Below are 144,179 nucleotides of genomic sequence, written 5' to 3'. Positions count from 1 at the left end.
TTGAAGCCTGCCTTGAACTCCTGAGAAGAAGAGCTAGATAGACCAGAACAGCCTTTTTTTTTTTTTTTTTTTTTTTGCGGTACGCGGGCCTCTCACTGTTGTGGCCTCTCCCGCTGCGGAGCACAGGCTCTGGACGCGCAGGCTCAGCGGCCATGGCTCACGGGCCTAGCTGCTCCGCGGCATGTGGGATCTTCCCGGACCAGGGCACGAACCCGTGTCCCCTACATCGGCAGGCGGACTCTCAACCACTGCGCCACCAGGGAAGCCCCAGCCCTTTTTTAAAGTGACATTTGCTTTTACTCCTCATTGCCTTGAGACCATCATCAGTTGCTTTTTCAGGTTGAAATGTCATGGCAACAGCCCTACCTATCTTAGGGTACTGGACACCATAGACAAATATCAGGGTAACTCAATGTCCTCATGCAAGAGGAATTGATGTCCTTCAACATTTGTTCCTCTTCCTTCAATCTCCCTCACTACCAGGGCTTGTTAATTGTCAAATAGGGTGTAATATTTATGAAGCTGCTCCTTCCTAAGTTTTCAATGCTGAGATCCTAGACCAGAGGAGACTCAGGAAAAGGAGTGCTGTCTAGTGTCTTTGCAGGTCCCAGGGCTTGAGTGTACGGTTGTAGGTGTTCACAGACTGTGTGTCTAAGTGTTCATCCTGCATGAGTAACTTAAAGGCCACTAGATCAGATATATTGATGTCTCCAGCCCTGTCATTAATGATTCTGCAATATTCTCACTGACCTTCACTCATATAATACAAATAATCTGCCCTACAAACTTTCAGGAAAACAATAAAATGAATTAATATGTGTAAATATTGTTAAAATAGTTTTTTAAGTGAAATAGTTTTTTATTTTAATAATTAAAGTTTTGAAAGAGGTTTGGATTATAATTGTTGTTTTTTTGTTTTTCCCACTAAACACCAGAGCTCATGAATGGTAGAAGTTACATCAGAATAACCAGAGCCTGAGTCTCAAAAATGGAACAAGGTAGGCAGCTGCTTCTCAAACTCTATAGTGGGGTTGCTGCTATTTTTCCTATCTTCCCTTTTCCCATTAAATATAATACCATGGATATTGTGGTATATGGATACCAAAGTGCAGTAAGGTATGATATTTTGGGGTAGAAAGAAATTATCTTCTCTGTGGGTGGGATGAATGTTTACAACTATGGGAACCCAAATTCTAGAACGTGCCCCTCTATGCTTACAATCTAATATCTATCTTACTTTTATTTTGCTTCGTTGCCTTTGCTCTGTGTTTCATAAATAAGATTAAATAATTTATTTCTATTATATGTGTATGTAGTGTTGGGTCCAGAGGTTAGACTTTCAAAGTCACTATTTATACTCAGAATGAAGTTTCAGGCATCTGTCCCAAGTGTGAATGTGTGTGAAGAATGCAGGTGATCAGGCCAAACCCAAACAGCATAATAGAAAAGGTCTACTCATTTGGGGCAGAGATTTGTAATAGAACTCATGAAAGTGCTATAGTAATATTAAGACAAATGTCATATCCAGAAACAATTAGGCCCTATTTGGCTTGCTAACAGCTTTGCTGACACAGTTAATAACAGCATTTGTGAATATTAAGAAGAGTATCTGTCAATTTTATTCATGTCACCGATATTTAAGAAACCTGTGATTTATGAGGTCTGTGCTAATAAGTTCTAAAGTGTTGCAATCAATTTTATCAACTGAAAAACTAAATGGTAATTTGTATTCATAAATTTAAATATTTAAAATGAAGATTAAATCTGTAAAAATAATTTCGCCTATTTGAAATGATTAAAATATTTCAATTTCATTGTTATAATTATGAGAATATGTTATTGTTAATTTAGTGTGAACCTAATATTATTAAATTTATTTTTAAATGTCATAAATTATAATATCATATCTTGAATAATGTATTTTTTTTCTTGATATTTACTACCCAGAATACTCACGCCATCTGATAGGTTAAACTACTTTAAAGAAAGCTTTGTCAAATGCTGTTGTCAAGAATGTGACAGGATTGGGAATAGTAGGAATAAATTAACTTAGCAAGAGGAAGATATAAAAATGATATAGGAGTCAATAAGTTTTTCCATCTCTAGAAACACAGAGGTAGAAAGGAGCATTTAGAGAAGGAATCCTCTGAATAGGGAATAAAACATAATATCCACGCATCCAAGCAAACCCCAAGGAAAGCTAGCCAGACGTTTACTTTTTCCTATTTTCAGATCTAAATCATACAACATGTGTATATTCACGTAGTTTCCACCACTAGAAATGACAGGATACAAATAGCACTTAAACTAGATGAGTATTAGGTGGGTGGGGGTGAGGCAGCTCAAGAGTGGATGTATCTTGAATATAATTTTGCAAGAAATGAGAAATATCAACCATAAAAAGAGTTAAGATGTTGGCTCGACTCTTTCTGTAATGGTGATTTCATTTAAAAGTAAGATCTTCATTGAGCAAAAATTGAGGGCTGCGATTTTGTGCCTTTCTCTGTGATGCCCTTTGCCAAGAAACTGCTAATTATTTATTGCAATTAATATTCTGACAGGAAGCATCAGGTCTCTGGAACAGAGAACAGATAACTTATTACTCACAGAGCATCTTGGTGTCAGTTCCCAGAGGCCAATCTTCTTGGATGTGAGAGCCTCTTGTTACCCTGTATTGCAGTGCGGGTGCAACACAGGAGAGCAATGCTGAAATTATGAGATCGAAGATGGTATTGAGTTGGGTGGCACAGCTGCTCCTTCTGTTTGAGGTGGGAGGGGAAATGGAGGGACGGAGAGGGAGAGAAGGAGCTCTAGCTTCACAATCCTGGAATGCAAGCAAATGGCTCTGGGGAAGATAAGTCTGGGGAAGATAAGTGATAGTGATATCACTTAACCTTTGCCCTTGGCTCATAAAGTCTAGACTACGTGCAGAAATGTGAAAATGTTCATGGATAATCTTAGCCCAGCAGATCCCTAGACCAAATCTAAGATGTGAAATTTCTTAGTTTCATCATTTCGGTTAAAACCACCTAAATCACCACTGTTTAAGACCAACTTTCTTTACAAGATGCCCTTTGCTGATGCATGCACTCACCACCCATGCTAAGATTGTTCTCAAAAGTGACATAATAGTTTAGCTTATTAGATCTATTCTCCCAGTGGCAGAAGATTGCCACTGTGCTTATATTTAAATAGCTTTCTACTATCTGTGTCTACAACAATCTACCTAGAAGTCTGCTTTTCATCTCAATTGTCATCCTATTAAGGCTTCAACAGTATAGTGTTAGAACCCTTTACTTAAAAATGAGAATCCCCTACTTTTTATCTAGAGGAATAAAGGATAAATAAAATATAACAAATTAATAGATAAATGATTTATCACACTTATTTAATAAATAATAATTGTTTATTAAAATAAATACAATTCAACATTTCAGTTATTCAATTATTTTATCTTTATTTTTGAAAATATAATATTAAATGCTAATATAAAAATTACTTACATATATTCCTTTTCTTAATTTAGTACCCGTGTAGCCACATGGTAATGTTTCATCAAACTAAAAATGATTTATATTCCTTTTCTTTGGTTTTATCTTTAGCATACTATCATCTGAAATTAATACTCCTCTTAGCACTTTATTATATTATTTAAATGAAATAGAATTAACAGTAACTGCCTTTTTTATGAAGTTGGTTTGGATGAATACCCAGATATCCTTTTCTCTTTATTGCATAGGTCATCCCCCTAAGCACACAGACATACTCTAATGTCCCCAAAGCTTAAAAAAAAATTTAAAAACAACAACTTTCCACCATTACTTCTTTTTCTCTATCATTTTTGTTCATAAACGTATTGAAGATTTTTTCACATGTTATATTCATTTCTTCACTTCTCATTCACTTTTCACTTCACTCCATGCCTGCCAATTTATGGAATATATTTTGTGTCAAGGTCACTAAACATATTCTTGTGCTAAATCTTGTAGAAAGCCATAAGCATAATTTTAAAAGATATTTATTATGCATATCAGAAAATCCAACTGAATGGCTAAACAATATTTCTTATAGGCATCTTTATGGAAGGTGGAGGAAAAGACTCAAAATATTTGTATAAATTGCAAATTGAATTAAGGTTACTTCAATGTAGACTATTAATCCTAATAATTAATACTTTCAATAGTGTTTCTAGAGGTTGAGATATGTGAGTTGGAACTCAGTGAATTGTTAAAGAAGGATTCAAGATTTGTATTTTCCCTAAAGCAAAGCAGAGACCATCCATTTAATCAATAGGCACCACTGTACTTTTCTGTTTCACTCAAATATTCTTAACCATACTGACCTACTTTCTTAGGAAATTGACATTCATGTAACTAAGCCTTTGAGAGGAAACAGAAAAAGCAGATTCTACCCATGTGAGAACTTCACGTGCTAATGGGTTGTTGAACTTAAGCTAGGTTGGGCGTAAGGGACATTCATCTTACTCAAAAAATGCATTTAGTGATTCTTTCTGGTTCACTTGGTCAGATCCTTTACTTTTATCTAAAGTTCAAGTAATTACATTTATCATTACTATGTACAGTGCTAGATTATATAGTAGTTCTATAACAGAATACATAAACTATTCACATTAGTTATAGATTCCTTCTATACAGATGGCTTTCTCAAGTCGTTTTTACTCAGATATGTAAATAGAGTATGTTGCCATATTGACCTTAAACTATACATAACTTAAAAAGTGGTATGTATTATTTTCAATTATTTCTGAAAAGATATTATTTTGAAAACAGAAAATTTAATCCCCTTTCAAATATCTAAAGTAGAAACTCTTTGTTATTTTGCTCTGATATGGATGGATATACTCTGAGATAGACAGGAAACTTGAAGATTAATTTTCACTACAGAATCTCTTCTTGTTTTACTCTTAAGACTAACACATGTCTTAGAAGTATGGAAGAATATTTTTCTCTTTTCCTTTTTTTTTTTTTTTTTTTTTTGCCGTACGCCGGCCTCTCACTGTTGTGGCCTGTCCCGTTGCGGAGCAATAGGCTCCGGATGTGCAGGCTCAGTAGCCATGGCTCATGGGCCCAGCCGCTCTGCAGCATGTGGGATCTTCCCAGATCGGGGCATGAACCCATGTCCCCTGCATCGGCAGGCGGACTCTCAACCACTGCGGCACCAGGGAAGCCCTCTTTTCCTTTTTAGAGTAGAAGTCAGTGAATCCAGATCTCCTCATCCCATAGGAGTTTAGGTGTGTTTATTTATTCATGCAAAGATTAATTGAACATCTACTATGTTTTAGTAATCATCCAGGGAAAGAGGTTCTAATAGTGAGCAAAATAGCAAAGTATCCTTGACTACATGAAGCTTACATACTCCTAGTGGAAGATAGATTAGGAAAAATAGAGAAATTGTTCATTGAAAAAAGTATTTATAATACCAAAGGAGTGCAAAAGTCTTGATTCTTAAATATATCTGATTAATTGATTAATCATGTAAAATATACTAGTATCATATACCAAATATAGTAATTTCAAAGCATGAATTTAGTAATTTTTGAAATGAAAATGCTCATAATATAATACTAAAAAATACAACTTTATATAGAGATTATACAAACACACACACAGAATTGATCCTCATTATTAGCAGATTCCTTATATGCTTATTTGCCTATTTGCTAAATTGTATTTGTAACTAAAATCAATACTTGAAGTGCTTTTTTGGTCATTCCCTGACGTGTGTATGCAGAATGGTGAATAAATTTAACTTTTGACCTCAGTCAAAAGTTCCCAGTTAGGTTGGTCAAGGTGAATCAGTGACTTCTTGCTTTGGTTCTTATACTGTAAAAAAGCCCCTTTTGCTGTATATTAGGTGTCACATTTTTGTGCTTTTGATTGGTGATTTTGATGTTTAAAATAGCCCCCAAGCATAGTGCTGAAATGCTGTCTAGTGTTTCAAAGTGGGAGAAAACTATGATATCCCTTTTGGAGAAAATTTGTGTGTTAGATAAGCTTTGTTCCAGCATGAATTATAGTGCTACAGGTTGTGAGTTCAATTTAAGGAATCAACAAACTATATAAAATAAAGTGTTTTAAAACAGAAACATGCGAAGGGAACCTTCAAGATGGAAGAGGAGTAAGATGTGGCTTACTCCCCACAAATATATCAAAAATACATCTACATGTGGAACAACTCCTACAGAACACCTACTGAACGATGGCAGAAGACCTCAGACTTCCCAAAAGAAAAGAAAATCCCCATGTACTTGGGTAGGGCAAAGAAAAAAGAAAAAAACAGAGTCAAAAGAATAGAGACAGGACCTGTACCTCTAGGAGGGAGCTGTGAAGGAGGAAAAGTTTCCACACACTAGGAAGCCCCTTAACTGGCAGAGGGGTGGGCAGGGGGAAAGCTTAGGAGCCATGGAAGAGAGCATAATAACAGGGATGCAGAGGGCAAAGCAGAGAGATTCCCACACAGAGGATCAGTACCGACCAGCACTCACCAGCCTGAGAGGCTTGTCTGCTCACCCGCTGGGGTGGGTGGGTGCTGGGAGCTGAGGCTCGGGCTTCGGAGGTCAGACACCAGGGAGAGGACTGGAGTTGGCTGCGTGAACACAGGCTGAAGGGGGCCAGTGTGCCACAGCTAGCCAGGAGGGAGTCCAGGAAAAAGTCTGGACCTGCCTAAGAGGCAAGAGACAATTGTTTAGGGGTGCGCGAGGAGAGGGGATTCAGAGCACCACCTAAACGATATCCAGAGATGGGCGTGAGCCGCGGCTATCAGTGCCAACACCAGAGACGGGCATGAGATGTTAAGGCTGCTGCTGCCGCCACCAAGAAGCCTGTGTGCAAGCACAGATCACTATCCACACCTCCCCTCCCGGGAGCCTGTGCAGCCCGCCACTGCCAGGGTCCCGTGATCCAGGGACAACTTCCCTGGGAAAACACACAGTGCACCATAGGCTGTTGCAAAGTCATGTTGGCCTCTGCTGCCGCAGGCTTGCCCCACATTCCAGTTACAACTACTGTACCCCTCCCTCCCCCCCAGCATGAGTGAGGCAGAGCCCCCTAACCAGCCGGTGCTTTACCCCCTTCCTGGCTGGGCAGGAACAGAATCCTGAGGGCAACCTACACACACAGACGGGGCCAAAACCAAAGCTGAACCCCAGGAGCTGTGCAAACAAAGAAGAGAAAGGGAAATTTCTCCCTTCAGCCTCAGGAGCAGTGGATTAAATCCCCACAATCAACTTGAGGTACCATGCATCTGTGGAATGCCTGAATAGACAATGAATCAACCCAAAATTGAGGTGGTGGGCTTTCGGAGCAACTGTAGAATTGGGGTTTGCTGTCTGTGACTGACTTGTTTCTGATTTTTATGTTTATATTAGTATAGCTTTTAGCACATGTTATCATTGGTGAATTTGTTTATTGGTTTCGTTGCTCTATTCTTTTTTTTATTTTAATAATTTTATTTCATTTATTTTTATTTCTTTTTTTCTCCCTTTTCTTCTGAGCCATGTGGCTGACAGTCTTGGTGCTCTGGCCTGGTGTCAGGCATGAGCCTCTGAGGTGGGAGAACTGAGTTCAAGACATTGGAACACCAGAGACCTCCCAGCCCCAAATAATATTAATCAGCGAGAACTCTCCCAGAGATCTCTGTCTCAATGCTAAGACCCAGCTCCTCCACCCAATGGCAAGCAAGCTCCCGTGATGGATGCCCCATGCCAAACAACTAGCAAGACAAGAACACAACCCCACCTATTACCAGAGAGGCTGCCTAAGATCATAGTAAGTTCACAGACACCCCAAAACACACAACTGGACGCAGCCCTGCCCACCAAAAAGACAAGATCCAGGCCCACCCACCAGAACACAGGCACCAGTCCCCTCCACCAGGAAGCCTACACAACCCACTGAAATATCCTTACCCACTGGGGTCAGACAACCAAAACAATGGGAACTACGGACTTGCAGCCTGTGAAAAGGGGACCACAAACACAGTAAGTTAAGCAAAATGAGAAGACAGAGAAGTATGCAGCAGATGAAGAAGCAAGGTAAAAGCCCACCAGCCCAAAAAATGAAGAGGAAATAGGCAGTCTACCTGAAAAAAAATTCAGAGTAATGATAGTAAAGATGATCCAAAATCGTGGAAATAGAATGGAGGAAATACAAGAAACGTTTAACAAGGACTTAGAAGAACTAAAGAGCAATAAACAATGATGAACCAAACAATCAATGAAATGAAAAATTCTCTAGGAGGAATCAAGAGCAGAAGAACTGAGGCAGAAGAACGGATAAGTGATCTGGAAGATAAAATAGTGGAAGTAACTACCACAGAACAGAATAAAGAAAAAAGAATGAAAATATTGAGGCCAGTCTCAGAGAGCTCTGGGACTACATAAACTGTACCAACATTCAAATTATAGGGGTCCCAGAAGAAGAAGAGAAAAAGAAAGGATCTGAGAAAATCTTTGAAGCGATTACAGTTGAAAATTTCACTAACATGGGAAAGGAAATAGTCAATCACATCCAGGAAGCACAGAGAGTCCCATAAAGGGTAAATCTAAGGAGAAACACACCATGACACATATTAATCAAACTATCAAAAATTAAGTACAAAGAAAAATAGTAAAAGCAACATGGGATAAGCAACAAGTAACATACAAAGGATTCTCCATAAGGTTAACAGCTGATCTTTCAGCAGAAACTCTGCAAGCCAGAAGGGAGTGGCAGGACATATTTAAAGTGATGAAAGGGAAAAAAAATACAGGCAAGATTAATCTACCCAGCAGGATCTCATTCAGATTCGACGGAGTGATTGAAAACTTTACAGACAAGCAAAAGCTAAGCGAATTCAGCACCACAAAACCAGCTACACAGAAAGTGCCAAAGGAACTTCTTTAGTCAGGAAACACAAGAGAAGGAAAAGATCTAAAAAAACAAACCCCAAACAATTAAGAAAATGGTAATAGGAGCATAGATATTGATAATTACCTTAAATGTAAACGGTTTAAATGTTCCAACCAAAAGACGTAGAGAGGCTGAATGAAAAGACATAGACCCATATATATGCTGTCTACAAGAGACCCACTTCAGACCTAGGGGCACATACAGACTGAAAGTGAGGGGATGGAAAACGATATTCCATGAAAATTGAAATCAAAAGAAAGCTGGAGTAGCAATTCTCATAACAGACAAAATAGACTTTAATGTAAAGACTATTACAAGAGACAAAGGACACTACATAATGATCAAGGGATCAATCCAAGAAGAAAATATAAAAATTGTAAATATTTATGCACCCAACATAGGAGCACCTCAATACATAAGGCAAGTGCTAATAGCCGTAAAAGGGGAAATTGACAGTAACACAATCATAGTAGGGAACTTTAACACCCCACTTTCACCAATGGACAGGTTATCCAAAATGAAAATAAATAAGGAAACACAAGCTTTAAATGATGCATTAAACAAGATGGACTTAATTGATGTTTATAGGTCATTCTATACAAAAACAACAGAATACACTTTCTTCTCAAGTGCTCATGGAACATTCTCCAGGATAGATCATACATTGGGTCACAAGACAAACCTTGGTAAATGTAAGAAAATTAAAACCGTGTCAAGTATCTATTCTGACCATAATGCTATAAGACTAGATATCAGTTACAGGAAAAAAAACAGTAAAAAATACAAACACATGGAGGCTAAACAATACGTTACTAAATAACCAAGAGATCACTGAAGAAAATAAAGAGGAAACGAAAATATATCTAGAAACAAATAACAATGAAAACACGATGACCCAAAACCTATGGGATGCAGCAAAAGCAGTTCTAAGAGGGAACTTCATAGCAATATGATCCCACCTCCAGAAACAAGAAACATCTCATATAAAGAACCTAATCTTACACCTAAAGCAATTAGAGAAAGAAGAACAAAAAAGACCCCCAAAGTTAGCAGATGGAAAGAAATCATAAAAATCAGATCAGAAATCAATGAAAAAGAAATGAAGGAAATAATAACAAAAATCAATAAAACTAAAATCTGTTTCTTTGAGAAGATAAAGAAAATTGATAGACCACTAGCCAAACACATTAAGAAAAAAGGAAGAAGACTCAAATCAACAGAATTAGAAATGAAATAGGAGCAGTAGCAACTAACTCTGCAGAAATACAAAGGATCCTGAGAGATTACTACAAGCAACTCTATGCCAATAAAATGGACGACCGGGAAGACATGGACATATTCGTAGAAAAACACAACCTTCCAAGACTGAACCAGGAAGAAAGAGAAAATATAAACAAACGAATCACAGGCCCTGAAAGTGAAACTATGATTAAAAATCTTCCAAAAAACAAAAGCCCTGGACCAGAAGCCTTCACAGGTGAATTCTATCCAACATTTAGAGAAGAGCTAACACCTATTCTTCTCAAACTCTTCCAAAATATAGCAGAGGGAGGAACACTCCCAAACTCATTCTACAAGGCCACCATCACCCTGATACCAAAACCAGACAAAGATGTCACCAGAAAAGAAAACTACAGACCAGTATCACTGATGGACATAGATGCAAAAATCCTCAACAAAATACTAGGAAACAGAATCCAACAGCAGGATCATTAAAAGGATCATACACCATGATCAAGTGGGGTTCCTCCCAGGAATGTAAGGATTCTTCCATATACACAAATCAGTCAATGTGATACACCATATTAACAAACTGAAAGATAAAAACCATATGATCATCTCAATAGATGCAGAAAAAGCTTTCAACAAAATTCAACAATGATTTATGATAAAAATTCTCCAGAAAGTAGGCATAGAGGAAACTTACCTCAACATAATGAAGGCCATATATGACAAACCCACAGCCAACATCATTCTAAATTGTGAAAAACTGAAGCCATTTCCTCTAAAATCAGGAACAAGACAAGGATGCCCACTGTCACCATTATTATTCAACATAGTTTTGGAAGTTTTAGCCACAACATTCAGGGAAGAAAAAGAAATAAAAGAAATCCAAACCATTAAAGAAGAAATAAAGCTGTCACTGCAGATGATATGATCCTGTAAATAGAGAATCCTAAAGATGCTACCAGAAAAGTACTAGAGCTAATCAATGAATTTCATAAAGTAGCAGGATACAAAATTAATGCACAGAAATTTCTTGCATTCCTATACACTAATGATAAAAATTCTGAAAGAAAAATAAACACTCCCATTTACCATTGCAACAAAAGAGTAAAATACCTAGGAATAAACCTACCTAAGGAGATAAAAGACCTGTATGCAGAAAACTATAAGACACTGATGAAAGAAATTAAAGATGATACAAACAGATGGAGAGATATACCATGTTCTTGGATTGGAAGAATCAACATTGTGAAAATGACTATACTACCCAAGCTATCTACAGATTCAATGCAATACCTACCAAACTACCACTGACATTTTTCACAGAACTAGAACAAAATATTTCGCAATTTGTATGGAAACACAAAAGATCCTGAAACACCAAAGCAATCTTGAGAAAGAAAAACAGAGCTGGAGGAATTAGGCTCCCTGACTGCAGACTATACTACAAAGCTACACTAATCCAGACAGTATAGTCCTGGCACAAAAGCAGAAAGATAGATCAATGGAACAGGATAGAAAGCCCAGAGGTAAACCCAGTAACATATGATCACCTTATCTTTGATAAAGGAGGTAAGAATATGCAATGGAGGAAAGACAGCCTCTTCAATAAGTGGTGCTGGAAAACTGGACAGGTACATGTAAAACAATGAAATTAGAACACTTCCTAACACAATACACAAAAATAAACTCAAAATGATTAAAGACCTAAATATAAGGCCAGACACTATAAAACTCTATACTATAAAATGTTAGCAAAACATTCTTTTACTTTGCCTTCTATTATTTTCTTCCTCTCTCTCCATCTTTAAAAAGATCTGGCTTCAGTGGCTTGACATTAGTACTTAGGAATGTCTGTCAAATAATTAAAAGCAATAATGAATGTGTCATTGGTTTTATAGTCTTTCAATTAGTAAGAATAAACCTATCTCTAGCTATAAGGTATTAACTACACAGTACATGGAAATTATGTAGTAATTTACAAAATAATAGAAATCAGCACAATATCAGATGCCAGCAGTAGGATAGAGTACATTAGATTTTCAATAACAATTTAATTTATTGGGAATACAGTGCTTGAAAAATGCAAGAAAAATAACTCACAATGTAAAATTAAAATTATTTTTGAAGTGGTTACTCTATCATGGAAGTTACAGCTTTTATACATCAAAAATAAATAAAATAGCCACCACCAGGATTAAAAATAACTTTACAATAGGTCTATTAATTTTTTCGGCAAGGGAATACTTATCAGTGAAGAAATCCACTGTGTAGACTGCTAAGGGGAAAACTATAGGAATTTTAATTGCAAAAAGGAAGGTAGTATTTATGGTGGTAATGCTGATTAAAAATGAAAAACTAGCACTCTTAATAGTATGAGATGAATGTGTAGGTATATACCCAGTTGGATGAAAATATGTTCCATTGTTCATTGGTCGGGACAGGGTCTTCAATGCATTAGATCCTGTTAGCATCTGGTATCCCAGAATCACCAAAAGTTCATTGTCCTTTATTGGCTTCAGCTTTTTAAGCCAATTGTGATGAAACTACACAGTCATTTCTGACATCTACTAGGCAAATGAGGTATAAGTGGAACATTTTTCTTTATACACACATGATTTTATTTCTGTCCACCTTTCCACAAGTCTTTCTACCAGTATTAGTAGCATAAGCACAGTGTATGTACTACAGAAAAAATTAGACTGATCAGGTCTAGAAATTAGAAACTGAGAAACTAAAATATTTTAAAAGAAGTGTTTGTGCAGATAGCCTGCACAAATTAGAAATAATTACAAAATATAAATTCCATTACTAGAAGATTTTTGTCTATTTTACTCTGACTACATAAACTCAAACATCTCTGTCAATTGATTATACATCCAAGTGAGACGACAGTAAATGGTGCTCTGTGGTTCTTCCAGGACTTCCAATTAGGATGGTCTTTAAATTGGCATGCTAATGAAAGGAGGGACTAGGTTGCATTTATTAATAAGCTCTCTGTTCTTGTTTAGAGTGTATGTTTATTTAGCATGGCTTGTGGGAATGGCAATTGTGTGTTTTCTGTTGGAATGGAGATGGATGGTAGGCATTACTGTAATCTCCAAAAGCCATGGTCTGAAAACCAGTGGTTATATTTTAACCATTTAGAATTAACAAAGAATGTAGGTTCTCTGTGGACATTTTGTTTTCTCTAAATTCTGTATTGGATTACTGTTCAAGCATTTCTTTCTACTATGCAGAAAAAAATGGAAAGAGAAGAAAGTTGAATACCTGAGTTGTGTGTTTTATACTGAGGGAGGTTTGTAATGAGAACTTTTATACTGATTTATTGACAGGCAGTGTATGGCAAATGTTTGAGGAAATAATCTTGTTAATGTCTTTAAGCTCCTTGCAAACAAAGTATCTGAAACAAAAGGTTCCTTGGTCCAGACCAAGATCTAATCAGGGTGATGAAGAAGACTCTGGCCACAACAGACATGTGATCATTTTATATTTATTTCACAATAATGTATTTTTATATACTTGTTAATTATTTGGGCTGCAGTCACTCAGGTCCAGGACAGCAGTAATTAATGTGGTGCTTCATATGCTAACTAAGTAGAGTTATTCTTATTCTTTCAAATCCCGTGCCCTTTTGGATAAATTTTAAGATCTCATTTACATATGGAATAATAAGCAGCCCTAGGGGAAACTGAGAAAAGTTTATTACATAACTATCACCACAAATAAAAAAATAATTATGTTTTACTTTTTGTAATTTATTTAAAAATAACCATAGTTGTTTTGGCGGTTGTTTTAAAATTGTAAAATTTTGATGAAACATTGAATATGCTTTTTCAAACTAATATGCTGTACCCTGAACATCCCAATGCTCTACATCTCTCAGGCAGGTGCTAATCTCTAGGTTAGAATATCTCTATTACATATAATTTAACAATTCATTGAAGTAAAATACTTCCAATTCATTTTCACTTTATTTTGTATGCTCATAATAGCCATATTAGATGAAGGGAAACCAAATTTTTTGTGAGTAGTTTCTGTCTGCTCATCGTTTTCTGGGGCCTCTAGGCTGTGATATAAGGAAATATATTTTACTGACTCACTTACTGAGTCATTTGTTAACATGTATGTATTGAGAGTGTACTGTGTACAAGGCACTGTTTTAGGATGTGGGGATACAGTCAGTTCTATTTTGTTTATTTTGAAAATATGTACATATTTGAATGCAATTCTTCTAATAGGGGAAAATCTGAGCATAACATCAACTTTGCATTTATTTATGCATGATTTCCTTAAGGAGAAACACTTGGTGAATAGAGGAAACTATCCCCTGCTGAACCAAATCTCATAGGAACACAAAACATGCACACACATGCATGCAAGCACGCTCACATACACACTTCACACACTTCAAACCTAACAGTTCATCACGTGTATTATGAGTGACATCCATCTACATATGATGCGATAACTTGCCGTTCCATTCAGATAAACTTCCTTCCACTACTTTACAATAATGTACCACTTGCAACCCTTCTAAAGGCCACTTCCATAAGCCAACTTCAGTTTTTTTCAAGGTAAAGTGCCATACTTAATGAAAGTTTATATATACTTTGACCATATAACATGTGTAAATCTGTGTTATCACTCTTTAAATGTGTCACTAAGTTTTTGAGTTTGTGTCCTTAACCCCATTTTCCCCACAAATCCTGTGGTTTTTATTGTGCAACTTTGCATTTTGTGGTGATTTTTAGGAACACATACATTATGTTAGAGCAGAACTCACTGTACATCAGTGAGCTAAAAGAAGGAAAAATTATGCTCTTGTAAAATTTATATTCCAACAGGAGGGAGAAAGAACATAAATATAACAGTGAATTATATAGTATGTCAGAAGCTGAGAAGTGCTTTGAAAGAAAATAACAAGGAAAAGCAATAGGAGGTGCTAGAGATGGGCTGTATGGCAATTTTTAAAATAAGATGATAAGCAGAGGATTCACTGAGAAGGTGATTTTTATACAAATATTTGAAGAAGATAACATCCTATGAAAGTATAATTTTTAATAGTTAAAACATGACTCTCATACAAATGTAAAATGTGCACCTACCAAAGATCTTTTTCCAGTCATTAATTAATGAGGGATCAGTAAGATGATCTTATCAAAGAGCATTTTGCAAAGCTTGGGATTTATAGGTGATTTAGTAAGGGATATTAGAGTAAACTCGCTAGGTTCGATACAAAACTGGTTAATGTCTTCTGAACTGTAAGCCATAACCTGTGGGACTTTTGTTTCTACTGGGGAGAAATTACGTCTCTCTTTACCAGTGAAAGGTCTATAGGCCAATATGCAATTCCACCAAATCTTCACTAAATCTTTTTTCAGTCCCCAGTAGGAAACGTTGACGCAAACAAAGAGCATTTCTTTAAGTAATCCTTGGGTAGGCTTGTCAAATAATGCTCCCAAATGACAATGAAGGGACCTAACACCCACCTTTTAAAAGTTTTTGTCTTACTGCTAAATTCAAGATAATTTTTAAGATAATTTTTCATGAGAGGGTAAGCCAGGATATTTTGGAAAAGAGCTTTTTTTTAAAAATAAATTTATTTATTTTATTTATTTATTTTTGTCTGCGTTGGGTCTTCATTGCTGCGCGTGGGCTTTCTCTAGTTGCAGCGAGCGGGGGCTACTCTTTGTTGCGGTGCGCCGGCTTCTCATTGCAGTGGCTTCTCTTGTTGCGGAGCACAGGCTCTAGGCGTGCGGGCTTCAGTAGTTGTGGCACGTGGGCTCAGTAGTTGTGGCTCGCGGGCTCCAGAGCGCAGGCTCTGTAGTTGTGGCGCATGGGCTTAGTTGCTCCACGGCATGTGGGATCTTCCCGGACCAGGGCTCAAACCCGTGTCCCCTGCTTGGCAAGTGGATTCTTAACCACTGTGCCACTAGGGAAGCCCCTGAAAAAGAGCTTTTGGGTCAGAGAAATCCACCAGAGCATAAAAAGCTCTCCAGCAGAAGTTTTCCTACACAGTTCTATAGTCCACAAGTAAACCACTGTGGTTTGAAGGGGGTAAGTGAGGGCATATAAGGATTTATAGGGCCTTGTGGGCCATGGAAAGGATTGTGGTTTTTATATTGAATAAAAGAGGAGCCAAGAAAGAATCTGATGAAAACAATGGCCTCATCTGATATTTCACAAGGTTCCATGGGCCTGTTGTGTTGAGAATGCATGCAGTGGGTGTGGGTGGGCACAGAGGACCAGTTGGGTGGCTATTGCAATCATCCCTGCTTGGATAAGTGTGGTGTCCATGGAGGTGAGAGAAGTCAACAGAATCTAGATATGATTTTGGTAGAAGAGAAGCAGGGTTTCCTGAAAAAGCACATTTAGGGTGTGAGAGAAGAACATTTGGACTAGAAGCAAATAGAAGATATGAAGTTATCATTAACTGAGAAGGCTGTGGTTGGAGTGAGTTTAGCAGGCAAGATGAAGTTTAGATTTAGACCTGTTAAGTTTGTGTTACATCTTGTCTTAACTTCTTGGCCAAAAGTTTGGGTGTTTAAGTTAAAGTGAAGAAATGGAAGCACCTCTGCTGAAAAAAAGTTCATTTCTTCTTTAATATGAGATCTTCATAGACGCAGAATCTCCAGGTTTACTTTAGGCATCTTTCTTAAGTGGAGATAGAATAATTGCTCATAAAGGGTATTCTAATTACTTACTGTAATAAAATAGTAAAAACAGGTATGAAGAAAAAGCATACCAAAAATTAGAAGAGGCATTCAATATTTTCTTAGAATGAATACAAGTATTTAATGTTGGTAAGTTGTAAGTTATGAGTACACTAGTCCAGATGTAAGTGAATATTTTGGTTTGAAATCTGGCTTCCCATAGGCAAAAGTCACTCAGGCTGACTGAATATTTGACTCAAATCTCTGTGGTTCAATTTAACTAATTGATGAGGGATTAAAGAAGTTTAAATAATTAATTATCCTATGGTTTCACATGAAATGGCATGGAATTACTATTGTCTGTAACTTTTTATAGGCTCTATTTCAATTGTTTAAAAATTAAAGATATTCAATTGCAGATACACTATACCACTGTAAATAACATCATATGAAAATGCCGTTTAAAATTGTGAAAAATAAACATCAATTATTATTATTGCTATTTCCAAATTCAAAACCTGAAATCTGCATTTGTTTGATTCTCTTATCTACCAAGATATAATACCTCAACTTTGAATCAAATTGTTAATTTTCTCACTGTTTTAAAATTAAACTAAGAGGAAGAAGAAAATAATCATCTGTTTAATCATATTATATGTGCTTTTTACTTTTCTGTTAAAAAGACATATTTGTATGTTCAGGCACCAAATGAAACATAATTAGAAATATGTTTTTTATAGATACTTTAATATTAAAGATTAAGTTCATACACATAATTATTTGTAAACATTTTCTTTATATATCTAATGATCTAGATTCCAGCAGCATAAGTTGTGTTCTCATAATAGAAAACAAACTGTTTTAGATTTTAAAAAGTATTTAGTTTTTCCCTGTATTTTTCTTTTAATAATTTGATTTTAGGTATTATGTAAGATAAGGGATGAGAATTCTATAAATATATCATATGTCAAGCTATTTTAAGAGCCTTCTGGGATTCAGGGCGAAAGAACTGTCTTTATGTCAATCACAGAATAACTGAAGAGATAAGGATTTTTCTGTTTTGGATTTTTTTTTTAAAGCATATGTTCAAATTCTAGCTATAAATGTAAGATTTATTCAATCCTTTTTTGGTCCAAATGTCCCAGAGTTTACTGTGATATATATAGTATTGGCTTTATAATATTCCTTAAACATTACAGTTGTATTTCTCCTCTGGAATTTTTTGTTGCCATTCTTTCTATTTTCTCATTTTCTTTAGTTGTTTATTTATTTTTTAGGAATGTAGTATCAATGAGTCTGTACAATATATGATGCACAATTTGCCAACTAACTATACTGATTAACAAAATAAAATGAAACTCTGGAGGCTGGTGAACTATTAATGCTTACAGAAAACTTTATCATTAGCTTAGGATATAGGCCAAGTTCTTCTGAAATATTATGTATATTCTATACTTGCCATATTGAAACTAAATTGGAAACAATACACAACCTCCTTTTTTTAAAGTGTGGCTTCCCTTAATATAAGGAGAAGTTTAATCTTGAGAGGCTGATTGCAAAACTAAGCTACATTTTAAGAAGTCAAAGTAGCTAAATTATTACAGGCTCTGGAAAATTGCTTCTTTATTATCTCAAGCTTTAAAAAATCAATTTTGTTTGATTATTATCATAGATGTTTGTGATTTGGTATATTATATTGTGCCAAACATAAGCTCTATGTCTTATTTCAATTTTATGTTATTAAAGGAAGGAAATGAGATTGAATTTTTTTAACAGCATGTTTTATTTAAAAGGCAATAGAGGGGCTTCCCTGGTGGTGCAGTGGTTGAGAGTCCGCCTGCCGATGCAGGGGACATGGGTTTGTGCCCCGGTCCAGGAGGATCCCACATGCTGCAGAGCGGCTAGGCCTGTGAGCCATGGCCACTGAGCCTGCGCGTCCGGAGCCTGTGCTCCGCAACGGGAGAGGCCACAACAGTGAGAGGCCCACGTACCGCAAAAAAAATAATAATAAAAAAAAATAAGGCAATAGGGACTGAATTGCCTGGAGTATCCACTTTACTATTTTAATCTGCCTAATCGGGGCATATTTTTATTTAAAAAAATGATATTGTGTCAAAGGATCCTGGGATTTCTGCAGGGCATGTAAATAAAAGTGTAAAGGTGCAAAATATTTATAGAGCAAAGAGGTAAAAGGTAAACGTCTATTAAATGGCTACATAAAGGACCCATATTTATTAATGTTATGATGATAAATCTGTGTATCAAGTTTGGTATTGTAAAAATACTTGAATTAGTCATCAGAAGACTTAGGTAGCTGACCCTGATCTGCCCCATTGTGAGGCTCAGTTAACAGCAAAGGTTTATGTGGTATAGAGAAATGAACCTAGATTTTGGAGCCATTTGGAGCAGAATTTGAAATCTGTTCTACCACCGGCTGCCTAACGTTGGCCAAGTTGCATAAACTTTATGAACTTCAGTGTGGAGATAATGATATGTACATTAAAGATTTCATAATTGTTAGGAATCTTTAATTGACAAGTGATAAAATACTCAATGTATAAACTACATTAATTTAAAAAAAGGCAGGAAGAAAGGAGGAAAGAAAGGGAAGAAAAAAAAAAGGAAGGAAGGAAGAATAGAAGGCCAATTTACTGGTTTATGGAACTGGTAATGCATGTGTGTGCTTGCTTTCCAAGCATGATTTGATCCAGTAGATTCAAATAATATTAAACTTAGGCTCTATGTATCTACACTTCTTGACTTTGTTCAACTTTATCTCCTTCTAAATAAGTCCATAATGTGTTTTTCTCCACTTTAAAGGCACTTAGGTTTTGACTAAATCAGAGTATGATCTTGGGAGTGCTCAATAGGCTAATGGCACTATTTTTGTGGGTCTTATTGAAGTAGAGGAGACACTATGGACTTAAAATTATAGTTTATTCCTGGTTTTAAAATGATGCTTTTCTGTGAAAATTGATGCCACTAATGTTATGGTTCTTTTATATTTTGCTTTATTAATCTACATGTATTCCAGTTCTGACTAAGTTTTTACCATTAAAAAAGTCAATCAAGAGAAATATATATTATTCTATGTAAGACTCATGTAAGGATACTATAGAAACTGAAAATGGTACTAAGTAAGCATTTATTTAAAGGGAAAGGGTTTTGATAACTTCAGGAGTAAATTAAGCTTCTAAAATTCTTTAAGTTATAATGAATATTTAGGCATATCTATTTTAAACTAAATTTAGTGCATTCATGAAAATGCTTAGTAATGTCTTTTCCGGTGTGAGACCTACAGTGCTGGTCAGCAAATGGTAGTTATTAGTCAGCAAAGCAATACCAGAACTCCTGTGATGGTCATTTCAGTTTCTTACCTCTTTTCATTGCAAATTTAATTGCCCACATAAAGCTAAATGCTTTGAAATAATCTGAAAACCTTATCAAATAGTTTTATTAAAGAATCAAATATAAACTAGCAACTTTATGGAAGGTTGGAAATAGTTTTGCGTGGAAATCAACTTCAGTAATTTTTTTTTTTTTTTTGCGGTGTGTGGGACTCTCACTGTTGTGGCCTCTCCCGTTGCGGAGCACAGGCTCCGGACGCGCAGGCTCAGCGGCCATGGCTAACGGGCCCAGCCGCTCCGCGGCATGTGGGATCTTCCCGGACCAGGGCACGAACCCGTGTCCCCTGGATCAGCAGGCGGACTCCCAACCACTGCGCCACCAGGGAAGCCCAACTTTAGTAATCTTTTAAAAGACGAAAATCATATTTTAGATTATCAATATAGAGATAAAAGCAATAGGGCCAAGTTTTATTTATTGCAGGGACTTATAAGATCCATTGTATTTATGTGAAAATGTATGTATATGTGAACAAGCAATTAATTTTGAAGCAGTGATGCAATGCACAAACTATGAGCTCGTGAGTGGATGTTTATTTGCCTACTAGAAAACAATATAATATGTGAAAAATCAATAGAAGATGAACATTTATCAAGTGGATCTCTTTATATGGTGGAATGAGTGGGGATGATTGATTTTTCTTTTACATTTCCTCCTTGTACTACATATTTCTTCAACATTCACAAGGCGTTAAAAATAGAATGCATTCTAAATAAGGTGTATTTGATGTCTATGTTTTCAGATATTGATTTCCAATATTTAGTACTTTCCTATGATAATATTCTTCCCAGAAAAAATGCAGAAAGAAGCAAAATTCATGTAATGTATATAAAACATTTATGTTCTTCATACCACTTAGAAAGATAAATATAGGATTATCCAACCCAGTGCATATCCTTGAGATAGTTTACAGTTAAAACAGATTCCTTCCCTTTAGGTAGCCAGTGTGTGATTGTGTGTGTATTTTCTTCACCAAGAGGAACATTTTACAGGACCATTATTGGAATGTTATAATCAATTTAAATAAACAAATAACATTTTAAAAATATACTGGAAGTATTTGGAAACAAGCTCAGAAGAAGTAAGAAAATGCCTTATAAAAAAGTAGAATTTTGCCAGGAGCAAACAGAAATGGTGTTAAATTATAAAATCTACGCAACAGAAAACTCACAAGTCAGACATTTCTAAGTATAAATAGTGTCTATAATTATGGACGAAAGGATCGGTGCAAGCAAATTGTTGCATAGACAGCTGCAGTTAGTGATTAAAAGCTTGTGTCTTGTATACGTCTAGGCATTGATACAATACACGAACATAAATGACTGACTGAGTATTCAGACTGTTTCCTTCAGTATTCCAGTCACATATTTGTGTTGCCTGAGGCCACTTTTAAAGAAATGTGTGAAATTCAAACTTTATTCACAAGAACTCTAAACAGTGAATTCCTGTATTTACTAGATAAGCCTGTGAGCCTTTTAGGGTCTGGAGCACTTTGCAAGAGATTTTCTGAGCAATCAGAAGTCCCTGTCAATGTGGATTTCCTTTGCACTAGAATAAGGACAGAGAAAACTTGGAGTGTTAATCATTTAATAAAAAGTGACGTTGATTTTTGTGGGTAGAGGCAGTAACCTATTTATTTTGTGTGCTAAATTTCTAGCATATTATCTGTTTTGTAGAAGGTGGTCACATAAGGGGGCATGGAAATGATGACACTGAATTGTGAAAATAATATTGTAACTCCTATTGTAAAAGGAAGCAGGAAGTAATACATTTATCATGGTTGTAGATCAAGTGTTTCTGGTGGTTATTGCATTTGAGTTTTGACAACTAGCACTATTAGGGCAAAGGACTGAAACTGGATGAATAGTTAGAGTCATCTTCTTCTTAAGTAAATTGATTACCCTATTTTGGTGTGTCTTTGACTGTCATTTTATGTTGCATGGACAGGCTCTGAATTTATGTTTGTTCAAAATAAAATAATGCAGAAATTAATGATGCATGAATGAATTCTTGTCATTGTTGCCAGCGTTCTCTCTCTCTCTCTCATTCTTACTCTTGCTCACTAGTCTAAGGGTTTACATTAAAAACAAAATTTCAATTCTTAGAATACAAATTTCAGAAGCCTACTTAAAGGTAATTTCCAAGATCCTGAAGGGAAAATTAAGGTTTTGGTGTGTCAGCGTTTTTTGCATACCTGGGAGTGCATCATTTTCTCTCTTTAGTGGGAGTCACTGCCTCCATCTTGCCACCTACTCTAGGCTCTAGACTACAGGTGAACCTGTACCACTGATGCAGATGATTAGTCATTAGATGGAGCAGTGCAGATGAAGCTGATCTTGTACCCCAGGTATAAGAATTTGGCTGCTGCCTCCTTCACTTTTAGTTCTGGTAAGTGACTTCTTCCATGTTTTCCAGAGTCTGCAACCAAGTTTCACAGCCTCAGTAGCCCCTATCTTCTCTTCAGTGTTCCACCTCCTCCACACCTGATGGCTTCAGATAAATTCTGTTCCTCACTAGATTTCACAAGTTTCTGTGATGTCTTCTGAAGTCCTGGGCTGGGTTGCTGGTCCTAAATCATGTGTCTTATCTTCTTTTCAAAACCATGCAACTCACAGTTCATCACCTAAAACCCAGTATTACTGACCCATGACTCTTCCCAATGCACACAATTTCCCAGCAGGTTGAGTTCAGTCTTATTACTGCAGTGCTTCTCAAACATCAGCACACATCAGATCCACCAGGAGGGCTTGTTAAAACACAGATTGCTGGGCCCTACCTCCAGAATTTCTGATTTGGTATGTCTGGCCAAGGCCTGAGAATTTTTCATTTCAACAAGTTACCAGGTGATGCTGATGCTGCTTGTCCAGTTTGAGAATCACTGCTCTATTCTGATTCGTTGGCTGGTGGGCAAGTGGCTCTGTCAGATCAGTTGTGCTTTCCCATCTCTTCCTAGATCTCTGATGGGTAAAAATATCTCCATGTTACTCTAATAACAATATCCAGCAGCTACTGAGCTCTTATTCTGTGCCAAGTGGCACAGGGATTTCATATGATTTATTTTAATCCATTAAACAAATCTAAAAGATAATTCTTACTTTACATATGAAGAATGTGAGTCACAGAGATGTCCAGAAACTTCACCATGGTTACATAAACTGTAAGTGGGAGAACTGAGATTCAAAATCAGGCTGTCCAATTAAAACCCTCATGTTCTAGAAAAGTTCATGTTATCTTTATGTATCTATAAATGCCATTAGAAATTTTCTTTAAACCAAAGATTCTGACAGAAATCAGTTTTTTATCCTAAGAAGTGGTGGTTGTTATAATTATATATTTGTTATGCTGCAAAATCAAGTTTCCAAGGAGAGTAATTAATTCATATGACTGATAAACAAGATATAAAGACTTTAAAATCAACATCACAAAGACAGAATAGTTAGAAAATTGGCTCTGTGTCGCAAGCACTTAAGAAATAACTTTATCAATACGTATCATGCCAATAAGGGACTATATATCTATATAGACAACAGTGTATAGTATAAAGTATGCTCATATTAGGGATTAGTTGATAAATGAGTATCTCCTGATACCTTCAGTTAAATATACTTACATATTAAAACAGTTACAACCTAGAATAGGGTTAGATTTGTCAGGAAGACTATTTCTTTTATGTTAGTCAAAGTTGAATGAAAAATTGCATTGTTCCAGTCTGTTTGCCCACCAGTCTGTTGATTACTTTTCATTAGCCTAATATGGTATAGGAAGTTATACATTCTTACAGTTTTAGAATTTGTTTTTGCTGTAATTCAAAAGCAATATATTGCTTCCAAGATGCTCAAGACAAGTATCAGCAACATTTGTCGAACCCTATTTGAGGTCATAAAGACACCCTCCTTTCTACTCCAGTGAAGGCAAGTCAGGACTGAGGAGCACAGAGTAAACCAGAGAGACACCCTTAAAAGTTCTATGGTTAATTTCAACATGTGCTTTGAACACCTTGGAAAGTAAGAAAACTTTAGCTACGACCCATTTTGTGTTTAACATCCTTGACAATTATACAATTACTAAGTACACAAAATAGCATAACTGTTGTTCCCATTAAGCACTTTCTTTTCCAGCTTGATTCTGTTTTATTGCTACAGATATACAGTTCGAAAAGGATCAATAGGCATGTAAATTGTGATGGTATTAATGTTAGCTAAAGGTTTCTTAAAAGTCTTTGGCTGAATAACATTTAGCTATAATATATTAGAAAACTCTTCTGGATAAATATCAAATTTAATTGAATACTACACATTGGATGAGCTGACAGTTCTAAATAACTCAGGAGTTGGGTAATTGAGGCCTTGTTTTTGTTAAAGTTAAGCATACTTCACAACTGTTTTTAATTGAGATCTCAAAGATAGTCTGGACTCATTGGGATAGTAATATATAAAGGAAATGGACTTGGAGGAATCAGTTGTTTAGTCAGAGAAACTAAATGAACTATTAAAGCTCAAGTTAGACAGAATTTCAGTTTTTTACATGCAGCTGTCCAGTTTTCCCAGCACCACTTATTGAAGAGACTGCCTTGTCTCCATTGTATATTCTTGCCTCCTTTATCAAAGATAAGGTGACCATATGTGCGTGGGTTTATCGCTGGGCTTTCTATCCTGTTCCATTGATCTATGTTTCTGCTTCTGTGTCGGAAACATACTGTCTTGTTTACTGTTTACTATACTTGTTTACAGTATAGTCTGAAGTCAGGGAGCCTGATTCCTCCAGCTCCAATTTTCTTTCACAAGATTGCTTTGGCTACTTGGGGTCTTTTGTGTTTCCATACAAATTGTGAAATATTTTCTTCTAGTTCTGTGAAAAATGCCAGTGGTAGTTTGATAGGGATTGCATTGAATCTGTAGATTGCGTTAGGTAGTAGAGTCATTTTAACAATGTTGATTCTTCCAATCAAGAACATGGTATATCTCTCCATCTGTTTGTATCATCTCTAATTTCTTTCAGCAGTGTCTTATAGTTTTCTGCATACAGGTCTTTTGTCTCCTTAGGTAGGTTTATTCCTAGGTATTTTATTCTTTTTGTTGCAATGGTAAATGGGAGTGTTTCCTTTATTTTTCTTTCAGATTTTTTATCATTAGTGTATAGGAATGCAAGAGATTTCTGTGCATTAGTTTTGTATCCTGCTACTTTACCAAATTCATTGATTAGCTCTAATAGTTTTCTGGTAGCATCTTTAGGATTCTCTATGTATAGGATCATGTCATCTGCCAACAGTGACAGGTTTACTTCTTCTTTTCCATTTTGGATTCCCTTTATTTCTTTTTCTTTTTTTTTCTTCCTTGATTTTTGTGGCTATAACTTCCAAACCTATGTTGAATAATAGCGATGACAGTGGGCATCCTTGTCTTGTTCCTGATTGTAGAGAAAATGTTTTCAGTTTTTCACCATTGAGAACGATGTTGGTTGTGCGTTTGTCATGTATGGCCTTTATTATGTTGAGGTAAATTCCCTCTATGCCTACTTTCTGGAGACTTTTTATCATAACTGGGTGTTGAATTTTGTTGAAAGCTTTTTCTGCATCTATGGAGCTGATCATATAGTTTTTATCCTTCAACTTGTTAATATGGTGTATCACATTGATTGATTTGCATATATTGAAGATCCTTGCATTCCTGGGATACACCCCGCTTGGTCATGGTGTATCATCCTTTTAATGTGCTCTTGGATTGTGTTGGCTAGTATTTTGTCGAGGCTTTTTGCATCTATGTTCATCAGTGATATTGGTCTGTAGTTTTCTTTTTTTGAGACATCTTTGTCTGGTTTTGGTATCAGGGTGATGGTGGCCTTATAGAATAAGTTTGGAAGTGTTCCTCCCTCTGCTATAGGTTGGAAGATTTTGAGAAGGATAGGAGTTAGCTCTTCTCTAAATGTTGGATAGAATTCGTCTGTGAAGCCAACTGGTCCTGGGCTTTTTTTTGTTGGAAGATTTTTAATCACAGTCTCAATTTCAGGGCTTGTGTTTGGTCTGTTTATATTTTCTATTTCTTCCTGGTTCAGTCACGGAAGGTTGTGCTTTTCTATGAATTTGTCCATTTCTTCCAGGTTGTCCATTTTTTTAGCATACAGTTACTTGTAGTATCCCTCATGATTCTTTGTATTTCTGCAGTGTCATTTATTTCTCCTTTTTCATTTCTAATCCTGTTGATTTGAGTTTTCTTCATTTTATTTTGATCAGTCTGGCTAGGGGTTTATAATTTTGTTTAGCTTTTCAAAGACCCAGCTTTTGTTTTATTGAACTTTGCTATTGTTTCTTTCATTTCTTTTTCATTGATATCTGATCTCATCTTTATGATTTCTTTCCTTCTGCTAACTTTGGGGTTTTTCTGTTTTGGTTGCTCTAATTGCCTTAGGTGTAAGGTTAGGTTGTTTACTTGATAATTTTCTTATTTACTGAGGTAGGATTGTATTGTTATAAACTACCCTCTTAGAACTGCTTTTGCTGCATCCCATATGTTTTTGGTCATCGTGTTTTCATTGTCATTTGTTTCTATGTAATTTTTTATTTCTTAAGTGATCTCTTGGTCATTTAGTAGTGTATTGTTTAGCCTCCATGTGTTTGTATTCTTTACAGTGTTTTTCCTGTAATTGATATCTAGTCTCATAGTGTTGTGGTAAGAAAAGATACTTGATATGATTTCAATTTTCTTAAATTTATCAAGGCTTGATTTGTGACTCAAGGTATGATTTATCCTGGAGAATGTTCCATAAGCACTTGAGAAGAAAGTGTATTCTGTTGTTTTGGATAGAATGTCCTATAAATACAAATTAAGTCTATCTTGTTTAATCTATCATTTAAAGCTTGTGTTTCCTTATTTATTTTAATTTTGGATGACCTGTCCATTGGTGAAAGTGGGGTGTTTAAGTCCCCTACTATGATTGTGTTACTGTTGATTTCCCCTTTTATGGCTGTTAGCATTTGCCTTATGTATTGAGGTGCTCCAATGTTGGGTGCATAAATATTTACAATTGTTATATCTTCTTCTTGGATTGATCCCTTGATCATTATGTAGGGTCCTTCTTTGTCTCTTGTAATAGTCTTTATTTTAAAGTCTATTTTGTCTGATATGAGAATTGCTACTCCAGCTTTCTTTTGATTTCCATTTTCATGGAATATCTTTTTCCATCCCCTCCGTTTCAGTCTGTATGTGTCCCTAGGTCTGAAGTGGGTCTCTTGTAGACAGCATATATACGGGTTTTGTTTTTGTATCCATTCAGCCAGTCTGTGTCTTTTGGTTGGAGAATTTAATCCATTCATATTTAAGGTAATTATTGATATGTATGTTCCTATTGCCATTTTCTTATTGTTTTGCGGGTTTTTTTGTAGGTTTTCCTTCTCTTGTGTTTCCTGCCTAGAGAAGTTCCTTTAGTATTTGTTTTAAAGCTGGTTTGGTGGTGCTGAATTCTCTTAGTTTTTGCTTGTCTGTAAAGGTTTTAATTTCTCCGTTGAATTTGAATGAGATCCTTGCTGGGTAGAGTAATCTTGTTTGTAGTTTTTTCCCTTTCATCACTTTAAATATGTCCTGTCACTCCTTTCTGGTTTGCAGAGTTTCTGCTGAAAGATCAGCTGTTAACCTTATGGAGATTCCTTTGTATGTTAATTGTTGCTTTTCCCCTGCTGCTTTTAATATTTTTCTTTGTACTTAATTTTTGATAGTTTGATTAATATGTGTCTTGGCATGTTTCTCCTTGGTTTTATCCTGTAAGGTACTCTCTGTGCTTCCTGGATGTAGTTGACTGATTCCTTTCCATTTTAGGGAAGTTTTCAACTATAATCTCTTCAAATATTTTCTCAGACCCTTTTTTTTTTCTCTTCTTCCTCTGGGACCCCTATAATTTGAATGTTGGTGTGTTTAAAGTTGTCCCAGAGGTCTCTGAGACTGTCCTCTATTCTTTTTTCTTTATTCTGTTCTGCAGTAGTTTTTTCCACTATTTTATCTTCCAGGTCACTTATCTGGTCTTCTGCCTCAGTTATTCTGCTATTGATTCCTTCTAGAGAATCTTAAATTTCATTGATTATGTTGTTCATCATTGTTTATTACTCTTTAGTTCTTCTAGATCCTTGTTAAATGTTTCTTGTATTTTCTGCATTCTATATCCAAGATTTTGGATTATCTTTACTATCATTAATCTGAATTCCTTATCAGGTAGACTGTGTATTTCCTCTTCATTTGTTTCTTCTGGTGGGTTTTTACCTGGATTCTTCATCTGCTTCATATTTCTCTGTGTTCTCATTTTGCTTAACTTACTGGGTTTGGGGGTCTTCTTTCTGCAGGCTCCCAGTTCGTGGTTCCTGTTGTTTTTGGTGTCTGCCCCCAGTGGGTAAGGTTGGTTCAGTGGTTTGTGTAGGCTTCATGGTGGTGGGGACTGGTGCCTGTGTTCTGATGGGTGGGCCTGGATCTTGTCTTTCTTGTGGGCAGGGCTGTGTCCGGTGGTGTGTTTTGGGGTGTCTGTGAACTTACTATGATTTTAGGCAGCCTCTGTGCTAATGGCTGTTGTTGTGTTCCTGTCTTGCTAGTTGGTTGGCATGGGGCGTCCAGCACTGGAGTTTGCTGCCCATTGGGTGGAACTGGGTCTTAGGGTTGAGACAGAGATCTCTGGGAGAGCTGATTGATATTATGTATGGCTGGGAGGTCTCTGTTGGTTCAATATACTGAACTTGGCTCTCTCACCTCAGAGGCTCAGGCCTGACACCAGGCCAGAGCACCAAGTCCTTGTCAGCTGCATGGCTCAGAAGAAAAGGGAGAAAAAAGAAAGAAAATAATAAAAATATATATATATATATATATATTTTTTTTTTGGCGGTACTTGAGCCTCTGACTGTTGTGGCCTCTCCCGCTGCAGAGCACAGATTAGGGGGCCTCACTCATGCCATGGGGGAGGGAGTGGTACGGTAGTTATAATTGGAATGCAGGGTGAGCCTGCTGCAGCAGAATCCTACATGACTTTGCAACAGCCTGAGGCATACCATCTGTTCTCCTGGGTAATTTTTTTTTTAACGTCTTTATTGGAGTATAATTGCTTTACAATGGTGTGTTAGTTTCTGCTTTATAACAAAGTGAATCAGTTATACATATACGTATGTTCCCATATCTCTTCCCTCTTGCATCTCCCTCCATCCCACCCTCCCTATCCTACCCCTCTAGGTGGTCACAAAGCACCAAGCTGATCTCCCTGTGCTATGCGGCTGCTTCCCACTAGCTATATATTTTACGTTTGGTAGTGTATATATGTGATGCCACTCTCTCACTTTGTCACAGCTTACCCTTCCCCCTCCCCATATCCTCAAGTCCATTCTCTAGTAGGTTTCTGTCTTTATTCCCGACTTACACCTAGGTTCTTCATGACCTTTTTTTTTTTTTCCTTAGATTCCATATATATGTGTTAGCATACAGAATTTGTTTTTCTCTTTCTGACTTACTTCACTCTGTATGACCGACTCTAGGTCCATCCACCTCACTACAAATAACTCAATTTGGTTTCTTTTTATGGCTGAGTAATATTGCATTGTATATATGTGCCACATCTTCTTTATCTATTCATCCGATGATGGACACTTAGGTTACTTCCATCTCCTGACTATTGTAAATAGAACTGCAATGAACATTTTGGTACATGACTCTTTCTGAATTATCGTTTTCTCAGGGTATATGCCCAGTAGTGGGATTGCTGGGTCGTATGGTAGTTCTAGTTTTAGTTTTTTAAGGAACCTCCATACTGTTCTCCATAGTGGCTGTATCAATTCACATTCCCACCAACAGTGCAAGAGGGTTCCCTTTTCTCCACACCGTCTCCAGCACTTATTGTTTCTAGATTTTTTGATGATGGTCATTCTGACTGGTGTGAGATGATATCTCATTGTAGTTTTGCTTTGCATTTCTCTAATGATTAATGATGTTGAGCATTCTTTCATGTGTTTGTTGGCAATCTGTATATCTTCTGTGGAGAAATGTCTATTTAGGTCTTCTGCCCATTTTTGCATTGGGTTTTTTTTATTTTTGTTATTGAGCTGCATGAGCTGCTTGTAAATTTTTGGAGATTAATTCTTTGTCAGTTACTTCATTTGCAAATATTTTCTCCCATTCTGAGGGTTATCTTTTTGTCTTATTTATGGTTTCCTTTCCTGTGCAAAAGCTTTGAAGTTTCATTAGGTCCCATTTGTTTATTTTTGGTTTTTTTTCCATTTCTCTAGGAAGTGGGTCAAAAAGGATCTTGCTGTGATTTATGTCACAGAGTGTTCTGCCTATATTTTCCTCTAAGAGTTTGATAGTTTCTGGCCTCACATTTAGGTCTTTAATCCATTTTGAGCTTATTTTTGTTTATGGTGTTAGGGAGTGTTCTAATCTCATCCTTTTACATGTACCTGTCCAGTTTTCCCAGCACCACTTATTGAAGAGTCTGTCTTTTCTCCACTGTATATTCTTGCCTTCTTTATCAAAGATAAGGTGACCATATGTGTGTGGGTTTACCTCTAGGCTTTCTATCCTGTTCCATTGATCTATCTTTCTGTTTTTTGCCGGTACCATACTGTCTTGATTACTGTAGCTTTGTAGTATAGTCTGAAGTCAGGGAGCCTGATTCCTCCAGCTCCATTTTTCGTTCTCAAGATGTTCTTGGATTGGAAGAATTAACATTGTGAAAATGACTCTACTACCCAAAGCAATCTACAGATTCAATGCAATCCCTATCAAACTACCACTGGCAGTTTTCACAGAACTAGAACAAAAAAATACACAATTTTTATGGAAACTCCTGGGTAATTTGTCCCTGGATCATGGGACACTGGCCATGGCATGCTGCACAGTCTTCTGGGAGTGGAGGTATGGATAGTGACCTGTGCTTGCACACAGGATTCTTGGTGGCTGCAGCAGCAGTGTTAGCATTTCACACCCATCTCTGGTGTCTGAGCTGATAGCTGCATCTCGTGCCCATCTCTGGAGCTCGTTAGGCAGTGCTTTGTCTTCTGTGGGCAGACATGGAATGAGTCCCCTCTCCTCTTACACCCTGAAACAATGGTCTCTTGCCTCTTAGGCAGGTCCAGAATTTTTCCCGGACTCACTCCTGGCTAGCTGAGGTGCACCAGCCCCCTTCAGGCTGTGTTCACGCAGCCAGCCCCCGTCCTCTCCCTGGGATCGGACCTCTGAAGCCCAAGCTTCAGCTCTCAACCCCCGCCTGCCCTGGCAGGTGAGCAGACAAGCCTCTTAGGCTGGTGCTTGCTGATTGGCACTGCTTCTCTGTGCGGGAATCTCTCCACTTTGCCCTCTGCACCCCTTTTGCTGTGCTCTCCTCTGTGACTCTGAAGCATCCCCCCTGCTCACTCTCCATCTCCTCCAGTAAAGGGGCTTCCTACTGTGTGGAGACTTTTCCTCCACAACTCCCTCCCAGAGGTGCAGATCCCATCTCTATTCTTTTGTCTCTGTTGTTTCTTTTTTCTTTTGCCCTACCCAGGTATGTGGGTATTTTCTTGCCTTTTTGGAAGTCTGAGGCCTTCTGCCAGTGTTCAGTAGGTGTTCTGTAGGCCTTGTTCCACATGTAGATGTATTTTTGATGTATTTGTGGGGAGGAAGGTGATCTCCACGTCTTACTCCTCCACCATCTTGAAGGTCCCCCAGTTGAGTCAATCTTGTTAGGAGTCGATCTGGCTTTGGGTTTTTTGATTCTATGCTTAATTTCCCTGTACCACATATTTGAAATTCCTCTAGAATCAGCATGTTAGCTAGTTTGCTGGAGAGTTTTTTCCCAATGTCTCAAGGCATTTTCCTGAAAGTCGCCATAGGAAGAAAAATTTTTCCCTTTCTTTCCCTATGAGCAATTTATTCTCACCTGTGCCCTGAGGGAGATAGAGTTTTCTGTCCTTTGTCCAGAGGCTTAAGCCTTTTGTGCAGTATAAGTGATAGGGGAGAAAGATCCATGTGAGGATTTTGTGCCTTTTCCATAGTGGCTGCTCTTTCCCTGCTCCAAGCCTGCACTACCAGGAAGTTTTCTCTGGTCTTTCCTGTCCCCAATCTTACTGACAAATAGTTAGGTCTTTGGAGAAGAACTTATAAAGGGCTGTGGATTCCCTTTTATTTGCAGTTTCTAAGTGTATTATGGTCTCAAGCTAGCGCACATGGCCATTAGCAATTTGTTAAGAATCTTAGCTAAATTATTTTTATCAGTTTGTATGGCATCATCAAGTGTCCTCCCCAGGTAAGTAAGTTTTCAAGTTCCTTTCTTCTTGTCTTTCCTTTGGTTTCAAATTAATGATTGCCCTGTGACCTCAGCTCTTTGATTACTTATGTTTTATTGTAGAAAGAAAAAAAGGAAATTTTGAGAAAGGGCAGAGGTGATGGAATAGTCTGAGAGGGGGATTATACTAAGGGTTCAGTAATTAAGATGGAGCTAAGATCGTAAAAAGCAAGACTAAAATGTCCTGCCTCTGTGACTTTTCAGTCAAGTAGAAGCAAGTATATGACTATTGTAAATCATTGTAAAAAGATTGAGATTTAGAAAAAAAATTAAAACTCCTTAACCCATTCCTATAGACCAATTAATACCACTCAATATCAGGAACTTTAAGGAAAAAAGGAAAACTAAGAGGGAGGTTTTGTTAGGTGACAGAAGCAATATGATGAAATTATGAAACAGATGTATATGGTGAATGTGAGCATGACATCAAAATGGGAAGATGAAGATGAAGTTTGACATTTCACCCTCCACTTTTTACTCACATGTAATCCCAGGGAAGGATGTCTTCAAGGTTCCACCCAGGATGGTGGTGGTTAATGATGAATATGATAATTGCTGCTACTAGATCTTGATTTGGTTGTACTGTGTCCCCACAGAAGCTCTCTGGCAGCATCTCCTCCCAATATTAGTCCAGTTATCATCTTACAGCATCCTCCTTCATTCCATACTATGTTTCTATGGACCTGAAGGTTTTTCTCCATGATTATTCCATCAGAAACAGCAACTTACAGAGCAGTGCTCTGTATTAACTTCCAAGTGGTATTTTGCTTGATTGTTGAAGGGAAGGTGAGATAAGATTTAATTAATCCAGTAAATTTAAATCTCATTAAAACACAATAAATGGGGTCCAAAAATTCAATCACATAAAATTAAAGCCACAGTATCGAGAATTTTAATGACAAACTATTTTTTAGTCATTTTTTGTCATAAAAGATAAAAAATTCAATAAAGCAAATGTTATACTGCATACAAGTAAATGAACTCTGAACTGAAAAAGTTCTAAAGAATCAGGAGTCATTCACCTCCTAACAGAATCTCTCTCTACCACGAGGGAGAAACTTTAACTTATTTATCTTCTCTTGAGTTGTTGAACTGGAGTAAGGGAGCCAAGTGTCAATCATTATATGCCATTTTGTGTTCTCCTAGCATTTTAGTGTAAGCATCAAATTAATTGTATATCCCAAACCTTGGGCATCAGTATAAAATTATCTCCAATTTATTTTCTTAGACCAATACTCTAAAATGGAACAAACTCTAGGTTTCACTTTCTTTTTTTCTGAGGAAATGTAATGACAATATGCAATAGGAAACCCCTCAGACATTGCTGAAGAAGTGTACTGATAAAGCATAAGCTGTAAATATCAGTAAAAGAAAGTAAAGAATTTCTTGTGCTGTTAATATTGGATCTGTAATTGGAGCGCATTGATACTTTCTCTTAAATAAAAGTACTTAAAGACCCTCATCAGTTATTGTTTACAGTGTTAGAACTAGTTTTAGTTGTCCTGCAGGATTTAAAAATACACTAACTGTGTTTTTATAAAGGTTATCTAAATACATGTCTGAAACCCTGTTCAGTGATAAGACAGAATATTTTAAAATCAAGATTATCTTGAAAAGCACAAGATGTACGTTTAATAGATGCTTCTGCAACCTAGAGGAAGTGCCAAGTATACTTTGGTAGTTGATACTTGTATTCTATATGGGAAGAGTGAAAACAAATCAGATAAACAAATCCAGGTAAACTCGATTTAGCAATGAAAGGAATTCTTTCCCTCTTTCACTCATACACATACACACAGCCTTACATATTTACATAAAGACCACATAGATAGCTCCAAAATCAAATCAGAAAGCTAGAAATGTGAGAATATATACTATTTTGATAGCTTCAAATTCATGAATTGATGGTGATTATTATTTGCTTTATTACTAATATGAAGTTACTATGTTGTCTGATGGCTTTCCGAGGATTCAAACCAGAAGACTAAATTGACTTCAATTTCTATTTTTCAAAATACTTGGTTTTCAAAGAAGTTTTGAACAAACAAAAGACTTACCTTGTACTTATGTAAGAAAACCACTGTCATAAAGATGTCACTTTCTCTAAAATTTTGTAAAACTAAAGACATATTAATAAAATATTAATTTTATATAACTAGATAATTTTATCTGAAAGAATTTATGGAAAATCAACAATCAAGAATAGCAAGGAGAACTTGGAAAAAGAAGAGACATGAATGGAGATTATAATCACTAAGTATTAAATAATTATGAAACAGTAATTAATCAATATCCTCCTAGCACATGAATAGGCATATAGGTCAAGCAAATAGAATAAAAGATCTTGAAATAGGACCAAATACAAATGCAACTTATTAAGTGTTACAGACAACATCTCAAACATGTAGGCAAAAATAGACTATTTATAAAATAATGATGAGGCAATGTATCAACATCTAAAAACAAATAAATTTAGATATACAAACCTTATAACTTATACTAAGATAAATTTTAAATAGGTGAAAATGTACATTTGGTACATTGTTTAATAAAAGTTAGGTAATAGGTGAATTTCTATATAAAGTTTGAATAGGGAAGACTTTTCTAACTATGACTCAAAACCTTAAAGCCTTTGAAGAGAGATTAATCAACTCAATTATATAAGCATCAACACTCTGTACATGCAAAAATTAATGCAAATAAAAAGAAAACATCATGAGAAAAATAAAAAGAAAATGCTATATTTATAATGAAGAACTAATCTCCTTAGTGTACAAAGAACTTCTAGAGGGTGGTGCATTAGTTAGCTTGGGCTGCCCCTTACTGACATCCTATTCCTGGCTCACCCAAATTTATGTACTTCTCATATGCGAAATACATCCATTCCTTGCCAACAGCCCCAAAAGCCTTAACTCATCATAGCACCAATTCTAAAGTCTAAAGTTCAAAGTCTCATCTAAATATCATCTAAATCAGATATGGGTGAGGTTCAAGGTACAATTCATCCTGAGACAAAAATTTCTCTCCCGCTGTAAACCTGTGAAAGCAGACAGGTCACATGCTGCTGAAATACAATGGTGAGACAGGTATACACGAGATATTCTCATTCCAAAAGGAAGAAGTAGGAAAGAAGGAAGGTTTGATGGATCCCAAGCAAGTCCAAAACAGCAAGGCAAATTGCATTAGATCTTAAGGCTCAAGAATAATCCTCACTGGTTTTATGCTCTGCCTTCTGGACCCAATGGGTCAGTGTTCCTGCCTCTGCAGCTTTGGTAGGAGGGGGTCCTTCCCCCAAGGCTCCAGGCAGCCACCTCAACAAAGGTGGTGATGAATTGAGAGATTGGCATTGACATATATACACTAATATGTATAAAATGGATAACTAATAAGAACCTGCTGTATAAAAAAAAATAAAATTCAAGAAAAGAAAAATGAAACAGAGGTGATACCCACTTACCCTTTGAAACTGAGGCAGCCCTGATGATCTCTGAGTTGCCTTTGGGTTCATTCTACTCTTGTCTTTAAAAATAGTGCATGTCTGCAGTTTAACAGCTTTATCATCAGATCCTGTAGGATCTAAGAAGTCTAACAGCCTTCCCTCATTTTGTCCCATCTCTATCTCCTTCACATCAAACTGGCAGTGTTTCTGCCAGTTTGTTTGTTTGTTTTTGTAATATTAACAAGCTGAGGATTTTCAAAATCTTTAAGTTCTGGTTCCATCTTGCTTAACAATTCCTTCTTCAATTTCTATCTCTTTTCTCAAAATTTATCATAAACAGTCAGGAGGAACCAAGCCTCTTTCTCACCACTCTCTTTAGAAAGCTCCTCAGGTAAATATCCAGTTTCACCATTCACAAGTTCTACCTCCCACAAAACACTGAAACATAAACACAATTAAGCCAAGTTCTTTGCCACTTTATAACAAGGATTGCCTTTTCTCTAGTTTCCAATGACATGTTCCTTATTTCTGTCTGAGACCAAACCAGAATGGCCTTTAACATCCATATTTCTACCAACATTCTAGTCATGATTACATATATATTCTCTAAGAAAATGGCAGCTTTCTCTCCAGCTCTCCTCTTTTCCTGAACCCTCACCAGAGTTTCCTTTAACAGTCATATTTCTAGCATGCACCACAAAACTCTTCTAGCCTCTCCCAACACCCAGTTCCAAAAATGTTTCCAAAATTTTAGGTATTTATTATAGCAGTACCCCACTTCTCAGTACCACAATTTGCATTATTAAGCTCTAGCTGCCATAACAAAATATCATAGACCTATGGCTTAAACAACAGAGATTCATTTTTTCACAGTTCTGGAAGCTGGGGTGTCCAGGACCAAGACCCAGCAGGGTTCAATTGAACCCAGCAGGGTTCAATTGAACCCAGCAGGGTTCAATTTCCGGTAAAACTTATCTTCCTGGCTTGCAGATGACCACTTTCCCTGTGTACTCATATGGCTTTTCTTGGTGCACACATGTGTAGAGAGAGAAAGCTCTCTCCTGTCTCTCTTATAAGGACACTAATTCCATCATGAGGGCCCCACTCTCCTGACTTCATCTAACTCTAATTACCTCCCAAAGGCCTATCTCAAAATACTAAAACACTGGGGTTTAAGGTTTTAACATATGAATTTTGGAGGGACACAAACATTTAGTCCATAACAAGTGGTAAGGCAAAGACCAATAACACACTAGAAAAAATGGACAAAGTTTATGCACACATAGTTCTCAGAAAAGAAAATATAAATGGCTCTAACAGATATGAGAAAATGAGCCATTACATTTGTAATCAGGGAAGTATACCTATTCTCTATTTTCCACCTTGATGGCTGGCCAAACCTAAAAGTTTAATACTACCCTCTGTTCATGAGGTTGATAGGAAACAGGAACTTTCATATAACTGGGGGAACTGTAAATTGTTACAATCCCTCCACAGAGAAATTTGGTATAGTCTAGCAAAAAGAAGATACATATGCCCATAGACCCAGATATTTATCCTACAAAATTGCATGCCTGATGAAATATATAACACAATTGTATGTAATAGCAAAAGACTAGAAGCATCCTTAATACCCAGCAATCAGGAACTGCTTAAACAATTGAGGGAGCATCCTTTAATGGAATGCTTTACAGCTGTCAAAACAACGAGGCAGCTCTCTATGTACTGATATAAAAAAACTTCTGAGATATATGGCTAGTAAAAAAAATTGCAGTACAGTGTATATAATAAACTAAATTCTGTATAAATTAGGGGTAATATGGATTTCTATTTTTACTTGTATACCTGTGCTTAAAGACAAAGGAACCACAGATAAGAATATGGTGGTTCTTACGCCTCCAATAAATGGTTGGTGTTAGAAATGGGTGAATAAGGTACAGAGATGAGAGGAAAACATTTGACTGTGTACTGTTTATGTATTTTATTTTTGTTCTTGACTATTTGAGTGAATAAGCTATTCAAAATTAAATTAAAAATCACTTTAAAAAGGTTTTTGATTTTGTAGAAAGGCAGAACCTAGAAAAGAGTCTAGTTATGAAATACTGAAAATGTTATAAACCCTACAATTAACAAATCTAAATGAAATCGATGAGATTTGTAAGGTCACTGAACTAAAATTTTTAACATAATGTGTTATATAAAATATAATTTCGTGTGTAAAATTAAAATTTACAATTACTATGAAATGGATTGCTGTGTGAGGCAAGAAGGCCTGGAAGGATCAAAACATGCAGTTTTCTTTGAATGATCCCCTTAAGAAGAAAATATCATATAAATGAGGGAAATAAAAATAAGAGAGTTGTTAAGGACTAAAAGTAAAACGTTTAGCTTGTGTCACCATGAGAAAAAGAGGCAAAGGACTACAAAGAGCTAAATGAAGATAAAAGCTCAAGAAAGAAGGATCAAGGGCCCCAGACAACCACGGAGCAGAGGCTGCCATCATGACTTGAAACTAGTTCTTAGGCCACTGAGATTTGGTATCCCTCTCTCAACAGTTTTCCTGTTAGGATGAAAACAGTGACTTAGCACGTGTATGCCTTCTCTTTTAAATGTAATAATTAAATTCACTATCAAATAGGAAGCTTGATAACTTTTAAGCCAGTCCCAATGAAATAGATGGACAGGACTATTTTTATAATACATTCTATCTCTTCTTTAGGGAATGAAAATTTTTCATTACTTCCTTTATATTTCCGTCAGAACTTACCATATGTCAAAACACATATCTGGTATACAAATTTTATTTGTTTATTAAAATCAGTTGATACTATTGAGTTATACGGGATCATACACCAAGTAAATATTAACGCTATGTTTTCCTAATGAAGACACAATTTTTAAAAATAATACACTTATATCGGCAGAATTTTTTTAGATATAATTTTGGCACATATAACATATAGTATGAAGTCTCATACTAAACTTCTCAGATTGATTTTAGCTCTCAGAGGCCCCTCTATGGTGTGATCTTGTGCAGAGCACACCCTGATCAATCTTGTACGTACACAACCATAAATGATATGGACAACTTGGAAGTACAGAGAGGTGACACAACTAGGGAGAAGCAGAAGAGGGGATGAGAAATTGGAATAGAAAAGTATGTATTCATAAAGTCGTTTCATTAGTTAAAGCTTGGTGATAACAAAGGCAGTATTAGCATCCTTTATGACATATAGCAAAAGTTAAGATGGTCCATGGTACTTGATTTATATTCAGCTAGACTTTTCGAGAACACTCTTTGGGGACTCTGAGGAGTAAGTTAGAGGCTGGTGATGCATTGGCTCTTTCATGACCTTAGAGTTTTCATTTCTCGAAGTGTGTAGTATTAGAAACTCAATGTACCTAACTTGCTCCCAGGGAATCATTGATGATCAGAGAGACTTGGCTTCCCACACAGCGGTGATGAGGCAGCAGAACTGAGAATGTCAAACTGTGGTGATGTGTACTACGGGGAACAATAAGGATCAAATTTGTGATTCCCCCTGCATTTGCTCAGGAATCTCCTTGTGTGCTTGGAGCTGCTGTTAGCATCTTTGAAGCCATGCATTTTGTGGCAATATCGTTTTCTTCCCTTACTGACTCACTGTATTTAGAGTTTGTTGGTATGTGTTACCCAGTGTAGTGAGACACTATAACCTGAACTACTTTTTCTCTTTCCTCCTATGGAAATAAATCAGATAGCTTAATTTATTCATATGCAGTTTGAGTCAAATTCTCTTTGTATTTTTTTGGTGGCATAATAGCTATCAGAAACACTCCCTTGGCAGCCATGAACACTATAATAAGCAAGGTCTCAAAGAATGATTTCATATTATGCTCTAAATGTGCACAAAAATAATTTTGGAAAGCTATATTATTTACTTAATAGTCCATTCTTAGGCAGTTTGAAAGTACAGAATGAATAGCTAATGCCATCAACCATTGAAACATTTTGATAGAGCTAGGGTGATCATAAACTTGATATATTAGGATATGCAGTCGCATTTTCAATATAATACATCTAAAATATTAATAAAGATGTAGATACAAAATGGCATCAAAGCATTAAGATGGGCAGCATTGAATTCTGTATGATTATATGCCTGCTTTCTTTTGATAATATATCTTAATCAACTTTATGACCTAGAGAAAGTATTAGAAAAAGATGGATATATTCAAAACCCAGAGACATTAGCCATGTATGTTTTTGAATCAGAAAAGAAAAATGTGTTCTGTTTTATTTTGCTAAGCATTGTACTTCGTGGCCAAGAAATTACACAGGCTGTACTGGAAGGTAGACAAATGCTTAATGATAATTGAATTGAGCTGTTGCATTGTTAATGCATTTATATTTAGATATAATTCATGGTTTCCAGGAAAATTGTTTAATGAAATAAGAACACTACTGAATATTTACAATCTGCTATAGGAAAAAAAATCTAGAACAATTTAAACTATACATTTAAACTTTTATAAAAGCAGAGAAACTAACCTTGAATAGTTGCTTAAACTTTTCTGGTTTCTTTTTATTGTTAATTATTACTGATTCTGAATTCATCAATGATGCATTCATTATCTAAAGTTACTAACAATATAGAAGAAGGCATTAATAATAAATAAAAATCACCCATTCTCTTAATTATGAAAATTTGCTTCAGATATCTCATTTAAAGTAGCTTCTAGCTGACAGCTCCCAGTGTGGCTTCTCCTAATTTCCCACTAAAGAACTCATGAAGAAAATATCCAAGATAAAAACTTATAGCACAACACTTGGAGTGATAGACAATGTCTTTTAACAATCTGGGAGTAATTTTCATGATGAGTAGTTGACAGTTAATTTTTTAAAAAATCATAGTCTACTGACTGTCTGTCTCATGAATCAGAGAAGCCCTGCCAGTCTGGAAGATCAATAAACTGATAGGCAGGGGAATGCATAAAAGGACACAGATTAATTGGAAGTGCAGTGGTACTTTATGTAACAATACATAGGGATGGTATATTGGTTCATCCTTCACTGTATATCTACTGATGCTGAGTTAATAGATAAAAGGAAGGCACTTCCTTTCTATTTTACTTTAAGGATTTCCTAACTTTTCTAACTCTCTGCATCCTTATAGAGAATGCAGTTCATGGAAGAAGGGTGGTATAATGGGTTGAATGGAGGCCCCTCAAAGTCTAGGTCGTACTCTCCAGAACCTGTAAATGTTACCTTTTTTAGAAAAAAAAAAAAAAAAGGTCTTTGAAAATGTAATTAAATGAAGGATCTTAAGATAAGATCATCCTGGATTATCCAGGTGTGCCTTAAATCCAATAACAAGAGTCTTTATACAAGAAAGAAAAGGTAAGGTCACATAGAGAAGACAGTGCAAAGACAGAGACAGAGAGTGGAGTAGTGGGACTGCAAGCCAAGGAAGCCAAAGTATGCCAACAGTCACCAGAAGCTGGAAGAGGAGAGGAAGGGATCACCCCTAAAGCACCCAGAGGGAATGAAGCCCTGCTGACACCTTGATTTTGGAATTCTGGATGTCAGAACTGTGAGAGAATAAATTTCTGTTGTCTTAAGCCTCCAAGTTTGTGGTAGTTCATTCCAAGAGCCCCTAATAGAGGTGGGGATAAGGAGGTGAGGACAAAGAGTGCACATGTATAGAGCCCTGATGCGATACATTGTTTCATGGAAGGTAGACAAGTGCACACCAGAGAGAATCTTGGTAAATGTACAAACTGGGGTTAATTATAATGATGATGATGATGGTGATGATGATAATGATGATGATATCTTCTATGTTCCCATTTTTACTATACAATATTTTATTACTGAGAGTCATAAAACCTCAATTTCTGAATGCATTTATTCTTCATCAAACATTTAGTTTCTTAATATATTACTTTCTATATTTTGTTCTGTGGAGTACACTGCAATGAGAAATAAGAACTAAGTTAATTATGGTTCTTCAAAGCATCTTGTTTTTGAACAAATATCACCCACTTTTACCTCCATTGAGAGCATATCTTCCAGACATTAGTCCAGTAAAGCAGGCCCCAAGTCAATTAATTGTAATCCTGCCTGGTATGCCATTAGTGTATCTCATGTATCAAGTACATTTTCTTTTTTTTTTTGCGGTACGCGGACCTCTCACTGTTGTGGCCTCTCCCGTTGCGGGGCACAGGCTCCGGACGTGCAGGCTCAGCGGCCATGGCTCACGGGCCCAGCCGCTCCGTGGCATGTGGGATCTTCCTGGACTGGGGCACGAACCCGTGTCCCCTGCATCGGCAGGTGGACTCTCAACCACTGCGCCACCAGGGAAGCCCTCAAGTACATTTTCTTAAATACAAATAATATAAAACTTTATACACCTGCTTTCTGAAAGAAGCTGTCAACACCACTTTTCCACCTATAATCCGAGTCTACTTAAAAATTATGAATTCCTGATGTATTTAATCAGATCTTTCTTATTGAAGTCTCTGATACCTGTAAGCACCAAGTAATTCTGTTCATCAAAAGAAGGATTCCATATTAGTCTTATTATCAACTGTTTATCTCCAGTTTTCAGAGGACATCTTTTAATTCAGAGATTACCTTGATCTGAATTTGTGTTAAAGTAGTTGTTCTAGTTTGCTTTCTTAGATCTTTTATTTTCAGTTAAATACAGGACCCAGTTTTCTTCCAATTTAGTTTTTTGGTTTTATCTAATTTTTTTTAATTTTAATCTTTTTCACTTGGGTCTAGTTTGTGCTCTGATTTTATGCCTCTCAGACTTTAATGTACATACAAATAACAAGGATATACTGCCAGTTTGGATCCAGATTCCAGGGTGTAGCCTGAGATTCTTCATTTTTAACAAGACCCTAGGTGATGCAGATGCTGCTGGTTCACAACTACATTTGTTTAGGAAGAAAATTCATCTACTTTTTAACGTGATTCTGCTCTTTGTTTCCTAATACTTACCCAATTTACTTTCTTATGTTTCTAATTCTAAAAATGGTTTTCTGGGCACCGTACTGTGTTCACTGGCAATATCTGGTAAATATTCTGTCTTAACATAAAGTCACTCAAGGCATAAGTGCTTTTAAATTTTTTATTAAAAAGTGATAAGCATTATATATGTATATGGTTTATCCTGACAACAAACATGAAGTTATAAGATTTCTGGATCAGAGATCAGTTATTTACTTTCAGAATATCTTGGCATTAGTATCCCATGTCCCATATCCAGGGTAAAAATGTTGAGGGCAGATGTCATTCTACAGGTGCAGAAAGGTCTGAATTATAGGAGAAGAGCCCCAAAATTATGAATCCCAAAGCTTATATTGAGCAGCGTATGCAGCTGCCCCTCCTCCTTTCAGGAGAAACAGATTTTATCCTTCTAATGAAAATAGCAACTACAACAAGATATTAATTTATCTATGTCCATTACCCTATGAAAGGTAAATAAATGGCTCTAGAGGTGATTAACCTGCAAATCTCTCCTGAGAAATTCAACATCTCCAACTTCTAAGGCATGGCTATCATTCAATCATCCTCTAACACAGGTTGCCAGTAATTTTGATCAGAAAGCCTTGGCCTTGCAGATATGTGAAAATATCCAGGAAACATTGATTATCAAAAACCATATTTTTCTTTTTCATTTCCTTTTTAGGACATCAGGTACTTTAGGTTTCAGAATCATATTCATTAAATAAAATTATTATCATTGTTACTAACCTATAACCTCCCATTTTTCTCTTTTCTTCCTTCTATTTATTTTTTTTCTATTTTCCGTTTCCTATCCACTGAATGTTCATAGCAAACAATTCTACAGAGTTTATTTTATATCTTTGTTTGTGTTCTTGTTATGTTTTAAATGCATGTATTTTTGAATTAAGGTGTAATTTAAATAGAGTGGAATGGAAAAATCTTAAGTGTGCTCTTCAGTAGGTTTTGACAAACGCATATACCCTTGTAAATATTCCCCTATCAAAATATAGAATATTCCCATCAATGCAAAAAATTCATTTGTGTTCTTTCTCAGTCAATCCTTTTAAGCCAGTCAGTCCCTCCCAGAGGCAAAGAGACAATGCTGTTCTGATTTCTAACAACATTGATTAGTTTTGCATATCCTAATATTTCATATAAAGAGCTATGTACTTTTTGTCCACATAGAGCTCTTGAGATTCATTCATCTCATCATTTTTATCAACAGTGTTCTCCTTTCTAAAGCAGAATAGTATTTTATTACATAAATACACAATCATTTGTTTATTCAGTTTCCTCTTAAGGATATTTGGGTTGTCTCAGTTTTGGGTTATTATGGAAAAAGAATATTAAAAGTATTCTCGTTGAAGTATTTTCTTGCTTAAATACATAGGAATAACATTTTTAGGTTATAGGTAAAATATATTGTAACTTTTTAAGAGTTTATTGGAATTCCATTTGTTCTCTGTCCTCAGAAACATTTGGTATTGGTAGTCTTTGTTTTTTTCTTTATTTTAGCCATTCTAAGGTGTCTAAATGGCCTCATAAAATTTATTCGCTAATTTGAGGACAATTTACATCTTTACTATTGTAAAATATCCTATCAAAGAGTATAGAATATTATTCTTTTAATTAAATAAATTACTTTGTCTTTTAATGTATTTAAAATTCATTTTTTTAATTCCAGAGTATACTTATATGATCTTAGTTCATGTCTAAACACTTTGCTAACTTTTGTTAGTATGTGAATTATATCTTATGTTTTATTACATTATTAGATAGTTATCACTGATATAGTTGTAATTGACAACCTTGAACAAGCTCAAACAATTTAACTTTTTCATTTTTCTCCACATTGGTAATTATATTTAAATAATTATAGCTTTATTTCTTCAATTACAATGATTACATCTTTCATCTTTTCGTTTCTTTAATCTATGTACCAGGTATGCCAGGACTATGTAAAATAGTAGGATAAGAGTAGGCATCCTTTCTTACTTGATTTCAAAAGGCGATCATCTAAAGTTTCAACAATAATTATGATATTTGCCTTAGGATTTTGGTACAATCATTACTAAGTTAAGGAAGTTGCTTTTATTATACTTCTGGGAGGTTTTATTTTTTTGCAGTACGCGAGCCTCTCACTGTTGTGGCCTCTCCCGTTGTGGAGCACAGGCTCCGGACGCGCAGGCTCAGTGGCCATGGCTCACGGGCCTAGCCGCTCTGCGGCATGTGGGATCTTCCCGGACTGGGGCACGAACCCGTGTCCCCTGCATCGACAGGTGGACTCTCAACCACTGCGGCACCACGGAAGCCCTATACTTCTGGGAGGTTTTTTTTAAATTTATATAATCAAAAGTTTTTAATCTTTATAAACCTTTTCCGTTGGCTGTTGAGATACTAATGGTTTCTTCCCTTCTGATAATTAATAAATTGAACTGCATTCTTAAGTTTTCTGACATTATCCATACTTCCAAGTTCGAGATCTAAGTTAAATATATCAATTGATGAATAATTTCAAGTTTTATTTACTAATAATTGATTTATTATTTTTGGATCTGTACTCACTTGTGTCATTGGGATTGTCTGAGTTTTGGTACCATGGTGATGCAGGCTGCATCTAAGGAGTTTGGGGTTTTCTTTCTTTCTTTTTATTTCTTTAATTATTATTGGGAAGACCTGATAGTCTATTTGTTGGAATACACTAATAAACCCATCTAGTCAAGAGACTTTCATTGTGGGAAATTTTAAATTTTAAATTTCTGGATGTTTAGTCACTTCTTGAGAGCTAGTCATGTCTTCTCCCTGTGTTTAATTAACTGGCTTTTCTCTGCTATCTCTTTCAAATGTAATATACTCTGTCTAAGCTTTTAGTAGAACTCGATCTATTTTAACATACATTCTTTATTGTCCCTTCATCAATGTGAAGAATTCTAATCAACGCTTGTTCATATTGTCCAGTACTTTGTTTTGAGCCTGTTTTTCCAACAAATTTGATTTGATGATTATTGCTTTTATTAACTCCTCACATGTTGTTCCTTCTATATTCTATTTCATCTCTTTAGATGTAAATAGATGTCTTTTAGAACTCTCCACCTTATCCTTCATGTCTTCTATCCTCTCCTTTTATTTTTCTATTTGTCTCCCTGTACTGGATTATGAATAAACTTATCGAGGTCTATATTACAGTTTATTAAATTTTGTTCAACCTTGGTTGTTCTAAATATTTAAAAGACCTGATATTTATTTGTATCCTGTTTAATTCTCCTTTTTAAGTTTTGTTCATTGCTTTAAATATATCAACACAGCTATTTAATATGCTATGTCTAAAAATTATAATGTGTGATATTTTAGAAAGTCAGTTCCTGCTTTTTATTATTTCTGTTGCTGTTGCTAAACCGAGATACATAGTTTCCTCAAATAATTTTTTAGGTCGCCTATTGTCTGCTTATTTTCCTTGAAATGTTTTCTTTGGGAATATTTTATGGCCAGGTGGGATCCACATCTTCTGCCAGACATGCAGGGACACTAGCAACACAGAACCAGTTTAAATCAAATTCTCCATTCAGGATGTTTTAGACCTCACAAATGGCACAAATGTAGGCATAGGATCCCATGAGAGCATACTCTGAGCTGTGATTTCTCATGGGAGACTCCAAATCTCAGAGGACTGAAATCATTTATCATATGTTCTCTGACCACAGTGAAATTTAGTAAGAAAACAATAGCAAGAATAAAAACACCTTTATGTTTAGAAATTTAGAAATTAAGATAAACATTTCTGCAAATATGCATCAGAAAGGAAATCTATTTTGAAAGTAGAAAATATATTGGACTGAAGCACAATTAGCGTATCTGTATTCAGGACACAGATAAGACCATGTTCAAAGAAAATATACCAATATAAAGTCATATATTAGAAAAAGAGAAAGGCTGTAGAATCAGTGAGTTATTTCAAGAAGTTATCATAGAAGAAATCTAAACCCAGAGAATGCAGATGTAAGTAAATGTAAAAGCAGAAATTAATTTTGTATATCACAAGCAGCAGAGAGAATTAACCTAGACAATACCTTGCAAGATAGATTCTTTGCAATACTGATCAGTTAGGAAAAAAAGAGGAAGCACAAAAACATTGTCATGAATACAAAATGCTCATCCTTACAGATAATATTACAAAGATCATGATAACATGTTGTAAATAATTTATGCTAAAAAGTTTTTAAATTGAAAGATCCTAGAAAAATAAACTGACATAAGATAAAATAGAAAATTTAAGTAATTCTGTAGTTGAATCCATAACAAAGCTTCCTGTATTACTAAAGGTGGCTAGGATCAAATTACTTAAAATCTCAGAGATTTAAAAGAACAAATATTCATTTCCTGCTCATGGTACCTATCTGTTATGGATTGTTGGGGTTGATGTTCTTCTCTACATCATCCTCCCCTAAGAATCAAGATTTATAGGGGCTTCCCTGGTGGCGCAGTGGTTGAGAGTCCGCCTGACGATGCAGGGGACACGGGTTCGTGCCCCGGTCCGGGAAGATCCCACATGCCGCGGAGCGGCTGGGCCCGTGAGCCATGGCCGCTGAGCCTGCGCGTCCGGAGCCTGTGCTCAGGCAACGCGAGAGGACACAACAGTGAGAGGACCGCGTACCGCAAAAAAAAAAAAAAGATTTATGGAGGTTCTAACTCCATGCTTCCATGATTGGTGCACCAGGGGAAAGAGAGTTCTATAGTATCTGAAGTGTAAACTTAGTGCTTCTCTCTGAAAACAACATCTATAATGTTCACTCATTTCACTGGCCAGCAAGACAAGCTGTCTTGATCCTTGGGTTCAGAATTGCACAATTTCACCATATGCCTACGATTTCATTAAATGTAAATTCCCCAGTTAAAAAATTTAAGAGTACAGTAGATATAAAATTTATTCAAAAGTGTAGAAAATGTAGATAAAACAAACCTATCTGGAATAATTATGCTAATGTTATAGTTGAAGGCAAAAATAGTTAATATGGACAAATAAAGGACATTTGTTCTAATGTTAATGAACTAAGGTCAATTTACTGCGATAATATCACAGTTTTAAGTATGCATGCATACAATACCATACATTCAAAATAAAGTAAAAAAAAAATTACTGAACTGAAAAGCGAAATAAAAAGATCCACAGTCATAGAGAGAAACATTAATATACTTCACCCCATAAATGACAAGCAGAAAAAATTAAATGAAATAGACAGATTTTATGAAAAACACAACTTAATAAAGGAGTCTACTAGAAATTATAGAACATTGTATTAAACAATGATAAAATATAAGATTTTTTTAGATAAATGATGTAAAACTTTAAAAAATAGCTCCATATGATGAGTCATACAATAAACCTCATCTCAATTCCATTACTTAAATCATCCAAAGAATTTTCTAGACTAGAGTGGAATAAGAAGAAATCAATAACAAAATGCCAAATAGAAAACCCCTAACTGGCAAGAAATTAAGTAATATACTTCTAAATAGCTTAAGAGTAAAGGAAGACATCACAAGGGAAACTAAAAACCATTTTGAGTTAGTTAACATTAAGTTATGATACATCAATCCTTGAAGGATGCACCTCAGCAGTATTTAGAGGAAGATCTGTCCCCAAAGTGTATACATTAGTGAAGAAGAATATCTGAAAAACAGTAATCTAAGCGTCTACTTCAAGAACCTACAAAGTGAAGTTAAGTCAGATAGAGAAAAACAAATATCGTATACTAATGCATATATATGGAATCTAAAAAAAATGGTACAGATGATCTTATTTTCAAAGCAGAAATAGAGACACAGATGTAGAGAACAAACAGATGGATACCAAGGCGGAAAGCATAGGTGGGTTGAACTGGGAGATGGAGATTGACATATATACACTATTGATACTGTGTATAAAATAGGTAATTAATGAGAACCTACTGTATAGCACAGGGAACTCTACTCAGTGCTCTGCAGTGACCTAAATGGAAAGGAAATCCGAAAAAGAGGGGAGATATGTATACGTATAGCTGATTCACTTTTGCTGTATAGTAGAAACTAACATGACATTGTAAAGCAAATGTACTCCAATAAAAAAAAAGAAATAAAATTAAAATAGTAGAAGAAAGGAAGTAAGAAAACAAGACCAGATATCTGCGAAATAGATGGCCTCAGTTGGGGATACTGAGTGGCTCTGCTCTTTTTTGTGTGCCTCTCATTCTCTATCAGCTGACCCTGTGGAAGGCTTTCATATTAAAGGTTGAGAGCAAAAACAAAAGTAAACCCAATCAGGCAAATGCTTTTCAAGTCTCTGCTTAAATAATTTTTGCTACCATCTCATATCCAAGCCAAAGTTAGAGTGGAAGTGTGCTGAAAAATTACCAGATAAGAATGTGGGTATAGAGAGAAGTGAAATATTAGTGCCTTCTGGCAACGTTAGCCTGTGGAGTTAGGTATCGACATCTTCCAGTAGAAATGACTGGAAGGGGACAGACTGCTTCTGGGATGTTGGTAATAATCTGTTCCATGATTTGACTTTTGTTTTCTCAGGTGTATTTTTTTCTAAAAAGTCATTGAGCTGTATATAGTTATTTGTAGGTATAGGTCACTTAAAAATTTCACTTTAAAAAATCCACAGTATAAAAAAATTTTTAATTAAAAATTATAGACGAAAAATATAGTTACAAACATGATATATTACTATATGACCACAAGATTTATTAGATTTAAAAATAATTTTAGAATACAAGCCAAGTGTTGGTAAGGATGTGGATAGGAAATTTTATATGCTCCTGATGGCTGTTTTCCCTACTTAGAGATAATTTGTACAACCACTTAAGAAAGCAGATTTCTACTATCTACAAGTACTGGTCCATATGACCTTGCAAATTCACATGTAGATATAGACAAAAGAACTTATTTCATATGTGCACTAAGTAATTTGTACAATACTAGGCATACAGTGGCATTCTATATTAATATAATAAATGAAATACCTCTATGTACAATAACACAGATAAATTTAAGAAGCATAGTATTGAACCAAAAAATCCAGGTCCAAAAGAGCATAGATTATATTGATTCCATTTATATGAAGTTCAAAAGTCACCAAAACTAAACCAAAGTCTTAACACATGCCTGCTGAGATGGTAAACCTCTGAAGAAATGCATTGTCATCATTGCCATAGAAGTCAGCATACTGTTAAATTTGGGCGGGAGGGTGGGGTGCAATGACTGAGAAGGGGCACGAGAGGGGCTTTGATGGTGCTCATAATATTTCATGTATTTTCCTGGCTGGAGGTTACATGGGTTTTGTTTTGTGATAAATTATTGAGATTTACATTTTTGCTTTATTTTCTTTTCTCTATATGTGTATTCTCTATGTGTAACTATATCATTATTAAAATGGATACAAAATTCATGTTATTTGAATATGATTGGTGTTTTTTGGAGGTATTAGGGATGCATTTGGCAGGAGCTACTTTGAGGACATCAAAGATACTGGTAATATTTTATTTGCCAGTCTGTGCACTGCATCAGGGGTGTTTATTTATTACTCTTCTTTTAAACTAAAAATATCCCTTAGATATACCAGGTTGGTATATTTGATATACTTCATAATGAAATACATTTTAAAAGAACATTTAGTCATGTATTTGCAGGTTAAAACATGCTTTTCTTCAAAATGCTGTCATAATTCTGTAATTCTACTAAAGTATTCAAGTAATGTAATCCAATCGTTCAATTTATATGCAAGCTGAATAATTATAATGACATATATGCAAATGCAATTAAGGGTGCTCATATATGCAAATAAGTATAACTTCCAACTTGATAAATATTTCAGTAATTCCGTAGCGAGGGTAGCATTTTTCAGGAAATGACTGGCTACTACATGTAATGAAATTTATTATAATTGTAAATATTTCTTTTATGTATATTTTGGCATGGTAAAGATATGCAAGTTTTACTGGAGCTCTTCATACATCCTGCAATAATTGGCACTGTAAAACCTGAAGAGGTGGTGCGAAAGATTGGTCGTTCAATTAAATTATTTCCATTAGATTACAAACCTTACCTGTACAACTCACCTCTCAGCATTTGAAAATATTCAGGTCCCTGTCTCTCCATACCCCCCAAATTTCTATTTATTTATTTTTATCACATCCAAGACTTTTTTTCTTCATTAAAAACTTTTTATTATTATTACACAAAAGTAAACATTTCAGCAACATTTTTTTAATATAAATTTATTTATTTAATTTATTTTTGGCTGCGTTGGGTCTTCGTTGCAGTGTGTGGGCTTCTCATTGCGGTGGCTTCTCTTGCTGTGCAGCATGGGCTCTAGGCACGCGGGCTTCAGTAGTTGTGGCAGGCAGTCTCAGTAGTTGTGGCACGCGGGCTTCAGTAGTTGTAGCTCACGGGCTTAGTTGCTCCGCGGCATGTGGGATCTTCCTGGACCAGGGCTTAAACCCGTGTCCCCTGCATTGGCAGGTGGATTCTTAACCACTGCGCCACCAGGGAAGCGCCTCAGCAACATTCTTAACATTCAGTTTGGTATGGAAATGGTTTCCAGAGAAAATCAATCTATTGAATAGAAAAGGTACAAAGCTGAGGCTGGAGCCAGGGTCTATGTCATATCCTTCTCCATAGCTGGAAAAGTAGCACAAACTCCAGGCATCACAATGAAAATTCCTTTTTTTACAACATTTCATTAAAAATACCAAAATCCTCAGTATGTTTCTGTATTTCTTCTCTGCTGAAATAAAAAGAGGAAACGAACAGTTCATCAATCCAGTTTCTAAACTCACTGAAAAGAACGGATCCCTTCCTCTGCACCTGGCTGGGAAATGCAGGGGATCCAGGGGAGCATGCCAAGACTTTTATGCTTTTGCTTCTTTCCCATTGTTTTTGCCACATCTACTGACTCTAACCATTTCTTCCCTAATTTTATTTATTTCTATATTTCTTCCCTCTTTCTGATTTATTCACACCTGTGCTTTTGTTTGTTTCTTTCCTCAAAACTTAGGCAGCCTGGATATTTTTCATGGTCCCGGATTATATATAAAACACTATGAATTAGCTAGTTAGTTACAGTCTTCATACTATGCCCAGATTTTCCTTGATTGTTTCCAAAGCAATGAGAACAATAAATTAGACAGAAACTTTGTACCTATATCTTCCATTATTTAAATATAATTATGTAGTCAGATTTTTAATTCTGAAAGTATTATAAATATAAACCAGAACAAATTAAATGTATTACATTGTTTAAAAGGCTTTATTTAAAGACTTTTGCTTCATAAACTCATCATGTGGCATCTTAAAACATCTTGGGTAAAAAGAATCATCAACATCATCATCATCACAGAGAAAAGCTGTGGATGAAACTCTTATTTCAGAAAAATCATTCAGCAGAGAAATCTGTTCACTTCGGTTGAACACAAGGTTACTTGGCAAATTATTTTGTATTGCATAAAACTGCTTAGTGATTTTCCAATTGATGCTTCTGAATGGTAAATGCTGACTTAAGTCCATGTACATTTTTTCAATAATTCTTACACTTATAAGTCACAATTTTGAACCACATAATAATGGTCATGATTCAGTTAAAACTCACATAACTCACTAAGCAATGGCCACAAAATATGCTATTTTGAATTTTAAATTTTTGAATTTTAACATTTTACCATAAAATCTTTTATTTTACAAAGTGCCAAATAATAAATTGTGTTGCAGCCAAATTATTAAGATAGAGTAACAGGAAAATCATCTATCAGACCAATTATGAGTACTACTACAATCCTTTTATTTGTCACAAATAAACTAGAAAAAGAACACGCTAGATTTCTTGGCACGAATACTAATTTATTTGCTCCACCCATAAGGACCAAATTAAAGTTACAACACAAATTAAAGCAGCAATTATGCTAACACATACAATTATTCATCTTTGAAATAAATGAGGTTGAAAGAGATAGATCTTGCTCTCAGTGCCCCAAAGCCAATTACTTAAATAGTTAAAAATCAATTTAAAATACTTAATAAAGCCTTTGTAAAACTAGCTTATTTTTATTAAAAAATAAAAGACTGTCATACACGCTTGATTTCCTTCTGTGACAGAATGAGTGACAGGTAGCTCAACACGAAGTGCTCTTTAAGAGGAATTCCATCAAATTTGGTTCACTATCATTTTCCTAGGGCCTAGCAAAAGTTTTGGGCACTGTGTAAGTGCTCAAAAAAATACATTCAATTAGTGAACATACCTGGTAGATCAAAGCAAATGACCAAATAAAACTACCTTACTTCAACTACATTTATAATTCTACCATATAACACACTCATCAATAATCATGATAGGTTACTAATAGCCATAAGATATGCATATGTGTGTGTGTGTGTACACACATACATACATAGGTACATACATATATATAATCAGCATAAACATCTGGTAAGTTAATAAGCATATGTGATACATGCAGGCAGTAGCAAAGTTCTCGCAGGAGGGAACTGTTCTCACCTAGAAAAGTCAAATGTACAATCTCAACGTATAATTGATCAGAACTGGAGTAGTCCTATAAATACTCGGTCTAGTCCTATAAAATACTTTACAGAAGGTTGATTGGAGATGTTAACGTGTGAACCTCAACATAGTATCATGCACAAGAGTGACAGGTCAACCTTAGAATTCTAGAGGACATGGCATCATCAAAGAAAGTCTTATAGGCACCTGTTCAGAAAATATGCAGATGTCTTGTCCAGCAAACACAAGCATGTTTTGCCATAGTTTCATACTGTGAAGAAGAGCATAGAAATTACACAACTAATTTTTTTGTTTGAAGTCCACGTTCATAAGAATTGTTTGGATAATTGACGTCTTGGAAAGTTTGCCTACAGATAGACAATGCCCTCTTCAGATCAATGTGACATTTTGGTCTTCATGAAATATCCATTTATAGATAACCTGTATATCCGGCTCGTAAATGTTACATAGCATTCTGTGAATTCTGGACAGAGATAAGATAGAGTTTCAGGGTATAAGTCTGAGAAACAGGTCCTAGATAATGATCATTTCACCAAAATAAATATCCTCTGGTATGGATATCACTAGACAATCAACGAGACTTTCTGAATGACCACCCCTCCCCTACCTATGACCTCCATTTCAAAGAACACCTACATTTCAATGTATTTATTTTCTCTTACTAGACAATTGTTAAGGGTAATTTTATGTTCATAGCAAAATTAAGCAGCAGATACAGAGATTTCCCCTTTGCTGCCACATAAACACAGCCTCTCCCACTATCAACATCCCGCACCAAAGTGGTGCGTTTGTTAGAATCAATGAACCCACATTGACACATTATTATCATGCAAAGTTCATAGTTTACATTAGGGTTTACTCTTGGTGTTGTACATTCTATGGAGTTTGACATATGTATAATGACATGCATATAGTTGTCTACTGTAATAAATTGTTTCACTGTCCTAAAAATCCTTTAATTCCTGCTTTTTCCCTAAACCCTGGTAACAACTGACCCTTTTACTGTCTCCATAGTTTCATCTTTTACAGAATGTCATATAGTTGGAATCATATAGTAAGTAGCCTTATCAGACTGATTTCTTTCATTTAGTAATATGCATTTGTTTCCTCCATGTTTTTTTATTGCTTAATACCATTTCTTTTAGAACTGAATAATATTCTATTTTCTGGATATATACCATAGTTTATTCATCCACTCACCTACTGAAGCATATCTTGGTTGCTTCCAAGTTTTGGCAATTATATATAAAGCTGCTATAAACATTTGTGTATAGGTATTTCTGTGGACCTAAGTTTTTAACTCATTTGGGTAAATACCAAGAAGTGCAATTACTGGATTATATGGTAAGAGTACGTCTAGATTTGTAAGAAACTGCCAAACTGTCTCCCAAAGTGGCTATACGATTTTGCATTTCCACTAGAAATGAATGAGAGTTCCTCTTGCTCCACATTCTATCCAGCATTTGGTTTTGGAGAGTTCTAATAGGTGTGTAGTGGCATCTCATCGTTTTAATTTGCATTTCCCTGATGCTATATGATGTTAAGCATCTTTTAATATGCTTATCTGTCATCTGTATATCTTCTTTGGTAAGGTGTCTGTTTAGGTCTTTTGCCCATTTTTTAAAGTTGGGTTGTTCATTTCTATTGTTGACTTCTAACTTTGTATATTTTGATTGAGCCCTTTATCGTATATGTGTTTTGCAAATATTTTCTCCCAGTCTCTGGTTTGCTTTCTCATTCTCTTGACAGTCTTCTCACAGCAGAAGTTTTAAATTTTAATGAAGTCCAGCTCATCAATTATTTATTTCATGGATCATGCCTTCAGTGTTATATCTAAAAAGACATCACCATACCCAAGGTCATCTAGATTTTCACCTATGTTATTTTCTAGGATTTTTATAGTTTTGCATCTTACCCTTAGGTCTATGATCAATTTTGAATTAATTTTGTAAAGAGTGTAAGGTCTGTGGCTAGATTCACTTTAAAAAATTTTTTTTGCATGTGGATGTCCAGTTGTTCTAGCACAATTTGCATTTTTTTCCCTTAACATCTTTATTGGAGTATAATTGCTTTACAATGGTGTGTTAGTTTCTGCTTTATAACAAAGTGAATCAGTTATACATATACATATGTTCCCATATCTCTTCCCTCTTGCGTCTCCCTCCCTCCCACCCTCCCTATCTCACCCCTCTAGGTGTCCACAAACCACCGAGCTGATCTCCCTGTGCTATGCGGCTAGTTCCCACTAGCTAGCTATTTTACGTTTGATAGTGTATATATGTCCATGCCACTCTCTCACTTTGTCACAGCTTACCCTTCCCCCTCCCCATATCCTCAAGTCCATTCCCTAGTAGGTCTGTGTCTTTATTCCCGACTTACACCTAGGTTCCTCATGACTTTTTTTTTTCCCTAAGATTCCATATATATGTGTTAGCATACAGTATTTGTTTTTCTCTTTCTGACTTACTTCACTCTGTATGACAGACTCTAGGTCCATCCACCTCACTACAAATATCTCAATTTTCTTTCTTTTTATGGCTGAGTAATATTCCATTGTATATATGTGCCATATCTTCTTTATCCATTCATCCAATGATGGACAATTAGGTTGCTTCCATCTCCTGGCTATTGTAAATAGAGCTGCAATGAACATTTTGGTACATGACTCTTTTTGAATCATGGTTTTCTCAGGGTATATGCCCAGTAGTGGGATAGCTGGGTCGTATGGTAGTTCTATTTTTAGTTTTTTAAGGAACCTGCATACTGTTCTCCATATTGGCTGTATCAATTTACATTCCCACCAACAGTGCAAGAGTGTTGCCTTTTCTCCACACCCTCTCCAGCATTTATTGTTTCTAGATTTTTTGATGATGGCCATTCTGACCAGTGTGAGATGATATCTCATTATAGTTTTGACTTGTATTTCTCTAATGATTAATGATGTTGAGCATTCTTTCATGTGTTTGTTGGCAAACTGTATATCTTCTTTGGAAAAATGTCTGTTTAGGTCTTCTGTCCTTTTTTGGATTCGGTTTTTTTTGTTGTTGTTGTTATTGAACTGCATGAGCTGCTTGTAAATCTTGGAGATTAATCCTTTGTAAGTTGCTTCCTTTGCAAATATTTTCTCCCATTCTGAGGGTTCTCTTCTGCTCTTGTTTATGGTTTCCTTTACTGTGCAAAAGCTTTTAAGTTTCATTAGGTCCCATTTATTTATTTTTGTTTTTATTTCCATTTCTCTAGGAGGTGGGTCAAAAAGAATCTTGCTGTGATTTATGTCATAGAGTGTTCTGCCTATGTTTTCCTCTAAGAGTCTGATAGTGTCTGGCCTTACATTTAGGTCATTAATCCATTTTGGGTTAATTTTTGTGTATGGTGTTAGGGAGTGTTCTAACCTCATACTTTTACATGTGCCTGTCCAGTTGTCCAGCACCACTTATTGAAGAGGCTGTCTTTTCTCCATTGTATATTCTAGCCTCCTTTATCAAAGATAAGGTGACCATATGTGCGTGGGTTTATCTCTGGGCTTTCTATCCTGTTCCATTGATCTATATTTCTGTTTTTGTGCCAGTACCATACTGTCTTGATTACTGTAGCTTTGTAATATAGTCTGAAGTCAGGGAGCCTGATTCCTCCAGCTCCATGTATCATTCTCAATATTACTTTGGCTATTCGGGGTCTTTCGTATTTCCATACAAATTGTGAATGTTTTTATTCTAGTTCTAAGAAAAATACCATTGGTAGTTTGATAGGGATTGCATTGAATCTGTATATTGCTTTAGGTAGTAGAGTCATTTTCACAATGTTGATTCTTCCAGTTCAAGAACATGGTATATCTCTCCATCTATTTGTGTCATCCTTAATTTCTTTCATCAGTGTCTTATAATTTTCTGCATACAGGTCTTTTGTCTCCTTAGATAGGTTTATACCTAGATATTTTATTCTTTTTGTTGCAATGGTAAATGGGAGTGTTTTCTTAATTTCACTTTCAGATTTTTCATCATTAGTGTATACGAATGCAAGAGATTTCTGAGCATTAGTTTTGTATCCTGCTACTTTACCAAATTCATTGATTAGCTCTAGTAGTTTTCTGGTAGCATCTTTAGGATTCTCTATGTATAGTATCATGTAATCTGCAAACAGTGACAGGTTTACTTCTTCTTTTCCGATTTCATTCCTTTTATTTCTTTTTCTTCTCTTATTGCTGTGGCTAAAACTTCCAAAACTATGTTGAATAAGAGTGGTGAGAGTTGGCAACCTTGTTTTGTTCCTGATCTTAGTGGAAATGCTTTCAGTTTTTCACCATTGAGGATGATGTTGGCTGTGGGTTTGTCATATATGGCCTTAATTATATTGAGGAAAGTTCCCTCTATGCCTACTTTCTGCAGGGTTTTTACCATAAACGGGTGTTGAATTTTGTCAAAAGCTTTCTCTGCATCTATTGAGATGATCATAAGTTTTTCTCCTTCAATTTTTTAATATGGTGTATCACGTTGATTGATTTGTGTATATTGAAGAATCCTTGCATTCCTGGAATAAACCCCAGTTGATCATGGTGTATGATCTTTTTAATATGCTGTTGGATTCTGTTTGCTTCTATTTTATTGAGGATTTTTGCATCAATGTTCATCAGTGATATTGGCCTGTAGTTTTCTTTCTTTTTGACATCTTTTTCTGGTTTTGGTATCAGGGTGATGGTGGCCTCATAGAATGAGTTTGGGAGTGTTCCTCCCTCTGCTATATTTTGGAAGAGTTTGAGAAGGATAGGTGTTAGCATTTCTCTAAGTGTTTGGTAGAATTCGCCTGTGAAGCCATCTGGTCTTGGGCTTTTGTTTGTTGGAAGATTTTTAATCACAGTTTCAATTTCAGTGCTTGTGATTGGTCTGTTCATATTTTCTATTTCTTCCTGGTTCAGTCACAGCAAGTTGTGCATTTCTAAGAATTTTTCCATTTCTTCCAGGTTGTCCATTTTATTGGCATAGAGTTGCTTGTAGTAATCTCTCATGATCCTTTGTATTTCTGCAGTGTCAGTTGTTACTTCTCCTTTTTCATTTTTAATTCTATTGATTTGAGTCTTCTCCCTTTTTTTCTTGATGAATCTGGCTAATGGTTTATCAATTTTGTTTATCTGCTCAAAGAAGCAGCTTTTAGTTTTATTGATCTTTGCTATTGTTTCCTTCATTTCTTTTTCATTTATTTCTGATCTGATCTTTATGATTTCTTTGTTTCTGCTAACTTTGGGGTTTTTTTGTTCTTCTTTCTCTAATTGCTTCAGGTGCAAGGTTAGGTTGTTTACTTGAGATGCTTCATTTTTCATAAGGTAGGATTGAATTACTGTAAACTTCCCTGTTAGAACTGCTTTAGCTGCATCCCATAGGTTTTGGGTCGTCGTGTCTCCCTTGTCATTTGTTTCTAGGTATTTTTAAATTTCCTCTTTGATTTCTTCAGTGATCACTTTGTTATTAAGTAGTTTATTGTTTAGCCTCCATGTGTTTGTATTTTTTACAGATCTTTTCCTGTAATTGATATCTAGTCTCATAGTGTTGTGGTCGGAAAAGATACTTGCTACGATTCCAATTTTCTTAAATTTACCAAGGCTTGATGTGTGACCCAAGATATGATCTGTCCTGGAGAATGTTCCATGAGCCCTTGAGAAAAATGTTTATTCTATTGTTTTTGGATGGAATATCCTATAAATATCAATTAAGTCCACCTTCTTTAATATATCATTTAAAGCTTGTGTTTCCTTATTTATTTTAATTTTGGATGATCTGTCCATTGGTGAAAGTGGGGTGTTAACATCCCATGCTACGATAGTGTTACTGTCGGTTTCCCCTGTTATGGCTGTTAGTATTTGCCTTATGTATTGAGGTGCTCCTATGTTGGGTGCATAAATATTTACAATTGTTATATCTTCTTCTTGGATCGATCCCTTGATCATTATGTAGTGTCCTTCTTTTTCTCTTTTAATAGTCCTTATTTTAAAGTCTATTTTGTCTGATATGAGAATTGCTACTGCAGCTTTCTTTTGATTTCCATTTTCATGGAATATCTTTTTCCATCCCCTCACTTTCAATCTATATGTGTCCCTAGGTCTGAAGTGGGTCTCTTGTAGACAGCATATATATGGGTCTTGTTTTTGTATCCATTCAGTCAGTCTGTGTCTTTTGATAGGAACATTTAATCCATTTACATTTAAGGTAATTGTCAATATGTACATTCCTCTTCTCATTTTCTTAAATGTTTTGGGTTTGTTATGGTAGGTCTTTTCCTTCTCTTGTGTTTCTTGCCCAGAGAAGTTCCTTTATCATTTGTTGAAAGCTGGTTTGGCGGTGCTGAACTCTCTCACCTTTTGCTTGTCTGTAAAGGTTTTAATTTCTCCATCAAATCTGAATGAGATCCTTGCTGGGTAGAGTAATCTTGGTTGTAGGTTTTTCTCCTTCATCACTTTAAATATGTCCTGCCTCTCCCTTCTGGCTTGTAGAGTTTCTACTGAAAGATCAGCTGTTAACTTTATGTGGATTCCCTTGTGTGTTATTTGTTGTTTTTCCCTTGCTGCTTTTAATATGTTTTCATTGTATTTAACTTTTGATAGTTTTATTAATATGTGTCTTGGCGTGTTTTTCCTTGGATTTATCCTGTATGGGACTCTCTGTGCTTCCTGGACTTGATTAACTATTTCCTTTCCCATATTAGGGAAGTTTTCAATTATAATCTCTTCAAATATTTTCTCAGTCCCTTTCTTTTTCTCTTCTTCTTCTGGGACCCTTATAATTCGAATGTTGGTGCATTTAATGTTGTCCCAAATGTGTCTGAGACTGTCCTCAGTTCTTTTAGTTCTTTTTTCTTTATTCTGCTCTGCAGTAGTTTTTTCCACTATTTTATCTTCCAGATCACTTGTCCATTCTTCTGCCTCAGTTATTCTGTTATTGACCCCTTCTAGAGTATTTTTAATTTCATTTATTGTGTTGTTCATCATTGCTTGTTTCCCCTTTAGTTCTTCTAGGTCCTTGTTAAATGTTTCTTGCATTTTCGCTATTCTATTTCCAAGATTTTGGATCATCTTTACTATCATTATTCTGAATTCTTTTTCAGGTAGACTGCCTACTTCCTCTTCATTTGTTAGGTCTGGTGGGTTTTTACCTTGCTCTCATCTGCTGTGTGTTTTCATGTCTTCTCATTTTGCTTATCTTACTGTGTTTGGGGTCTCCTCTTTGCTGGCTGCATGTTCTTAACTCCCATTGTTTTTGGTGTCTGTCCCCAGTGGCTAAGGTTGGTTTAGTGGGTTGTGTAGGCTTCCTGGTGGAGGAGTCTAGTGCCTGTGTTCTGGTGGATGAGGCTGGATCTTGTCTGTCTGATGGGCAGGTCCATGTCTGGTTGTGTGTTTTGGGATGTCTGTGACCTTATTATGATTTTAGGCAGCCTCTTTGCTAATGGGTGGGGTTTTGTTCCTGTCTTGTTAGTTGTTTGACATAGTGCGTCTAGCACTGTAGCTTGCTGGTCATTTAGTGAAGCTGGGTCTTGGTGTTGAGATGGAGATCTCTGGGAGATTTTCACCATTTGATATTACATGGAGTGGGGAGGTCTCTTGTGGACTAGTGTCCTGAAGTTGGGTCTCCCACCTCAGAGGCACAACACTGACTCCTGGCTGGAGCACCAAGAGCCTTTCATCAACATGGCTCAGAATAAAAGGGAGAAAAAATAGAAAGGAAGAAAGAAAGAAAGAAAAAGAAACGGGATAAAATAAAAGAAAATAAAGGTAAAATAAAGTTATTAAAATAAAAATTATTAAGAGAAAAATATTTTTAAATGTAAAAAAAATGGACGGACAGAACCCTAGAACAAATGGTGAAAGCAAAGGGATACAGACAAAATCTCTCACAGAAACATACACACTCACATAAAGAGGAAAAGGTGAAAAAATAATATATGTTGCTCCCAAAGTCCACCTCCTCAATTTGGGATGATTTGTTGTCTATTTAGGTATTCCACAGATGCAGGGTACATCAAGTTGATTGTGGAGTTTTAATCTGCTTCTCCTGACGCTGCTGGGAGAGATTTCTCTTTTTCTTCTTTGTTCGCACAACTCCCTGGGTTCAGCTTTGTATTTGGACCCGCCTCTGCTTATAAGTCACCTGAGGGCGTCTGTTCTTTGCTCAGACAGGACAGGGTTAAAGGAGCCGCTGATTCGGGGGCTCTGGCTCACTCAGGCTTGGGGGAGGGAGGGGTATGGATGCGGGGCGAGCCTGCGGCAGCAGAGGCGGCAGGACGTTGCACCAGCCTGTGGCGCACCGTGCGTTCTCCCGGGGAAGTTGTCCCTGGATCCCAGGACCCTGGCAGTGGCGGGCTGCACAGGCTCCTGGGAGTGGAGGTGTGGACAGTGACCTGTGTTCACACATGGGCTTCTTGGTGGCGACAGCAGCAGCCTTAGCGTCTCATGCCCGTCTCTGAGGTCCATGCTGTTAGCCGCGCCTCGCGCCCGTCTCTGGAGTTCCTTTAAGCAGCGCTCTTCATCCCCTCTCCTCGCGCACCAGGAAACAAAGAGGGAAGAAAAAGTCTCTTGCCTCTTGCAGGTCCAGAATTTTCTCCGGACTCCCTCCCGGCTAGCTGTGGCGCACTAGCCCCCTTCAGGCTGTGTTCACGCCACCAACCCCAGTCCTCTCCCGGCATCCGACTGAAGTCCGAGCCTCAGCTCCCAGCCCCGCCCAACCCAGCAGGTGAGCAGACAAGCCTCTCGGGCTGGTGAGTGCCGGTCAGCACCAATCGTCTTTGCGGGAATTCTCCGCTTTGCCCTCCGCACCCCTGTTGCTGCGCTTTCCTCCGCGGCTCTGAAGCTTCCCCCCTCTGAAGCTTCCCCCCTCTGCCACCTGCATTCTCCACCCACCCACGAAGGGGCTTCCTAGTGTGTGGAAACCTTTCCTCCTTCACAGCTCCCTTGGATCACAGCTCCCTGCACCCACTGGTGCAGGTCCCGTCCGTATTCTTTTGTCTCTGTTTTTTCTTTTTTCTTTTACCCTACCCAGGTACGTGGGGAGTTTTTTCCTTTTGGGAGGTCTGAGGTCTTCTGCCAGTGTTCAGTGGGTGTTCTGTAGGAGCAGTTCCACATGTAGATGTATTTCTGATGTATCTGTGGGGAGGACGGTGATCTCCACCTCTTACTCTTCAGCCATCTTCCTCAACTCCCTAGCAGCATTTGTTGAAGAAGCTATCTTTTCTCCATGTGTTGTCTTTGTCCCTTGTCAAAGACCAGTTGACTATACTTATGTGAGGATGTATTTCTTCTTAGTCTCCAGTTAATCATTTCCTTTACAAGTACACTGGAGACTGTGACATACTATCCTAATACTTTTTCCGGATGGAAGGACTTATTCTTTTAGCTGCTTGGAAGTGCTGCTGGCAGACAGCCTTCACCTGTCAGCCTTCTTTGAGGTTGGTCTTGGCTGAAGTGAGTGGCTTTGCACAAGGTTATGAGTCCTTCCTGAGGAGGTTCAGATCCAGTGAACGATTAGCACATTGTGAATAATAAGGCAGACCCCTTTGCCCAACTCAGGTTAACTCTGAAGTGCCCTGTAGACTCAGTTTTCCCTGAGACTGTGGCTAAGGCCTTTGTTGAGAATTCATTGAAGTCCAACTTCTCTCTTGCCTAATCATTCTTATTTCCCCACCCTTTCATATATGTTGATAAGAAGAGCGTGCCCTAGTAAACTTCCTGTGTGTTAACCTTTATTTCAGAATTTGCTTCCCAGGAACCAAACCTGTGATAATTGGCTAAATTATGGCCTGAGTCTTCATTGGGATGCCACTATTTATGGAAAAAAATATCATTAAAGGGACAGAGACTTTAGGTACTTGACGGAATGTTTACTATGTTTTCAGGCAAAGACACTGGATGAAGTAAAGATGTGTCTTGGCCTATATTTCTATGGTAATGTTTATTTTTGTTACTTTCTATTTTGCTTATTTATTCAGTCATTGCCAGATCTGTTTCCAGAAGATTTTGGTGGTTTTCAAAAGACTCCTGGTGCTGAAACATAACTTACTTGGGAAAAATAGATTGAAGAAGAGGATTCACAAACCTGAAGTACCTAATGAAACAGCTAACCCTGTTTCCCACTCTAAAACTTGAGGAACTAAAACATAATTTGCATGTTAAGTTTCACTGAACAAGAATCTTTTTTTTTTTTTTTTGCGGTACACGTGCCTCTCACTCTTGTGGCCTCTCCCGTTGCAGAGCACAGGCTCTGGACGTGCAGGCTCAGCAGCCATGGCTCATGGGCCCAGCTGCTCCATGGCATGTGGGATCCTCCCGGACCAGGGCACGAACCTGTGTCCCCTGCATTGGCAGGCAGACTTCCAACCACTGCGCCACCAGGGAAGCCCAGAACAAGAATCTTAAACACAATTTTATAGTTTAACTTGGAGAAAGCAGGCCTGACATACTGCTTCATATTTTAATAATTTGTGATTTTTAAAAAATTGTCATGATCTTTATTGTTACATATTGAAATATATTTGCATAATCCTTAAATACTATTTAAAATTTTTCCATGGTCCTGATTTTGCTGAAATTCTGACAAATCACAAATATATTTTAAAATTCTGACAAATCATTACGTATCCTACAGCAAGTTGCTGCGCTATCCTCTAGAATATCACTTCCTTGAATTTTAACTGGATTATGTTTAACTTTCCAATTTATCAGAAACTTAACATGTTATTTGGAATTACTGTATTACTTTTAACTTATTATATTTATTTATTTTAATCATTAAAAAAATCATCTAGTAATGTAATGAATGTATCTTTCCCTTCATGAAAAATATAAAATAATTATATATTAATGGTCAGTTGAATAAAACAGCTCACGTAGTTACTACAGGTACACATTAAAGCTTATTGATAATTATTAATTCATAATATGGGTTGTGACATCCTTGAAAAGGTACTCTTCAGAATTCCCACGCTAGGGAGCACAGTTTGCTGACAGCTCCCACTGCCACCCCCTTTGGACCCATCATCATATCATGATCACTCCAAGGCCACACTTTCCTGGATTGCTCCTGGATGATGACTGCAGGTCCATCTCTGTGGGCTGTGGGGTTCCTATAACAGGGGGCTTTGACTAGCAGATTTCCCATAGGTCTAGGCAAAGCTTTCTTAGTATTGTGCTTCAGTCTGAGAGTCTTCCTACTCAATCCTCTTCCCTCCTGTTCTTCTTTTACAAATGGCAGTCCTGCCTCAGGGTCTGAGAGCTCTCCCCGCCTACTCCTGCTTCTTTGATCTTATATCCATGACATTTTCTGTTTATATGAGTGCATTAGTCAGAGAACAACACCCAGTCCTGGTAGATTAGGAAGCTACCTGGGAAATCACGTTTGGGTAAAATGGCAAATGGAAATAGACTAAAGTAATAGACAAAGTGATTTTATTTTTAAGGTTCAAAGTCTAAGGAAGTTCCCAAGATTTTGTGAACTTAGGTAGTAATTATCTAGTGTTCTTTATGGTATTTGATTTTTCCATATTGATTCGTAGATCTTTATATTTTTTCATATTGTCCTTTATTTATAGTCCTTACTAATTCTGAATGCTAACCTCTAGTCACTTATATAAGTATTAATATATTTTCTCAGATTTTGTCTTTTATTCTCTCTTTCTTCTGGAGCCTATACTGGGTACATACTCATGTTCTGCCTTATTGTACAGCAGAAAGTTTCAATGCATGTCATCACTATTATATCACACTATATATACTACATAGAATTTTAGTACTTATCATAAATTTGAGGTACTTTTAAAAAATTTTAAATATGACATGAATTTGTAGACATAATTAGGTCTTTTACATGGTTCAACTTTTAAATTCAAATCTTCTATTTTTTTATCAAGTTCATGAATTATTTAATTAGAGCATTTCTTGTGTTTACAAGGTGAAATCTTAAAAAAATAATAACACTTTACCATTTTTAAATTATCTATGTCAATAGGAATACAAAATAAATCATACAAATGAATTAAATGTTGAAATTTATGTGAACTCATAAACCTCTAACTACAATTTTTGTTGTGTTCATCAAAACAATGCTTTAATTGTAGATTATTAACTTATGATAGATATAGGTTACAAATGCAATTCCCAAAATAACTTTATAATTGTGAAATGAATATAGCTTTTAAAGAATCTGTAGATTAATATGTAGATAAAGCAATAAAGCTATAAAAAACTCTAATGAATTAGTAGAACTGAGGGAAAGGGAAAGTACAGACTCCCAAAAATGTTCCATGAGTGTTAGGCTATTCACACAAATTTATCTCTAACAGAGCCTCTATTTCTCTTTTTAGAACTGTCTACAAAGCCTCTTGTTGACATATGTTACATTTATTGGTCATAAATATGTTAATGTGAATTATTTTAATATATTTTTATCTCCATGAAATCTAAGATCAGAGGAAATGTGGAAAGTTATTTGGATTAACTTTCATATTTCTGCTTAATGTGCTAATTCTGAAACACCATGATCTATTCTAGAAGGCTAAAATGATACAAAGGTATGACATAAGTGCCTGGGGCAGAGGATAGGAGTAGGTGGAGATTAGGGGCAGAAGAAATTATACAGGAAGAAACTGAAGAAAAACATTTTTTTTATTTCAACAGTTAAGAGACTCAATTTCTCTTTTCTCCCTCATGCATCTTTTGGTAAGTTTTATATTAGATCCAGGGTTCAGCTGGGCTCTATCAGTAATTTAGCTCAGAAGCAATATGGGCTAAATGGAATTTTGTGGGAAACAACTACTAGGCATAACATTGTGATACATCTTTGAGAAAACATATTTAGAATCCCAACTAACAGACCTATAAATACAATTTTAATAACAAAACTTGTCTATAAACTAGGAGTTTTTCACCTAACTAAAATAAATACTGCTTTTCTTGAAAGCAAGAGATAACTCTTTTAAACATTTTCTTTATATTTCTGGAATGTTTCAAACTTTGTTGTGAAGAATTATAGATCCCCTGAAGTACTATGAGATAGTTTTTCTTGCCGGATAATATGCTTAGAGTGGGTTGCTATTGTGGCAAAATAAATGATGTCTGAATGTACTGGCATTTAAAACTGTAAGAGCAAGGCCATAGGTTTGTTTTGTAGTTATGACTCAGCCATACTGTATAAAATGAGTGTCTATTCATTACAATATGCTTTAAAATAATATTTAAATGAGAAAAGATGTGCACTCACTCCCTCTTGTGAGAGCACCAGAATCACAACTAACTGCTGAACAATCATCGACAGGAAGACACTGGAACTCACCAAAAAAGATACCTCACATCCAAAGACAAAGGAGGAACCACAATGAGAGGGTAGGAGGGGCACAATCAATAAAATCAAATCCCATAGCCACACGGTGGGCGACTCACAAACTGGAGAACAACTATACCACAGAAGTTCACCCAAGGTTCACTCAAGGTTCTGAGCCCCACATCAGGTTTCCCAACCTAGGTGTCAGCAACGGGAGGAGGAATTCCCAGAGAATCAGACTTTGAAGTCTAGCGGTATTTGATTGCAGGATTTTGACAGGACTGGGGAAAACAGAAACTCTACTCTTGAAGGGCACACACAAAGTAGTGTGTGCATCAGGACCCAGAGGGAAGGAGTAGTGACCCCATAGGAGCCTGAACCAGACCTACTTGCTAGTGTTGGAGGGTCTCCTGCAGAGGTGGGGGGTGGCTGTGGCTCACCACAGGGACAGGGACACTGGCATCAGAAGTTCTGGGAAGTACTCCTTGGTGTGAGCCTCCTGGAATCCAACATTAGCCCCAGCAAAGAGCCTGTAGGCTCCAGTGCTGGGTTGCCTCAGGCCAGCCAAACAACCATCAGGGAGGGAACCGAGCTCCACCCATCAGCAGACAAGCAAATTAAAGTTTTACTGAACTCTGCCCACCAGAGCAACACCCAGCTCTACCCACCACCAGTCTGTCCCATCAGGAAGCTTCCACAAGCCTCTTAGATAGACTTACCCACCAGAGAGCAGACAGCAGAAGCAAGAAGAACTATAATCCTGCAGCCTGTGGATGAAAACCACATTCACAGAAAGACAGCAAAAATGGAAAGGCAGAGGACTATGGAACAGATGAAGGAATAGATAAGACACCAGAAAAGCAACTAAATGAAGTGGAGATAGGCAATTTTCCAGGAAAAGAATTTAGAATAATGATAGTGAAGATGATCCAGGACCTCAAAAAAAGAATGGAGGCAAAGATTGAGAAGATGAAAGAAATATTTAACAAAGACCTACAAGAATTAAAGAGCAAACAGAGATGAACAGTACAATAACTGAAATGAAAAATGCACTAGAAGGAATCAATAGCAGATAACTGAGGCAGGAGAACGGATAAGTGACCTGGAAGCCAGAATGGTAGAATTCACTGCCACAGAACAGGATAAAGAAAAAACAATGAAACGAAATAAAGACAGCCTAAGAGACCGCTGGGACAACATTAAATGCACCAACATTCACAATACAGGGTTCCTGAAGGAGAAGAGAGAGAGGAAGGACCCAAGAAATTATTTGAAGGGATTGTAGTGGAAAACTTCCCTAACATGGGAAAGGAAATAGCCACCCAAGTCCAGGAAGCACAGAAAGTCCCAGGCAGTATAAACCCAAGGAGAAAGTAGCTGAGACACATAGTAATCAAATTGGCAAAAATTAAAGACAAAGAAAAATTATTAAAAGCAACAAGGGAAAAATGGCAACATACAAGGGAACTCCCATAAAGTTAACAGCTGATTTCTCAGCAGAAACTCTACAAGCCAGAGGGAGTGGCATGATATACTTAAAGTGATGCAAGGGAGGAAGCTACAACCAAGATTACTCTGCCTGGCAAGGATCTCATTCAAATTCGATGGAGAAATCAAAAGCTTTACAGACAAGCAAAAGCTAAGAAAATTCAGTTCCACCAAACCAGCTCTACAACAAATGCTAAAGGAACTTCTCTAAGTGGGAAACACAAGGGAAGAAAAGCACCTACAAAAACAAACCCAAAACAATTAAGAAAATGGCAATAGGAACATACATATCTATAATTACCTTAAATGTGAATGGATTAAATGCTCCAACCAAAAGACACAGGCTTGCTGAATGGATACAAAAACAAGACCCATATATATACTGTCTACAAGAGACCCACTTCAGACCTAGAGAGACATACAGACTGAAAGTGAGGGGATGGAAAAAGATATTCCATACAAATGGAAATCAAAAGAAAGCTGGAGTAGCAATACTCATATCAGATAAAATAGACTTTAAAATAAAGAATGTTACAAGAGACTAGGAAGAACACTACATAATGATCAAGGGATCAATTCAAGAAGAAGATATAACAATTATAAATATATATGCACCCAATATAGGGGCACCTAAATACATAAGGCAAATGCTAACAGCCATAAAAGGGGAAATCAACAGTAACACAATAATAGTGGGGGACCGTAACACCACACTTACACCAATGGACAGATCATTCAGACAGAAAATTAATAAGGAAACACAAGCTTTAAATGACACAATAGACTATAGATAGATGTAATTGATATTTATAAGATATTCCATCTGAAAACAGCAGATTACATTTTCTTCTCAAGTGCACATGGAACATTCTCCAGGATAGATCACATCTTGGGTCACAAATCAAGGCTTGGTAAATTTAAGAAAATTGAAATCATATCAAGCATCTTTTCCTACAACAACACTATGAGATTAGAAATAAATTACAGGGAAAACAATGTAAAAAACACAAACATATGGAGGATGAGCAATATGTTACTAGATAACCAAGAGATCACTGAAGAAAACAAAGAAGAAATAAAAAAATAACTAGAAACAAATGACCACAAAAACACGATGACCCAAAACCTATGGGATGTAGTAAAAGCAGTTCTAAGAGGGAAGTTTATAGCAATACAATCCTACCTCAAGAAACAAGAAAAACTCAAATAAAAAACCTAACCTTACACCTATAAGTACTAGAGAAAGAAGAACAAACAAACCCGAGTTTAGTAGAAGGAAAGAAATTGTAAAGATCAGAGCAGAAACAAATGAAATAGAAACAAAATAAACAATAACAAAGATCAATAAAACTAAAAGCTGTTTCTTTGAGAAGAAAAACAAAATTGATAAACCTTTAGCCAGACTCATCAAGAAAAAAGAGGAGAGCACTCAAATCAATAAAATTAGAAATAAAGAAGTTATAACACACACCATAGAAATACAAAGCATCACAAAAGACTACTACAAGCAACTCTATGCCAATAAAATGGACAACCTGGAAGAAATGGAAAAATTCTTAGTAAGGTATAACCTGCCAAGACTGAACCAAGAAGAAACAGAAAATATGAACAGAACAATCACAAGTAATGAAATTGAAAGTGTGATTAAAAATCTTCCAACAAACAAAAGTCCAGGACCAGATGGCTTCACAGGTGAATTCTATCAAACATTTAGAGAGGAGTTAACACCCATCCTTCTCAAACTCTTCCAAAATATTGCAGAGGAAGGAACTCTCCCAAAATCATTCTGTGAGGCCACTATCACCCTCATACAAAACCAGACAAAGATACTACAAAAAAGAAAATTACAGACCAATATCACTGATGAATATAGATGCAAAAAGCCTCAACAAAATAATAGCAAACAGAATCCAACAACACATCAAAAGGATCATACACCATGATCAAGTGAGATTTATCTAAGGAATGCAAGGATTCTATAATATTTGCAACTCACTCAATGTGATACACCGTATTAACAAATTGAAGAATAAAAACCATATGATCATCTCAAGAGATGCAGAAAAAGCTTTTGACAAAATTCAACACCCATTTATGATAAAAACTCTCCAGAAAGTGGGCATAGAGGGAGCCTACCTTGACATAATAAAGGCCCTATTTGACAAACCCACAGCAAACATCATTCTCAATGGGGAAAAACTGAAAGCATTTCCTCTAAGATCAGGAACAAGACAAGGATGTCCACTCTCGCCGTTATTATTCAACATAATTTTGGAATTCCTAAAGATGGCAATCAGAGAAGAAAAAGAAATAAAAGGAATACAAATTGGAAAAGAAGAAGTAAAACAGTCACTGTTTGCAGATGACATGATACTATACATAGAAAATCCTAAAGATGCCACCAGAAAACTACTAGAGCTAATCAATGAATTTGGTAAAGTTGCAGGATACAAAATTCATGCACAGAAATCTCTGGCATTCCTATACACTAACAACGAAAGAGCAGAAAGAGATTAAGGAAACAATCCCATTCGCCAATAGAACAAAAAGAATAAAATACCTAGGAATAAAGCTACCTAAAGAGGTAAAAACTTGTACTCAGAAAACTATAAGACTCTGATGAAAGAAATCAAAGATGACACAAACAGATGGAGAGATATACCATGTTCTTGGATTGGAAGAATCAATATTGTGAAAATGACTATACTACCCAAAGCAATCTACAGATTCAGTGAAATCTCTACCAAATAAGCAATGGCATTTTTACAGAACTAGAACAAAAAAATCTTAAAATTTGTATGGGGGCACAAAAGACCCCGAATAGCGAAAGCAATCTTGAGGGAAAAAAACAGAGCAGGAGGAATCAGACTCCCTGACTTCAGACTATACTACAAAGCTACAGTAATCAAGACAATATGGTACTGGCACAAAAACACAAATATAGATCAATGGAACAGGATAGAAAGCCCAGAGATAAACCCACACACCTGTGGTCAACTAATCTATGACAAAGGAGGCAAGGCTATACAATGGAGAAAAGACAGTCTCTTCAATAAGGGGTGCTGGGAAAACTGGACAGCTACATGTAAAAGCGTGAAATTAGATTGCCTAACACCATACACAAAAATAAACTCAAAATGGATTAAAGACCTAAATGTAAGACCAGACACCATGAAACTCTTAGAGGAAAACATGGGAAGAACACTCTTTGGCATAAATCTCAGTAAGATCTGTTTCAACCCACCTCCTAGAGTAATGGAAATAAAAAGAAAAATAAACAAATGGGAACTATTGAAACTTCAAAGCTTTTGCCCAGCAATGGAAACTATAAACAAGATGAAAAGACAACCCTCAGAATGGGAGAAAATGTTTGCAAATGAATCAATGGACAAAGGATTAATCTCCAAAATGTATAAACAGCTCATGCAGTTCAATATTAAAAACACAAACAACCCAATCTAAAAATGGGCCGAAGACCTCGATAGACATTTCTCCAAAGATGACATACAGATGTCCAAGAGGCACATGATAAGCTGCTCAACATCACTAATTATTAGAGAAATGCAAATCAAAACTACAATGAGGTATCACCTCACACCAGTTAGAATGGGCATCATTAGAAAATCTATAAACAACAAATGTTGGACAGGGTGTGGAGAAAAGGGAACCCTCTTGCACTGTTGGTGGGAATGTAAGTTGATACAGCCTCTATGGAGAACAGTATGAATGTTACTTCAAAAACTAAAAGTAGAATTACCATATGACAGCCATCCCACTACTGGGCATATACCCTGAGAAAACCATAATTCAAAAAGGCACATGCACCCCCATGTTCATTGCAGCACTATTTACAATAGCCAGGTCATGGAAGCAACCTAAATGCCCATCGACAGACGAATGGATAAAGATGTGGCACATATATACGATGTAATATTACTCAACCATAAAAAGGAACCAAGTTGGGTCATTTGTAGAGATGTGGAAGGACCTAGAGACTATCATACAGAGTGAAGTAAGTCAGAATGATGAAAACAAATATTGTATATTAACGCATATATGTGGAATATAGAAAAATGGTACTGATGAAATGGTTTGCAAGGCAGAAATAGAGACAGAGATGTAGAAAACACACAAGGGGGGAAAGTGGGGTTGGTGGGGGTGGTAGTTTTGGTATGAATTGGGAGATTAAGATTGATATATATACACTAAAATGTATAAACTATATAAGTAATAAGAACCTTCTGAATAAAAAAAATAAATAAAATTCAAAAAATTTTAAATGAGAAAGGAAGCACAATTTTAAATAGCCTCTGCAGATTTAATCTGATAACTGAAATACAATTACAGTGTTGAACTTTCTTTTTATTTTATGTGTAAATTAATTTTTCAGAAGGAAAGAGTGTCCCATTTCAATCTTAGTTTTTGAGATATACCATCTCATATTTAGGAAGTATCATGGACACTTTCATGCCAAGGGTGTTTTTAAATAAATCTCATCTCATGAATCATTGATCTTAAAGAATTAGAAAACATCTCTAGTGTGAGCAATTAGATCTCTTTTTATTGTGGATTTCTGATTCAATAGGCATGAAATTCTACAGCATGGATTGTGAGTTATAGTACTCCTGGGTCCTTCCTCCACTGACAAATTCTGGGGTTTCCAAAATGAAACCCCAGCTTCATATTCAAATTCTCCTCTGTTCAATGATCCTTGTAATGCATTTTGATGTTTCAATCTCTCAAGTGTTGGTTGAGTACAGGTTTAAAGAATACTATCAAATTTTCCATAGATACGCAAAGAAAAAGTACACAATTCAATGCATTGTACAAAGAAAGATGAATAGATTGATGCAGAGTTGGATGCACTTTACATAGATAATCAACTTGCTAATTTTAGCCAATATTGAGTGTTAGGAATACATGTTCCTGTCCACTGAGCTTGTACATAGGCATGTGATTATTTCTGGCCAGTGATATGTGAGTAGAAGAAATGCGTACTACTTTTGGACTAGGTATTTCATTTTTGATGGTCAATTTTCTGTCTCCCTCTTCTTACACCACAGTAATTGTGAAACATGTGTCAGAATGAAGCATCCAAACAGCCTGGTTCTGTTTTACAGCTTTGAGCCAAGGCTTCCACTCTTAACCCACACTAGGCATGGAGGATAAGTAAGAAATAAACCTTTTTTGTTAAAACTACCAAGCCCAAATCTGATAGCAAAACTTAGCCTATCTTGGCTAATACAAATAAGAAGGGGTAGTTATGTAAGGAATATGAGAAAATATTTCTTCTTTCCTAAATAAAGAAACCCTCTCTTTACTGGTCAAAATTTGTCACACAGTATTTTACACCATCTGAAAAATCACATAACTTTTTCTTAAATTATCTTTAAGTCTGTTTGGTAGGCATTTGCATTTTTATGTGCATTAATATCAACTTATTGAAATACCAGTATTTGGGCTAGATTCAGAAAAAAAATTTAACCCAAGCTCTTTATTTTGTAAAGATAACCGAAGTTAAGAGATTTGTCCATGGTTACTCATAATAATAAAAGTGTACGATAAAAACCTACTTTTTCAGGAAACCAGTTCACAGTTCCATTCCTTACACTATATTTTCTTCACGTCACCACCTGGCCTTGCATTCGGAGTGCAGCCTGGGAACATTGTGCAGAAAGAAGTGTGCTGGGAGGTAAGAATTCCTAAAGAACGAATTTGGAGATAGACAAGAGAGGTATAGAAAAGGGAAATGGTAGAACAAACTCTATATCACAACATTTTTGGAGCAAATGCCTGCATTTTTATTTTTCTATGCAAGTCACACAGCTATGGTTCCAAAGGGACTCAAAGTGGCTGTAGAGTCCTCAGGTTCACATCTCATGTGAGTCACAGCCTATTTCTCGATCATTTCAATAGCTGTTAAAAGTAAAATCACATATTAGACTTCTAAGCAGATTGATGTACATTTCAGGATCCGTTCTACAAAACTTCAGGCAAAATTCTGTTTTTCCCTTTGAAAAATTTTGGATTTGTTTGTCTAGCCTTTATTTTTTTTTTTCCAGTGAATATGTCTGATGTATAAGCAAAAATTTTTTTTTAACTGTGTTTCTGTTTTAGAAGAAAAGATACCCTGATTCTTTCAAAACAGCCTCATTGATCTGGGATAAATTACCTTTTCTAAAAGTTACTGAGATTTTTAGATAAAGTGTAATATGAATGCACCCTGTTAAGTTTTATTACCACTTATCAGGATCAGGCTACACATAGTATGGTATCTGTGCTTTGTTTATCTCTGTTTTAATAGGCATTTCATTGACATTTTGATAGACTCCTCCAGTGCTTGAGGTTACTAAACTCTGTACTTTAGGTTATTACAGTGAAAGCAATGCAATTAAAAACACTCCTTTGATCGTGCATTATTCACTTATTTTTAGCTTTGAATATATTATGATGGAAAAATTTTAAAAGACAAGGTTTTAGATAAGTTTGAGGCCACATTCCTAAATGATAATAATAAACCTCCTATAATTATTTCTTTAATACTGCAGTTTGGACATTTTGAAATGTAATTTTCACTGATTGTCACCAAATATATACAAACATTTTCAGCTGCCATTGTTCAGATTTGCCTTTCTTCTTTCTTGAAAGGAAGGCAAAGTATGGGAAAACTACTGTTTTTGAGCCAAGAGTTTTATATCCTTGCAAATCTGGCAAGGATTTCAGCTTCCAATAAAGTTTATCTCACATTAAACTTGATTTTTATATTATTTTGCTGAGATAATAGTTCATTCATTCTGTAACAATGAAACAGTGAGCTGACTGAAGTTCATAACTTGTATTAACAGCAATGATCCTAATACCTTTCATTTATCAAGACTCTGCTCTATTTCAAATTCTGTATTATAAATTCTTTATATATGTATATAAGTTTGTGTGTGTTGTGCTTAAACCTTACAACAAATTAAGAGTCAGGTAGGATTATTTCCCCTCTACAAGTGAGGATACTTGCTTAAATTGGCTGAAATCACCTCACTAATACATGGCAGAGCCAGAATTCAGATCTAGCGCAATCTCACTGCAGAATTATGCTATGATACTTTACTACCTTGCTTTGCATAAGACTGTTTTAAAAATTATATTTAAACATTTATGATGAATACCTAATATTTCTGGAGCTTTTACTTTGTGCCAGGTGCTGCTAGCACCGATTCAAATGTATTAACTCATTACTTCTCACAGCATCCCTGTTTTATTTTACAGACATGAATGGTATAGAGAGGCTGTAGAATTTGCTAACCTAATGCAGGTACTCATTGATGGAGCCAGGATTCAAACTGGTTGCAGAATCCAGGCTCTTATCCATCATATTTACACTGACCCTCATTTCTAACATATTATCTTAGAGAGGAAAACATTTTCATGAACATTGGGTGAGATCTCCCTTCCAGCATTAGAATGTGCTGTATCAATTTTCTATCTGTTCACACTCTTATCTCTTCATTTCTAATCTTTTCATCCTTCTCTGAGCCCAATATACCCAATCTGTATGTTTCATCTTGTCTGCTAATTCTTCTAAATGTAGTGTTGATCTGAAGTCTTGTTTTAAAAATAAAAATAATTTTGAGGCTACATGTCTCTTTAGTGAGTAAGGATGTCATGAATATACAGCAATTTCTGCCAAGGATGCAGAAGGGTGGAATTGTGGTTCAGCTGTCACATATTTACTATAACAGATGTAAATTCTTATCTAAATTTAAACAGAAATGCTTTAAATAGCTCATATATTTATCCTTGATACTGTTAGTCTAGCGCTATCTAGGCCCCGCAATTCTAAATTGTAGGCTTCTACCTGATCTTAAATACATAACCAGTTTTTTCACAGTCCGTATTAGGGTCTGTCTGAGCATCTGCCTCAGAAAACCAATCCCTTTAGGAGTGCAACCTCTTTGACAATTCCACTATCTTTAGCTTGAAGACAGTTGCCCTTCTCTATGATGATGACTTTCTACCATAAGGATGACTTACCTGAATAATCCTGGATTCTTTACTCTGTGTTTCACGATTCCCAAATAGCATCCCTGGCTTACCAGATTGAATTTCCTCCAGCAGCTCTGACTGTGGCCTCAATCTCTTGTTATTTCATGTGCTACGCAGGTGACATTGTTCATAGAACTTTCATCAGCTTTAGCATACGTTTTCAGACATCAATAACTTGTCATGTCTGCTTTGAATGTGCTGCTCAGAACAAAATAAAATTTCAGTGCAGAGCCCAGTGATACTTTCTCATTCCCTCACTGAACTTTACATGAGGCTTCTGTTAGTATAGCCAAAAATGGCATTGGGCTTTGTAGCAGCCATATCATTTATGGCTCATTATGAATTTGCACTTAAACAAAATCCATGCAAGAGTTGCTGTAAAGACAAAAGTCATCCCTTATGAACTTAGTTATTAAATTTAATATCTAGAGCACATCAACACCTTTATGCATGTTAAATATTAACAATCACATTTTAATGTTTTTATCTTATACAATTTTTTAAAAATTTAGATTCTATCAGTCACTGAGCCACTATCTCTCTTATATTTGTGTCCTCTACAAATATGTTGAAATTAGTTTGCATTGAAATGGACAGGGTCAAATCAGAGTTCTTTGGCATCCCCCAGGACTGGCATCCATCCAGCCTGACTTTGTACCATTGGTACCAATTGTACCAATCAATTATCCTTAAACACTTGTTGTCAACGAGACCACTAGCTGCTAGCGATTCCACTGATGCTAGTTAGCAAGTATTTACTGAGTGTTTGCAAATGTTCCCATTCATGATCATGTAGCGGTGGTGGTTTCTTTTTTTACTCATTGGGGAAATAACTTCAAATGGCTATCTTAATTTGGTTAATAATGTTATATTCCCTTAAGTGTCTAGAATTAAAGGCAAATCTAATAAAGAGGATTTAAACTGCTGGCTGTCTTTAAAGTGAGAGGTGAATGCTCAAGCCACTGGCCTGAGCTTCAGTTTCCATCTCCAAGGATGGCAATAATCATTCTGTTTGGATATCCATGCCAGAGGGTCAAGTCATGATAGGATTTCACTGATCCATGCATGATCTCTCTCTCAATTAACTCATACCCAGCAATGTTGTGGCTAAAATCCGTCCCTCCCCAAGTGAGCAGATCAAGGCACACGTGGTATGAAATGGTAGGCAAATATGCAAAGTTAGACATTTTGCCATTTGCAGACTGAGAAAATGCTGGATTTGTTATCAATATGAATTCTGACATGTTTAGTTATGGGAAAAGAGATTTGTTTTTTCTGATGTATGTCAATATCTTACTGAAAAAAATTTGGAAAAACGTACAATGTGTAAGAAGGCACTAATGGACTCCTACTCCTATTCTGCTGGTAGTCACCTTATTACGACTAAGTCCTGTGGTTTTCTTATGTGATATGAGTACATTGAAATGCTACATACTAATAGTAGTAAGCAATAAGAAGTTAAAACTTGAAGTCATAAATTAAACCGCTAAGAAAACAGTCATTTTCTCTTCTGAAAGAATCTTTTCATGTTTTTGAAACTCAGTAAAAAGTATCTAATTCAGATTCAGGATTCACAATGAACACAAACACCCAAGATACGTGGGAAGAAGGAGCCAGGGACACTGCCACGCCTTTTCTTTAGAAGTACCTTGGTTTGCACCTCTCTTTTTCCCCCTGACTCCCATCATGCCTTCATTGGAACTCTCATCAGGAAGGGTAGTCTTGAGGTAATATCTATATTTCCCTTATTAGCTTATTTTGTGGAAGCAAAGAAATTAAAATTTATTTTTCCCTAATGTTGACCTATATTACTAATGGTATCAGATATTATATACACTTAATTATTCTGCCTCAACCCAGCTAAGTGCAAGAAGCATCAAATCATATTTATAGCAACAAGCATAAGCACAGATATGGATTATGGATTGCAATATTCTTGATGTTTTGAAACTTATGTTCTATCATTATATTGAATTCAACATGATCTTTATGATCTATTTTTAATCAATGCCTTTTTAAATTTAATTTATCAGCTTTGTGTCAGATTAATGAGTTTCAAAGGCTCACAGAGTCCATGACTCATAATACTTCTATTAACTCCTTGCTTTAGGGTCGATGTTTCATGCTAAACAATAGCAATTAGATTCTTTTGATTTTTATGGTGTAAATGTTGGAATTCATTCTCTAATAGCTACTTATATTTATTTACAGCTCTTTACAGCAATGTTTCCACCAATCCAGTTTTACAAATGAAAGATCAGTGAGGTTACGTGCCTTGCCCAGCATCACCCAGTAGGTGAATTAAAAGCTGAGATTAGAATTTCAAATTTCAATCACTCTGTGAGTCACTGAACCATGCTGCCTTGGAAAGCATTAAAGGATTTCTTTGGCAATTTTTAAAAACCTTCAAATTTCACGATGAGTTTTTAATATTATTTTCTAGGGGACTCCCTTATTATAACATTTAAATGCAGTAAATGTACATAACCAATTCAATATCAACTATTTTAATTAACTGATTTATAACAAAATTGTTAGCAAAAAATTTACTAGCAGTTTAATTCTGACTATAAATTTAGATTATAGAAACAAATTAATTTGTCTTTTTGTTTTATAAAATAATATGAATTGTTCACCAATAATGGTCTGTGAAGTTGCTAAGTAGGAATATAAATGTTTTTTTACCCAATAACTATGTTCAATTTTTATTAAATATATTTACAGCAGATTATGTTATGGTAAAGAGGATTCCAGGCTTGTAGATTACAAATTTGGAACCAATTTTCATGCATAAAAGGCTAACGCATTAATGAACTGAGTTTTAACAGATGACCTCTAATTAAAAATGCATCATGTATCATAAAGTACATTTAAAAGCTACTGTGAAGTGAACCCATTTTTGTGTGAATAATTATACCCCTTAATGAATAACTTAATAACATATAGTATGATTGAGAAAAAATTCCTACAGCACCATCATTGACTCACAGAAGATAAGCTCCAGAAGATATTAATGCCTCTCAGGAGTCCTGATTGTTGAGCAGAGATCAAACATTTATCTATTCATTTATTCAGGAGGCTTAAGTTTTTGCTTTGACTGAGATAGCACATCTTCCCTAGATAGACCTCTTCTGTGTTTCATTGTATCTGATGTTTACTTTGCCCATCACTCACAGAATCATCTAATTCTGGAACTAAAAAATTTTAGGATTATTTGACCTATCCTTTCACTTTTCAATGAGGAAGCAGAGTTGTGAAGAGGTAGAGTTATCTTCCACAGGTTACACAGTGAGTCTATAGTTTGGTCATTTTCTATAATTTTCGCCTATGTTCTGAGTGACTGCAGGAGGCATGATTTTACTAAGAGCTCCCTTCCCAGCTTCCTGGCTTTGTTTCTTCCACAGAGATATTTTTTGTTTTTCCTTAAAAGCTGTATGATGCAGGAGAGTGGTTTCAAAGCTGGCAAGTTAATTTTCTAATTTATAAATTAGGAAAAATAATTCCTATTTCTGGAAAGGAATAGTACTGTCATAGGATTACATTAATCAATATAAACTACCTTGCTAGCAGCTGCCTTCCTCTTAGCCTGTAACTCTTATGCAGGATACAGATTTTTTTTTTTAATCATTTATTTTTGGCTGTGTGGGGTCTTCATTGCTGCGTGCGGGCTTTCTCTAGTTGCGGTGAGCAGGGGCTGCTCCTCGTCGCGATGCGTAGGCTTCTCATTGCAGTGGCCTCTCTTGTTGTGGAGCATGGGCTCCAGGCACGTGGACTTCAGTAGTTGTGGCACACAGGCTCAGCAGTTGTGGAGCACGGGCCCAGGTGCTCCGCGGCATGTGGGATCTTCCCAGACCAGGGTTCGAACCCGTGTCCCCTGCACTGGCAGGCGGGTTCTCAACCACTGCGCCACCAGGGAAGCCCCAGAATACAGAATTTTTTTCGGAAAGGGCACATGTGCATACTTTCACAATACAGGTCTAAAAATGACCAAGAGCTCTCCACATGATAACTTTTCATGAACATTAGAGCTTGGGTTTCACACATGTTTTGTGTACTGTTGGATTCTCAGATATTTCCTTTTTTAATACTAGTGAAAACACTGATCAAAGCATTAAACATCTGAAAAACTGACAGAATCACAGAGTTTATATCATTGCCTTTTCTTCTACCTATAAAATATAAAAGGATTAGAAAAGATATCAGATAATTAATTCTTGGTTGTCATGAGAGGGTAACAGTCCTAAGTTAGAAGGATAATCAGCACTCTCTCAAAGCCTCGAAAAATGCAGAAAAGGAAAAGTTTATAAGGAGGTAAAACCTTAGATATATTTCAGAAATAATATATTTATTTTTATGTAATGAAAATCATTATATGGTCATTAGTGTTACTGGAATGAAAGGGTTATATTAATGAATAGTTACTTTTTGGTGTATAATTGAGTTCTGACCAACATACAATACATATTTAAAGTGTACAACTAGATATGTATATACTCAGGATATCATCACTAAAATCACTAAATCAAGATAATGAACATATTCATCAACCTGAAAAGTTGACTCATGCCCCTTTATAATTCCACTCTTCCACTCCCCTCTGTCTGTCCCAGAAAAATGACTGATTTGTTTTCTGTCACTACACATTGTTTTCATTTTCTAGAATTTCATATAAATTAAATCATTCTGTATGTATTATCTTTTTCTTCTTTCATTTAGCATGGCTATTTTGAGATTCACCAATCTTGTTGTTCATATCAATAGTCCATTTTTTCACATTGCTAAGTAGTATTCCATTTCATAGATATACCACAATTTGTTTATCTGTTCATAAGATGATGGACATTTGGGTTTTCAGTTTGAAGTTACTACAAATTTATAAAATTTATATTACAAATACAGTTGCTATATTACTGTATAATAATTTTAGTGAACTTATGCTTTCATTTCTTTGGGATAAATACTAAAAACTGGAAAAGCTGAATCATGATATCTGTATGATACCTTATGAGGAAACTGGCAAACTATTGTACAAAGTGGATATACCATTTTTCATTTCCACCAACAGTGTATGAGTTTGTTACTCCAAATCCTCACTAACACTTGGTATGGTCAGTCTTTTGAATTTTAGCCATATTAATAGTTGTGCAGTGGTATTTCACTGTGGTTTTAACTCCCATTAATCTAACTAGTGATATTGAGCATCTTCTCAGATGCTCATTTGTCATCTATTCAGCTTTTGTGGTAAAGTGCTGCTCAAATCATTTACCTACACTTTAATGTGTTAGTATTATATTTTAAGAGCTCTACCTCTACATATTCTGCATATAAGTTCTTTATCAAATATATGATCTACAGATATTTTCCACATTCTAAAACTTGTCTTTTTATTCACTTAATAGTGTTGTTTAATGAGCAGAAAATTTTAACTTTGATGTACTCCAGTTTACCATTCTTTTCCTTTTATGGGCCATGTTTTTATGTCATGTAATACATCTTGGCATTGCACAAGGTCACAAAGATTTTCCCCTATATTTAATTGTACAAGTTTTAGAGACTTATTTATTGAAGTTAGGACTATGATCTAATACGTGCTAAATTTTGAATATTCTTCATGGTTTTGTGTATGGATATCCAAATGTTCTATCGCCATTTGTTGAAAACTCTATTCTCTCTGTACTGAATTTTCTTTGCATCTTTGTGAAAAATTAGCCATTCATATATGTATAGGTCTATTTCTCGGCTTTCTATTCTGTTTCATTAATATGTTTGTCTATCTTGTCTTGATAGTTAAATCTTGCAATCAAGTGGTTGTCCTCCAGATTTGTCTTTCTGTTTCTGAGTTGCCTCTGTATTCTAGCTGAATTTTCTTTACAAATGAATTTTAGAAACAGCATGTCAAAATCCTACTGTTAAGGTCATTTGATTTTGGAAGGTTTTCTTCTTAAGGATTTTTAATTACAAGTTCAATTCTTTGAGAGATATAGGGTTTTCACACTCTCACACTTTGCTATAGAGTACTATGTTAACTGAATTTGTTTCTTTTATTATTTTTCCAGCACTTTCCTGCTGTCACTCCAACTTATTTTTGATTGCACTGTTTCCCATGAGGACTATAATTTTTTTTCTTCCGCATGTAATATGCTTTTTCCCTCTGGCTTCTTTTAAGATGTTTTCTTTATCAGTGATTCTAAGTTTGATTATGATGTTTCCTAATGTAGTTTTTTGTCATATTTCTTGAGCTTCATAAATATAATTTTAAAGTTTTCATCAAATTTGGAAAAATTTTGTTCATTGTTTCTTTAATATTACTCTCCTGATTTCTCTTTTCTCCTTTGGGGAATTCTACTTTAATTTTCCCCACAGCACACTAATGTTTAATTCGTTTCAGTCATTTTGCCTTTGTGTTTGATTTTGAATTATTTAGATTGCTATGGTTTCGGTTTCTTCTTTCACAGTTTTTAACCTGCCATTAATCCCATCCATAGCTACACTATGAAATAATTGAATAAAAATAACTATGAAAAAACATAAAGTATAAATATTATTCTTTTGTCTTTTTCTATGGTTTGAAACCATGTCAAGTAATCTAAGCTTCCACATTTCTGCCATCCAACAAAGGCAACCAAGTAATGTTTAAAGTATTTTTGAAAACTATCAATACATATACTTCAAAAAGATAAGCAATTCATTGTTTTTGTACAGAATAAGGTAAGTGTGTAATTTAATTTTCTACCGCCAGTTATCAGTAGTAATGTATCAGTAGTCAGATTATGATAAGAAAGGGATGCCTTAAGTTTTTCAACACAGAGTTAAAACATTGTTTATTTTACAAATTATAAAAAAATAAGTTATATCCTCTTATGAAAAATTTATAATAGAAACAAGTTTTAGAACTTGCCCATCCAATAGTAAAATGGATACTATGCAATTGAAATTAAAAGGTTACTGAAGTTCTCTAGGGAAAACAAGTTATAGAAAAATAAATATATCTCATAAAAGAAGGTGTTGTCAGTTTTGCCTCCATGCTCTAGGAAATGTAAGGGTATTTAAGCAAATATAAGTCTTATTTATGAGTGAAAAAAAGAAGTCAAAATACAAGTAGATCATGACTAAATGGTGGTTCTACAAGACCCATAAATTTAGCAGTCTTCTTTGTTCTTTTGCTTCTTTTCTCTCTTTTCTGATCTCCAAAATATGATGGTTCAAAATCCAAGATGGTAGATAAAGCTGTTCATTCCAGGCAACAGGTGCGAGGAAAAGGGAGAAGTGGGAAAAGACCGTATGTGAGATTTCCTGGAAGCTGATGTATAGCACATTCATTTACATGTCAGTGTTACTGGCCAAAACTTGGTACCAGGCTGCACTAACTGCAAACAAGTTGGGATTTGCAGATATTCTAATACGAGAAACGAGAACAGATACTAAAGTAGAAAACAAACAACCTGTGCAATAACATGTTTAGGGGAAAAACCAACCCACCATCCACAGTATAGTCATATTATTTATTTAAGGCATTTCACCTCAGAGGACCTGATACTTGGGATTATTCTAAAGAAATATTTCTGCTACTATATTAGACTCCCTAGTAAGAGAGCCTAGGATACTCTTTAGGGTGATTATAGTTCACCACAGTAAGGAGTCTTATTTCAAGCATGAAAGCCAGAACTTTGCTAAAAACTCCTGCAAATTTTAAAGGATACGCTTAAAGGAACTCAACACCATGTCAGGTATAAAAAATATATGGTTATGAATAAGCAGTAAATTTTTATTATAAAATCCCACATATACGTATAATTTTCACACACACACACACAAAAACGTTCAAAAGACAGGGTTTTATTTTAAATCCACTGGCTGATAAGAGTTGGAAAGATAAAATACATATTGTGTTTCATAACAGCAACAAAAAAAAGAATTGTAGTAATGGCCGTTTTTGGACCACCTACATGTTGCTAGACACGATGCTAAGTACTTCACATACATTTATAAAATTATCATGTTTAACAACCCTGACAGGTAAATATTATGTTCATTTTTACACATAAGGGCAATAAAGTAAAGAGGGTTTGAATACTTTCATGAAATAAAATGGAAATGCTATGCCTCCAAGACGACAGCCGTACCCATGGTTGAAAGGACATTTAGTACCTCACATTCTAAAATGACTACTTTCTAACATTTAAATGTATTATTAAAAAGAATTTGAGGACTTGACCTCAATTGGTAAAATTGTACTAGTTCTTTCAAACAATGTAAGTGTTAAGGGAATAGTCCAGATAACTCTTTTTTCCAGGAAGTATAAATTATAAAGATATGATATTCACTGAAATCTAGAGAAAATGAAATACATTACTATACTGGGACTTATAACTTTCAGAAATTTTATGCTTTTTTTTTATCGAACTGGAAATTGAGAGGAGAAAATTCATTTACCAAGTCTTACTTACAGCAAGGCTATTTCAGAGAATGAATGAGAAGTGTGTGTATGAAAATTGGAAATAAAATGCAAATGTAGCAAAAATGTACAATTTAGTTTGATTACAGTATAGGTCAGCTTGGCAGATGAGCTGCTTGAAATAGATGAGCAAGATTGTATGAGTTAATTCTGTGGCGTGCTGAGACATAACTGTCAGTGTTTCTAATGTGCTGCACCAGGAAGCACGTAATTACTGCTGTTATTATGGAAGATGTAAATGTGATCTCCCAGCAATATGCTAAACACCGTCTCTCTTGAGCACTTAAAGTGTTTCCTCTGCTTTAATTGGGAAGGTTTTTATTCATATAAAAAATAGCAAATAAAATAAAAAAGTAGTAAAAGTACAATTTAATTCCAAAACTATATATATATATATATATATATGATTTAGGCTAATCTTGATTTTTAAGTTTAATTCCTAGTGACTGAGTGATATAGGACAGTCTTACTTTCTAGATATTAATACCTTGATTTAAAAAAAGCTATAAATAAAAAAACATGTATAATAAATGATATCATGATAATTTTAATTATTAAGTACATATTTGTTACTTTAAAATGTATTATCTGTAGCTTGCCTTTAAAACACAAGTTGTTTTAGTGTGTATAAAAAGCACAATTTGATTGAGAGATACTAGTTAAAATGAAATCCAGGGCTTCTCTGGTGGCGCAGTGGTTGAGAGTCAGCCTGCCGGTGCAGGGGACACGGGTTCGTGCCCCGGTCCGGGAAGATCCCACATGCCGCGGAGTGGCTAGGCCCGTGAGCCATGGCCGCTGAGCCTGCGCGTCCGGAGCCTGTGCTCCGCAACAGGAGAGGCCACACGGTGAGAAGCCTGCGTACTGCAAAAAAAAAAAAAAAAAAAAAAGAAAGAAATCCAAAAATTTAAAGAAAAACACATACATAAAGATAAGGCATATATTACCTACAAAACAAAACACTGAAAAATGTAATTGAATAAATCAGTACATGAATTGTATTTTAGACATAAGTCTGCTGTATTAAGTGAAGCATTCTATGGACATTATTGCAATTTTTTGTCTTGGTTCATTCAGCACATTTTTTATGTGTGAGGCAACATATCAAGCTTTTCATCCAAAACCTAGATAAAGTAAATTAGATAACATTAAAAATTTTATTTTATTTTTTAACATCTTTATTGGAGTATAATTGCTTTACAATGGTGTGTTAGTTTCTGCTTTATAACAAACTGAATCAGCTATACATATACATATATGCCCATATCTCTTCTCTCTTGTGTCTTCCTCACACCCTCCCTATCCCACCCCTCTAGATGGTCACAAAGCACGGAGCTGATCTCCCAGTGCTATGTGGCTGCTTCCCACTAGTTATCTGTTTTACATTTGGTAGTGTATATATGCCTATGCCACTCTCTCACTTCGTCCCAGCTTACCCATCCCCCTCCCTGTGTCCTCAAGTCCATTCTCTACGTCTGAGTTTTATTCCTGTTCTGCCCCTAGGTTCTTCAGAACCTTTTTTATTTTTTTTAGATTCCATATATATGTGTTAGCATGCGGTATTAGTTTTTCTTTTCCTGACTTACATCAATCTGTATGACAGACTCTAGGTCCATCCACCTCACTACAAATCACTCAGTTTTGTTTCTTTTTGTGGCTGAGTAATATTCTATTGTATGCATGTGCCACATCTTCTTTATCCATTCATCTGTCGATGGACATTTAGGTTACTTCCATGTCCTGGCTATATAAATAGTAGTGCAATGAACATTATGGTACATGTATCTTTTTGAATTATGGTTTTCTAGGGGTATATGTCCAGTAGTGGGATTGCTGGGTCATATGGTAGTTCTATTTTTAGTTTTTTAAGGAACCTCCATACTGTTCTCCATAGTGGCTGTATCACTTTACATTCCCACCAACTGTGCAAGAGGGTTCCCTTTTCTCCACACCCCCTTGAGCATGTACTGTTTGTAGACTTTTTGATGATAGCCATTCTGACTGGTGTGAGGTGATGCCTCATTGCAGTTTTGATTTCTCCAATGATTATTGATGCTGAGCATCCTTTCATGTGTTTGTTGGCAATCTGTATATATTCTTTGGAGAAATGACTATTTAGGTCTTCTGCCGTTTTTGGATTGTGTTGTTTGTTTTTTTGATATTGAGCTGCATGTGTTACTTGTAAATTTTGGAGTTTAATTGTTTGTCAATTGCTACGTTTGCAAATATTTTCTCCCATTCTGAGGGTTGTCTTTTGGTCTTGCTTATGGTTTCCTTTGCTGTGCAAAAGGTTTTAAGTTTCATTAGGTCCCATTTGTCTATTTTTGTTTTTATTTCCTTTTCTCTAGAAGGTGGGTCAAAAACGATCTTGCTGTGATTTACGTCATAGAGTGTTCTTCCTGTGTTTCCTCTAAGAGTTTTAAAGTGTCTGGCCTTACATTTAGGTCTTTAATCCATTATGAGTTTATTTCTCTGGACGGTGTTAGGAAGTGTTCTAATTTCATTCTTTTACAAATAGCTGTCCAGTTTTCCCAGCACCACTTATTGAAGAGGCTATCTTTTCTCCATTGTATATTCTTGCCTCCTTTATCAAAGATAAGGTGACCATATGTGCGTGGGTTTATCTCTGGACTTTCTATCCTGTTCCATTGTTCTATATTTCTGTTTCTGTGCCAATAGCATACTGTCTTGATTACTGTAGCTTTTTAGTATAATCTGAAGTCAGGGAGCCAGATTCATCCAGTTCCGTTTTTCTTTCTCAAGATTGCATTGGTATTCGGGGTCTTTTGTGTTTCTAAACAAATTGTGAAATACTTTGTTCTAGTTCTGTGAAAAATACCATTGGTAGTTTGATAGGGCTTGCAGTGAGTCTGTAGATTGCTTTGGGTAGTATAGTCATTGTCACATTGTTGATTCTTCCAATCCAAGAACATGGTATATCTGTCCATCCATTTGAATCATCTTTAATTTATTTCATTAGTGTCTTATAGTTTTCTGCATACAGGTCTTTTGTATCCTTAGGTAGGTTTATTCCTAGGTATTTTATTCTTTTTCTTGCAATGGTAAATGGGAGTATTTTTTAAATTTCACTTTCAGATTTTTCATCATTAGTGTATACGAATGCAAGAGATTTCTGTGCATTGATTTTGTATCTTGCTGCTTTACCACATTCATTGATTAGCTCTAGTAGTTTTCTGCTAGCTTCTTTAGGATTCTCTATGTATAGTATCATGTCATCTGCAAACAGTGACAGCTTTACTTCTTCTTTTCTGATTTGGATTCCTTTTTATTTCTTTTCCTTCTCTGATTGCTGTGGCTAAAACTTCCAAAACTATGTTGAATAGTAGTGGTGAGAGTGGACAACCTTGTCTTGTTCCTGATCTTAGAGGAAATGGTTTCAATTTTTCACCATTGAGAACGATGTTGGCTGTGGGTTTATCATGTATGGCCTTTATTATGTTGAGGTAAGTTCTCTCTCTGCCTACTTTCTGGATGGTTTTTATCATAAATGGGTGTTGAATTTTGTCAAAAGCTTTTTCTAAATCTATTGAGATGATCATATAGTTTTTCTCCATCAATTTTTTAATAGGGTTTATCATATTCATTGTTGTGAATATATTGAAGAATCCTTGCATTCCTGGGATAAACCCCACTTGATCATGGTGTATGATCCTTTTAATGTGCTGTTGGATTCTGTTTGCTAGTATTTTGTTGAGGATTTTTGCATCAATGTTCATTGGTGATATTGGCCTGTAGTTTTCTTCCTTGTGACATCCTTGTCTGGTTTTGGTATCAGGGTGATGGTGGCCTCATAGAATGAGTTTGGGAGTGTTCCTCCCTCTGCTATATTTTGGAAGAGTTTGACAAGGCTAGGTGTTAGCTCTTCTCTAAATGTTTGATAGAATTCTCCTGTGAAGCCATCTGGTCCTAGGCTTTTTTTTGTTGGAAGATTTTTAATCACAGTCTCAATTTCATTGCTTGTGATTGGTCTCTTTATATTTTCTGTTTTTTCCTGGTTCAGTCTCAGAAGGTTGTGGTTTTCTAAGAATGTGTCCATTTCTTCCAGATGTCCATTTTATTGGCATATAGTTGCTTGTAGTAATCTCTCATGATCCTTTGTATTTCTGCAGTTTCAGTTGTTTCTTCTCCTTTTTCATTTCCAATTCTATTGATTTGAGTCTTCTCCCCTTTTTTTTTTTTTTGATGAGTTTGGCTAATGATTTATGAATTTTGTTTATCTTTTCCAAGAAACCACTTTTAGTTTTATTGATCTTTCCTACTCTTTCCTTCATTTCTTTTTCATTGATTTCTGATCTGATCTTTATGATTTCTTTCCTTCTACTAACTTTGGGGGTTTTTTTGTTCTTTTTTCTCTAATTGCTTTAGGTGTAAGATTAGGTTATTTGAGTTGTTTCTGGAGGTAGGATTGTATTGCTGTAAACGTCCCTGTTTGAACTGCTTTTGCTGCACCCCATAGGTTTTTGGTCATCGTGTTTTCATTGTCATTTGTTTCTAGATATTTTTTGATTTCTTCTTTATTTTCTTAGCAATCTCTTGGTTATTTAGCATTGTATTGTTTAGCCTCCACGTGCTTGTATTTTTTTACAGATTGTTTCCTTTATTTGGTATCTAGTTTCGTAGCGTTGTGGTTGGAAATGATACTTGATATGATTTCAATTTTCTTAAATTTACTAAGGCTTGATTTGTGACCCAAGATATGATCTATCCTGAAGAATGTTCCATGAGCACTTGAGAAGAAAATGTATTTTGTTTTTTTTGATGGAATGTTCTATAAATATCATAGGTCCATCTTGTTTAATGTGTCATTTAAAGCTTGTGTTTCCTTATTTATTTTCATTTTGGATGATCTGTCCATTGGTGAAAGTGGGGTGTTTAAGTCCCCTACTATGATTGTGTTACTGTTGATTTCTCCTTTTATGGCTGTTAGCATTTGCCTTCTGTATTGAGGTACTCCTATATTGAGTGCATAAATATTTACAATTATTATATCTTCTTCTTGTATTGATCCCTAGATCATTATATAGTGTCCCTCTTTGCCTCTTGTAATAGTCTTTATTTTATACTCTATTTTGTCTGATATGAGCATTGCTACCCCAGCTTTCTTTTGATTTCCATTTTCAGGGAATATCTTTTCCCATCCCCTCACTTTCAGTCTGTATGTGTCCCTAGGTCTGAAGTGGGTCTCTTGTAAACAGCTTATATACAGGTCTTGTTTTTGTATCCAATAAGCCAGTCTATGTCTTTTGGTTGGAGCATTTAATCTATTTACATTTAAGGTAGTTATCAATATGTATGTTCCTGTCACCATTTTCTTAATTGATTTGGGTTTGTTACTGTAGGTCTTTTCCTTCTCTTGTGTTTCTTGCCTAGAGAAGTTCCTTTAGCATTTGTTGTAAAGCTGGTTTGGTGGTGCTGAATTATCTTAGCTTTTGCTTCTCTGTAAAGTTTTTTTTTATTTTTGTAGTACGCAGGCCTCTCATCATTGTGGCCTCTCCCATTGCGGAGCACAGGCTGCAGATGCGCAGGCCCAGCAGCCATGGATTACGGGCCCAGCTGTTCCACGGCATGTGGGATACTCCCAGACTGGGGCACGAACCCGCGTCCCCTGCATCAGCAGGCGGACTCTCAACCACTGCGCCACCAGGGAAGCCCTGTAAATTTTTTAATTTCTCTGTCAAATCTGAATGAGATCCTTGCTGGGTAGAGTAATCTTGGTTGTAGCTTTTTTCCTTTCATCACTTTAAATATGTTCTGTCACTCCCTTCTGGCTTGCAGAGTTTCTCCTGATAGATCAGCTGTTAACCTTAAGGGGATTCCCTTGTATGTTATTTGTTGTTTTTCCCTTGCTGCTTTTAATATTTCTTCTTTTTATTTAATTTTTGATAGTTTGATTAATATGTGTCTTGGCATGTGTCTCCTTGGTTTTGTCCTGCATGGGACTCTCTGTGTTTCCTGGAGTTGATTGAGTGTTTGTTTTCTCATATTATGGAAGTTTTCAACTATTATCTCTTCAAATATTTACTCAGTTCCTTTCTGTTTTCATTTCTTTTTCTGGGCCCCCTATAATTTGAAAGTTCATGAGTTTAATGTTGTCCCAGAGGTCTCTGAGACTGTCCTCAATTCTTTTCATTCTTTCTTCTTTATCCTGCTCTGTGGTACTTATTTCCACTATTTTGTCTTCCAGGCCACTTATCTGTTCTTCTGCCTCAGTTATTCTGCTATTGATCCCTTCTAGAGAATTTTTAATTTCACTGATTGTGTTGTTCATAATTATTTATTTGCTCTTTAATTTTTCTGGGTGCTTGTTAAACGTTTCTTGTATTTTCTCCATTCTATCCCAGATTTTGGATCATCTTTACTATCATTACGCTGAATTCTTTTTCATGTACACTGCCTATTTCTTCTTCATTTGTTTGGTCTGATGGGTTTTTACCTTTTTCCTTCATCTGCTGTGTGTTTCTGTGTCTTCTCATTTTGCTTAACTTACTGTGTTTGGGGCCTCCTTTTCATAGGCTACAGCTTCATAGTTCCCCTTGTTTTTGGTGTCTGCCCCCAGTGGCCAAGGTTGCTTCAGTGGGTTGTGTAGGCTTCCTGGTGGAGGGGACTAGTGCCTGTGTTCTGGTGGATGAGGCTGTATCTTGTCTTTCTGGTGGACAGGACCACGTCCAGTGGTGTGTTTGGGGGTGTCTGTGACTTTATTATGATTTTAGGCAGCCTCTGTGCTAATGGGTGGGGTTGTGTTCCTGTCTTGCTAGTTGTTTGGCATAGGGTGTCCAGCCCTGTAGCTTTCTGGTCATTGAGAGGAGCTGGGTCTTAGTGTTGAGGTGGAGATCTCTGGTAGAGCTTTTGCCATTTAATATTTTGTGGAGCCGGGAGGTCTCTGGTATACCAATGTCTTGAACTTGGCTCTCCAACCTCAGAGGCACAGGACTGACACCTGGCCTGAGCACCATGACCCTGTCAACCACATGGCTCAGAAGAAAAGGGAGGGAAAATAAAGAAAGGGAAAAAAATAACAAAATAAAATAAAGTTATTAAAATAAAAAAATATTATTACAAATAAGATAATTTAAAAGTCTTTAAAAAAAGATAGAAGAGCAGCCAAACCAATAAACACATCCACCAATGATAACAAGCACTAAAATTGTACTTATAAAGAAAAGAAAACAAAACAAAAGGACAGACAGAACCCTAGGACAAATAGTAAAAGCAAAGCTATACAGACAAAATTACATATAGAAGCATACACATACACACTCACAAAAAGAGAAAAAGGAAAAATATATATATATCTATATTTTAAAAAAAGGAAGTGAGCAACCAAATCAATAAGCAAATCTACCAATGATAATAAACTCTAAATACTAAACTAAGGTAAACATAAAACCAGAAGCAAATTAGATGAAAAAAGCAAACCCCATGTCTACAGTTGCTCCCAGATTCCACCGCCTCAATTTTGGGATGATTCGTTGTCTATTCAGGTATTCCAAAGATGCAGGGTACATCAAGTTGATTGTGGAGATTTAATCCGCTGCTCCTGAGGCTGCTGGGAGAAATTTCCCTTTCTCTTCTTTGTTCACATAGCTCTTGGGTTTCAGCTTTGGATTTGGCCTCGCCTCTGCATGTAGGTTGCCTCAGGGCTTCTGTTTTTCGATCAGACAGGACGGAGTTAAAGGAATAGCTTATTAGGGGGCTCCGGCTCAGTCAGGCCGGGGGGAGGGAGGCGCATGGAATGCGGGGTGAGCCTGCAGCAGCAGAGGCAGGCATGACATTGTAACAGCCTGAGGTGCATCCTGTGTTCTCCGGGGGAAACTGTCCCTGGATCACGGGACCCTGCCAGTGGCGGGCTGCACAGGTTCTTGGCAGGGGAGGTGTGGAGAGTGACCTGTGTTTGCACACAGGCTTCTTGGTGGCTGCAGTAGCAGCCTTAGCGTCTCATGCCCGGCTCTGGTGTCTGCGCTGATAGCTGTGGCTCGCGCCCATCTCTGGAGCTCTTTAGGCGGTGCTCTGAATCCCCTCTCCTCGCACACTCCGAAACAATGGTCTCTTGCCTCTTAGGCAGGTCCAGACTTTTTCCCAGACTCCCTCCCGGCCAGCTGTGGTGCACTAGCCCACTTCAGGAAGTGTTCTCACAGCCAACCCCAGTTCTCTCCCTGGGATCTGACCTCTGAAGCTGGAGCCTCAGCTCCCAGCCCCTGCCCACCCCAGTGGGTGAGCAGACAACCCTCTCGGGCTGGTGAGTGCTGGTTGGCACCTATCTTCTGTGAGGGAATCTCTCTGCTTTGCCCTCTGCACCCCTGTTGCTGTGCTCTCCTCCGTGGCTTGGCTCCAAAGCTTCCCTCCCGCCACCCCCCGTCTCTGCCAGTGAAGGGGCTTCCTAGTGTGTGGAAACGTTTCCTCCTTCACAGCTCCCTCCCCGAGGTGTGGGTCCCGTCCCTATTCTTTTGTCTCTTTTTTCTTTTGCCCTACCCAGGTACGTGGGGAGTTTCTTGCCTTTTGGGAAGTCTGAGGTCTTCTGCCAGCATTCAGTAGGTGTTCTGTAGGAGTTGTTCCACATATAGATGTATTTCTGAATGTATTTGTGGTGAAGCAGGTGATCTCCACGTATTATTCCTCTGTCCTCTTGAAGGTCTCTCCCCTAAAAATTTTAATTTAATAATAAGTTGAACTACTATCCAAATATTTTCTTCTGGAATCATAAAATGTCAAGCAAATCCATTGTTTAAATTCACTAGAGGTGATCCTATATAAAAGACAGTCTTTTTCTTTTTTCCCCGGATTTGTCCAGGTAACTCCAGACATGCATTGCTCATTGGTAATATGTTATGAAATGTCTAAGAATTATTCAAAAGCCTGAGATGTCATGGAAAATATCACATTAATTTGTTATTACAGCTATTCTTGTAGTAAAAGTCGATAATCCTCAACCAGAATCACCTTTAAAAAAATAGGAATGGCGTATTACAGATGTTAATAGTTGAGAGTGGTGGCTTGCTGGGTTTATATCCTAGAATGCAGTTCTACTGTCCTAATTCTGGAGGAGATAGGTATAGACTTCTATTTACACGTAGTTGCACTGAAAATTCATAGTTCCTCTTCTCTAAAAGGAGGCAATGTTGAATGAATAATTTCTTGCTAAGAGCATTTGTGTACTAGAATTCATGAATCAAATACTTTTTCTAAGTTCAGATATTTTTGTGTTATAATTATGATTATACACGCTTTATGAACACGAAAAATACTTCCTACACTCATCTTTCATGCCAAATTATTAAATTAATAGTGACAATTTTGCCTATTGCAGCTTCCCCTCTCTCCACAACTCTTTTCTACACCCTACATTGTTGTTCTCATTTGCCTTATTATGCAGAGACTAATTTAAACATGTCTGAATAATCGCACAGCCCTAATTTAAAACAAATCAAATCTAGAAATTAGGTTAAAGTAAAAGACAATTTAAGAACAAACTCTGTGCCTTTATTATGTGCCAGGTCTCATGTATATAACCTCAATTCATTTCTACAGCTCTGGTAGGTGATGTATTATTACCCTTCTGTAATAAATTGGGAAACTGAAGCATCAAAATGTTAACTAACTTATGAAAAGAACACACATCTGGGAAGTGGGGAAGCTATCTGGCCCTAATGCCTGTGTTTTTTCTATTATTGCATAGTGTATATGACAATAAATATGACATAATGTGAAATTCATATTAAAAAACTGATAAAAGAAAAAAAATGCCTATCTTCTCAGAAGAGCCTATAGTCTTCAGTCTTTTAGAGAAAGGGACAATTTACAAATAATACATAAAGTAATAGAATAAGTTTCTCACTAGAGTGATGATGGGATGTGGAAGTAATCAGATTCAGGACTCCAAAAATATTTAATTCCACATTATTTATTTAATAAATATTTGTTCACCTTCTTGCACGTGCTCTGCACAATTCTATGTGTTAGGCTTATAGATGTGCACAGGGTAAGACTCCTGTCTTCATAAAATTTATATTCCATAGGAAAGAGAGAGCAAAATTACCAAAAAAAATCAAATTTTAAAAGTTAGTTTCAAATATTGGTAAACACTATTAGAAAAAAAAAAGAGTAATATGATACTAAATGTCACTTAAAAGGAGATGGCATTGGCGTTAAACCTGAAGGGTTAGAGTTACTGGGCCATGTGGAGAATTTAGAGATGGACTCTCCAGAGAGAGGAAATACATTTAAAAACTAACACTTTAAAGGCTTTTGTGTCTCCCAGAGACAGAAAGCAAAATAACCAGATGTAATGGTCTCAAAAGTTAGGTGGATATAAGGTTGAAGAAATAGGTATGTACTATTCACCTTGTAGACCACGGTAAGGTGTTTGGAATTTATTCTGAGACCAATGACAAATTTTTAGAGGGTTTTGTGAAGAAAAATAACATGGAATTTTTCAAAGTTACTACAAAGATTAGATGACAATAATGCTTCTGAGGAAGACAGAATAACAAGGACCAGATTTTCCCTCCTGCTAAACAAGCAAACCAAAATTAAACAAAACAAAGGGGGAAAATAAGTGTTTTTCAAGATGTTTGACATCAAGCAATGAAGGGCTGTTACTACATCAATTGACTCAGAAAAAAATCATGTGACAAAATCTAATATCCATTTCTCTCAAAAACTCTCAGCATTTACAATCAGGTAAGAAAAAACAAGTAAAAAGCATCCAAGTTGGAACAAATAAAGTAAGAGTGTCTTTTTTCACAGATGACATGAAAGTATTTGTATATCATGCACCTAATATGCAAAGTGTATCCCTAACATACAAACTTTCAGAATATAATAAAGCAATCATTTAAAAATGGACAAAATATTTGAACAGACACTTCACCAAAGATGATGTACAGATATCAGTGAAACAAATGAAAAACGATGACCACCACTATTAGAATAGCTAAAATTTAAAACACTGACATACTAAATGTGAGTAAGGATGTGGGGGTACTGGCACATTTATATACTGCTGATGGGGGAGTGAAATTGTACAATCACTTTGGACCACTGCATGTCCCTAAAAAAGACCAGGAAATGTATAGACCTTGAGATGTAGCATATAAGACTTGTTCAAGAAGCAGCAAGGAATCCAGTAAGTCTAGAGGCAGAAAGGCAAATGTGAGAGTGATAGGTGAAGTCAGAGAACTAAAAGAGGTCTTTGTAATTCACTTGTTGTGAGCATAATGACATTCACTTTGACTGAGATTGGAAGCCATTGGAGGGTTTCTGAGCAGGGATGGAACATGATCAGAGGTTTCAACAGGATAATTGTGATTGTCATGTAGAGAATAGACCCTGTTGTCAATAGACGGGAGTGACCAAATGTTTGAAATAGAGTAGTTAAGAGAGTTTTGCATTGGTCCAAGCAGGGCAGGGTGGTAGGTTTTTCATGAGTAATAAAGATGAATATATTTAGGTTCTGGATATATTTTGATACTGGATATACTTTGAAGGTGGGACTGACAGGAATTGTGGGACTTTGTAGAAAGTATGAGATAAGGATAAGTCAAGGCTAACTGCAAGATTATTGACATAAGTAATTTGTAGAATGGAATTTCCATTAACTAAGATGGGAAAGATTGAATAGGGGGTGTCAGAAGAAAAGCAAAGGGATTTGTTTTTAAAAAGTGAATAAGAATAAACTAAATACTTGCAAAATGCTAGTTAACCTTAGCAGAAGGATATTAATCATTGCTTACTTTAAAATAGAATGAGGGAATTAACCACTTTTGAAAACAGTGAGGGAAAAAAATACTGGGTAAGACAAAAATATATTGGTAGAGAAAATCAAATAGATTAAATTTGATTTTGAGCATTTTGTAGAAGTCAGGGTGAAGAAGAAACCTTTTATTATCTGGGAAAAAAAAAAAGATTTTCAGTTCTCCAAAAAAGGAAAACTCCTTCCAACATTAAATATTGGGGTTACTTTACTGTGTGAGAATTTACATTAAAAATATAATTGAACATTAAAAGATACAACATGTAAAATTTTTTTCAGCAACTCCAGGAGTTAAGTTAGTAAGCCTATATTGTTGAGCTAATATTGATGAAGACAGAAGGAAATGCAAATGCATGGTATGATAAGTGATTAATATAAATAAAAGTTGGATCTCAGGGGAACTATAAATTCCTATTTATGGGATATTTTCAAACCTTTAGCCAGAGTCTGCTAAAGTGTTTTCTTATTCATTCATGCTCTGTTTCTCTTTTATCTTCTCAGTTCTGGGTCACCAGCAACTGCTGTCCACATTTTGCCAGTCTACCCACAGTGGATTAGTCACCTCTTGACATCAAGTTTGATATGCTCATTGTAATTATCAAAACTTATGTCTGTAATTTATCAAAGGTAACACTTTTCTGCTTTTTCTATTGCTTTAGCTATATTATTCCAGGATTTAATTTGTAAAACTCTGTGTAACACAGGTTTATTGTAAGTGAAAATTATAAATTCGATTGCATTCTTTAGAAACCTTTTGAAAAATGCTTTTTTTATGTCATGTATTCTCTTGTGGCAAGAGTTCCACAGGATTTTTAGACTTAGAAGAATGAACATTTTCTTCTGGGCTGAAAATAGTCAGGAATATTATTCCTATTAAAAATTATAAAGTATAGTTATTTATTTCTCATTTTCAAATATCTCCTAGTCTATAACACTCAGGTTAGATCGAATTGTTCTTTCCTCCATATGAAAGATAGAGAAATCCTGTAAAAGAATCTATGATTTAATAGCTTAGTTATTTATTGTGTTCATTTTAGCCTACTCAGTTCAGGATTAACAGCTATCTCCTATTCTAAGATATAAAAATATTGAAAAAACATCATTGCCAAGACACGTCAAGGAGTTTTTTCCTTTGTTTTCTCCTAGCTTTAAATTTTCAGTCATATTTAAGCCTGTAATTCATTTTGAGCTAATTTTTATAAGTGTAAGATAGAGGTCTAGTTTCATTCTTTTACTGGATATGAATATCCAGTTTTCCCAGCACCATTTATTGAAGAGACCACCTTTCCTCCATTGTATATTCTTGGCTCCCTTGTCAAATATTAGTTAACCATGTATACCTGGATATATTTCTGGTCTCTCAGTTCTGTTCCCTTGGTCTACGTGTCTGTTTTTAAAGCCAGTACCATACCCTTTTTATTACTCTAGATTTATAATATAGCTTGAGATTAGGAGGTGTGATGCTTCCTGCTTTGTTCTTCTTTCTCAGAATAACTTTAGCTATTCAGGATCTTTTGTGATTCCATATAAATTTTAAGATTGTTTTTTCTGCTTCTCTAAATAATGCCATTGGAATCTTGGTAGGGATGACATTGAATCTATAAATGCCTTTGGTACTATATAGCTTTAAACAATATTAATTCTTCCTAACCATGAACAGAGGATACCTCCTTTCCATTTATTTCAATTTATTTCATCAATGTCTTATGGTTTTCAATTTATAGATCTTTCACCTCCTTGGTTAAATTTATTCCAAAGTACTTTATTAATTTTGATGCTATCGTAAATGGGATTGTTGTCTTTATTTCTTTTTCAAATAGTTTTTTGTTAGTGTATAGAAGTGTAATGGAATTTTACATGTTTATTTTGTATGCAACTTTACTGAATTTGTTTATTAGTTCTAGGAGTTTTTTGGTGAATTTTTTAAAGTTTTCTGTATACAAGATTTTATCATCTACAAACAGACACAATTTTTTTTTTTTCCTGTGGTACGCGGGCCTCTCACTGCTGTGGCCTCTCCCGCCGCGGAGCCCAGGCTTTGGACGCACAGGCCCAGCAGCCATGGCCCACGGGCGCAGCCGCTCCGCGGCACGTGGGATCCTCCCAGACCAGGGCACGAACCCGCGTCCCCCGCATCGGCAGGCGGACTCCCAACCACTGCGCCACCAGGGAAGCCCCCAAACAGACACAGTTTTACTTCTCCCTTTCTGATTTGCTTGCCTTTTATTTCTTTTTCTTGACTAAGTTCTCTGGCTAGAACTTCCAGTAGTATGTTGAATATGAATAGTGAGAGTGGGCAAACTTGTTATGTTCCTGATCTTAGCAGGAAAGCTCTCCACCTTTCACTGTTGAGTATGATGTCAGTGTGAGCTTGTTATCTATGGCCTTTATTATGTTGATGCATGTTCTTTCTATAGCCAATTTGATTAGAGTTTTTATCATGAAAAGATGTTGAATTTTTCTGTGTCTATTGCAATGATCACATAATTTTTATCTTTCATTTTGTTTATGTGGTTTATCACATTTATTGATTTGCATATGTTGAAACATCATTATATCCCAGGAGTAAATCCTACTTTATCATGAATGTATAATGTGCTTTTCAGTTTGATTTGTTAGTATCTTATTGAGAATTTTTGCATCTATATTCATCAGGGACATTAACCTGCAGTTTTCCTTTCTTGTAGTGCCTTATCTAGCTTTTGTATGAAGGTAATGCTGGCCTCATACAATGAACTTGAAAGTGTTCTCTTCTATTTTTTGGAAAAATTTGAGGAGGATTGGCACTAATTCTTCCTTAAATGTTTGATTAAATTTACCTGTTGACCCATCTAGTCTTGGCTTTTCTGTGTTGCAAGGTTTTTGATTACTTATTTAATCTCCTTACACATTACTCGTCTTTTCAGATTTTCTGTTTATTCATGATTTGCTCTTTGTAGGTCATATTTTTCTTGGAATTTATCAATTTTTTTCTAGTTTATCCAATTAGTTGGCATACAATTATTTTTAGAAGTCTCTATAATCCTTTGTGTATCTGTGGTATCATTTGTAATGTCTCCACCTTCATTTCTGGTTTTATTTGAGTTATCTCTTTCTTTTAGTTAGTCTAGCTAAAGGTTTAATTTATCTTTTCAAAAAAACAGCTCTTAGTTGTGTTGATCTGTTCTATTGTTTTTCTTATCTCTATTTCATTTATTTCTGCTTTAATATTTATTTCCTTTCTTCTGCTAACCTGGCCTTAATTTGTTCTTTTTCTAGTTAGTTGAGGCATGAAGTTAGGTTGTTTATTTGACATCTTTCTTTTTTATTAATGTAGGAATTTATAGCCATAAACTTCCATCTTAGAACTGCTTTTTCAGCATCACATAGATTTTGGTATGTTGAATTTCAATTTCTGTCTGTTTAAAGACTTCTAAACAAATTCCAGTTTGGTTTCTTCTTTGGCCCATTGGTTGTTCAGGAGTGTGTTGCTGAGTGTATTAGTTTCCACATACTTATAAATTCAGTTTTCCCTCATTATTGATTTCTAGTTTCATACCATTACTTATGCTAAGGCTTGTTTTGTGACTCAACACATGATTTATCTTGGAGAATGTTCCATGTGTGTTTGACAAGAATAAGATGCTGTTGTATAGAGTATTCTGTGTATGTCTATTAGTCCATTTGATCTAAGGTATAGTTTCTTTATTAATGTTTTATTTGGGTGATCTATTTATTGTTTAACGTGGTGTATTGAAGTCCCCTATTTTTATTATATTTTTGTCTATTTGTCCCTTCATATCTGTTATATTTGCTTAATATATTTATGTACTTTGATGTTTGATGCATATATAATTATAACTGTTAAATCCTCTGGATGAATCAACACTTGTATTCTTACATATGACCTTCTTTGTCTCTTATTATAGTTTTTTACTTTTCTTTCTCTTTTTACCAGTTTGATTCACATGCACAAAGCAATCTTGCAAGCCATTTCTTGAGGATAGTGGAGCCAAAAGATACAAAGAGCTAGAATCTCTAAATTATTACTCAGGGGAGAGTGACCCAACAATACAGAAGACTGATCTTGGACTCTTTGTTACATAGAAATAAATGCCTACTTTATTGTGAACTGTGTTTTTTATAGCAGCTAGTATTACCCTGACTAATGCAAGTGTGCTTTCAAACCTTTTGCCAGTAGAATGGTTTAGGGATAGATATGGAAGTCAGGTCTAGGTCAAACAGTGAGGGGCATGTTTCTTGACCACAATAATTAGGCTTAGGTGAATCACATAGCTCAATTCAGCCCATTAGAAAGAACATTAGAAATGTTTAAGAATGTATGAGATTTGAAGGTAAAGAAGCCTTACATACCACCAGCCTCAGTAGTTGGCCTCACCTCTTGATGCAGTAGAGCTGTCCACTTGACAATGGAGTCTTTTCCCATTTGCGTGCTGGATGGTGTGCCCCCTATCCTTCTTAGGGATTTTCCTCTATTGATTATTTTCTATCTCTTATACTCTTCAGCATCTTCCACTCTCTCCATTATCTCCCATTTACATTTAAATATTTTCAAGCCTGTTTTACTCTATAAAACATCTTACAGACGACTGTCCATTATAAAACCCCCTTTGACTCAATTTTCTTCTTGCTACTCACACAATACTCTCATACTCATTCTCTGTAACATTCTCCATTGTCACCTTTTGAACATCAGGCTGCTGGAACCACTCCACAACATGGTCTAGGGTGAGGTATAGCTTTTATTTTGAAAGCAAACTTTTACTTGGCTGAGGTTCACAAAAAAGAGAAAGCGTAGATCTCTCATTCTTCCATAAGATCAGATGGAGCTGTGTTCGGGCCTGCCTTGATCTTTATCACACAAGGGTAAATACTTTGTCAGTTTGGAAATAAACTGCTTGGCACCAAGCAATGTAGATTTGGGTACTAGTCTATTAACAGGAGTAGTGTGGGAATGCAAGCTGCTCAGCACCTGGAGTCCTTGAGGGTATATAAGGCCTCCCCTGCTTGGAGAAGGGAACTGGCTTCCGCTGCTGGTGGGAAGGAATCACTGATTCTATGGGAAGCTGAATTCGGATGCAGCCTTGCCCACTGGGAGAAAGGTTGTAGAGGAGGCCCTGTGTTCCAGGTAACTCTTTATCTAGGCAATATAGGACACTCAGGAGGGGCAAAACTACTCCTTGCATTATCCTTCCTGAAAGAATGACCACTTTGCTTGCTGCCACATTCTTACATTTGCTTTCAGTTCCCCACAACTCTGAAACTCCTTTTACCTCGTCACTCACACTCTCTTGTAGCCAAGTCCAAAGAACACTAAGTTCATTGGTGTTAAACCTACTGTTTCGGTCATTTTATCACAGTTGTCCACTTAAACCCTCTTAATCTGGTAGTTCTCTCAGCCTTTCAGTGAGGTCGTGATGAGCCAGCCTCGGGTCAAATTCTGCCACATGTACAGTTGTAGAACAAACAAATACTGATGAGCAAAGGAAGCGCAAGGCAGTTCCTAAACCTGTCCTGGAGACAGAAAAGTTCCAGCTTTCTGTGCTTTCAATGTTCCAGTTACATCTTTATGAGGCAGACACATGCATTCCAGAGCCTGATCCAGAGCCAGGATTCATCATGGCATGTTATCAGAAATGAGACCCAGCACCTGGATGTAGTCCAAACCAATACCTTAATGTCAGAACTTTTGGGGATGAAGCCAAACCCATGAGAATGGTTGCATACTTATTCTTAGTTAGTGGGGAGAGTCTCTAAGTTATTTCAGCCAATCCACATATCTTGAATACCTTTAATTTTACTAATGAGAGCTCGTTTCCTACATTCATCATGATAATTAAGAGATCACTTTTATCATTGTGTGCACATTTTCATAGTATCAGTTGTTGATCAAGATAGGGTTTCAGAAAGGCTTGTCTCTGCCACCTGTAGAGCATAACCCTCCCCTAGACAATATCAGATAATCTCCCTGGAAAGTTCTTTCTTGGTATCATGACAGCTGAGCACTCCTGGACGATGCATTCTTTATTACTGCAACTGATTCTGCCTAGAATTCAAAGATGAAAGTTACTGGCACATGCTTCATCAATACTAAAGTGGTTTAAAGGAAATTACAGTCATGATAACCATTGGCAATGCTGTGTCATCCTTATGCTGCTGCTTAGTCAGTTCCTGAAGTCAGTAGTGCTCTTACCAGCTTAGCTTACATCAGCAAATGTATTAAATTTATTGAAGATAAAGTTCTTACTTAGAGGATATCTCATATTTCCTCCTTCTGCCCCACTTTCTACCTATTCGCCTTGCTCTTTATCACCATGCACTTTCCAAATTATAGTTAATTTTTTTAAAAAGATGGATGCTTGATTGTCAATATTATAAATATGAAGGTAAATCCTTAGTGCTCTTTTCTTTGTGAGTTCTTAGGCAGAGGAATACGCTATTAATATATTCCTCAGTTTTCTTTATACAATTTTTTATCACTAAAACTCATCTCTTATTATCTTCTTTCTCATCTCTGTCCCTGAACCCTATTTCCTCCCCTACCCAGCCTAATAAGTTTGATATATGTCCTTACAATGTATATATCTTTTTGCAATATGTGTTGCTTCATTGCAATTTTTAATTAGTAGATGTTAGTTTTAGAGCAGTTTTACCTTTACAGAAAAATTGAGCAGAAAATACAGAGTTCACACATACTTGCCCCCAATTTCTCCAATTATTAACATCTTGCATTAGTTTGGTACATTTATAACAATTGATACCAATATTGATGCATTATAAATTAAAATCCATAGTTTGCATTGGGATTCACTCTTTGTATTGAACAGTTTTATGGGTTTTAACAAATGCATAATGTCAGGTATACACCGTCACAATGTCACAAAGAAAGTTTCACTGCTCTAAAAGTCCCCTGTGCTCCTCCTTTTCGTATTTCCTCCCTTGCGCCTCAACCCTATGGCAATCACCGATTTTTTCACATCCTTACAGTTTTGCCTTTTCCAGAATGCTATATTATTTGAATCATACTAATGTAGCTTTTTCAGACTGGTTTCTTTCACTTAGTACTCTGCATTTAATGTTTCTCCACATGTTTTAGTGGCTTGATAGTTCATTTCTTTTTATTTCTGAACAATAGTCTATTTTCTGGAGGTACAACAGTTTATACATTCACTTATTGAAGGACATCTTTGTTGCTTCTGCGTTTTGGCAATTATGAAAAAAGCTGCTATAAATATGTACTTGCAGGTATTTTTGTGGACTTACGTTTTTGACTCCTTGGGTAAATACCAAGGAGCATGATCACTAGGTCAAATGGTAAGAGTGTTGTAAGTTTTGTAAGAAACTGCCAGGTTGTTTTCCAGAGCAACTGTACCATTTTGCATTCCCAACAGCAATGAATGACAGTTCCTATTTCTCCACATCCTCTCCAGCATTTTATGCTGTCCATGTTCTGGATCTGGGCCAATCTAATAGGTGTGTAGTGATATCTCAATGTCATTTTAATTTGCAATTCTCTATTGACATATGATGTTGAGCATACTTTTATATGCTTATTTGCCTTTTGTATATATTCTTTGATGAAGTTTTTGTTCAGATCTTTTGTACACTTTTTAATTGGATTGTTCATCTTCTTATTTTGAGTTGTACAAGTTATTTTCATGTTTTAACTAGTAGTCCTACCAGTACTGACTCTTGAAGAGGGCTTCTGCTCCCAGGAAGCTGTGATTGTTGGTATCTGCCTTTCCCTATAGTTTGGGGGGCAGAGGTCTGCCTTATGACCTCAGTTCTCTAATGGATCTAAGAAGAACTGTTGATTTTCAGTTTGTTCAGCTTTCTTCTTGTTTTGAGGATGTTTGATGATATCTAAGGTTTTTCATGTTTGATATGAATAGGAAGTCTGGTATTTTAAAAATTCAAATACATTTACTCTAAATATTTAAGATCTACTCCTGTTGCTCAAGATTATTAATCTTATCAATGCCTATTATTTTGTACTATGCACCAACCACATATTACTTTTTAATTCCCCTAATGATAGATACCCAGGATGCTTCCAACTTCCTGCTCCAAAGATCTCCTGATGGACATACTCACATGTTTCCTAGTTCGTATTTCCTTTTGTAGTTATAATTTGCTATATATTTTTCTAAATATATTACATCTATAAGCTTACCTCCATTCTTAAAATAATTTTTGAGACAAATACTATTCCTATTTTAATTTTTCAAAAGAAGAAACTGAGGCACAGAGAAGTTAAGTAAATTACTTGGTAGTGAGCAGATGGGTAGAGTAAAATCAAATCATCTTATTTAAGAGATAACGTTAAACCACTATATTATACTTGGCTTTATACTATTGTATAGCTTGGTTTACAGAGTTACAATCTGGAGTAATGTTATTAATGATATCTACATTTCCCCCCAAATGGCTATGTATGTGCATGTCCACTTCTACCAGCAATGGATGATGTAACAGACTGTCTCCTCTCGTCCCTAACAACCTAGTTATTAGCTATTAGTCTTACTTTTTGCACTATGCTGACAGGCATATACATGTACCTCACTGTTGTTTTAACTTAATTTAATTTGGTAATTTAGTTTATCTTAATGTTATTGAATTTCTAATGAGGTTGAACAATAATTTGGGAAATCTGTGAAAATTCTAGTCCTATTCCCTTGCCATTTTAAACCTGTTTCTCATCATGTTCTTGTTAATTTCCGGGAGTTTCTTATATATTCCAGTTATTAATGGCTTATTAGTTTTAGTATGTTAAATATTTTCTCCCAGACTGTCATTAGGTCTATTACATGCATCTCTAATGTCTTTCGTTAAATAAAATATTGGATGTTATGCATTTATCACAGGCCCTGGAGGAAATACCCAGTATGCCTGGAGGGGCCATGAGGGAGGTCAAGGCAGAGTGCAGACAGAGAGAGGCAGGACCTGGGGCACATGCCATTATTAGGGTCTGTTGGTGGAGTGCTTGGATATTCTCAGGCGAAGGCCAAATTTATCGTTTCAAATCAGAAGAGCACGGTTTAGATAATTCACATGAGGGTCTTATCCAAAAAGCACATAAAGAAAAAGTGCTAGGTGGCAGGGAAGACTTGACCACAGGGCTGTTGGAGAAATCATATCAGGAACTTACATTTGCTTGTGACTCTGGGCTGCTATCTAGGGCATGCACTTGTATGCGAGGCTAGTGTCAGTATAAGGTTCCTGAAATTTTCTTGGCTAAATAAATAAACAAACAAATGCTAAGGCGGCAATACCATGAAGTAATTTAGCTAAACTTTAAGCAGATGTAGTCAAGTCAATCTGTTTTGCCTTATAGTGAGTGCTTTTGGCAACCTATCAAGGACTCTCTTCCCAATCTAATCCACAGTGATATTGGCCTGAATTTTCCTCTTTGACTTTATGATTTTACTGCTTACATTTAGGTCTTTAATATATTGGGATGTATATTAGCTAAGGATTCGACATTATTTCTTATCTAGTTAGCCAGTTTTCCCAGTACCATGTAGCACTGACTTAAATGGCCACCTTTATCGTATCAATGTTTCTATATATATGTACGTCTATTTTTGAGCTCACTCTTCTGTTCCAAAGATCTAGGAATATTTCACAGAGCGCATCCTCTTCTTTAAAATGATTTAGCTGTTAGGATCTTTAGTCTTTGAAAAACAATTTTGAAAAATGTCAGTTTCCTCAAAAAAGAAAAGCAATTTAAATATTTTTAAAACATCTTTATGGGAGTATAATTGCTTTACAGTGGTGTGTTAGTTTCTGCTTTATAACAAAGTGAATCAGTTATACATATACATATGTCTCCATATCTCTTCCCTCTTACGTCTCCCTCCCTCCCACCCTCCCTATCCCTCCCCTCTAAGTGGTAACAAAGCACCGAGCTTATCTCCCGGTGCTATGCGGCTGCTTCCCACTAGCTATCTATTTAATTTGGTAGTGTATATATGTCCATGCCACTCTCTCACTTTGTCCCAGCTTACCATTCCCCCTCCCCGTATCCTCAAGTCCATTCTCTAGTAGGTCTGGGTCTTTATTCCTGTCTTGCTCCTAGGTTCTTCATGACCATTTTTTTTTTTTTAGATTCCGTATATATGTGTTAGCATACAGTATTTGTTTTTCTCCTTCTGACTTACTTCACTCTGTATGACAGAATTATTTGTATACAAATAACTCAATTTCGTTTATTTTATGGCTGAGTAATATTCCATGGTATATATGTGCCACATCTTCTTTATCCATTTATCTGTTGATGGGCATTTAGGTTGATTCCATGTCCTGGCTAATGTAAATAGAGCTGCAATGAACATCTTGGTACATGACTCTTTTTTTTTTTTTTTTTATGACTCTTTTTGAATTATCGTTTTCTCAGAGTATATGCACAGTAGTGGGATTGCTGGGTCATAATGTAGTTCTATTTTTAGTTTTTTAAGGAACTTCCTACTGTTCTCCATAGCGGCTGTATCAGTTTTCATTGCCAACAACAGTGCAATAGGGATCCCTTTCCTCCACACCCTCTCCAGCATTTATTTTTGGAGATTTTTTGATAATGGCCATTCTGACCAGTGTAGGATGATATCTCATTGTAGTTTTGATTTGCATTTCTCTAATGATTAATGATGTTGAACATTCTTTCATGTGTTTGTTGGCAATCTGTATATCTTCTTTGGAGAAATGTCTGTTTAGGTCTTCTGCCCATTTTTGGATTGGGTTGTTTGTTTTTTTGATATTGAGCTGCTTGTAAATTTTGGAGATTAATCCTTTGTCAGTTGCTTAATTTACAGTTGCTTCAATCCTTTGTCAGTTGCTTCATTTACAAATATTTTCTCCCATTCTGAGGGTTGTCTTTTCCTCTTGTTTATGGTTTCCTTTGCTGTGCAAAAGCTTTTAAGTTTCATTAGGTCCCATTTGTTTATTTTTGTTTTTATTTCCATTTCTCTAGGAGGTGGGTCAAAAAGGATCTTACTGTGATTTATGTCATAGAGTGTTCTGCCTACGTTTTCCATACATTTAGGTCTTTAATCCATTTTGAGTTTATTTTTGTGTATGGTGTTAGGGAGTGTTCTAATTTCATTCTTTTACATGTAGCTGTCCAGTTTTCCCAACACCACTTACTGAAGAGGCTATCTTTTCTCCACTGTATATTCTTGCCTCCTTTATCAAAGATAAGGTGACCATATGTGCGTGGGTTTATTTCTGGACTTTCTATCCTGTTCCATTCATCTACCTTTCTGTTTTTGTGCCAGTACCATACTGTCTTGATTACTGTAGCTTTGTAGTATAGTGTGAAGTTAGGGAGCCTGATTCTTCCATCTCTGTTTCTCTTTCTCAAGATTGCTTTGGCTATTCGGGATCTTTTGTGTTTCCATACAAATTGTGAAATTTTTTGTTCTAGTTCTGTGAAAAATGCTCTTGATAGTTTGATAGGGATCACACTGAATCTGTTGATTGCTTTGGGTAGTATAGTCATTTTCACAATGTTGATTCTTCCAATCCAAGAACATGGTATATGTCTACATGTATTTGTATCATCTTTAATTTCTTTCATCAGTGTCTTATAATTTTGTGCATACAGAACTTTTGCCTCCTTAGATAGGTTTATTCCTAGATATTTTATTCTTTTTGTTGCAATGGTAAATGGGAGTGTTTTCTTAATTTCACTTTCAGATTTTTCATCATTAGTGTATATGAATGCAAGAGATTTCTGTGCATTAATTTTTGTATCCTGCTACTTTACCAAATTCATTGATTAGCTCTAGTAGTTTTCTGCTAGAATCTTTAGGATTCTCTATGTATAGTATCATCTCATCTGCAAACAGTGACAGCTTTACTTCTTCTTCTCCAATTTGGATTCCTTTTATTTCTTTTTCTTCTCTGATTGCTGTGGCTAAAACTTCCAAAACTATGTTGAATAGTAGTGGTGAGAGTGGACAAACTTGTCTTGTTCCTGATCTTAGAGGAAATGGTTTCAATTTTTCACCATTGAGAATGATGTTGGCTGTGGGTTTATCATATATGGCCTTTATTATGTTCCTTTAGCATTTGTTGTAAAGTTGGTTGGTGGTGCTGAATTCTCTTAGCTTTTCTTTATCTTTAAAGCTTTTAATTTCTCCATCAAATCTCAATGAGATCCTTGCTGGGTAGAAAAATCTTGGTTGTAGGTTTATCTACTTCATCACTTTAAACATGTCCTGCCACTCCCTTCTGGCTTGCAGAGTTTCTGCTGAAAGATCAGCTGTTAACCTTATGGGGATTCCCTTGTGAGTTATTTGTTGTTTTTCCCTTGCTGCTTTTAATATTTGTTCACTGTATTTGATTTTTTATAGTTTGATTAATGTGTGTCTTGGCGTGTTTCTCCTTAGATTTTTCCTGTATGGGACTCTCTATGCTTCCTGGATTTGATTAACTATTTCCTTTCCCATATTAGGGAAGTTTTCGTCTATAATCTCTTCCAATTTTTCCCAGTCCCTTTCTTTTTCTCTTCTTCTTCTGGGACCCCTATACTTTGAATGTTGGTATGTTTAATATTGTCCCAGAGGTCTCTGAGACTGTCCTCAATTCTTTTCATTCTTTTTTTTATTCTACTCTGCAATATTTATTTCCACTATTTTATCTTCCAAGTCACTTATCCAGTCTTCTGCCTCAGTTATTCTGCTATTGATTCCTTCTAGAGAAATTTTAATTTCATTTATTGTGTTGTTCATCACTGTTTGTTTGCTCTTTAGTTCTTCTGGGTCCTTGTTAAACATTTCTTGTATTTTCTCCATTCTCTTTCCAAGATTTTGGATCATTGTTACTATCATTATTCTGAATTCTTTTTCAGGTAGACTGCCTATTTCCTCTTCATTTGTTAGGTCTGGTGGGTTTTTATCTTGATCTTTCATTTGCTCTGTGTTTCTCTGTCTTCTCATTTTGCTTAGCTTACTGTGTTTGAGCTCTCTTTTTCGCAGGCTGCAGGTTCGTAGTTCTCATTGTTTTTGGTGTCCGTCCCCAGTGGCTAAGGTTGGTTCAGTGGGTTGTGTAGGCTTCCTGGTGGAGGGGACTAGTGCCTGTGTTCTGGTGGATGAGGATGGATCTTGTCTTTCTGGTGGGCAGGTCCACGTCTGGTGGTGTGTTTTGGGGTGTTTGTGGCCTTATTATGATTTTAGGCAGCCTCTGTGCTAATGGAACTGGTTGTGTTCCTGTCTTACTCGTTGTTTGGCATAGGGTGCCTTTCACTGTATCTTGCTCGTCATTGAGTGGAGCTGGGTGTTGGTGTTGAGATGGAGATATCTGGGAGATTTTTGCCGTTTGATATTATGTGGAGCTGGGAGGTCTCTTGTGGACCAGTGTCCTGAACTTGGCTCTCCCACCTAAGTGGCACAGCCCTGACCCCTGGCTGGAGCACCTAGAGCCTTTCATTCACATGGCTCAGAATAAAAGAGAGGAAAAAAAGAAAGAAAGAAAGAAAGAAAGAAGAAAGTAAAATAAAGTACAGTAAAATAAAATAAAATAGTTATTAAAATAAAAAATAATTATTAAGAAAAAAATATTTTTAAGTATAAAAAAAAAAAAACGGAGTGACAGAACCCTAGGACAAATGTAAAAGCAAAGCTATACAGAGAAAGTCACACACAGAAGCACACACATACACACTCACAAAAAGATAAAAAGGAAAAAAAAAAATATATATATATATATATATATATATACCGTTGCTCCCAAAGTCCACCTCCTCAATTTGGGATGATTTGTTGTCTATTCAGGGATTCCACAGAAACAGGGTACATCAAGTTGATTGTGGGGATTAATCCACTGCTCATGAGGCTGCTATGAGAAATTTCCCTTTCTCTTCTTTGTTCACACAGCTCCTGGGGTTCAGCTTTGGATTTGGCCCCGCCTGTGCGTGTAGGTCACCTGAGGGCGTCCATTCTTCACTCACACAGGACAGGGTTAAAGGAGCAGCTGATTTGGCGGCTCTGGCTCACTCAGGCCGAGGGGAGGGAGGGGTATGTATGCGGGGCGAGCCTGCGGCGGCAGAGGCCAGCGTGACGTTGCGCACCCTGCGGGGCGGGGTGTGTTCTCCCAGGGAAGTTGTCCCTGGATCCTGGGACCCTTGCAGTGGCGGGCTGCACAGGCTCCCAGATGGGGAGGTGTGGATAGTGACCTGTTCTTGCACACAGGCTTCTTGGTGGCTGCAGTAGCAGGCTTAGCATTTCATGCCTGTCTCTGGGGTCCATACTGATAGCCGTGGCTCGCGCCTGTCTCTGAAGCTTGTTTAAGCGGTGCACTGAATCCCCTCTCCTTGTGCATCTCGACACAAAGGTCTCTTGCCACTTAAGGCAGCTCCAGACCTTTTCCCGGACTCCCTCCCAGCTAGCCGTGGCTCACTAGCCCCCTTCAGGCTGTGTTCACGCTGCCAACCCCCGTCCTCTCCCTGCGCTCCGACCGAAGCCAGAGACGCAGCTCCCAACCCCGCCCGCCCCGGCGGGTGAGCAGACAAGCCTCTCGGGCTGGTGAGTGCCGCTCGGCACCGATCTTCTGTGCGGGAATCTCTCCGCTTTGCCCTCCGCACCCCTGTTGCTGCACTCTCCTCTGCGGCTCCGAAGCTTCCCCCTCCGCCACCCGCAGTCTCCGCCCGCGGAGGGCCTTCCTAGTGTGTGGAAACCTTTCCTCCTTCACAGCTCCCTCCCACTGGTGCAGGTCCCGTCCCCATTCTTTTGTCTCTGTTTTTTTCTTTTTTCTTTTGCCCTACCCAGGAACGTGGGGATTTTCTTGCCTTTTGGGAGGTCTGAGGTCTTCTGCTATTGTTCAGTAGGTGTTCTGTAGGAGAGTTCCACATGTAGATGTATTTCTGATGTATTTGTGGGGAGGAAGTTGATCTCTGCATCTTACTCTCCCGCCATCTTGAACCTCCTCTCTGCAATTTAAATTTTATTGGTATTTCTTTGAATGTATAGATTAGTGGTTGGAAGACTGACATCTTCCCAATATTTAGTCATTCCATAATTGAACATTCAAGTCTCTTTTTATGTACTTCAATGGAGGCTCTAAAATATCAGCATTAAAAATACTGTATATCCTTTGTTGACAAAAATTTAAATGATTAAAGACTTTTATAAAGACACATTTAATTATAAGAACGAACCAATGATTTATACATGACAAAATAATTATCCTATGTTTTCTTAAAAACAAGACAGTTAAAGTATTACTTTAAAATACTTTTATTTTAGGATATATAACTTTTCTTGCACAGTATAGTCTAGAAGCCATGTCTCATCAGTCCTTGTTGAGAGGTCTTTATACTATACTCTGCAGAACTGTCTTCTGTAGAAATAGGAAGGGACATTCACACCATCTGAAAAAAAAAATTTTGGAGCTTCTAAAACTTCTAAATTTTAGAAGTTTAGTGAAAATATCATTTCTAAACACTCTAGAGAAACATCTTTTTCACTTGCCTGTGCATTCATGAAGGCATTCTTGTTTGAAGAATAATTTGCTATGTCAGGCATGATTTTTATTGCTTTGCCTTCTATAAATACATTCATAGTATTAATGCAAGCTGGAGGAATGGACACATTTGAGATTTTAGGAAACTATCATGATTTTCAGTTGATATCTTACAAAATTTCTTTTAAAATAAACAAACAGCTCTCCTTTGGATAGTTTAAAATTCAGTGTTAAAGAATGAGATGTTTTCATTAAAAATTCCCACAAATACATCTAAATAAGAATGTCTCTTTTACCACTGTGGTTACATACACGCAAAAAATTATTTTTTATTTGCCAGGAAATCTGTTTGGGCACAATCAACACTGAATCCATGTTTATGTTTCATATTAGGTAAGTTTTCTTTTTAAGGGGAATCATTTGCTTTATTCAAGTTATCTTCTTATTACTGACAGGCATTAACCAGAATATGAATCAGGGCCATCTGGCATTCTTTAGTATCTTATTTTGACACCTCACTCATTTGTTTAAATAATTCACTGATTCAATATAAGCTAACTTTCTAAAATGCAAGGCACTTTTATTCTCAGACTAAATCAGCATACATTTACATTTTTATAGGTACAAAGTAATTAATGCATGGAACATAAGTAAGCCATTTTGGTGTGTTTGCTCTCTCACCCCCCAATCCATTCACTTATTCTAAAATCCCTTTTCCTATACTTTGCCTATACTATTAGGCTAAACTAGAGGCCTGGGTTTGCTGCATTAATGTCAAATTTACTGACAAAATGTCAGAAATCTCCAGAAACTAGAGTAGAAGCATTATTCTCCTATTTTTATAATTGACATATATGTACAAAGTTTTAAGCTTTGTCGAATGATATGATGGGGAGATATTTCCCACTCTCAAAGTGGGTCTTGACAAGCTCAACAGAGGCAACATAATTTCTCTTAACTGTTACAGTCCCACATTGACAGTTTTCCTTTTTCTCCTCACTCTAGCTGGTAAAGAAAGTCAAAGTTTCATTCTGAAAATATGATATGCTTTCATTTTTATTGTAATATATAATGTATCCACATCATATGCAATATGTTAGAATACACTTTTTCTTCATATTGTTTGAATAGAAAATAATTTCCAAGCTTCTTTCTCCATAGTCTTTGGGCAAATAAAATAATGTAGAATGGATCTGCTTTAACTATAACTCTTCCACATTTTTGCATCACAGTATCATTTTAAAGGCTATGAACATAATTTCTTTATCAATCATTCAGAATGGCCAATAAAAGGAAGTAAGTTTCAGGAATAGTCGGATCTTATCCTTTTAAAAATATAAAAAGTACCAAAGCCTTATATGTTTTCCCTGTTGAAATATAAGTGAGTTTCCAAATGTACTCCAAACGTTATTTTTGACTATTGTTTAGGTATATTTATGTTTATTATATAATGCTATATCTAATTAATAATAGTTCTAGAACTAATGACCCAATATACTCAATGTATTGTTGGTACTAAACTAATTAGCAAGCTCTGAAAGTTAAACATTTTGTTTTCAGATTGTGTGACAAATATTTATTTTATGACTACCCAATTCAGTAACAGGAAGATAAAATACACACACACGCATACACACACACATATACACACATACATTCTTTCAAGAAACTTAATAATCTACTAGGAGATATGCACAAAAAATAGCTATATTGTGGTTAAATGGATGAAGCAGATACATCAATGCCTTACTCATATTTCCTTTATAGCTTACAGTTTCCTTGCATGAGAGCCTAATTTCCACTAGCTACTTCCAATTTGTTACCTAACGTGTGTCTCTGGCTACTGGAGCCTCTTCTACCTGGCTGAGTGACAGGTCAGAAATGCCAGAGAAATAACAATTTCCATCCAGCAGTGCTCTGACAATAAATGATGGAAGTTGGATAATTATAGGCATGTCCTACATTGGTTCTCAAGGTTCCCCAGTAGAGTTAAGCTTCACTCAACTTACAGTGGCAATTCTAAAAATAAGATACCTTTTCTTCCCTGTCTCACTTCCCCAATCTGTTACCAATGTTTTCTGAGCTCATCTCCCCAATAAACAACCAGTCCTCAAATGCTTCTCAATATATGCTTCTGTAGTGATCCAAATAAGACAATGCAATAATAAAAATGTTCATGGGAGCAGAGATGAGAGATGTCTTCCATCTAGAGATGATCATGTGAGACTTTCTGGACAAGATGAATGCTGGACTGAGTCTAAAGTGATGAGTAGGACTTAAAGAGGTATAAGGTATAAGAATTTCATTCTAAGAAATGTAGAGCCCATGAGAAAAACCACAAAAGTGAAGACTGTCTTAGGGATGTTTCAAAAGAACCAGAGCAATTTTTAGCTTTAGAAAGATAAAATGGGGGATGAACAATGTAAGAAATTTGATTGAAGAGATGGTTAAATTGTTTGAGGATTAGAATTTTGGTGCATTAGTGTGTTGAAGGATAGAGGTATAAGAGAGTAAAGGATGATTATGGTAAAGCAATTCAACGACCAACCATGGGATCTGAGCTGTATGGGATTAAACAAAGATCAGAAAGGGCTGATATACTAGGAGCAAAAAGCAATATCATATATAAATATACAAAAGGAACTGAAGAACAGATTGTTAAAGGGAAAACTAAAATACAGGAGGTCATGATCATGATCATGATCTATGATCAGAGTTCAATACTGCTCATTAAAATTAGAAAAGTAGATAAGTTATGTATGATGATGTTGGCCAGGGTGAGAACTCAGGTGTAGAAGGCATGGGCTTGGAGAAATGACAGCAATCCGAAGGTCTGGTATTGGGTGGAATGTTCATTTTGAAAGGGTGTGAGCAAACAGGGTAGAGGAAAAGGTTAAGTGTAGAGTTCATCAATGGATAAAAGAGGCAGAGAATGATGGACAATAGATGGGTATCATGAGGTGGGACTTTCTGTCTTTTTGATAACACGTGCTACAAAGAAGACATGATTTTTATGTAAGGTTGAAAGTATCAGGGTAAAGGTTAGTATTAGTAAGTGGGAGAAAATTTCTCCTTTCCATGTTCCCAGTAAAGCCATAAAGAAAAGGAAGGTGAAAATTATAGTAAAAAGATAAAGAATGTTTGGGAATTTTCCTAATATTTTCTCAAAAAAAATATTTCTTGAGTCCCGACGGAGTGCATGACACCATGCTAAGATTTGGGTAAACAGCTGAAAGATAATATAAATACATACACACCTTTCCTCATTTTAAAATGATTGTTATAAGTATGATATAGGAGACTACATAAACATGGATTTTAGAGGGTACAGTAAAAATGTACTTATTGCCAATATCATTAACCAGATAGTACTCTGTATATGTGGTATTTAACATCTTTATGCTCTTTATTTATTCAGTTTATCTCCCTCACCTCTCTTTTCCTTTCCTTCCTTCCTTCCTTCCTCCCTTCCTCCCTCCCTCTCTCTTTCTTTCTTTCTTTCCTTCTTCCGTCTATCACTGTCTACCTATCTAACCATGAGTCAACTCTCTCTTTATCCCATCACCTTTTTTCTTTTTTTTTTCTGTACATAGTTTCAACATTCCCCTCACTCATAATTATGGATTCCCATCATATTTGAAAGTTTTCTCTGTGTGTATTTAGTGAAAAGAATTAGGTACAACTAAGTAATTCAAGCAATTGTAATGTCACACATTACCATAAATAATTTAAAGAGTATTTCTACCTAGATCATTTAACTTAGTCATTTAATGTACCTCACAAAATTGTTCCTCAGAGTTAAAGAACCTGAAATTTGTACAGGTTATACAATTTGGCCTTACAAAAACAAGGTATGATTCTGATCTTCCAAATATAAATTTAGAGCCCTAGCTTTTCTAAGACCTCAGTTCAAAGGCTTATGATGTACAGTCACTAAATATAGTCCATCCTATAAAGAAAGCTAGGCTTCATTTTTGCTCTTTGGGGAGGCACAAGGTAAAAAATATATACCTTCTCTGTCCCCTAAAGCCTCATAATTGCCTTGGGACTATAGGAATGAATAATAACATCTCTATTACTGGAAGACTGAGGGGAAGAAGTATACTTCCACTTTGCCCTGTACATCTTGAAAACATGTCATAGTATTTCTTTTGGTCTGCACAATGACTGTAGGAGAAAATAATATATGTTCCCCATGGTGTCTTGAAATATCTAAACGAGACTTCATTTTCCCCAACTTTACTAAAAAATTGCATTTGCTTCAATTTCCCCAGTTACTATACTCACCTGCTTAAAAGAAAAAAAAATCTACTTTAATTTTTATTTTCTGTATATTTTTCGTCTGATCATGGGAAATCTTCAAAGAACAATTACCTTAATGGTTCACTAGGAGTTTTACAATAGTTGTTCTCAACCACTTGTGAAGGAAATTTTTTACTCAATTTATAAATATTATAAATAATTTAAAGCATGTTTATTTTGCTGTCTTAGTATTAGCAATTTCCTTTTTCTCTCTGTAGCAGTATGATGGGTAAATTATAGGATAGTGTTTTTGTTACAAAGTGGGAAACAATATTGTGTACTTAGGTGACCTTTTTCAGATGCTATCCAGCACCACTGTATAATTCCCCTTTGCACTATGCCTATAATTTAATATTTGATGTAATCTGAATTTTTTGAAACTTCAGAGGTAAAAGTCATTCATCTATAAATTTTGTTAAACACTGCTAATATATTTTGCTGTGTCTCGTTAGGAGAGATTTAAAAGAAAGTGATTTGTATTTGCATGTATCTAGACTATGATCTATTCTTTTTTGGCACATTTTCCAGTTATATTATTGTACAAAATATTTATATTACATTAAAATAACTCAAGAATAACAAGAGCTCATTTAAAATTTGTATAAAAATTTCAGTACAAATATTATTTTAGGAATTGTCTCTATGTATTAGAACTAAGTATTTAAAATTAAGAAAAACTAAAGAAAAATGATTGTGGCAAGGGTCAGAGAGCTAAATTGTGAAATACCACCATATTCAGGATATATGTTGAAGTAGATTACAGAAACAGGACAACAAAACGCTTTGTAGGATAATAGATTGGATCCCGGGGTCCATAAAAGACTTTATTGTAACATTTTGTGAAATTAAATAGTCTGTGGAGTAGAAGGTAGTACTACATAAATGATAAGTTAATTCCTAGAATTTGATGGCTGTACAGTAGTCTTTAAGAAACATACACTGAAATATTAAGAGGTACTGTAGCATTTTGTCTTTAAGTTATCCTCAAATGGCTAGAAAACAGAGATAGAGAGACAGAGGGAGAGGGAGAAGGAAGAAGATGAGGGGGTGACAGGGAGAGACAGAGACAGAGAGAGATGGTAAATGGAAGAATTTGACAACTGGTGAATCTCTTCTGTAAGTCTGAAATTACTTCTACATTAAAAACTGAAAGATGGTCCATATATTCTGGATGCTTGTATAGAACAGGCTTGAAAGATGGAGAAAATGTCCTCCTATAAAGCAATTATAAATAAAGATAACTTATCCCTTCAGAACATAGAGTAGGCAAGTTTAATGCCCATTATAAAATTGTCTGTTTTCTGAAGCCAGAGTTTCTTTTCTGTAATAAAACCAACTGGTTATGCATTTGCCATCTGGCTCTCTTTGTGTCACCCTCTAGGAACCAGAGCTCTGGTACAAAGAAACATCAGTAATCTAGCAACTGACATCGCTGTGTGTGATAATGTCCTTTGTTTCTGACCCAGGATTCTTGTGTATTCTGCCAGCATGTTGAAGCTCTGGTAAGTTAAGTTTTTAGTTTGCAGGTGGGATAAAATCTCAGACACTTCACAGTTCCTAACATATACAACTTTTATTAGTTAAAGACTTCTTTATGTCCTTCAGACATTAAAATCAGTTCCGTATGAAATTTACACTCAGTCTAGGTTAGAATTAAGTTTATCTATCTGTTTAGTGAGAACTGAGATCTTTATTATATTGACCTTTTATCTCTGAGAACATAGTATGCCTTCCTACTTGGTTATGTGTTTTGGTGTCTTTTGTTGGAATTTAAAACTTTTCTTCATAAAGTCCTTGGAAATTTATTTTAAGTTCATCTTTTATACTTAAAATGTATGTGTTTGTGTGAGTATATGTGTGTTTAAGCAACATATAGTTGAGTACAGGCATACTTCATTTTATTATGCTTCACTTTATTGTACTTTACGGATATCGTGTTTTTTACATATTGAAGGTTGTGGCAACCTCTGTCTAGCCAGTCTGTTGGCACCATTTTTCTTACAGCATTTGCTCACTATAGTGTCTCTGTGTCACATTTTGGTAATTCTCTCAATATTTCAAACTTTTAAATTATTATTATATTTGTTACGGTGTTCTGTGATCAGTGATCTTTGATGTTACAATTGTAATTGTTTTGTAGTGACACAAACCACATCCACATATAATGGCAAATTTAATCCATAAGTGTGTGTATTCTGACTGCTCAATGGAGAGGCCATTCCCTGTTTTTCTCCCTCTCCTCAGGCCTTCCTATTCCCCAAGACACAACAATATTGAAATTAGACCAGTGAATAACCCTACAATGGCCTCTACATATTCAAGTGATAGGAAGAGTTGCATGTCTCACACTGTAAATTAAAAGCTAGAATAATTAGGCTTACTGAGGGAAGTGTGTCAAAAGCTGAGATAAGTTAAAACCTAGGTCTCTTGTGCCAAATAGTTAGCCAAGTCATGATTGCAAAGGAAAAGTTCTTGAAGGAAATTAAAAGCGCTGCTCCAGTGAACACACTAATGATAAGAAAGTGAAACAGCCTTATTGCTGATACGGAGAAAGTTTTAGTGGTCTTAGATGGAAGATCAAACCACCTACAACATTAAGCCAAAGCCTAATCCAGAGCAAGGCCCTAACTCTCCTCAATTCTATTAAGGCTGAGAGAGGTGAAGAAGCTGCAGAAGAAAAGTCTGAAGCTAGCAGAAGAAAAGTCTGAAGCTATCAAAAGTTTGATTCATGAGGTTTAAGGAAATAACCCATTTCTATAATATAAAAGTGCAAGACAGAGCAGTAAGTAGGTGCTGATGTAGAAGCTGCAACAAGTAATCCAGAAAATCTAGCTAAGATAATCCATGAAGGTGGCTACACTAAACAACAGATTTTCAATGTAGACAAAAGAGTCATCTATTAGAAGAAGATGCCATCTAGGACTTCCATAGCTAGAGAGGAGAAGTCAATGCCTGGCTTCAAAGCTTCAGAATACAGGCTGACTCTCTTGCAGGCTAATGCATCTGGTAACTTTAAGTTGAAGCCAATACTTGTTTACCATTCTGAAAATCTTAGGGCACTTAAGAATTATGTAAATCAACTCTGCCTGTGCTGTATAAATGGAACAATAAAGCTTAGATGACAGCACATCTGTTTACAAGAAGGTTTACCGAATATCTTAAGCCCACTGTTGAGATCTACTGCTTAGAAAAAAAGATTTTTTTCAAGATATTATTGTTCATTGACAAGGTGCCTGGTCACCCAAGAGCTCTGATGAAGATGTACAATGAGATTAATGTTGTTTTCATTCCTGATAACAAAACATTCTGCAATCCATGGATTAAGAAGTAATTTTGACCTTCAAATATTATTAGTTAAGAAATAACATTTTATAAGGCTATAGCTGCCATAGAAAGTGATTCCTCTGATGGATCTGGTCAAAGTCAATTGAAAACCTTCTGGGACTTCCCTGGTGCCACAGTGGTTAAGAATCTGCCTGCCAATGCAATGGACACAAGTTCTATCCCTGGTCCGGGAAGATCCCACATGCCGCGGAGCAAATAAGCCCATGTGCCACAACTACTGAGCCTGTACTCTGGAGTCTGCGAGCCACAACTACTGAGCCCACGTGCCACAACTACTGAAGCCCACATGCCTAGAGCCCATGCTCTGCAACAAGAGAAGCCACTGCAATGAGAAGCCCGCACACTGCAACAAAGAGTAGCCCCTACTTGCCATAACTAGAGAAAGCCCGCATGCAGCAATGAAGACCCAAGGCAGCCAAAAATAAATTAACTAATTAATTAATTAATTTAAAAAAACCTTCTGGAACGCGTTCATCATTCTAAATGCCATTAAGAACATTTGTGATTCATGGGAAGAGGTCAAAATATCAACATTAAGAAGAGTTTGGAAGAAGTTGATTTCAATCCTCATGGATGACTTTAAGGGGTTCGGTACTTCAGTTGAGGACATAACTGCAGATGTGACAAAAATAGAAAGTGAATCAGAATTAGAAGTGGAGCCTGAAGAGGTGACTGAATTGCTGCAATCTCATGATAAAATTTTAATGGGTGAGGAGTTGCTTTTTACTGATGAGAAAAAAGTTGGTTTCTTTAGATGGAATCTATTGGTGAAGTTGCTATAAAGATTGTTAACATAATAACAAAGCATTTAGAATATTACATCAGCTTAGTTGATAAAGCAGTGGCTTTATCAGGATTTTGACAAGATTTGACAGGATTGATTCCAATTTTGAAAGAAGTTCTACTGTGGGTGAAATGTTATCAGCAACACTTCATGCTACAGAGAAATCGTTTGTGAAAGGAAGAGTCAATCAATGTGGCAAACTTCCGTGTTGCCTTATTTTAAGAAATAGCCACAGCCACCCCCAGGCTTCAGGAGCCAGCACCCTGATCAGTCAGCAGCCATCAACGTTGAGGCAAGATTAGTACTCGCTGAAGTCTCAGATGATGGTTAGCGTTTTTTTTAGTATTGTACATACTCCTTTTTAGACATAATGCTACCACACACTTTACAATATAGTGTAAACATAACTTTTGTATGTACTGGGAAACCAAAAAATTTGTGTAACTTTCTTCACTGTGATATTTGCTTTATTGTAGTGATCTGGAACCAAACTTGCAATAACTCTGAGGTATGCCTGCATTGTTTTATTATTCTGTTTAATATTATCTGACTTTGAGTTATTAAGTCCTTTCATATTTAATGCACTTATAGGCATGGTTAACTATACATCTTCCATAAACTTTATAATTAGTCTACTTGTTTGTTACTTCTCTCCCCCTTTCTGCCTTCTTTTCAGTATTATATTTTTTGGTATTCCATTTTCTCTTCTATACTGAAATTTAGCTATGACTATAATATACTAATGCTTGCTCTAGAGATTAAAAAGTTACCTTTAAATTATCCTGTTCTACCTTCAAATAATATGATAGTGTTCTACAAACAATGTAATGTTTGCTACAATAATGTTTCAGAGAGTATGAATTCTTCCTCAACAGCTCCAGTCTATAATAATTTATCATTCCTCTCTAAAGTTGTAGTCCTCATAATCATCTCTGTTAATTTGGTAGTTACTGTAGTTTCTTAGGATTGTTGCTTATTCTCTTTACATGTATATGCTCTGTCTCCCATCTAGATTGTAGAATCATGCAGGGTGAGGATTAGTCTTATATTTTTGTTATCTATAGTAACTTGAATAATGTTTTGCAAATAATTTGTCACAATAAATTATCTTGTTCTCACTTTTTATGATATGAAGATAATTTGAAGCATTTGCAAACATTTTCAAATAGTCCTCATAATTAGAAGATGTTTTAAAGTTAGCTGATACAATTTTAGTATAGCAGAATATTTATAATAACTCACATTAATAGATGAGTGATTATTTGTTAGGCCCTGTATTTATATCTTTAATATTATTGTTATTATTTATGCAAAAATCACATAAAATATTTTTATTTAAAATTTTCAGCTTAGAAAACTTAACTTATGACAGTACCAGCTTTGAAGATCATTGAGGAGAGGTTTAACCTTATAATAAGTAATGAAAAAAACAAATGGAATTAGACCCTTTTCTCATACCATACACATACATCAATTTATAGTCAATTAAGTTTTAAATATGAAAGACAAAATTACAAATTTGGCGGGAGAAAATGATCATACTAAGTTTATAACCTCAAGGTTGGAAAAGATCTTCTACATGAAACACAAAAATGCAACTAATAAAGGAACCACCAAGAAGAATTAGGACATTCTGTTCTTCAATAGGTTCATTAAGAAAGTGAAAAGAGGGCTTCCCTGGTGGTGCAGTGGTTGGGAGTCCGCCTGCCGATGCAGGGGACACAGGTTCTTGCCCCGGTCCGGGAAGATCCCACATGCCGCGGAGCGGCTGGGCCCGTGAGCCATGGCCACTGAGCCTGCACGTCCGGAGCCTGTGCTCCACAACGGAAGAGGCAACAACAGTGAGGAGACCGCAAACCGCAAAAAAAAAAAAAAAAGGAAGAAAGTGAAAAGATAATTTCAAAATTGAATGTGTAGAATACAAAATGAAATGTCTGTAATGCAATATGGCACTCTTTATTGAAATTACACAACGTTCATTCAACAAACCTGATATCCAGCCAGTAGGCACTTAGATTGATGGCTTTACCTATTGTTTGCTGCCACTATCAAGTTTCATTGTTTGGTGCCCATGCCATAAATTTTAAGTATATGGAATATTATCCCTGCCATATAACACAATTTGTAGATATTTAGAGTATAATATTGTGTTTAAAAGTTAAGAAACAGAAAATATATTTGGGGAAAAAACATAATTTATATATATTAGAATCACATACCAAATCCTGTCCTACATAGTTTACAATAACACATGCATTATCATTGACATATATTAATCAAAGCGGGTACATATAGAGACTAAGGGAATAAAAATATAAATTGGAGATGAAAAACAAAATTAAAGTAGAACCAAGATTTTTAAAATTCAGAGCCATGAAATTTGTCATGAGCCACAGTGTATGATTAACTCATTTCTACGTTTGAGTTCTTGTGTATGTTTGTACATTGAGATGTATGTGTGTGTCCTATGTGAAGATTTTCTTCCATTAGTAATTTAGCATACACCATTATCAAGCCAGAGAGAAAAAATTTTTTCAGGCATGGAAAGTTTAATAACAGAAAACCTTTTCAAAAGGGCAAATCTTGACTAATATTTATAAAAAGTAGTATCTATTACTATCCACTAAAAATATAAAACAACTTTATACAGTACAACCAGAGAATTTCCACTCTTTTAATTGAATCAGTAAATATTTAAGCAGTCCCTAAAAGGGAAAACAAGCCAATCATTCGTTTTGTTATCATAATTTGCATTCTTATTTTTTAAGAGGAACTTTCCAATGTATAGTTGTAAATTTTGAAACAAAGTCCTATCATTTTAGCATCTAACACTGTAGTTTGTTTGTGAGTTAACACTAAAGCAACTTGTGAAGGATTTTCCTGCAGGACAATGCTTCCAGTTGTGAATCTTTAGAAAAACATATCACTTGCCGAGAAGCAGTGACTTTAAAAATAAGACTCATTGCTATGCATATTAGTGGACAACTTGCTGTTCCAGACATTCTAAAAGGAGTTATTCTGGCTCAAGCAGTAAATCAAGCCTGAATGTGAGGGTGAGCTTCCTCACTTAAATCATTATTATACCGTAAGCATTATATAAGCCATATTGGAGCTGTGGGGCCTTGTGTAATACATATGGAAAGCAGAGAGAATAAGTGCTGACAAGCTGCCCCTCTATTTAACTTTCATTACTTTGCATCTAATCAACAACATTTGTATCAGATTAAAATCATGGCCACATTCTCAAACCAGTCACATGGCAATGATTAAAATAATGAGGATTTTTCAGTGATAACTCAATATATTTTATTCTCCTGGAAGTTCCTGTCATTTAGAAGCTAGAAATCTGGCTCTATGGTTCAGCTCTAGCTAAATGAATAAGGGTTATGATTTGCTACAAAATAGTTGCTTTAAAATTCGCTAGTGACCAGAACACTAAGCTATAATTATACTGGAGACAGTTTGTACTGCAAGTAATCGTTGTTTTTCTAAAACTTCATTAATCTTTATCTTAGCTAATTGTAGCTTTGAATTTAGGTTGAGTATGCACATATTTTGGAGGAAAATGGAAATTATTGGGAAATTTAATGCAGACATATTGAAACCCACTCTCAATATAGAAAATCTAGAATACCCACTACCTAGCATCACTACCTTACCACCAATCCTGTGAGTTACTTTTCACCTGATTCCTCTCAACTTGTGCAGATCCAACCAAATTTCAACTATAATAATTGAAACAAAGAAGTTTTAACAAAAAGTATACATTAAGATTGCCACTAAAATAATACATATGCAGTGCATAGTTGTTTTCTTATTACTATTTTCAGATATAGGATCTAAGCTATTAAGTTTATTATCTTACTGTTTGAATATCAAACATTCTAGCTAAAATAATATATTTGTATATATAATTTGTTTAAAATCTATTTTATATTAGAATCTTGCTGTTTTAAATCCATTAGCTCTAGCAGATGGCTCTATAGCATATCAATGAACAGTATCATAGTAAAAGAAATTCCATATACTTATTTGTTGCTGATAGGATTTAATTATGTGCTGCCAGTAGCTAGAATCTGGCAGTTGGAAAAGTTTCATTTGTCCTCTTGATAAAAATGGTTGACTAGGGGCTTCCCTGGTGGCGCAGTGGTTGGGAGTCCGCCTGCCGATGCAGGGGACGTGGGTTCGTGCCCTGGTCCGGGAGGATCCCACGTGCCGCGGAGCGGCTGGGCCCATGAGCCGTGGCTGCTGGGCCTGTGCGTCCGGAGCCTGTGCTCCGCAACGGGAGAGGCCACAGCAGTGAGAGGCCCGCGCACCGCAAAAAAAAAAAAAAAAACAAGGTTGACTGAAGGCAAGTCACAAAAATCTCCTTTCTCTATTCAAACAAGAAATGAGCAAAAAAAAAAAAAAAAAAAAAAAAGAGCAAAAATAGGTTAGATATATACACATAAAAATGTATATATACATATATACTTAAACCATTATTATGCTGTAAGCATTATGTAAGCCATGTGGAAGTATGGATCCTTGTAAAATACGTGCTAGAAAGTATGGTAGAATTATGTCCATAAAAACATCAGACAAACAAGGAGGGAGAAAATGCCTCCTTACCGAGACTGAAAAAAACAAAGCAACATATTCTGAGTATCCTATCCACATGAATGCTATTCCCTCATGATTCTTTTTACAAGATGTTTAATGAAATTTTGCTTAAATGTCCGAGCTCGGTTTGCCAACAAACCACCAGCTCCAGACTACTCCTACTTATCTCCAGTGCTTTCTCTAATACCTCCTTGAATCTTCAGTCTTAGAAAAGGAGGTGGTGCACTTTGCCCAGCCTTTCAACTGCAAATCAGAGAAGACCAACAGGTCTTAGAAGATTAGGGAAGGAAGTCTAGAATTCACCCATTCTATAGCAGTGCAAATAGAAGTTCTATAATAATTCCACACATAAGTGTAAGTCAGAGGAAACAAGCAAATGACAAGAAGAAGAAATGCCAAGAAAAACCTATGGAATTCAAACTATTCAAACAAACTTTAGACACAGAGGAAGGAAGGAAGGAAAGTAAAAGGAAGGAAGGCAGGAATGAAGAAACGAAGGAACAGAAATGAAAGAAAAAAGGAGAAAGGGAGGGAGGGAGAGAATTATGGAACGAGGGAGGGAGGGAGTGACTTCTTAATGACAAAATTAATAATGAAAGAGAAAAGAAACACAATTCTAAAGAAACAGTGACCCGAGTATATATTTTTCAGCAAGAACAATTATTTTCTGCCTTTTAAAATCAAAGTAAATATACTTTGAAAAGAAGTATATTTTACCTCCATGTTCTCTATTTTACTACTCTGTATTGTGTCCTATGCATATTAGTTCCAATTTTAAAATATTATGTAATACAAAAATGTTATCATTAATTTAATCATTAGTTTAATATTTGTTCTTAGTGTATTTTCATACCATCTTTGTGTATGCCAGGCTTGCCACTTTGATTGAAACAGACTATAAAGAAAATGCAGTACTTCATGTACCATAACTGGGGACAGTTTTGCATAATTATACATTTACTAAGTGTCTGATGAGAATATGTTTGCTCAATTTCTCTTAAGCAGTTTGAAGCATTTTATTCAGGTAATCATCTAATTTTTATTTTGCAATAAAGTGAGAGTGGGTAATGGTGAGAATTCCACTTTTTTTGTTTTCAAAATATTTATTATTATTACCAGAATCAATTAAGTATAATGGTTTTTATATTGCTTATGTTGGTTTTCTACATAGTACAAACTCCATTAATAGCCATATTATTGTTCCTGCTTCTGGGTTTATCTAAACTAAATTGCATGAAATGTCTTTTTATAATACTTTCCCCAGAATATATTTCAAAATAGATTTAAGGTGTAGAGCCCAGCAATTGAGCAGCAGCATAAATAATTAAATAACTCATAGGTGTAGGTTGTTTCCCTTCAACCAGATGCCACAGACACTGAAGACCTGGTTCCCTTCCCCTGTTTCCCTTCCCCACAATTTACAATCTCAAGAAATTGGGTACACACAGAAAATTAGTTAAATTCAAATTCATAACAGGATATGAGTGAAAAGGAAATGTGTTATTTTAGCATTAGGTAATCTTTCAGTTGTAGAGATTCAATTGCAGAGAGATGAGAGATTGGTCCCTGCACGCTAGAGATTGAGCCTCAAACATTTCTCAGGGTTTTGGAGGTTAGGGGGAGAGATTTGTATTTCAGGAGAAACAATAGGAGACAGCAGGAGAGTGGAAGTGATTCAATCTTATGTGTACTTGGGTGTGAGGGATAAAGGAGGGAGAAACAAATGACTAGAGACTGTGGTGACCAGATGTCATGTCGTGGGCCCTTGAAAATCAAGTGAAGTGTAAATTTGACGTAAAAGGACTGGGAATCACTGTAATATTGGGGTGTGAGCGATTTTATCCAGAACTGAAGATTTAGAGTGTAAATGTAACTGCTTCCCATAACACTTCTGACACATAATCATTCCAAAATGATTAAAATTGAGAATATTTACAATTTTCCAGAAATAAATTTCAACATATTATTTATTGAACCTGATCCAATAATCTTTCAAATATAAAGAGGCTTGCCTAGCATTCTCTAATTGACCATCATCTTAGAAAGGAACATATCTTATAATATTTAGGTCCTTATTAGTAATGCGTTACAATAAACCAGCTTTACACTTTTATGAGTAGTTTCTAAACATGCTAAAAGAGATAACCATAATAAAGGAAATAGAAATAACTGAACACCATGACAGCGTTTAAACATTCTTAAAACAATGATTATTAGTTAAAGATTGATGCAATAATCAGTTAAGTCCACTCACAAACAGGAAACCAAAGGAGTCATATGCAAAAAAACATTTGCAACTTGCCAGCTACTTGTTTATCATCTCATGGCACCTTATCATCTCGTATCACCTTATTGTGCACATTTTGATTGTAGAAAATGGAAACTCAAAGATTCGGTAGCTTACCAACGACCCCACTTACAAAACTGACTGACAAACCTGGAATATATATTCATGGCCTTTCACATCCTAGAAAAGCTTTAAGGAAAATCACTGTTTAATGAGAGTACAGCAGGAAAGAGGCAATGAATTATAAACTCCTAAAATTAGCAAGGCATAGATTGAAAATTATTTCAAAAAGTATTATAGAAGTTATCTGAAATATGAAACACCTGGCAAACATGATACTTAAAAAGTCAAGAACAGTTAAAGCATTTGTGAATAAGACTATTATGAAGAAAAACTGCAATGTATTAGATGAATGATAAAAAAAATACTCTCAATCTGGAAGATAAGATAAAATCAATAATCTTATAAAAGTGGAATTTCTCTTGACTGAAGTGAGGGAAAGGACTTTCATTAGGCTGCAGCATTTTAAAAATTCTTAAGAAAGAAAAAACAGAAAAGGAATTTGCCAAACCTACTCTCATAAGCTTTCAAAAACAGCCAAACAGGAAATGACCTTGTGATTATATCTAATGTCTTAGATAAATATCAGCTACTGAAAAGACTTTTGTATTTAATACTTTTCCTCAACTATTTTATGTTAACTGAAAGTTTAATTCTGGCTAGGAAGTAAATGCTAATTTTTAACTGTTCATGTAAGAAAATGCATATGTAAACTTTAAAATCCATAATGCATTATAATTAAATTCATGTAGTCATTTACCTTTCAATTTTATGTGGAAAAATTATTCCTAATTTTAATATATATTTATTTTAATGTACATAATTTTCCATCTCAGATAGCTGTATTTGAACTTTCTAAAATTTATTAATAAGATTTAGGTAATCTACTTTGAGTTTAAGTAGGTGATGATTGGGCCAAGGTTGTAACTCTAACCCCTGTGTGGGATAAATAACTGGCAGTTATCCAATGATCACATGAAAATACATTATTCTCACCAGTAGACAGGGAATTCAAATTTAAAACCTGTTGTCACACCATTCATCATGTATCAAGCAAATAATTTTAAAGAATGGCCTAGAGAGTGTAATGAAATATTAATTCTAATAAATTGCTCTTGGAAACGTGAATTGCTACATTTTTAAAAGTAATCTCAATATGTATTGAATTAACATTTCATGTCGATCCAGCAATTTTACCTTGGAGGTCTATCCCATAGAAATAACTATAGAAAGGTGAATATATTTAACTAAATGGATATCCAAATTGAAATAAGCAGGTACAGGAATGATGTCATAAAAAAACAAACCAAAAAAAACGCCCAAAAACCAAATCTATTCAAGGGAGAAAACCATGGCAGGATATACACCAAAGAATTAACATAGGTTTGATAAAGGGATTGGTTAGAGGAAGATATAAAGAGAACTAAATTTCTATTGATTCATTCATTCTATATTTATTGAATTCCTACTCTCTCACAAATATCTTTTTAAGGGCTGATAATACAGCAGCAAACAAAATACGTAAAGTTATTTTCCATATGAAATTTACATTCTAGTACAGAAGACAGATGTTACATCAAAAAAATTAAGTATATAATGTCAGATAAGTGCTTTGAAGTAAATAAAGTTGTATGGAGCTGAAGAGTGAAAGGAGTATATTATTTTAGAATGAATGATTCTGAAAAACACAACAGAGTATCAATTTGAATTGAATGATTCATCTATTACTCATTTTCACATTTTTAAATAATTTTAAATTGATCAAATAACTAAAACTAAATTAGACCAAAGATACCACAGATTTCTAACCCAGCCAGCTAAATTGAAAAAAAAAAAAAGGGACCAAGGCTGTAATAATAGGCAAATTAGTGTATCTCAATTACTAGAAAAAGTGTAAAGGATATAAGAGTTAACCTGGACTCCATGATCACTGTTAATGTTTTTGTTGTTTGTTTTTAATGCTCTAGAATTGTCTAATTTTAAAAAAAATGAACTCTCTATTCTGTCTTAGACATATCAGTTCCTTTTCTAAAAGCTTTCAGAACTCTTGTTAGGCTCTCTGGAGCCCATTAAAGTAAACCTTATCTAACCCAAATACCTATATACATGGTATCTTCTTATGCATATGTTCCTGTGATGATCTGAAACATGAGTAGTCATAGTAGCATCATCTCACCTGGAGGCAGAGGCATGGATTAGATGACTTATCTCACAAAACTTGACTGAAATATGATTTTCTGAATGGATTGAAAAGCAAAATTTTTATCTTTATTTATGTTAGCAAAGCTGTTGCTACTTTTTGAAGAAGTCCCCAAACCTTCAAGATAAAAATCTGTAGGAGGTAGCTTGAAGGAATGTCCTTGAATATTTTGAAATCAAATCTCTTTCTCTAGCAGCAGGTAAGCCTCTTACAACATGCTTGCAGTATTCAGAAAAACAGCATCTCAGCTGGTTCAGTATTCTTGAACTCAGAATATGAGTGTGTTACCTAGTAAGTTACACACTTGTATATCATCTTACCACACAGGACTGAAGTGGAGATAAAGGAGACATTTTGTAGGAAATCATGAAATTATGAAAAGTTAGATGTCAATAGAAGAAATTATTTATTATTATGTATATTTTTTTAGATTTTACTTCCTATATCAAATGCCATTATTTTTACTCAGTAGATACATTAGAATACTTTTTTTGGAATTCTCTAGATATTGTGTATTACTTGAAGTTAATAGATTGAAAGAAAGAAGACCAAGGTCATGGCCTCAGTATACAAACACACACAAATAAACTCAAAGTACATTAAATAACTCATTTTTTGTGTTTAAGTTATAGGGTTTTCTATTTAAAGTGTGGTATTAGGAATGGAAATAAAGGCTCAATGACATGATATAACTTAAATTGTGTATTATGTTATATCATTACTGAAAAATATTGTTTTGAGGACCTTGCAAACATTGTGTTGATTATCTCCTTGATTTAAAACAGGAATCAAAGCCCATATCCTAATAAATAGACCTTTGCAAAATAAGCAAAAAAATCCTAATTTTTTTTTTTTTTTTTTTTTGGAGAAGGTAAAAAACATTTCTTTGGAATTTTACTTTAAACAGAAGAACATTCTCTTTTCAGTATGTTAAGCCTCAGGCCTTAACATTTATGCGGAGCCAGGGGAAATGCCTGTGTGCCCATAGAGGCTGAGTAGACTCACCTTAGATGAACATGTTTGACACAACTAAGTAGATCATCGTGATTAGTTATGAATTCAGCTATTTTTTATGATGATAAAATAAAAGTAGATTTGTTTGTACGGTTAGTTTCCCAGAGAAGTTTGTGATTACTCTGCTTTGGGGAAGGGAAAATACTGAAATAGGTACTAAGAGGGAATACATATATCTGAAGACTCTAGTTATAATTCTGGGTGATAATGATTAGTTATGTTTTAACAACTGAAATATGGAGATAAAGAAAGAAAAGTTATTGAGGCTCAATCTACTGGCATTCAATTAACCTAATGACATTCTATTATTTGACTTAAGTGATATCAATGACTGGGATAAAGTGAGATAAACAGAAAAGTACTTTAACTCAGAAAATACATGTTGTAGTAGAATAAGTAATACATTTAGTTGATTTAAAGTTGCTAATCTATGATAATAGTTACAGTGACTCTAAAAGATGTTTTATTTTTCTATTACCTCCGGAAAAGAAAAACAGTTAATGAATAGAATTTTTTAATTACCCAAGAAATTAATAGAAAATAAAAAACAAATAGGCATGCTTGTACCTGATAGTAACAAGAATTCTACTTTCAAGACACCAGCTGGTAGACACAGATATAGTAGCATGAATATATATCTATAAATACAAAAATTAAATTAAATACATGTATGTTCACAGGCGTGCTTATTATACTGAGTGCTACAGAAAGAAAATTCAATTGATATGGTAGGTAAAAAAAATGAAGAATACGTCTAATATTAAAATAAATTCACATAGAAAAGGATGTAGAACTAAATTGTTTCAAAGGTGGTTATTAATAAATCAGATATAAAAAACAAAAAGGTGTATTTCAATGAAGGGTGATATGTATCACTAAAATAACAAACAGATATACTTAAAGAAGTTAGTTTATAAATATTTTGCAAAGCAGTTGTAAGATTATTGCTCTCATTGATTGTGTGTGTATCCTTTGGTCTGTATGTACTTATACACACAGGTAAATTAAATGTCTCATATTATAATAATGTATGTGTATGCATGAATATATGTGTTTATACCGACAAATATTAGAGATAAAATACAATTCATTTGTATACAAATTTACGTTACACATATATGTATAATACTTATTTTCTAATATTTCTGCATGTCCTTGGAACTTCAGAATTTCTTAAAAAATATTCTTTAACCTTAGATTTGAACTACTTTCTCTACACACAACCATAATTTTTAGTCATGTCTGTTAAGTAGGTATGTAATAGTCTGGACAAAGTATGATGTTAAGGTTTTCTTTTCTTCAAGCAACATTTGAATTGTGTATTATCTTAAATTCCAGATTGTGTTAATGTTTTCTCTGAGTATATGAAAAAGCAGTTTCAAGATCCCTTGTGTGTCATTAAGTTTGTCTTTGAACGAAGAGGAATGATGAAATTCACCTGTGATCTTTCTGCTTATGGATAGTAATTCTGTTACATCATACTGTGGATATTAAATTCTGACCATACAAATGAAGAGTGCAAGCAAAATATGTTATGTGATTCATTTATCTTTTTATTTATTTTTATTGAAGTGTAGTTGGTATACAATATTATGTAAGTTACACATTTTTAACATAGTGATTCACAATTTTTAAAGGTTATACTCCTTTTATAGCTATTCTAAAATATTGGCTATATTCCCTGAGCTGTAAAATATATCCTTATACTTTATTTTATACATAATAGTTTATACCTCTTAATCCCCTACCCCTATCTTGTCCCTCCCTCCTTCCCTCTTTCTACTGATAACCACTGGTTTGTTGTCTATATCTGTGAGTCTGTTTTTGTTTTGTTATATTCACTAATTTGTTGTATTCTTTAGATCCCACATATAAGTGACATAATACAGTATTTGTCTTTCTCTATCTGACTTATTTCATCTAGCATAATACCCTCCAGGTCCATCCACGTTGTTGCAAGTGGTAAAGTTTCATTATGTTTTGTGGCTGAAGTCAAATCTGGCTTCTGTACCCCACCACCGAATTAAATCTTGGAGACAGAGTTTTAGGTGAAGTAGAAAAGAATAGCTTTATTGCTTTGCCAGGCAAAGGGGACCACAGCGGGTTAATACCCTCAAAACTGTGCATCTCAACCTGGAGGGGGTAGTGAGAAATTTTATACTAATGGTTCAAAGAGGGTGTGATCAGCTTGTGGACATTCTTCTGATTGGTTGGTGGTGAGGTAAGTGGAAGTCAGCATCATCCAGCTTATTGTTCCAACTGGTCTGGGGTCTACATGCTAGTGAGCAGCATACAGTTAACTTCTCTCACCTGGTGCGGATTTCAGTATCTGCAAAACTTCTCGAAGATATTGTTGTGTATATCCGTTGATGGGGAACCAGGACTTTGCCCCAAGGCTGCACAATTTTTTCTCTTGACTGTTCCTCCCTTGTCTCGCATCTCCTCCTTTCCCTAATTAGCAACTGTTTGAACCTGCCTGTTGAAACTCAGGGAATGCCATGGAGGCTGAATGAAGCCTATTTCCTGAAATCAAAGAAATGGGGGACACAGGAAGGCTTTTGCACCCAGAAGCCCCACAGGATCCTGCTCGGTATCGTGGCTGAGTATTATTCCAACGTATTTATATACCAAATTTTCTTTATTCATTCATCTGTTGATGGACACATAGGTTGCTTCCATAACTTAGCTATTGTAAATAATCGTGCTGTGAATATTGGGTGCATGTATCTTTTTAGATTAATGTCTTTTATTTCTTTGGATACATACCTAGGAGTGGAATTGCTGGATCACATGGTAGTCTTATTTTTAGTTTTTTGAGAAACTTCCATAGTGCCTTCCATAGTAGTCTATGTGATTAATTTAAATCACTTATAGTTTTCACACCATATTTGTTTTCACTATCAATGCAATTGAATTTCACTTTTCTTTATGGATTTTTTATTCTGTAAGTATTTCTAAATATTATTAGTTATAGGAGATGCAGAAATTTCTTAAGTGAGAATATTTGAAATCATCATTCATTCACTGTATTGCCAAAGTAGCAAAAGAATTCCATTTTTTTTCCTTTCCAAATTTATGATTTTAAAAATACAAACAGAAATTCTTAATATTCTCACTAAATTCTTAGGGAACAATATAGTAGAATTCAGGGAGAAGTGTTTCATAACATATTGTAAAGGAAACAATTTGTACTTAGGATTTATAACTTGGGGAAAATTTAAAATTTGTCACTTTCAAATATTGATGTATGGCAATCATTGGTAATTACTGTAATAAAATTTAAAATTTTTAGCCCAGATAGAGTCAAAACTACAAAGAATTAACTTAAAAGCATTCTTACAAATTCTACATTGTTGAAGTTTGACTAGTGAGAACAAAATTGGTATGTGCTTTTGTGTACTTAATTTTTTCTATACCCTTTATATTCTTAATTACAATGATTTATCATGGATATTGCTGTGATTTTGGAGTTTTTCTCTTCAAACATCTGAAATGGGAAAATAAAGTTTCGGCTTTTAATTCATTCTCACATGATAAGAAAAAAAATCTTTTAGAAAGGCCCATATTCTGTAAGAAAATTGGTCTAAAAGAATTATAAATAAAATTTAAATATATTTATTAAAGGTCATTTGTTTAACCTTATGATTGCTAGTAGTCAAAACAATTCTATAGACAAATAAGAAAAGAAATAACTAACATAAGAATGAAAGGATTGCAATAAAACTGTTGTAACTCAATAATAATGAACTGTTAGAATTAATAAAATAATTCAGCAGTGCCAATACTTACTAGGTTAAATATTTACAACAGAAGTAAAGCTAAAATTATGATGAAATATAGAAACTATTCAATAGAAGCTGAAACTTCACATTATTATTTAATTTTAAGGCAAATCATAAGACTATCATGGAGAAAAATTTTAATGACATAATGCCATTAAAAAATTTCTGAATATTTAGAGAGATGAACAGTTTTTATGAATGGAACAACTAAAATTGTAAAAAGATCAATTCTCCTTAAATTAATTTACAAATGAAATACAATCAGAGTAAATATTTGGATAAAATGGTTAAGGAATTTCTTGACATGCTTATTCTATTATTTATGGATTAATATATGCCAATAAAGTCAACTTTTTAAACATATAGTTCACTCTAAACATTGAAACATGCTGCAGAAATTCAGAACAGTCTCCATATGAGAACCATTGGTCTATTACTAAAAAAAGAGAGCTAAGCAATAAATTCAGATATATATATAGTTTGATAAAACTGAAAAAAGAAATCAATATCAATAATAATATATTACATACAAAATTGAATTTCATGTTTTAAAGACCTAAATGTTAAACTTTATTTTTTTTAAAGTCTTAGCATTTTTAAAAAATTTTTAATTTAATTTAATTTTTTTATTATTTGGCTGCGTAGGCTCTTAGTTGGAGCACACAGGATCTTCTTTGCGGTGTGCAGGCTTCTGTAGTTGCCGTCACGGGCTTCGCTGATGTGTGGGCTTAGTTGCCCTGCGGCATGTGGGATGTTAGTTCCCTGACCAGGGATTTGAACCTGCATCCCCTGCATTGGAAGGAGGATTCTTAACCACCAGGGAAGTCCCTGTTAAACTTTAAATAGTGTTTTTTTGTGTGTGTGACAGAATATGAGATGGCTTTCTTAAATAAGACTTCTAAAGTGAAATTTCTTAAAAAGAGCACATTAAGCCTTCAAAATTAAAAATTTCTTTGCAGTAAAGGACATCATAGACATGGTTACCAGAGAGATGACAGAACAAGAGAAAATATTTTGTAATTCCTGAACACATAGTCACATAAAAGGAACTCTTGAAAGTTAACAATAACAAAAGAAAAAAAAAGGAAACCTAATTAAAAGTGTGTAAACATACAAAGAAACAATTCATAGAAAGCCAAATTGAATGAGTAACATGTATATGAAGAGATTTTCAAAAGTAAACTCAAATGGAAAATGCAAATTACAACAGAGTTACCACTTTACAACCAGAAGAGGAACAAAAATTAGAAATATAACAATGATTTTGATAATTGAGGATTTGTAGTCCTGCTGCTGATAGTGTAAAATTACTGTACGTTCCTGAAAGCAATATGGAAATATTTAGTGAAATATGTATGATCTAGTAACAATTGTCCAGTTGCTCAAATTTTTATATAATTTATATATTATATAAATAATATAAAATATATTTTCTAATGAAATATATACAGAAATATATTTATATCTATAAATATGTTTTATTAGACAAATTTAGACTAAAAAATTGCAAACACTATAGGTGTTCAATCCTGGAGGAATAAATAAATAATGGTAAATACATGCTATGAAACACTAGTCAGAGCTTAAAAGGAAAATATTAGATGCACATACAACCATATAGATAGATCCCCAAAACACAAGTGGATAAATCAAGAAGTTCTATCTCCAGCAATGACTGAGTAATTCTTATCAACCATCCCTCCCAGGGACAATGACTACAGACTCTAGGAAAAAAAAAAAATCTATCTCAAGTCACTAGAAACTGAAAAATAGCTAGCAGAGGGGATTGGCAATTGGAAAGAGGAAGCAGCACTGGATAAGTTTCCCATTCTTTGGTTAGAAGGCAGACAAAAGTGGCAAAAACATGTTGAGAACACCTGCAGTTTTACTGTCGTAAAGAACCAGTTAGGGCAACTATAACATCTGTAAAGGGAGGTGGGAAACCCTACCTATGAGAAAATCATAGAGAAACAGTCCTATATTCTGGTTATATACTGCTCAAAATCATGTCCAACTCACCACTAAAAATGAATGTGGTAGAGCTGCAGGAGCTCAGCTAAGGCTGAAAGTGTTGAACTGAGATTCAGAATTTGGAATTTAAGTTTATCCATGTTAACTGACTACTAAAACAAAAAGACTCATTCTCTTGGGAGGAATATAGTTGAATCTGAATCTAAGGTCTCTACAATGAATCATATATAATGCTAAAGATCTAATCTAAAGTACCTAGGAGTACAAAGAAACAGGAAAATGTGATTGATGGTCAAGTTAAAAGGCAGTCTGTCAAAAACCAATCCTGAGATCATCCTGATGTTGGAATTAACAGTGTTTTTAAAGCAGCTATTAGAACTATGTTCAAGGATATAAGTGATAGCATATGGTATTTGTTTTTCTCTTTCTGACTTACTTCACTCTGTATGACAGACTCTAGGTCCATCCACCTCACTACAAGTAACTTTGTTATACAGCAGAAACTAACACACCACTGTAAAGCAATTATACTCCAATAAAGATGTTAAAATATATATATACATATATTTTAAATCTTGAAATAAAATAAAATAAAGTTTTAATAAAAAAAAAGAATATAAGTGAAATTATGCTCATAATTAATTTAGAAGACAGGAAATTTTACCAGAGAAGTAAAACTGCAAGAAATGCCAAATGTAAATTGTAGAGTTCAGAAGCACAATATCTGAAATGTAAAAAGGAAAAAAAAAATCACTGGAAGAGCTTAATAGAGAACTAGAGATTCCAAAATAAAGAGCTAGTAACTCTGAAGAGAGATCAATAGAAATTGTCAACTGTGAAAGATTTAAAAAAAAAAATTCAAACAATGAACAAAGCCTCAGGTACCTACAAGACACATCAAAAGTGATAACATGTATGTAATTGGAGATGGTAAAGGAAATGAGATAAAATGAGTCAAGAAAATACTTGAAGGAATAATGGTTTAAAACACACAATATTTTGTGAAAAGAAAAAGCTTACAGATTCCTATAGGTCATTGTGCCTGCACACAAGAAGAATACAAAGAAAACCACATCCATATGTACCATATTCAAACTGATGAAAACTAAGGATATAGAGAAACTCTTGAAAGCAACTAAAGATAAAGAATATATTACATACAAAGAAGCATTTTTTCAAAAGACCACTGCTGTCTCACCAGAAACAATGGAGGGTAAAGGACTAGGAGTACATTGTGGAAATGCTGAAGAAAATAGAAACAAAGACATTTACAGAGGAAAAAATTGAATACTGAAATTTCATCAAACAAAGAACTACACTCCTGAATATGCTGAAGATGGCTTATAGGCTGAAAGGAAAGATCAGGTGACAAGTCACATTTTCATAAAGGAATCAAGGGTTCTGGGAAATGTAAAGATGAAGGAAAACATAAAAATATTTTATTCTTTTTCAATATTTTTGATTTTAAAGCAAAAATTATACTATTTTTGATTTATAATGTATGTAAACTAAAGCTAAGTAGGTTGTATGAAGATAAGGATGAATATTGATCAGTCACTAAATAATCAATCAATCTATGAGCTAGAGTTAAGATAACAAAAGATAAATTAAAATGAAGTTCTATAATATAGTCAATTAATGCAAAAGAAGACAGGAACAGAGCAAGAAAAAATAAAGTGGACAACTGAAATGCACAGTTGAGTAAAAAAGTTAAAAAATAAAAATGTACTTATTTTGCAATTTAAGAATGCTTCTTTTCTATCTTGGTGTAGTATTTTACCAGATATATGCACATCAAAATATATTTCAAATACACAGGAGTAATTATGGAGGCACATGACCTAATGTTGCAATTGATTAACCCAACAAAATACATTTGAGGTTTAACAGGAAAAAGTACAGTATGTGGTTTACAACTGAATTTGAAATGGAAATTAATTATCATAAAAATAGCAATACTAGGTATGTAATACAAAGATACCTTTATACCAATTGGGAAAGAAGGAAAGAAAATGTTGGCTAAATGTAAAATCTGCATGTTATTTATTATCTGTTTTGGTATTTTCATGATGTGAAAAACATACTTCTACTACTGGATTAAAACAGAATATCTTCCAAATTGCCAAACTAGACTAAGGAAAGCAACACTTATCTCTATAAGACAGAAAATAGAAAATCATCATGGAAGTCCACAGACAGAGAGAATAAAACATTGGTGTAGTAACACAGATATCAGTAATACAAATAAGTGAAAATAGGTTTCATTCTTAAAATTTGATGTGAAAAGTTAATAGACTACTTGTATGAAACACAATCAATCTGAAATACAAAATTACCATTAAAGTATGTATGTATCAAACAGAAAAAAGATAGTAATAAGAATGTTCATATTACAAAGCAAAATGTCTGTCTTTATGCCATTACCATACCGTGTTATGCACTTGAAAATTTATTAAGAGGGTAGGTCTCGTGTTAAGTGTTCTTTCACAAAATTACTAACCCAAACAAACAAAAATCAAAGGGCCACCAGAAAACTTTTGAAGATGATGGATATGTCTATTACCTTGATTCTGGTGCTGGTTTCACTGGTGTATGCATCCATCCAACATCAAATTGTATACATTCTCTGCAGTTTTTTGTACATCGGTTATACCTTAATAAAGCTGTTTTTAAAAGGATTACAGTCCATCCTGTTGTTTTTTTTTTTTTTTTTGCGGTACGCGGGCCTCTCACTGTTGTGGCCTCTCCCGTTGCAGAGCACAGGCTCCGGACGCGCAGACTCAGCGGCCATGGCTCAGCGGCCATGGCTCACGGGCCTAGTCGCTCCGCGGCATGTGGGATCTTCCCGGACCGGGGCACGAACCCATGTCCCCTGCATCGGTAGGTGGACTCTCAACCACTGCGCCACCAGGGAAGCTCCAGTCCATCCTTTTATTTAAATAATATGAAATCTATTTGTGGATTGATCTAGGTAATGAGTAAGATACCTGGACTCCTTCTTATTGGAGCTCCTCGATTCCCTTTGTCTGCGGTGCATTTTGGTGAGAAGCCACTACTTAAATTGGATTTAAAAAGCCAGCAGACTATTGATGTACTTACTGAAAGAATGGTGTTACAGATTGTATTACATAGTTTCTGTGTTTTGAAGACACAGATATTTTTAGCCTGGAGGCGGTGAATCTTGAGTAGATTTTGTTGTTGTTCTCATCTTTTCATTGTTAGAAACCTGAAACCAACTCCATCTCTCTATCAATTGTATAAAAATATCTGCATTTTGATGTGTTTTGTGTTATTCACTCGAGTCCACAAGACTTTTCTTATTTTTGCATTAAGAAATACAAGTATTTTTTTGAACATCAGCTATGGGTTAAGTACTATTTATTTTGATATATTATGTGAACCTTTCTAAGACATATGTCTTTTATGGAACATGGCAAGATATAAATAAACAGCCACTTACTGCATAACTTTTGACTGAACACATAAGTGAAGTAGAAACCAAACCAGTTGGCGCAAGAAAAAAAATATTGTATTAGGCAAGTCGTTATACTTTAAATCTCTGATGCTACTAAAGGTTTTATAATCTTTTAAGAAAATAAGCAGGTAATATAAGGTTAACGATGGTTTATACTTTTGAGAATACCAAGATGTGAGGTCACAATGTTATAGGAGATTTTCTGTAATTTATTTTGGACTATGTATTTGCCTTTCTTCAATTGTGTTTGTAATAATGTGTTTACCTTATACAACTGGTTATGAGCTATTTCATTAAAGCAGGACATATTCTTTAGATGCTGATTATACATATGTGATGCACAAAATACAGATATTGGAAACTTTCCCCTCATTACTTTTCCTCCTGAAAAATTATTCTTTCTAAACCTGTTTCATTATTTTTCTGTCTCATTCTTTCCCACTTGAGGCATCTCCCTCTACCTCTAGAGCTATAACATGGTCAAAACAAAAACAAAAACCACGTGTCATTCTATGTACTCAGATCTCAATGATGAAACCTACAGCTCAGCAGAGATGGGAGCAACTTGGCTCAGTAAAATAGAACCCTGACCTTTGTCGCCAGTATTTCCTGAGGCTTTCAGAGGTGGGACCGACCCTTTATGACTTTAGCACAACTCCAGAACTCTGCCTGACCCTATTTTTTTCTTTTTTTTTTTTGCTGTGACATGGTGAATATTTCATTTTTGCTATGTATTTTTTTTCTGTAATTGTCTAATCGTTGCTAGATTTGTTGTTGTTGTTAGTGTCACAATGAATTCAGTCCTGCTTGTATAATTTTTCACAGATATCTTCCATTAATAAAACCTCCTAGGGAATCCCCTCATGGTCCAGTGGTTAGGACTCCACACTTCCATTTCAGGGGGCACGGGTTTGATCCCTGGTTGGGGAACTAAGATCCCGCAAGCTACATGGGCAAAAAAAACCCAAAAACAAAAACTCCTAATTTTACATAGCTGAAAGTGAAAATTATAGATCTTTATTCTCAGGTTCCTCTGCTATGATTCATTAATGAACTGCAAAAATTAATATAATTCAAAGTTTAATAAGCAAAGAAGTAGGATACTATAAGCAAAGAAGTAGGGTACTATTAGAATCCATAATTTTATGTGTGGCCTCAAATATAAATATTAACATTTGAAGTAAAATATATTTAACTTGAGGTAAATATAAAATATTCTATATATAAAGAATCACACAAACCTTCACTGGGGAAAGCACGTACACACCCACACACACACACACACACACACACACTTGCACGTTCATGCAGATAAGAATGAAAAAAATGAAAGGTCAAAACAAACTAGAAAAAAAAACCTTAAAAACTTGCTTGAAAGCCAAACTAAAGTTCACCTGGAAGGATATCCAAGTATAAAGCAATGAGGGCTTTTTCCTTTGAGCAGTACTACATAGGACCTTAATCATGTGGAATCAATCAACCCAGATTCAAAGACACTTACTAGGATTCCAAATAAAACTTCAAATACTTCGCTAAGAGCAGGGACTTTTCTCACAAGGTATTTTTATTTTTAACCTGGCAAACTAATGTGAGCCAAAGGTTGTTTCATAAAAAGGATCATGATTTTAAGCTTCAGACCTAAGGGATTTCAACATGGAATGAGAAGAGGTATTAATAGTGTGCATTTCAAAGTAAATTAAAAGCCCATCACGTAATTTATAGTAGGTGCTCCGTATTTATAGAAAATATGCACAAAAAGAAAGTTAAAAAAAGTAAAATACAAGCTTCCTTTATTCCTTAAAAAAGGTCAGTTTATTAATAAAAATACCATCAAAATGAAATAAACCAACAAACTGAAATCTTTTAAAATAATTGAGGGTCGTGTTTATTGACTAGTACTTGATTTCTTATATACATATTTTATGTGTATTATCAAATCATTAATTGTTTAGCCATTTTGCAGGATGGAAGCTTTTTAACATTTACGCAGCTTTCTACTTGCTGACTGGAGTATATTTGTGTAATGATTCTACCCGTATAGATAGATAATTAAGGAATTATTGTGTCAATTTCAGAGAACAATTCATTCAATGTTCATTATTTCCAACATTCAACTTTTTCAAATAGTGTTTTCACTGAAATAAAACGTATATGTCATTGTACCTAACTTTTTTAGTTTGCAGAAGGAGCAGGATAGATTTGAAAGTTTTGTGTCTAACACACCTAAATTTAGATCACTCTCTTTCATATTTTAGCTTTATAAATTTTGCAGAAAGCTACCTAAGCTTTCTGAATATCTCAAATTATTTATTACTAAAATTGTGAAGATTGGAGGTAATGTATGCTCAATACCTAGCATAGCTTCTGGAACACATTTTTGTATCCTCAGTAAATACCTAGATTAAATTACATATGCTCTGGATGATGAAAAGTAAGCAATGCATTTTAGATGGTATATTTCCAAAATAAATCATGAATGAAGAAGTTTGGGGTACTTGTACAAATAGAATTTCAAGTTACCTAATGAAGTCACTTTCTTGGAAAAGCTAACTTCCCGATTACATCAGATGAAGTACAGCATTTATTGGATATTTATAGCATTTATTGAATATGGTGTGTTGGTACCATGCTTGAAATTAAAGCCATGCATAGAGAACAGGAATTTTAAAGAATTCTTTAGTCAGGTGATTATGCACATATTTTTGTTGCAAAAATATTTCTGAATACATGAAAATACCAACATTTATATTAACTTTTATAGTTTTCATCGGCTGTATGTTATTACTGCTGTTTACATATAGTCTCAACCTATCAGTTTGTAACCTCCAGTAAGTGTTGTTTGTTCACAAAATCTCTATAGACAATTATAAAATTAACAAATGTCATTAATGTCGAAAATAATGCAATCTCTTTGTATCTAATTACCTATATTATTTTAAACTGTATTAGTTTCATACTGACTGTAAGAGTTATTATCATGAGATTATAAATATTCATGACAAATGTAGTGTGATTTAATATAAAAATAAGCCCTCCCTGCATAACAGTGACTCAGATCATGGGCAGCTCAGACCTAATTAACATGGACTGAAGCATAAAAGCGTTGTACCATTATGAAGATATCCCTAAAACATGGCACATGATACTGCAAAGGGCCAGGTGGCTATAATAAATGGTTTTGTATTTTCCCATGGTCTATTGGACGGGAAAATAATAATAAATGACATGTTTTATTGAGATAGAATTGACATGAAATAAACTGAATTTATTTAAAGTGTATAATTTGGTAAGTTTTGGTCTGTAGAACCACCACAATGAAAACAATAAGCATGCATCCATCTCAGCAAAAGTCTCCTCATACCCCTTTCTAATCCTTCACTTTTGTGACTCTCTGCCTCCACCATCCACAGCCAACCACTGACGTGCTTTCTCTTACTATAGATTGGTTTGTCTTTGTCCAGAATTTTACATAAGTGGAATGATATAGTATGTATTTTCATGCAAGGTGGGGCGTGCCTGGCTTCTTTCACTCAGCATAATGATTTTGAGATCTATTCATGTTACGTATTTTAATAATTTATTTTTTATCGCTGAGCAGTATTTCATTTTTGTTCATCCATTTATGGACTTTCAAGTTGTTTCCCGTTTGGGGCTATTAAAAACAAAGCTACTTCGGATATTTAGATCCAAGTCTTTGTATGGATATACGCTTTATTTCTCTTCAGTAAATTAGTAGTAGAATGACTGGATCATATGGTAGGTGTAAGTTTAAGAAAACTGGCAAATTGTTTTCCAAAGTTGTTGAGCCGTTTTACATTCTTACATCAACATAAGAGAGTTTCAGTCCCATCACATCTTCATTAACATTCAATGTGATCAGGCTTTATAAACTTAGTCATTCTAATAAGATTGTATTTGTATTTCATGTGTGTTGAATTTGCGTTTCCCTAATGTGGAAGGTTGTTGATCACCGTCATGTATTGTTCCCCATCTTTCTATCTTCTTTTCTGAAGTGTCTGTCCATATTACATCTTTTGTTCATTTTTAATGGGCTTATTTCTTTATTATTGAATTTGAGAGCTTTCCATATATTCTAGATACAGATTCTATGTCAGATATGTGAGTTTAAAATATTGTCTCCCAGTCTGTGGTTTGTCTTTTCACTTTCTCATCAGTATCTTTAGAAGAGTAGAAGTGATGAATGACTTCTTGCGATCTGAATCTGACATGGTAAATTCATTCTTGATACAAATACAAAAACCAATGACCTCTGGAAAGAATATAAAACTGTATACACACACTCCACATACATATACACACATCAGAATGGATTGCAGAAAAGGCAGAAAAGCTTTAATGATGCACGAGAGTGAAAAGCAATATTAAGAGCTTACAGGAAAA

This window comes from Lagenorhynchus albirostris, chromosome 5, assembly GCF_949774975.1.
Source record: "Lagenorhynchus albirostris chromosome 5, mLagAlb1.1, whole genome shotgun sequence".
Lineage (NCBI taxonomy): Eukaryota > Metazoa > Chordata > Mammalia > Artiodactyla > Delphinidae > Lagenorhynchus > Lagenorhynchus albirostris.
Note: the sequence above shows the minus strand (reverse complement) of the source record.